This window comes from Eucyclogobius newberryi, unplaced genomic scaffold (genome assembly GCF_026437365.1).
Source record: "Eucyclogobius newberryi isolate DKJ021-1_F unplaced genomic scaffold, fEucNew1.0.hap1 SCAF_6, whole genome shotgun sequence".
NCBI lineage: Eukaryota > Metazoa > Chordata > Actinopteri > Gobiiformes > Gobiidae > Eucyclogobius > Eucyclogobius newberryi.
Window position 1 is genome coordinate 4,385,872 of NW_027316278.1, and position 135,050 is coordinate 4,520,921.

General features: G+C 50.3%; 3 protein-coding genes across 4 annotated transcripts in view; 1 reads left to right on the forward strand and 2 right to left on the reverse strand.

Moving 5' to 3' along the window:
- Window positions 1-28,137: 28,137 nt before the first annotated feature.
- paqr3a (progestin and adipoQ receptor family member IIIa) lies at window positions 28,138-48,739 on the forward strand. The gene is made up of 7 exons (XM_072432604.1): window positions 28,138-28,282; window positions 36,531-36,768; window positions 37,719-37,881; window positions 39,989-40,144; window positions 43,790-43,987; window positions 44,885-44,975; window positions 46,787-48,739. The coding sequence occupies exons 1-7, from the start codon at window positions 28,222-28,224 to the stop codon at window positions 46,933-46,935; spliced, it is 1,056 nt and encodes a 351-aa protein (XP_072288705.1). The 5' UTR covers window positions 28,138-28,221; the 3' UTR covers window positions 46,936-48,739.
- A 2,316-nt stretch (window positions 48,740-51,055) lies between these two features.
- bmp2k (BMP2 inducible kinase) lies at window positions 51,056-113,617 on the reverse strand. Its single transcript, XM_072432602.1, has 16 exons — window positions 112,809-113,617; window positions 100,682-100,800; window positions 92,084-92,189; window positions 90,397-90,539; window positions 87,558-87,679; window positions 86,324-86,405; window positions 82,975-83,107; window positions 82,026-82,129; window positions 81,871-81,950; window positions 80,620-80,768; window positions 75,795-76,246; window positions 72,559-72,663; window positions 70,293-70,504; window positions 69,596-69,783; window positions 67,076-67,201; window positions 51,056-52,381 (listed from the first exon to the last, which is right to left on the reverse strand). The coding sequence occupies exons 1-16, from the start codon at window positions 112,957-112,959 to the stop codon at window positions 51,075-51,077; spliced, it is 3,579 nt and encodes a 1,192-aa protein (XP_072288703.1). The 5' UTR covers window positions 112,960-113,617; the 3' UTR covers window positions 51,056-51,074.
- A 15,850-nt stretch (window positions 113,618-129,467) lies between these two features.
- fam151b (family with sequence similarity 151 member B) overlaps window positions 129,468-135,050 on the reverse strand; it is a 5,694-nt gene continuing 111 nt past the window's right edge. Inside the window, exons 1-6 of one of the 2 annotated variants that reach the window (XM_072432606.1) lie at window positions 134,919-135,050; window positions 134,689-134,814; window positions 133,453-133,612; window positions 131,785-132,002; window positions 130,803-130,938; window positions 129,468-129,768 (exon numbers count right to left, since the gene is read on the reverse strand). The exon at window positions 134,919-135,050 is cut by the window's right edge and continues 111 nt beyond it. In XM_072432606.1, the coding sequence (XP_072288707.1) occupies window positions 129,624-129,768; window positions 130,803-130,938; window positions 131,785-132,002; window positions 133,453-133,612; window positions 134,689-134,814; window positions 134,919-135,050 (917 nt within the window). In that variant the 3' untranslated portion in view covers window positions 129,468-129,623. Of the gene's footprint in view, window positions 129,769-130,802; window positions 130,939-131,784; window positions 132,003-133,452; window positions 133,613-134,688; window positions 134,821-134,918 lie in introns of both variants that reach the window. The other variant, XM_072432605.1, reaches the window with a different exon arrangement.

Below are 135,050 nucleotides of genomic sequence, written 5' to 3' on the forward strand. Positions count from 1 at the left end.
TTCTTGGTCATAGTTTAGTCCTCTTCTTGGTCACACCCTCGTCAATAACACAGCAGAATTAGCATTAGCATAGCCAGTCCTCTCCCCTCTGTATTTATTTTTATTTATTTTTACTTGTTTATATTTATTTGTATTTATTTGTATTTAATGTTATTTTGTCTCTATTCCCTATAAAGAATATGAGAGGTTCTGTCCATAGGAGTTTTGTTTATAAGAGTTTTTTTCTATTAAGAGTGTTATCTGTTCCTTCTGTATCTACTTGTGTTGCAACACCAAAGTTTCCCCATGTGTGGACAAATAAAGGCATATCTTATCTTTTCTTATCATTTGGGTCCAGTCCTTGTTTAGCTTTGTAATAGCTTTCTTTCCTGCCGCCAACAGTGTGCGATGTATTGTGTCCGTGTGTTCGATCCGGTTCATACGAGTTGCGGCTCTGAGATGATTAAAGAGCGTTTTATTCTCTGTGAAAGTGGAAGAGCGCCGTTAGCGTGCTAGTGCTAGCTGTTGTTAGCTTTACTGTAACGGTAAATTCTGCTCTGAAAGTTGTGAAAAGCGCTTCAAAACTCATGTGAATGATTACGGTGTTTGTGATGAAGTGAAAACCGCTACAGTTTATTGTGAGTTTTGTTTTTCATGTTTTTAAGACGGTAAAACGTCAGTTACGGCTCATTTAAGAACAGCTCATCCGCCTAATTCTCTCGTTTAGGTTTTTAATATTACCAAACACAAAACACACTTGATTCCCAGTGAATGGTTTTGGTCCTGGTTTGGTTCTGGTTTGGTCCTGGTTTGGTCCTGGTTTGGTTCTGGTTTGGTCCTGGTTTGTTTCTGGTTTGGTTCTGGTTTGGTTCTGGTTTGGTCCTGGTTTTGTCCTGGTTTTGTCCTGGTTTGGTCCTGGTATGTTTCTGGTTTGGTCCTGGTTTGTTTCTGGTTTGTTTCTGGTTTGGTTCTGGTTTGGTTCTGGTTTGGTCCTGGTTTGGTCCTGGTTTGGTTCTGGTTTGGTCCTGGTTTTGTCCTGGTTTGGTCCTGGTTTTGTCCTGGTTTGGTCCTGGTTTGGTCCTGGTTTGGTCCTGGTTTGGTCCTGGTTTTGTCCTGGTTTGGTCCTGGTTTGGTCCTGGTTTTGTCCTGGTTTTGTCCTGGTTTGGTTCTGGTTTGGTCCTGGTTTGGTTCTGGTTTTGTCCTGGTTTTGTCCTGGTTTTGTCCTGGTTTTGTCCTGGTTTTGTCCTGGTTTGGTCCTGGTTTTGTCCTGGTTTTGTCCTGGTTTTGTCCTGGTTTGGTTCTGCTTTGGTCCTGGTTTGGTCCTGGTTTTGTCCTGGTTTTGTCCTGGTTTTGTCCTGGTTTTGTCCTGGTTTTGTCCTTGTTTGGTCCTGGTTTGGTCCTGGTTTTGTCCTGGTTTTGTCCTGGTTTGGTCCTGGTTTTGTCCTGGTTTTGTCCTGGTTTGGTCCTGGTTTGGTTCTGGTTTGGTCCTGGTTTTGTCCTGGTTTGGTCCTGATAATGTCACATAAATACTTCTCTTGGAAACATCTCTGTGGGTTTGAAAGTGCTTTTGTCGCTAAGCTAATGCTAACGTACAATAAATGTCTTCAATAATGTTCAAATAGCGGCACAAACTGAACGAACCTGTTTCCAACAACATTCTGTGAACTTTTATCAAGTTTGTGTGTTTTACATTTAAGCTAATGTAATGAAGACCTCTACAGTTTATAGTGAGTTTTGTTTTTCATGTTTTCAAGACCCTTTCTCTTCACCCTTTACACTGCAGACCTCAGACATGACACGGACAGCTGTGTCCTGCAGAAGTTCTCTGACCACTCTGCCATCATCGGACTCATCACGGACGACGATGATGTGGAGTACAGAGGACTGGCGCAGGACTTTGTGGAACCTCCTCATCAACGCGGGGAAGACCAAGGAGATGGTGGTGGACTTCCACAGAGGCCACGCCCCCCTCACCAGTGAACATCCAGGGACGGGACAGGCCACGCCCCCCTCACCAGTGAACATCCAGGGACGGGAGAGGCCACGCCCCCCTCACCAGTGAACATCCAGGGACGGGAGAGGCCACGCCCCCCTCACCCGTGAACATCCAGGGACGGGAGAGGCCACGCCCCCCTCACCAGTGAACATCCAGGGACGGGACAGGCCACGCCCCCTCATCCAGGGACGTGACATTGAGAGAGTGACTCATACAAGTACCTGGTGTTCATCTGAACCACAAACTGGACTCACAACACAGACTGTACAGGAAGAGCCAGAGTCGGCTCTACCTCCTGAGGAGACTCAGGTCTTTTGGAATGACAGGGCCGCTCCTGACAGGGCCGCTCCTGACAGGGCCACTCCTGAAGACCTTCTCTGACTCTGTGGTGCATCAGCTCCTGTAGGTGTGGTCATCACAGAGAGCGAGAGGAAGAAGCTGGACAAAGCTCCGTCCTGGGCTGTCCTCTGGACTCGGTGCAGGAGGTGGGGGACAGAAGGGTCCTGGCTAAACTCACATCTATGCTGGACCATGAGTGTCGCCCCCTGCAGGACACTCTGTCCCCTGCAGGACACTCTGTCCCCCGCAGGACACAATCTGTCCCCTGCAGGACACTCTGTCCCCTGCAGGACACACTCTGTCCCCTGCAGGACACTCTGTCCCCTGCAGGACACTCTGTCCCCCGCAGGACACAATCTGTCCCCTGCAGGACACTCTGTCCCCTGCAGGACACAATCTGTCCCCTGCAGGACACTCTGTCCCCTGCAGGACACTCTGTCCTCTGCAGGACACTCTGTCCACTCTGGAGAGCAGCTTCAGTGACTGATCCACCCTCGCTGTGTGAAGGAGACGTTTCACAGTCTTTCCTTCTGCTGCTGTCAGACTTTATAACAAACACTGTTAGTCCTGAACATGTGCAATTACTGTGCAATCCATGTGCCGTCATGACACATATTCATGTGCAATTACTGTCGTGATCACATGCAATGGTATTTATTTATTTATTTATTTATTATTCTTCCCCTCCATGGAACTCGCTCTCTGTCACAGCTTTTAATTTGACTTTATTTGAGCATCAACAGAACAAGAAATGAAGATCTGCACTTTGACGGACAGTCCTCCACTTAGGTACTCCTGAACGATGGACAAATTAAATGTTTCTCCACTCGTCTGAGCGGCTTCTACAGTTCCTCTGACAGTTCCGGAGGGCCTCTGCCTTTGAAGGGAGAATATATATTTTACAGATCAAACCAGACGATGATTTGAGCTTAAAAGCTTTTAAATCTCTGAAGCACATGATTAATTTGGATGTATTTGCGCCGCTTCTGAAGGTCTCCGGTGGTTCTCACAGTCACTTTATTTTCTATTTAATGAGTTATTAATGCTCCTGTCTCGGCCGCAGCAGATACAGTACAAACATTATGATATTCCCCACTCTCCGCTGCCCAGCCCCATCAACATAATTAATACGAGCCATTAGCATCGAGGCTAATGTGAATAATTAATGTAACACTTTACCATGAAATATTCACATCTGTTTCTGCGGCGAGGTCATTTCAGGCGGCGGTAAAATCAATGTTAACAAATGTCGAGGGCAAGTGTCCGAAATACACTTCTGTTGTTGGTATTAGCTGTTAGCCGTTAGCCGTTAGCCGTTTGCAAACACGCCTAGAGTTAAGCCAATGGAGATTTTGAGATGTTAAGTACTAAAGATCGTCCTCAGAAGCAGGAAGTCGGACCTGGAAGCGCCGTTAACGCAGAGCCTCTGTGTTCCAGCTGGAGGAAAACAAAGAGAGTGAAGTATAAGACGGTAACGACTAAATCAAGACATGAAATGGAGTCAAAGTGCTCAGCAATTAATGTCAACTTCCATTTAGTCCAAGTCCATGGGCTCGAAGGGTGGATGAAACGCAGAGGTCTGGTTTAGTCCTGGTTTAGTCCTGGTTTAGTTCTGGTTTGGTTCTGGTTTTGTCCTGGTTGGTCCTGATTTTGTTCTGGTTTGTTTCTGGTTTAGTCCTGGTTTAGTTCTAGTTCTGTCCTGGTTTGGTCCCGGTTTAGTCCTGGTTTTGTCCTGGTTTGGTTCTGGTTTAGTCCTGGTTTAGTCCTGGTTTTGTCCTGGTTTTGTCCTGGTTTGGTCCAAATGAAGACTTGTTTTTGTCTTCTTCCATTTCACCTTCTGGTCTAATCCTGGTCACACCCTCGTCAATAACACAGCTGAAGTAGCATTAGCATTAGCATTAGCATTAGCCAGTCCTCTCCCCTCCGAGCCTCAGAAACACTCTCCAGACTCGTCCTGACACTTCCTGCCGTCTCATCACGCTCTCCATGAAACGCAGAAGTCAACGTGAAATTTTATTCAACCCGAAGGACGATTCGTTTGTGGCTCCGCAGCGAGTCATAAAAAGAGAGCGGGCGATTCGAAGATCACCGAGTTCACGAAAGGCTACCAAAGACGACAAAGGGTGATTCGTTTTAGCTTTGTTTTATCGCCGCCCTGGAGGTATCGAGGAGAACACTCTCTGAAGCGCCCTGGAAATCTGCATCTACGACCATTTCATTGAATACCACGTCATCATCATGTGACTGAACCCATTCTTCAATATCGCTCTGGCAACCTCCCAAAAGACATCAAAACCGTCCATCGCACAGTTTCTGTCGTCTTAAGAGGTTCTTGGATGTCGTTAGAAGAACACAACGATGGTTCACACGATTGATTAAGTTTGTCTGAGTTTGGAAAAGTCGGTGAATGAAGAGGAAAGAGGGCAACGTGTTCCTCGTTGGCGGCTGAACTCCTCTGGTTAACTCACCGTCGACCACGTGTCGGACGGCGATCGATCGAAGGTTCGGTTCATTCTGCGATCGAGAGTCCGAAATCTCTTTTCCTCACGATCGGTAACGTCTCAAAGCCGGCAAAAGCGCGCTGCGGACACTCGGCTCATTCTGGCTGATTTTCCTTCAAACGACTGATTTTAAACGACCTCCTTTTGTCAAACCGAAGCTTTCGAACCTTTTGGAGAAACGAACAAACGTCAGACTCTTCGTGAAGCTGAGACGCTGCGGTTTCGGCCTCTGATTCTGTTCTACTCTTAATTACAAGCGGGGAACAAGCTGAGCAGAGTCCCGCCTAGATTTCCTTCGGTAAATATAATTAGGAGGTGCGGTATTTGCCGAGCCGAAGATTGAGCGTTTGTTGGGTTTTGACAACTCCTTTTTTCAAAGCTCGAGCCAATTTCGCTAAGAATTTGATTTCAAGTAAACGGTTTGTATTCGCCGATCTGCTTCATCCCGGAGGGTTTGATTTGATGGAGAATAAGCGGTTTATAGCGTTCATTTCACCACCGGACGATCCATGTGAGATCCATGTATTTTGATCTACGATCGAGGACAAAAGGGAATGAATTAAGAAGAGTTCAAACGAGGATTTAGCGAAGGTAAAACTGTCCCAGATCCATGTCCTTGACCCGCCTAGAAAAACCCTGTGGCAGAGTAGAAACCTTGGTCATGGTTTAGTCCTCCTCTTGGTCATGGTCACGGACGGGACGGGCTTCAGATGGGACGGGCTTCAGACGGGACGGGCTTCAGACGGGACGGGCTATAGACGGGACGGGCTTTAGACGGGACGGGCTTCAGACGGGACGGGCTGCAGACAAGACGGGCTTCAGACAAGACGGGCTTCAGACGGGACGGGCTGCTTCAGACGGGACGGGCTTCAGACGGGACGGGCTTCAGACGGGCTTCAGACGGGACGGGCTATAGACGGGACGGGCTTTAGACGGGACGTGCTTCAGACGGGACGGGCTTCAGACGGGACGGGCTTCAGACGGGACCGGCTTCAGACGGGACGGGCTTCAGACAAGACGGGCTTCAGACGGGACGGGCTGCTTCAGACGGGACGAGCTTCAGACGGGACAGGCTTTAGACGGGACAGGCTTGGGCTTCAGACGGGACAGGCTTGGGCTTCAGACGGGACGGACTTCAGACGGGCTTCAGACAGGACGGGCTTCAGACGGGCTTCAGACGGGACGGGCTTTAGACGGGACGGGCTTCAGACGGGATGGGCTTGCTTAAGACGGGACGGGCTTCAGACGGGACGGGCTTCAGACAGGACGGGACGGACTTTAGGTGGAACGGGCTTCAGATGGGACGGGCTTTAGACGGGACGGATGGTCCTGGAACCAGAGCTTCAGGAGTTTGGGGATGGTAGCTCGGCCCTCGCTGCATATTTTGGCTTGATGGGAGTAAACAGAGGAACAAATCCAGACTCGTGCAAACCCGACCCACCTTATCATCCCCAATCAGCCCGTAACCTACCGTCCACGCTCCCCCCCTCTCACCCCTTTCCCCATCGCCTCTCGTTTCTTTGCCCCAAACCAGATCCATCAGCCACATCCTCCTTGTCTCATCAACGCCGCGCTCCGAGTGACCCCCGCTCATCACACTTAATCTGCCGGCGAGCGTCCCGCGCCGCGCTCCACGGTCGCGCGCGCACTCCGCGGGTATTTATTTTTGGTCGGGGTCTAATGGCCTGTCCCCTGGCCCCTCCCACTGATGGTTATTTACTAGGCCGCAGATGCTCGGGCTCAAAATGACTGGTCATGTCAGCGGCGGCCATTTCTCTCCTGCCCGCTCGCCCCTGCCCCCCGGTCGCAAACGCCGCCGAACCCGTTGACATTGACTCGGTGACTCTTGGGGCCATTATGTTGACAGCTGATTAGCACCGGATTACAGGGCGGGAGGGAGGGAGGAAAGGAGGGAAGGAGGGAGGGAAGGGGGTAACGGAGCAGAGATGGGGCCTCCTACGCAGACGGCACAGCGGCGGGCAAGGGCAGGACGAAATGGGGTAGAGAGAGGGAGAGGGCGGAGAGGGAAGGGAAAGAGAGAGAGACAGAACGGAAAGACGGGGGAAAAGCCTCCTACACAGACGAGAAGGAGAGAGCAGTAAAGGGAGAAGAGGAGAAGAGAGGAGAGAAAGAAGCCGTTTCCTCGTCGAGTTGAGGAAAAGTGTTGATTTTAGAAAGTTAGAAAAATCAATGGTGAATCGTTCAAAACCATTTACTATTTTACTCTCAGTAAATAAGACTTAGACTAAAGTTCTGAGGCGGAGGTAAAGTGTGGAGCGACTTTAAAACATGAAGAGTTACGACAGATCTCGATGTTTGGACGCTTCACACGATCCATAACGGTCACGATGAAGGTCGACGTTTGTGGGGTTCATGTTCAGATATTTCTTTCATAAACAATAAATGGTCCTCATAATAGAGTGACACGGGTCAGGACATGGACGTCTATATCACACGGTCTTTTATGTGTTCAGAAGAGACACAATGTTGATCATTTCTACCACTGACTCGACCCTTGACCTCACGACGAGGTTGAGTTTAAGCTGCGTTATTCATCTCCGTGCTAGCTTCAACCTAGCTTCAACCTAGCTTAAAGGCGCAATGGACGATTTTTTGGCGATTTGAGAACGCAGGTGGAAGTGCGCATGCGCACTCTCCCGTGTGGACTGATACAACACACACGTGCGTTTGTTTATTAGCGCAACGGAGCGCATCGCATCTCTCGTCTCCCGTAGATTTCTGTCCACTTCTGCGTCAGCTCGAACTGTCTTTCTCCGTCTTCATTTTGCCCCGTACACTGAGGGAACTATATTATGATAGATCCATGCGCTTAGGCACGCGGAAACGTGGGGACGAGCCACATGAGGCTGCAGGTGAGCGGTAGGTGCGTTTTATGATTGACACGTGGCAGGACTAATCGGCAGTCCACGCCACGAGGAAAGAAGACTCAGATTTATGCCAAAAAATTCGTCCATTCAACCTTTAAACCTAGCTTAAACCTAGCTTAAACCTATCTTAAACCTAGCTTGAACCTAGCTTCAACCTAGCTTGTGACCGCAGCCTCCACGCTACGGCTTTCCTTCTGTTCAGAACCGTTCCCTGTCACTCCCGCTCAGCCTCCATTTTGTTTGTATCTGGGCCAGTTTTAAATAAAGCACTTTTGTCCACACGGGGTTCCCACGGCGACGCCCGCTAGACCACTTCATCGTCCCATCAGATCTGCACTTTTCCAGTAAAACCCCACGTGTGGCGTCCACCTGTCAGCTCCAGCATATCACTCAGGTCCCCGGAGCCCGGCGATGGACCGGAGCCCACACAGAACCGGCCCCTGGAGCCCCCGAGTGATGACCGCAAACCTCAGACTGACCTCCAGGGGGCCAGGTGTAATTAAACTGGGTCTAAGTCGGACCCCCGAGCGTTAAACATGTATGACGTTTGTGGCAAATGGAGCATCTCCTGAAGGATGGAGGGGCGGTCCTAAGGGATGAGGGCGGTCCTAAAGGATGAGGGCGGTCCTAAAGGATGAGGGCGGGCCTAAAGGATGAGGGCAGGCCTAAAGGATGAGGGCGGTCCTAAAGGATGGAGGGCGGTCCTGGGGGTCCTGGATGATGGAGGGCGGTCCTGAAGGATGGAGGGTGGTCCTGAAGGATGGAGGGTGGTCCTGAAGGATGGAGGGTGGTGCTGGAGGATGGAGGGTGGTCCTGAGGATGGAGGGTGGTCCTGAGGATGGAGGGCGGTCCTGGAGGATGGAGGGTGGTCCTCAGGATGGAGGGCGGTCCTGGAGGATGGAGGGTGGTGCTGGAGGATGGAGGGCGGTCCTGAAGGATGGAGGGTGGTGCTGGAGGATGGAGGGCGGTCCTGGAGGATGGAGGGTGGTGCTGGAGGATGGAGGGCGGTCCTGAAGGATGGAGGGTGGTGCTGGAGGATGGAGGGTGGTCCTGAGGATGGAGGGTGGTCCTGAGGATGGAGGGCGGTCCTGAAGGATGGAGGGTGGTGCTGGAGGATGGAGGGCGGTCCTGGAGGATGGAGGGTGGTCCTGAAGGATGGAGGGTGGTGCTGGAGGATGGAGGGCGGTCCTGAGGATGGAGGGTGGTCCTGAGGATGAAGGGTGGTCCTGAGGATGGAGTGCGGTCCTGGAGGATGGAGGGTGGTCCTCAGGATGGAGGGCGGTCCTGGAGGATGGAGGGTGGTGCTGGAGGATGGAGGGCGGTCCTGGAGGATGGAGGGTGGTGCTGGAGGATGGAGGGCGGTCCTGGAGGATGGAGGGTGGTGCTGGAGGATGGAGGGCGGTCCTGGAGGATGGAGGGCGGTCCTGGAGGATGGTGCTGGAGGATGGAGGGTGGTCCTGAGGATGGAGGGTGGTCCCATAATAGTGTCCCATCATACGTGTCCCTTCATACATGTCCCATCATACATGTCCCATCATAGTGTCCCATCATACGTGTCCCATCATACGTGTCCCTTCATACATGTCCCATCATACATGTCCCATCATAGTGTCCCATCATACATGTCCCATAATAGTGTCCCATAATAGTGTCCCATCATACGTGTCCCTTCATACATGTCCCATCATACATGTCCCATCATAGTGTCCCATCATACGTGTCCCATCATACGTGTCCCTTCATACATGTCCCATCATACATGTCCCATCATAGTGTCCCATCATACATGTCCCATAATAGTGTCCCATAATAGTGTCCCATCATACGTGTCCCTTCATACATGTCCCATCATACATGTCCCATAATAGTGTCCCATCATACGTGTCCCATCATACGTGTCCCATCATACATGTCCCATCATACATGTCCCATAATAGTGTCCCATCATACGTGTCCCATCATACAAGTCCCATCATACGTGTCCCATCATACGTGTCCCATTATACATGTCCCATAATAGTGTCCCATCATACGTGTCCCATCATACAAGTCCCATCATACGTGTCCCATCATACATGTCCCATCATACGTGTCCCATCATACGTGTCCCATTATACGTGTCCCATCATACGTGTCCCATAATAGTGTCCCATCATACGTGTCCCTTCATACATGTCCCATCATACATGTCCCATCATAGTGTCCCATCATACGTGTCCCATCATACGTGTTCCATCATACGTGTCCCATCATACATGTCCCATAATAGTGTTCCATCATACGTGTCCCATCATACATGTCCCATCATACATGTCCCATCATACATGTCCCATAATAGTGTCCCATCATACGTGTCCCATCATACGTGTCCCATCATACATGTCCCATCATACATGTCCCATAACAGTGTCCCATCATACGTGTCCCATCATACGTGTCCCATCATACGTGTTCCATCATACATGTCCCATAATAGTGTCCCATCATACGTGTCCCATCATACATGTCCCATCATACATGTCCCATCATAGTGTCCCATCATACGTGTCCCATCATACATGTCCCATCATACATGTCCCATAATAGTGTCCCATCATACGTGTCCCATCATACATGTCACATCATACATGTCCCATCATACGTGTCCCATCATACATGTCCCATCATACATGTCACATCATACATGTCCCATCATACGTGTCCCATCATACGTGTCCCATCATACATGTCCCATAATAGTGTCCCATCATACGTGTCCCATCATACGTGTCCCATCATACATGTCCCATCATACATGTCACATCATACATGTCCCATCATACGTGTCCCATCATACGTGTCCCATCATACATGTCCCATAATAGTGTCCCATCATACGTGTCCCATGATACGTGTCCCATCATACGTGTTCCATTATACATGTCCCATAATAATGTCCCATCATACATGTCCCATCATACGTGTCCCATCATACGTGTCCCATCATACGTGTCCCATCATACATGTCCCATCATACATGTCCCATAATAGTGTCCCATCATACATGTCCCATAATAGTGTCCCATCATACGTGTCCCATAATAGTGTCCCATCATACGTGTCCCTTCATACATGTCCCATCATACATGTCCCATCATAGTGTCCCATCATACGTGTCCCATCATACGTGTCCCATCATACGTGTCCCATCATACATGTCCCATAATACATGTCCCATCATCGTGTTCCATCATACGTGTCCCATCATACGTGTCCCATCATACGTGTCCCATCATATCCGTCCCATCATACGTGTTCCATCATACATGTCCCATAATAGTGTCCCATCATACGTGTCCCATAATAGTGTCCCATCATACGTGTCCCTTCATACATGTCCCATCATACATGTCCCATCATAGTGTCCCATCATAGTGTCCCATCATACGTGTCCCATCATACGTGTTCCATCATACGTGTCCCATCATACATGTCCCATCATAGTGTCCCATCATACGTGTCCCATCATACGTGTTCCATCATACGTGTCCCATCATACATGTCCCATAATAGTGTCCCATCATACGTGTCCCATCATACATTTCCCATCATACATGTCCCATAATAGTGTCCCATCATACATGTCCCATAATAGTGTCCCATCATACGTGTCCCATCATACATGTCCCATCATACGTGTCCCATCATACGTGTCCCATCATACGTGTCCCATCACGGGACGTCCAAACGTGCTCTCTGTCTCTCTGTCTCTCCCCGTCACTCGAGTCCTTTAGGATCTTATTGAAAGTCCATTTCCTTTTATCAGCTCATCACTGTCGCCCCGTCACCACAGGACTGTCCCATAAAGCACCCGCTCGTCCTCTGCTCCAGAGCCTCATATCTTCTCTATTATCAGCATTTGACACGTTCAAGCTCCAACGTCTGCACAGAAATACACCGTCCTGCCGAGTTTATGCCTTTTATGCTAATATTCATGCTAATATTTATGATAATGTGGGGCCCGCGGTGTGGGCCGATAGCGTAGTGTGAATCCAGCGCTTTGTTTTGCAGATGGGCCGTGCAGAGCGGGGACACAGAGGTCCTCTGGTGCTCGGGACTCATTCACTTCATCAGGACATGACTAAATGGGGTGAGGAAACTTTGACACGGCGTTTAACCCACAAAACGCCACCAGACGATCTCCACGAGCGGATACCCAAAGATCGACACGACAATGGAATATAATACGAGAAAGACAAGAGATCAGGCCTGGACTGGGACGAGAAAGTGACTCAAACATGTTTAGTTTTACAATTAGAAAAAGGCGTTTGTAAAGGAGGATTTGAGGCTCCGCCTCCTCCAGGGAAATGTGAATCCCTCTGAATACAACACACAAATATTATTATGATGTCTTCAGCTGTATTCATGGGTCACTCGTTGCTACTGCCATCTGCAGGACAAAAGCTGCATGTTCACTGTGGACCATGTTTGTCCACAAATGTGTCCCTGTGGTCAGGAGGGACCAGTGGACTTAGAGATCACTCCAGACTGAGACTGAGCAGCTCTTTTCAGTTCGTCAGCAGCTAATGCTAATGCTAGTGGCTATGCTAATAAAAGTTAGCCAACTTCAGACAGTTTTCACAGAGAAGTCACGTGACTGAAACAAATGGATTTAAAGATAAGTTAGAGATTTAGAGTGAAGCAGATTTGTCAATATTAATTTCACCTTTTCACGTGTTTGATTATGTTCTGTCCAGCACCAGAGGGCGTGGCAGAAGAGTAAAGAGTAAAGAGTGAAGAGTAAAGAGTGAAGAGTAAAGAGTAAAGAGTAAAGAGTAAAGTGTAAAGACAGAAGAGTAAAGAGTAAAGAGTGAAGAGTAAGAGAGAGTGAGACGGCAAAAAGCAGAGAGAGACAGAAAATAATAATTTCTCACCACACGCTCACCTGCTCTTGGTTTCCACTGATGCTAACTTACGTGTGGAGCCTTAGCAACACAAAGCTAGCGTGGCGCTTTAGCAACAGCCGTTTCCTGTTTATGGCCACGCGGCACTCGCTTTGTCAAGAGCCACAATCTGATATTTTCAGGTCATAATGCGTCTGACATTAGCATTAGCATTAGCATTAGCATGACATAAAGAGAGGTTCAAACGCGGTGCGCGCCCCTCACACACGCTAGCTTTAGCCACGCCCCTCACACAAACTAGCTTTAGCCACGCCCTTCACACACACTAGCTTTAGCCACGCCCCTCACACACACACTAGCTTTAGCCACGCCCCTCACACACACTAGCTTTAGCCACGCCCCTCACCCACACTAGCTTTAGCCACGCCCCTCACACACACACTAGCTTTAGCCACGCCCCTCACACACACTAGCTTTAGCCACGCCCCTCACACACACTAGCTTTAGCCGCGCTCCTCACACACACTAGCTTTAGCCACGCCCCTCACACACACTGGAATCACTAAACGTCTTTTTGTGACTCGCTCAGATCAAGCTCAGGTGTAAAAAGTTCAAGTTCAGGAACGATTTAGATTTGATTTATTAAGAAAACATTTGTGACGTTTGTGTCTAAAATAGTGTAAAACGTCTAAAACAGCGCAACGCGAACCTGGTACTTTGCAATATTTTCCGATTGTATTCAAACGTTTCGCACTTTTACACGGAAACAATAAACGTTGCATTTTCCGCTGAATTCGTTTCCGCCATCGCCGTGACAAACTTCTAATTTGAATAATCATTTGGAGACAAAGAGGAGAAGTCCGGCCTTTCCCCGTCTCCTTAACATCTCTGGACGTTTGGAGTGATGGGACATTTGCATTGCGTCCGTAGCGTCGGAAAAAAAAAAACTGCTGACTGTCCCCTCCCCTCGTCCCCCCCGCCACCGCCGCCGCAATCTTTATGGTCTGGATCATATTGTGCCGTAATGTGCTTTATTGTGCACAGAATAAGCTTTTCTCACAGGTAATTGCGACGCGCCGGAACCGCTCCGCGTTAGCTACAGCGCGGCGGCCGCGACGGCGTTAAAAACACACACACTCGCAATACACACACACACAACACACACACACGCAACACACGCAAAAAAAAAAACACAGATTTATCTTGGCAGGGAGAAAATTGATCCATTTCACCTTTGTCTAATGGAAATTTTTATCAAGGGTTATCTGTTTATGCAAATGTGCTCGGGAGGAGTGGAGCAGGGGTTGTTAATCTGAACGGCCTCTCGGAGTGTCAGCGCGGCGGTGCGAGCGGCGGGAAGGGGGCCCCGCGCGAGGGGGGGGCGGGGGACACTTATGCATGTTTAGGAGGTGGAATTGTCTCTCTCCGAGGGGACGTCGGACGCTGTGGAGATATGTAAATGACAGCGCATTGGGTCGAGCGTCTGAGCGGGATAAGAGGGAACGTCGAAGCGCTGTCGCCGTAAATCAGCGCGACGGGTCTGTGTGAGGGCGTGTCTACGTGAGGGCGGGTCTGCGTGAGGGCGTGTTTGCGTGAGGGCGGGTCTGCGTGAGGGCGGGTCTGCGTGAGGGCGTGTCTGTGTGAGGGCGTGTCTGCGTGAGGGCGTGTCTGCGTGAGGGCGTGTCTGCGTGAGGGCGTGTCTGCGTGAGGGCGTGTCTGCGTGAGGGCGTCTCTGCGTGAGGGCGTCTCTGCGTGAGGGCGTGTCTGCATGAGGGCGGGTCTGCGTGAGGGCGTGTTTGCGTGAGGGCGGGTCTGCGTGAGGGCGTGTTTGGGTGAGGGCGGGTCTGCGTGAGGGCGGGTCTGCGTGAGGGCGGGTCTGCGTGAGGGCGTGTCTGCGTGAGGGCGTGTCTGCGTGAGGGCGTGTTTGCGTGAGGGCGGGTCTGCGTGAGGGCGGGTCTGCGTGAGGGCGTGTTTGCGTGAGGGCGGGTCTGCGTGAGGGCGTGTTTGCGTGAGGGCGGGTCTGCGTGAGGGCGGGTCTGCGTGAGGGCGTGTTTGCGTGAGGGCGGGTCTGCGTGAGGGCGGGTCTGCGTGAGGGCGTCTCTGCGTGAGGGCGTGTCTGCGTGAGGGCGTGTCTGCGTGAGGGCGTGTCTGCGTGAGGGCGTGTCTGCGTGAGGGCGTGTCTGCGTGGGGGCGGGTCTGCGTGAGGGCGGGTCTGCGTGAGGGCGTGTCTGTGTGAGGGCGTGTCTGCGTGAGGGCGTGTCTGCGTGAGGGCGTGTCTGCGTGAGGGCGTGTCTGCGTGAGGGCGTGTCTGCGTGAGGGCGTCTCTGCGTGAGGGCGTCTCTGCGTGAGGGCGTCTCTGCGTGAGGGCGTGTCTGCATGAGGGCGGGTCTGCGTGAGGGCGTGTTTGCGTGAGGGCGGGTCTGCGTGAGGGCGTGTTTGCGTGAGGGCGAGTCTGCGTGAGGGCGGGTCTGCGTGAGGGCGGGTCTGCGTGAGGGCGTGTCTGCGTGAGGGCGTGTCTGCGTGAGGGCGTGTTTGCGTGAGGGCGGGTCTGCGTGAGGGCGGGTCTGCGTGAGGGCGTGTTTGCGTGAGGGCGGGTCTGCGTGAGGGCGTGTTTGCGTGAGGGCGGGTCTGCGTGAGGGCGGGTCTGCGTGAGGGCGTGTTTGCGTGAGGGCGGGTCTGCGTGAGGGCGGGTCTGCGTGAGGGCGTCTCTGCGTGAGGGCGTGTCTGCGTGAGGGCGTGTCTGCGTGAGGGCGTGTCTGCGTGAGGGCGTGTCTGCGTGGGGGCGGGTCTGCGTGAGGGCGGGTCTGCGTGAGGGCGGGTCTGCGGGAGGGCGTGTCTGCGGGATGGGTTTTTTAAAGGTTCTTATTATTTAACTTTAACATAAGTGGATCGTCCGTTTACGTTTCGTTCATTGTTTAAACGTCTATTTCTTTTACAAATGGGGGAAAGTCGAGTTGTTACGGTTCAGAACAGGAAGAACGCTCCAGGCTTCGGGTCACAATCGGCACTCTCGGCACGCACGGGTCACGCTCGGGTCACGCTCGGGTCACGCTCGGGTCCTGCTCGGGTCACGCTCGGGTCACGCTCGGGTCCTGCTCGGGTCACGCTCGGGTCACGCTCGGGTCACGCTCGGGTCCTGCTCGGGTCACGCTCGGGTCACGCTCGGGTCCTGCTCGGGTCACGCTCGGGTCACGCTCGGGTCACGCTCGGGTCCTGCTCGGGTCACGCTCGGGTCCTGCTCGGGTCACGCTCGGGTCACGCTCGGGTCACGCTCGGGTCCTGCTCGGGTCACGCTCGGGTCACGCTCGGGTCACGCTCGGGTCATGCTCGGGTCACGCTCGGGTCATGCTCGGGTCACGCTCGGGTCACGCTCGGGTCACGCTCGGGTCACGCTCGGGTCATGCTCGGGTCACGCTCGGGTCCTGCTCGGGTCACGCTCGGGTCCTGCTCGGGTCACGCTCGGGTCACGCTCGGGTCACGCTCGGGTCCTGCTCGGGTCACGCTCGGGTCACGCTCGGGTCACGCTCGGGTCATGCTCGGGTCACGCTCGGGTCATGCTCGGGTCACGCTCGGGTCATGCTCGGGTCACGCTCGGGTCATGCTCGGGTCACGCTCGGGTCATGCTCGGGTCACGCTCGGGTCATGCTCGGGTCACGCTCGGGTCATGCTCGGGTCATGCTCGGGTCACGCTCGGGTCATGCTCGGGTCACGCTCGGGTCATGCTCGGGTCACGCTCGGGTCATGCTCGGGTCACGCTCGGGTCCTGCAGCTACAGTTCCTCCCCGACAGAACAGGAGGAACACAGATATAAACTGGAAACTATGAATGTCACGATTATTTGGTTCATTAATCACATTTTTTATCGAGCACAATTCGTCCGAAGCGCGATTCAAAATGCTTTACAATGTAAAACACATTTAAAACATAAAAACACAATACAGTTTATACAAATATAAAACAGTGTATGTCAAAATGAATAAATAAAAACATAAAAGCAAATTAATGTGGTATTTAAAATATGAAAAATCAGGTTAAAGTATTTGAGTCATAAAAGGCAAGTTTATTTGTATCACATTTCAGACACGAGGCAGTTCAAAGAGCTTCAAACAGGAAAAATGCATTAAAATCACAAAGAAATGACAGAAATAAAATAGAAGAGAGCAAGAAAAATGCTTTCAGTCGTGTGAACGGCTAAACTGACTGTTTTTAGCTCAGAATTGAACATTATTAAACGATAATTTTGATTATTCATGTCACAATAAAAGGGTAAGAGCCAAAAAAATTAGAATCATGACAATTTCAGAAGCAAAATTAAGTATTTTTACTTTTCTCTCCCAAAAAAAAGACCTAAATGTAAAGAACTTTTTTCAATTCGTCTGTTTTTGTCACATTTATCTTTATTTTGTCTTTCAGAAAGTCGAAAGACGAAAGACGAATCGTTAAATCGTGATGTTTCGTCTCACAATAATCGCAACACCAGCACTTGATATTGTCGGTGTAAATGTCATGACGATGTCCAGGTCGATAAAAAGTCCAAACAGGAAGTGACATCACAAACACCTGTAAAACGCTCACAAAAATCTTCAGTAAAATGTAAAGTCTAATCACGTGGCCTGAACCTGTCACATGCTCGTCAAACATCGCCCTTCGTGGCGTGACACTCGCCGGACATCGCCCTTCGTGGCGTGACACTCGCCGGACATCGCCCTTCGTGGCGTGACACTCGCCGGACGCGCGCGCTCCACAAACACATTGGGCGTAAATCAATAGTTGCGAGTGCGTTCGAGCGGCTTGGAGAGCGCTTTACGCCGAGCAGCTCGTGCGGAGATCAGTGGGATTCTCACAGAAACACAAAAGCCTCTTCGCTCTGACGTCTCAATCCGGGCCGGGCCTGTTCAGAGGAGCCGCAGCGCCCCCTGCCTCCGCCGCCAGGCACTGCGGCCGTGTCTTTGTTCTGCTCGGTCGCTGCAGGTGGAGAAACGGCTTCGGTACATCACAGTTTTACGATATATCAGGAGTTTTGCATCATGAGATCGTTGTGTTGTGTGTGAAAATAACTCTAAATTATCTCACTGTTTTATATTTAATAAATCTGACGAATGGACGGTTTAAAATTCCTCCTTCGTCTCGTTGATCATTTCCAAAAATTTAGAGATTTTCAATTTTTTTCATTTTTGACTGAAACTAAACATGATTAAACTTGGCGGGAAAACTGAAAATTTGCCAGATTTTTTGGGGGGTAATTTCAATAAATCAGGCTTAGAATTATATTTGTTTGGTCTTTAAGGATCTTTATGCAAGAGGAAAACACATTTAGAGAAAACTGGATCAATCTTTAGAGTCATGTATAAATCTGACAAATGGACAGTTTAAAATTCCTCCTTCATCTTGTTGAAAATTTAAAAATTCCAAAAATGTACAGAGATTTTAAATTGTTTTATTTTTTTATCTGAAACTAAACCTGATTAAAATGATAATCACAGTGTTTTATATTTAATTAAATCTGACAAATGGACAGATTTTCGTTGACGATTAAAAAATAAAAAAATGTGCAGAGATTTTCAATTTTTTTCATTTTTGACTGAAACTAAAAATGTGCCCGTTTTTTGGGAGTTTGAACTTGAATAAATCAGGCTTAGAATGAGATATCCACAAATGTGTTTGGAGTGTGAAAGGTGCAACTTTAAGGATCTTTTCGCGAGAGGAAAACACATTTAGAGAAAACTGGATAAATCTTTAGAGTCACGTTTAAATCTGTGGATTAAAAAGTCAATGAAGTGAAAAGTCCAAAAACAAATGTGCCTTTTGTGTCTCGCCTTCAACTCAATTATTTATGAAAAGATAAAAATAAATCGCCTCAAATTGTCACACACAAAACAATTTAATACAATCACAATGTTGCATTAATGAAACACTAAAATAACAGAATAGACTCGTCTTTAATGGACCATAACAAACGCCATCTTTACATTTTACTTTTATTTAGAGACAAATCTGTTCATGATTTTTAATCCTCTACTTTATTTATTTGTGGTTTAGTCTGATTTTAGACCTGCTTTAGTTCTGAATTTGACCTAAGAATCCTAAATATGATTTTAGCTGGATTATTTATCCTTCAAAAATGTGTTCAAATTGACGTTTTTGGATCATATTTATCAGTATTCTTTCATGATAATACTTTTACATTACATTACAAATATCGCCCGTCACGTTTAGAGTCGTTGAAAAGCCTTATATTTGTATTAATAATTCAATTTGAAGTAATGAATGTGAATTGTTTTGGTTGTGTGCTTCGTGTTCACCGCAGGCTCACAGTGACCTCTGGAGGACGTGCTTGTAACTGCACAGGAACTTGTGCTGTTCATGCAACACAAACAAGAAAACATGAAGACAAAACAATGGAGAATGAATAGTTACTGGATATATTAAAATATAGGTAAGTAAGGTTAAAATAGGGTTCGAAATAGGCATGATATGTACATAAATAAAATATGTAGTTCAATAAGAAGTGACAGTGAGTGACAGGTGCTTAGAGTGTTCATGAGTCCAACTGCAGAGGGAAAGAAACTGTTCTTGTGACGGAAGGTTCTGGTCCAGACCTTAGCCTCCTGCCCGAGGGGAGTGGCCTCCTGCCCGAGGGGAGTGGCCTCCTGCCTGAGGGGAGTGGCCTCCTGCCTGAGGGGAGTGGCCTCCTGCCTGAGGGGAGTGGCCTCCTGCCTGAGGGGAGTGGCCTCCTGCAGAGATGAAGTCTGCAGCCGATCACCTTCTCAGCAGAGGGCGCTGTAGTCTCTGTTTGTCCCTGTCTGTGGCTCCAGCGTACCACACGGTGATGGAGGAGGTGATGGAGGAGGTGATGGAGGAGGTGATGGAGGAGGTGATGGAGGAGGTGATGGAGGAGGTGAGGATGGACTCAGTGATGGTCGTGTAGAACTGCACCATCATCAGCTTGTCTTTCTTCAGATGCTGCAGGAAGTACATCCTCTGCTGGACCTTCTTGATGAGGAGCTGATGGAGGGGGGAGGAGTCTGAGATGGTGAGGGGGAGGAGTCTGAGATGGTGAGGGGGGAGGAGTCTGAGATGATGAGGGGGGAGGAGTCTGTGATAGTGAGGGGGGAGGAGTCTGTGATGGTGAGGGGGGTGCACCAGCCGCTCCACCTCCTGTAACAGACTCATCCCCGTCAGAGATGAGCCCTATGAGGGTGGTGTTGTCATGGCGATGAGGGTTTGCAGCAGGTTGTGTACAGGGAGAAGAGCAGGGGAGACAGTACACAGCCCTGTGGGACTCCTGATAGTCCCAGTGTCTGAGACGTTCTTCTCCAGCTGCACTGCCTCTGCTTTTAACGTTCTCATTGATGGTCGGTTCCATTCACTGCAGTCGCTCTCTTCTTCTTCTTTGGTTCTTCTCTCCACAGGGATCCATCCATCGTCTCCATGGCCGGGGCCCTACACCCATCGTCTCCATGGCCGGGGCCCTACACCCATCGTCTCCATGGCCGGGGCCCTACACCCATCGTCTCCATGGCCGGGGCCCTACACCCATCATCTCCATGGCCGGGGCCCTACACACATCGTCTCCATGGCCGGGGCCCTACACCCATCGTCTCCATGGCCGGGGCCCTACACACATCGTCTCCATGGCCGGGGCCCTACACCCATCGTCTCCATGGCCGGGGCCCTACACCCATCGTCTCCATGGCCGGGGCCCTACACCCATCGTCTCCATGGCCGGGGCCCTACACCCATCGTCTCCATGGCCGGGGCCCTACACACATCGTCTCCATGGCCGGGGCCCTACACCCATCGTCTCCATGGCCGGGGCCCTACACACATCGTCTCCATGGCCGGGGCCCTACACCCATCGTCTCCATAGCCGGGGCCCTACACACATCGTCTCCATGGCCGGGGCCCTACACACATCTTCTCCATAGCCGGGGCCCTACACACATCGTCTCCATGGCCGGGGCCCTACACACATCTTCTCCATGGCCGGGGCCCTACACACATCTTCTCCATGGCCGGGGCCCTACACACATCATCTCCATGGCCGGGGGCCTTGTTTTAGTGCTGATTCCCTGTGAATAATCTGCACTTTGACCACAAACGTCACACACTTTTCCCATGTGACTCCGCCCCCTCTGTTTGAGTGGTGTCCTTGGAAACGGCTTGGGCTCCTCACGAGACGACAGAAAGTTCTGTATCATGTACTTTCTTTACACATTTTTACACTTTTGAGAAATCTATAGACAATCAAACTGAGTTTATTGGATCAAAAAGAGGATGAAGAAATATCACAAGGTGTAAAAATAAAAAAGAGCTTTCTCTGATATCGTTGAGGCGTGATATCGGTATCGAGCCTCTTCCTGTATCAAAATACAGTTTCAGCTCCGCTGCCCCAAGAGTAACTCTGGGGAAGTGTGAGCTCTGTCTCTGAGAAACACTTTATCAAACTATATTTAATATTTCATTCCACTCGTGTTTGTTCATTGTCTTTTCTTTTTCTCACTTCCTGTCGTGAGTGAAACAGACTCATCCATGTGGATCCAGATGATCCTCTCCTGAAGAGCCGGTTCTCCTCCTGAAGAACCGGTTCTCCTCCTGAAGAACCGGTTCTCCTCCTGAGTGTCTCTCTCTCTCCTTCATGTGAAACTCCTCCAGGTTTATACTTTTTCCAAAGGAGGTTTTGTAGTTTTTCCTGGAGAAGGAGGAGCTAAGGACAGAAGGAGGAGCTAAGGACAGAAGGAGGAGCTAAGGACAGAAGGAGGAGCTAAGGACAGAAGGAGGAGCTAAGGACAGAAGGAGGAGCTAAGGACAGAAGGAGGAGCTAAGGACAGAGGACTCTGGGACATCGTCCCTCGTCCCCATGAACATTGTTTAATCCATTTTGCTGTTGTGATTTTGGTTGTTACAAAAACTGATTGAATTGAATATGAAATGTTAGACTCGTGACATCACAGGCTCAGAACTGGAGAAACGCCTGTTTTTTCTCCCGACTTTTACCTAAAACGGTCCAAAACAAACAACAACGTCCTCACAGACGACGCCCGCTTCCCCTCACCAACTGCTCTCTCCAAATCCAAACCACCACAATCCCTCTAATAATCTTTCCCCAAATTATATTGTTGTACGTCCAAATCTGTTTCAGGGAGAAAAAAAAGTCAGGAAAACCAATTTACGTCCGTGTCGCAGCAGCGCGCACATATGCAGCTCAAGCGCGGCTAAACGAAGCGCTCTGACATCGCGGGGAGATTAGCGTTAAGTTTTTGGCCGAGCAATAACTTTCTAAAAACACTAATCTGATTCCAAACAGCAGCTAAGTGTCCGCGCCATACAAGCAAATTAATCCCAACTTAAATTGTAACGCTAAATTGTTTTGTCCTCCATCTGGAACGACAAGACGCACGATCTGAAGAAAGTGAAAGGATTATTCCACCGCAGATTATGATTAGGACAAAAGAACAATATATTTGATTGACCTTAAGAGATGAGATGGATCGAGGGGCAGATGGAAAGTTGTTTTTTGGGAGATAAAGTCCCGACTGAGACGGTTTGGACATGTGACATGTGACATGTGACATGTGACATGTGACATGTGACATGTGACATGTGACATGTGACATGTGACATGTGACACAGAAGAGAGAGTATTAGAGTTTAAAGAGAGAGTCATGTGATAATCATGTGAAAGTGCAACGTCTGCCATTGCGAGGCACAGTCTGTGGGCAGAGAAGTCTGGACCGACACGGGGTCAGCCAGGGTCAGGCCTATGTCCCCCTGTGACTCCCCCTGTGACTCCCCCTGTGACTCCCCCAGTGGCTCCCCCAGTGACTCCCCCAGTGGCTCCTCCTGTGACTCCCCCTGTGACTCCCCCAGTGACTCCCCCTGTGACTCCTCCTGTGACTCCCCCTGTGACTCCCCCAGTGGCTCCCCCCGTGACTCCCCCTGTGACTCCCTCAGTCGCTCCCCCCGTGACTCCCCCCGTGGCTCCCCCTGTGACTCCCCCCGTGACTCCCCCCGTGACTCCCCCTGTGACTCCCCCCGTGACTCCCCCTGTGACTCCCCCCGTGACTCCCTCTGTGACTCCTCCTGTGACTCCCCCTGTGACTCCCCCCGTGACTCCCCCCGTGACCCCCCCTGTGACTCCCCCAGTGACTCCCCCTGAGACTCCCCCAGTGGCTCCCCCCTTGACTCCCCCAGTGGCTCCCCCCGTGACTCCCCCAGTGACTCCCCCTGTGACTCCTCCTGTGACTCCCCCAGTGACTCCCCCCGTGACTCCCCCTGTGACTCCCCCAGTGACTCCCCCAGTGACTCCTCCTGTGACTCCCCCAGTGACCAGTGACTCCCCCTGTGACTCCCCCCGTGGCTCCCCCTGTGACTCCCCCCGTGACTCCCCCTGTGACTCCTCCTGTGACTCCCCCGTGACTCCCCCTGTGACTCCCCCTGTGACTCCCCCAGTGACTCCCCCTGTGACTCCCCCTGTGACTCCCCCAGTGGCTCCCCCGTGACTCCCCCCGTGACTCCCCCTGTGACTCCCCCCGTGACTCCCCCTGTGACTCCTCCTGTGACTCCCCCTGTGACTCCCCCAGTGGCTCCCCCGTGACTCCCCCCGTGACTCCCCAGTGACTCCTCCTGTGACTCCCCCTATGACTCCTCCTGTGACTCCCCCTGTGACTCCCCCAGTGGCTCCCCCGTGACTCCCCCTGTGACTCCCCCAGTGGCTCCCCCGTGACTCCCCCCGTGACTCCCCCAGTGGCTCCCCCGTGACTCCCCCCGTGACTCCCCCTGTGACTCCCCCAGTGACTCCTCCTGTGACTCCCCCTGTGACTCCCCCAGTGGCTCCCCCGTGACTCCCCCTGTGACTCCCCCAGTGACTCCCCCGTGACTCCCCCAGTGGCTCCCCCGTGACTCCCCCCGTGACTCCCCCAGTGACTCCCCCTGTGACTCCCTCAGTGGCTCCCCCCGTGACTCCCCCAGTGGCTTCCCCCGTGACTCCCCCTGTGACTCCCCCAGTGACTCCCCCCGTGACTCCCCCTGTGACTCCCCCAGTGACTCCCCCTGTGACTCCCTCAGTGGCTCCCCCCGTGACTCCCTCAGTGGCTTCCCCCGTGACTCCCCCAGTGACTCCCCCTGTGACTCCCTCAGTGACTCCCCCTGTGACTCCCTCAGTGGCTCCCCCGTGACTCCCCCAGTGGCCTCCCCCGTGACTCCCCCAGTGACTCCCCCTGTGACTCAGAACAGTCCCAGTCCTTCTATTGTGTTCTCTCAGAGGCAGTGACAGGAGGTGGAACCTGTTTAACCCGTTAATATTTAATTAAATAGTGTTAAGAAAACAAGTGTAGTTATTATTACTTTACTTTGAGTCAACAAGGACTGGAATTATAATATAATTATAATATAATTATATATATAATTATAATATAATTATATATATAATTATAATCTCCTCCTTGAACCGACACCTTAACGTGGTGGAGGGGTTTGAGTGCCCGAATGATCCCGGGAGCTATGTTGTCGGGGGCTTCATGCCCCTGGTAGGGTCTCCCAAGGCAAACAGGTCCTAGGTGACGGGTCAGACAAAGATCGGTTCAGAAGCCTCTTATGACGACGACACAATCAAGGCAGTTCACGTCGCCCGGATCGGCGTCACCGGGGCCCCATCCTGGAGCCAGGCCTGGGATGGGTGCTCCATGGCGAGCGCCTGGTGGCCGGGTCTTACCCCACGGGGCCCGGCCGGGCACAGCCCGAAAGAGCGACGTGGGGCCGCCCTCCCGTGGGCCCACCACCCGCAGGAGGATCCATAAGGGGCCGGTGCAGAGAGATCTGGGCGGCAGTCGACGGCAGGGGCCTCGGCGACCAGATCTCCAGACAAAGAGACTAACTCTGGGGACATGGAATGTCACCTCGCTGGGGGGGAAAGAGCCTGAGCTTGTGCGGGAGGTTGAGCGATACCGACTAGATATAGTCGGCCTCACCTCCACGCACAGTTTGGGCTCTGGAACCCATCTCCTCGAGAGGGGCTGGACGCTCCACTTCTCTGGTGTTGCCCGCGGGGAGAGGCGGCGGGCTGGTGTGGGCTTGCTGATAGCCCCTCAGCTCAGCCGCCACGTGTTGGAGTTTACCCCGGTGAACGAGAGGGTCGCGTCCCTCCGCCTTCGGGTGGGGGACAGGTCTCTCACTGTTGTGGCGGCCTACGGGCCGAACAGCAGTGCAGAGTACCCGGCCTTCTTGGAGTCCTTGGGAGGGGTACTGGACAGTGCACCGACCGGGGACTCCGTTGTTCTACTGGGGGACTTCAACGCCCACGTGGGCAATGACAGTGACACCTGGAGAGGGGTGATCGGGAAGAACGGCTTCCCCGATCTGAACCCGAGCGGTGTTCAGTTATTGGACTTCTGTGCTAGCCACGGATTGTCCATAACGAACACCATGTTCAAGCACAAGGGTGTCCATCAGTGCACGTGGCACCAGGACACCCTAGGCCGGAGGTCAATGATCGACTTAGTTGTCGTGTCATCAGACCTCCGGCCGCGTGTCTTGGACACTCGGGTGAAGAGAGGGGCAGAGTTGTCAACCGATCACCACCTGGTGGTGAGTTGGATCCGCTGGCGGAGGAGGAAGCCGGACAGACTTGGCAGACCCAAGCGCATTGTGAGGGTCTGTTGGGAACGTCTAGTGGAGCCCTTTGTCAGTAGGGTATTCAACTCGCACCTCCGGGAGAGCTTCTCCCATGTCCCGGGGGAGGCTGGGGACATTGAGTCCGAGTGGACCATGTTCTCCGCCTCCATTGTTGATGCGGCTGCTCGGAGCTGTGGTCGCAAGGTCTCCGGTGCCTGTCGTGGCGGCAACCCCCGAACCCGGTGGTGGACACCGGAAGTAAGGGATGCCGTCAGACTAAAGAAGGAGGCCTATCAGGCCACTCTGGCTTGTAGGTCTCCGGAGGTCATCGACGGGTATCGGCAGGCCAAGCGAGCCGCGGCTCGTGCTGTCGCAGAGGCAAAAACCCGGGCCTGGGAGGAGTTCGGGGAGGCCATGGAGGAGGACTATCGGTCGGCACCAAAGAAATTCTGGCAAACCGTCCGGCGCCTCAGGAAGGGGAAGCAGTGTCTCACAAACACCGTTTACGGTGCGGGTGGAGGCCTGCTGACCTCGACTGGGGATGTCGTCGGACGGTGGAAGGAATACTTTGAGGATCTCCTTAATCCCTCAGTCACGTCTTCTGAAGAGGAAGTAGAGACCGGGGACTCGGAGGCTGGCTCATCCATCACCCAAGCTGAAGTCACTGAGGTTGTCCGCAAACTCCTCGGTGGCAGGGCTCCGGGGGTGGATGAGATCCGCCCTGAGTACCTAAAGTATCTGGATGTTGTAGGACTGTCTTGGTTGACACGTCTCTGCAACATCGCGTGGCGTTCGGGGACCGTGCCTCTGGACTGGCAGACCGGGGTGGTGGTCCCTCTGTTCAAGAAGGGGGACCGGAGGGTGTGTTCCAACTACAGAGGGATCACACTCCTCAGCCTCCCGGGTAAGGTCTATTCCAAGGTACTGGAGAGGAGAATCCGACCGATAGTCGAACCTCGGATTCAGGAGGAGCAGAGTGGTTTTCGTCCCGGTCGTGGAACACTGGACCAGCTCTATACCCTCCATCGGGTGCTCGAGGGTTCATGGGAGTTTGCCCAACCAGTCCACATGTGCTTTGTGGATCTGGAGAAGGCTTTTGACCGTGTCCCTCGGGGTGTCCTTTGGGGGGTGCTCCGGGAGTACGGGGTCCGGGGCCCTTTGCTCAGGGCTGTCCGGTCCCTGTATGACCGGAGCAGGAGCTGTGTTCGCATTGCCGGCAGTAAGTCAGACCTGTTCCCAGTGCATGTTGGACTCCGCCAGGGCTGCCCTGTGTCACCGGTTCTGTTCATAATTTTTATGGACAGAATTTCTAGGCGCAGTCAGGGGTCGGAGGGGGTCCGGTTTGGGGACCACAGGATCTCATCTCTGCTGTTTGCAGACGATGTTGTCCTGATGGCTCCATCAAACCCGGACCTGCAACATGCACTGGGACGGTTTGCAGCCGAGTGTGAAGCGGCTGGGATGAGAATCAGCACCTCCAAATCCGAGGCCATGGTTCTCGACCGGAAAAAGGTGGCTTGCCCTCTCCAGGTGGGTGGGGTGTCCTTGCCCCAAGTGGAGGAGTTCAAGTATCTCGGGTCTTGTTCACGAGTGAGGGAAGGATGGAGCGTGAGATCGACAGGCGGATCGGTGCAGCGGCTGCAGTGATGCAGTCGCTGCATCGGACCGTTGTGGTAAAGAGGGAGCTGAGCCGAAAGGCAAAGCTCTCTATTTACCGGTCGGTCTACGTTCCTACCCTCACCTATGGTCATGAGCTTTGGGTAGTGACCGAAAGAACAAGATCGCGGATACAAGCGGTCGAAATGAGTTTCCTCCGCCGGGTGGCTGGGCGCTCCCTTAGAGATAAGGTGAGGAGCTCGGCCACACGGGGGGAGCTCGGAGTAGAGCCGCTGCTCCTCCACGTCGAGAGGAGCCAGCTGAGGTGGCTCGGGCATCTGTTCCGGATGCCTCCTGGGCGCCTCCCTCGGGAGGTGTTTCAGGCATGTCCCACCGGGAAGAGGCCCCGGGGAAGACCCAGGACACGCTGGAGAGACTATGTCTCTCGGCTGGCCTGGGAACGCCTCGGGATCCCCCCGGAGGAGTTAGAGGAAGTGTCTGGGGAGAAGGAAGTCTGGGAGTCCCTGCTCAGACTGCTGCCCCCGCGACCCGGCCCCGGATAAAGCGGCAGAAGATGGATGGATGGATGGATGGATATAATTATAATATAATCATATATACAAATTCTAATATAATAATTATAACATAAAACGATGATGCACAAAAATGCTCTAACAAACAAATATGCAGCAACTTTACAATAAAAAAACAATCATTTTCAATTATTCACTGTTTTAGTTACAATTTCATCTTTGAAGCGACTGTGTCCAAATAATGTATCTTGTGGATTAATAAAGTTCTTTTTTAAAATGAATTAGAATGTCAGTGTTGTAAATGCACCTGAGCGGGAAAGTGTGGCCCCAGGTCCAAATCCTACTCTGTGTGAGACTGGAACCAAAACAAAAGGTACCAGGAACTGAACAGAAAACACCTCTAAGTACCTTTAGATTGACAATGGAGCGACCTATAACATCATCAACAACAACAACAACAACAACAACAACATGTGCAATGTTTTTGTAATTGGGAATAAATCATCTTAAATTGTCCTCATATTTGGACATGTTTACGTCACATCTGAGGTCACATAGGTCATGTTTAGGAGGTGATACAGGACAACCTGTGTAAACAAAGGATCATACACACAAATACATGACATTCAGGTCAGTGAAACGACTAATCATCTTCAAAATAACTCGCGGTGGCCAACGAGACACCGGCCAGTTGACCTTTGACCCCTCCTCTCTTCCGCCTCTCCGCCCAAACGTCTGCGTGATGTGTGTCTTTTCCCGTCAGGCGCACCTCTGGGCAGCCGGGGTCCTTCGCCGATGACGTAAACGTGCTGATTTGGAGGATGATGTTGTGGCGGAACTTTGGTTGAGCTCTTTCTTCTCTTTGGTGCGTGTGTTTGCGGGGATCGCGGCCAGATGCGGGGTCCGTACTATAAGCCGCACAATGGCACGCACTGCACTTACTCCAAACTGAAAGGTAAAAGCCTCGCGCGCGGCTTTATTCGAGTTAAACGTCACTGTCGGGCTAGTTAGCATTAGCCGCTAGCTCCGATGGAAGCTGTGATTTGTTTGGACAGATTTAACCTCCGCAAATAGTTTCTTTTGTTGTGATAATGAGATGTAAAGACGTGAATGTGAGAGACGGGCTCATAACTGAAGCTTTTGAACAGTTTAATTACATTTTAGAGGAAGTTTGACGTGTTACGTGATTGTTGAGATGAAGTAGCATCAGAGTTGTTTGTTGTTTGTGATCACGTGTCCAGAGTTTGGGCTTTTTACGACTTATTTTGGGATAAAAGTTGAAGAATGATAGTTTTATGAGACAGAAGAAGTTGTGAAGAGACTTTTGGCCGACTCGAAATCAGAGTTTATGCAGCTGTCGGTGAATAAAAACACCATTCTCAAACTAGTTTCTTCTGTGAAAATGTGCAACGTGAAATATAATGGCAAAAGATATGTATAAAAAAACAATAATAAACATATACTAAATACCTTAAATATATATATATATATATTATACATACATACATACATATACACACCATTTACAGTTTAGTCAGAGTGTAAATGTGCACGGTGTTGACATGATCGTGGAGTGGCAGGATTTAAACTTGTGATTGTGTAAATAACCGCAGACATTTATAATTCTATTTAATGTATTTAAGAACCAGTTCTTCAGGAGGAGAACCGGTTCTTCTTGACTTTTAATCCATGTCTCTATGTCTGGAGCACTAGTCTCTGTTATGTCACTGTCCGTCTTCTGTCAGTGTCATTAATGTTGTGTCTGTGGGAGCAGCCCACTCTCTTTTACCTGCAACCAAATCTACCCTCTGGGAACTAATAAAGTTCCCTTCAGGAGGAGAACCGGTTCTTCAGGAGGAGGAGAACTGTTCATATGGAGCAGGGACTCGAGGAGCATCTGGAGCCACAAACAAAGGGTTTTACAAAAGGAAAAGGTTGAAATCTGCTGTTCTAGAGAGAGAATAGTTACAAATAAAGTGTATTATTGATCCTGAAGTCGTTTGAGCGCCTGGTGCCCCCCCACCTCACCATCTCAGACTCCTCCCCCCTCACCATCTCAGACTCCTCCCCCCTCACCATCTCAGACTCCTCCCCCCTCACCATCTCAGACTCCTCCCCCCTCACAAATCAAATCAATTTATTTTTGTAAGGCCCAAAATCACAACAACAGTTGCCTCTGAGGGCCACAGGGAGAAATGAATCAACAATGTCTGTGGTGGCGATGGAGTCAGACAATGTCTGTGGTGGCGAGGGACGATGTCCCAGGGTCCTCTGTCCTTAGACTCTCCTTCTCGGCCAGGAAAAACTACAAAAAAAACCTCTTTGGGAAAAAAGCGTAGAAACCTGGAGGAGTTCCAGTGAAGGAGAGATCCCACTCTCACAGACGGACACGAGGAGACTGGAGCTGGACCCACTCTTCAGGCAGATGAGGGACCGTCTGAGTCGAGCTGGACCCACTCTTCAGGCAGATGAGGGACCGTCTGAGGCGAACTGGACCCACTCTTCAGGCAGATGAGGGACCGTCTGAGTCGAGCTGGACCCACTCTTCAGGCAGATGAGGGACCGTCTGAGGCGAACTGGACCCACTCTTCAGGCAGATGAGGGACCGACTGAGGCGAGCTGGACCCACTCTTCAGGCAGAAGAGGGACCGTCCACACAGGGCAGGGACCACTTCACCAGGAGAGGGGCATCTGGGTCCACAGGTCCTCAGAAGAGAGAGAAAGAAAAAGAAGGCGGTGAACAGTTTGCAAGTGGAATTAAAAAATAAATATTGTTTGATAGCATAAGTAGTCAGAAGAAGAAGAGGATAGTGCTCAAGCTGCCATACTTCCCCCAGCATAGTTACTCCTAGGGCAGCGTAGCTAAAGCTGTGGGTTAATGTTTATGTTCCTAACTACTCTGACCATAAGCGATTTCGAAGAGGAACGTTTTAAGCCTGAACTTAAATGAAGAGACTGTGTCAGCATATTTAACATGGGTCGGGAGCTGATTCCATAACACAGGAGCTTGGTAGCTAAACGCTCTACCTCCTACAGTACTTTTAGAGACTCTTGGCACCACCAGAAGGCCGGCATTCTGAGAGCGAAGAGCTCTGTTTGGATGATATGGTTCTATAGCATCTTTGAGGTAGGATGGGGCCATGTCATTTATGGCTTTGTAGGTCAAGAGTATAATTTTGAATTTGATTCTAGACTCGACGGGGAGCCAGTGAAGAGACTCCAGCACCGGCGTAATGTGCTCACTTCTTTTTGTTCCTGTTAGTAATCTTGCTGCTGCATTTTGAACCAGTTGAAAGCTTTTTATGGAGCTTTTAGGACACGCTGCGAGCAGGAGTTACAGTAGTCTAATCTAGTCGTTACAAATGCATGGATAAGTTTTTCGGCATCACTTTTAGGCAGGATTCTTCTGATTTTGGCTCTTGTTGCGCAAATGGAAATAGGCTGTTTTACAAGCTTGATTTATATGAGCTTTAAATGAGAGCTCCTGGTCAAATAAGACTCCAAGGTTTCTTACAGTAGAACTGGAGGCTACACTGACATTGTCCAGTGTGACTATCTGCTCAGATAGAGCGTCTCGTAGATGCTTAGGGCCAAGCACAATGACCTCGGTTTTTTCAGGGTTAAGAAGCAGGTAGTTTAGTGTCATCCAGGTTTTTATCTCCTTCACACAAGTACTAAGTCTGTCTACTTGATCGCTCTGATCAGGTTTCATTGATAAATACAGCTGAGTGTCGTCTGCATAGCAGTGGAAGTTAATGTCATGTGACCTGATCATGTGACCTAACGGCAGCATATAAAGAGTAAACAGAATTGGACCGAGTACTGAACCCTGTGGCACACCGTAAATTACTTTAGAGCTTGGTGAGGAGCTCTGGTTTACATTAACAAATTGGAACCTATCAGATAGATAGGATTTAAACCAGCTGAGGGCTGTTCCTCCAACACCTACATCACATTCTAACCTCTACAGTAGAATGTTGTGGTCGATGGTGTCAAACGCTGCGCTGAGGTCCAACAGAACCAGGATTGAGACCAGTCCATCGTCAGCGGCTAATAACAAATCATTTGTGACTTTAACTAGTGCAGTTTCAGTGCTGTGGTGGGCTCTGAACCCTGACTGGAAAACTTCAAATAAGTTATTGTCCTGCAGGTGGCGACAAAGCTGTTTTACTACAACTTTTTCAAGGATTTTAGAGACGAAGGGAAGATTTGAAATAGGTCTGTAGTTTACCAATAGGTCGGGATCTAGATTAGGCTTTTTCAGAAGAGGTTTAATGACTGCATGTTTGAAGGACTGTGGAACATAGCCACTTTCGAGTGAAGTATTTATTATATTAAGAATAGGGTCTATAATTAGGGGAAGAATGTCTTTGAGGAGTCTGCTTGGAATGGGGTCTAGGACACAAGTTGAGCTTTTAGAGGACATAATGGCTGAAGTTATCTCTGCTTGATCAACAGCTGTGAACCTTTCTAAGTTTACAGGTGGATTTATATGGGACGTTAGATTTACAGCTTGGGCTAGTTCAGGGCTAATAGCGGGGGTAATTTCATCTAATTTATCTCTGATTGTTTTTATTTTATTGTTAAAAAATAGGAGGAAATCATCAGAGCTGAGTGTAGCTGGGATTGAGGGCTCTACTGCACTGTGACAGTTTGTTACCATGGCTACAGTGCTGAAAAGAAATTTAGTGTTACTTTTGTTGACTTCTATTAGATTTGAATAATATCTGGTTTGGGCCTTACGCAGAGCCTGCTTATAGGACAGCAGGCAACTTTTCCATGCTTTTAGAGATTCTTCGGTGTGAGAGCGACGAAATAATCCCTCTAACTTTCTAACTTTTTGTTTATGTGAACGCAGTTCTTGGTTGTACCATGGGGAGGCGCGCTTTGGCCTAATGACCTTCTGTTTTAACGGCGCTACAACGTCAAGAGCAGACTTCAGAGAATTCATGGTCAAGTCGACACATTGATCACTTAAACTGGGACTAAAACTGTTCTCAGCAGGATCACATGACATGTCACTGAATATTGGCTCTATTATTTCTTTGAATTTTGAGATAGATTTTTCAGATATTGTCCTTTTCATTATAACTTTATTTTGTGGGACTGGATGATCTTTAAGAATAAACTGAAAGGTAATTAGGAAATGATCTGACAATATAGGGTTTTGAGGGAGGACAATGAGGTCACTAATCTCTGTTCCATACGTTAGGACAAGATCCAGAGTGTTCTTGTGAGTGTGAGTCGGTTTATTTACATTCTGAGTGAAACCAATGCTGTCTAACAAGGCGCTGAAGGCATTACTGAGAGCGTCATCACTCATGTTCACGTGGATATTAAAGTCTCCAACTATAACTATTTTATCCCAGGCTAACACTAAGTTTGATATAAAGTCAGAAAACTCTGTTAAAAACTCTGAATAGGGACCAGGAGGTCGGTAGATAACTATGAACAAAACTCCTTTTAGGTTTTTCATATTTGGACATGTGATTGACAGCATAAGGCTTTCAAATGAGTGAAATGCATTGTTAGTTTTAGGGCTCATGAGTAGGCTTGAGTGTGAGATCACTGCCACACCACCACCTCGGCCTGTGCTCCTGGCAGTCTGAAAGTTAACATGGCTGGGTGGGGTGGACTCATTTAGTCTGACGTAGTCGTCTTGTTGAAGCCACGTTTCAGTTGGAGCTAGAAGATCTATGTTATAGTCACTAATTAATTCATTAACTAAGAGCGATTTGGAGGAAATTGCTCTAATGTTTAGCAGTCCACATTTTACGTGTTTATTCATTTGTGTATTTGTGTCATTTGTGATTGTTATTTTCCTTAAGTTATTTGGTCTGACGCCTGAAATATATTTTTTCTGAGATGTGACTTTTTGGCATTATTTGTACGAGGGACACGAGGGACACGAGGGACACGAGGGACACACACAGTCTCTATCTGTCTTGAATCTGAACACTTCACATGTAACAGAACGGGCGAGAGTTCAGCGACAGAGGAGCGTCTTGAACTGCTGCTCTGCGCCCGGGGCTCATCCCTAGATGGTCACTTAACACGACTAAGATTATCGGTCAAATTCCGAACTAATAGGGATGTACCCTCCGAAGTCGGATGGATGCCATCCCTGCGTATGAGCCCGGGCTTTCCCCAAAACGCACTCCAGTTATCAATAAAGACAACGTTGTTTTGAGGGCACCATCTGGATAACCAGTTGTTGAATGCTGAGAGACGGCTGTACAATTCAGCATTGATCCGATTGGGCAGGGGACCAGAAAATATTACAGTGTCCGACATCGACTTCGCTAGGTCACACACCGCGGCTACTTGAACTTTGAGCACCTCTGATTGTCTCCGCCGGGCGTCGTTACCGCCTGCGTGAACCACGACTCGCCGGAAACGGGTCCTACTCCGCTTTAAGATCCTAAGGTTTCCTTCGATGTCACCCATTCTGGCCCCCGGGTAACACCTAACGCTAGCAGCTGGCAGCTTCACGTCTCTAACAATAGAACTCCCGATTACAAGAGTTTCTCTCGTGTGTTCAGCGGGCGTGTGATCGCTGAGGGGAGAAAACCTATTATAGACGTGAAGCTCACGGCGCTCTGAGGTTCGGCGTTTAGCGCCTTGTCCCCTCCGAACTGTCACAAAATGGTCCCTATTCTGTTCCTGGTCTAGTCCCGGCTGCACGGGAGACGCTGAGGGGCTGTGCTCGGCCTTACTGCTACTGCTAATGCTAATGCTACGCCCTGCAGCGCGGTCCGGTAGCCCTCGCGCTAAAACCGAACTATAACTGGACTTAAGCTCCTCTAAACAGCGGATCCGCGCTTCTAACTCCGTAACCCTGGCAACCAAAACTACCACTACACTGCACTTCACGCACCTATCATCAGAGAAGGAGCCAGGGTTCTGACTCGACATATGACAGCTCAAACAGGTAAAGGTAGATCCAGCCATGACTCTAGCGGCTAGGCTGCGCTAGGCTAGTTCAGGCTGGAGCTAGAAAGTGAGGAGGGCTTTTTAATCCACGAAATACTGAAAAGCGAGCGGCTTGAGGCTCCGGATTGTTTGCGGAGAAATCAAACGCTCACTTTCGTGTATATGATGCGTAAATAGTGTGTATAATTCGTGGATTAATCGGTAAAAGGCTCTAAGAACGAACAGCTCTGAAAACGCGACACACTCACCGGAAATGACGTCACCAATCTCAGACTCCTCCCCCCTCACCCCTCACGTCACAGACTCCTCCCCCTCACCATCTCAGACTCCTCCCCCTCACCATCTCAGACTCCTCCCCCCTCACCGTCTCAGACTCCTCCCCCTTCACCGTCAGACTCCTCCCCCTTCACCGTCACAGACTCCTCCCACTCACCGTCTCAGACTCCTCCCCCTCACCGTCTCAGACTCCTCCCCCTCACCGTCTCAGACTCCTCCCCCTCACCGTCTCAGACTCCTCCCCCTCACCGTCACAGACTCCTCCCCCTCACCGTCTCAGACTCCTCCCCCTCACCGTCACAGACTCCTCCCCCTCACCGTCTCAGACTCCTCCCCCTCACCGTCTCAGACTCCTCCCCCTCACCGTCTCAGACTCCTCCCCCTCACCGTCTCAGACTCCTCCCCCTCACCGTCTCAGACTCCTCACCGTCTCAAGACTCCTCCCCCTCACCGTCTCAAGACTCCTCCCCCTCACCGTCTCAGACTCCTCCCCCCCTCACCATCTCAGACTCCTCCCCCTCACCATCTCAGACTCCTCCCCCCTCACCGTCACAGACTCCTCCCCCTCACCGTCACAGACTCCTCCCCCTCACCGTCACAGACTCCTCCCCCTCACCGTCACAGACTCCTCCCCCTCACCGTCACAGACTCCTCCCCCTCACCGTCACAGACTCCTCACCATCACAGACTCCTCCCCCTCACCGTCTCAGACTCCTCCCCCCCTCACCGTCTCAGACTCCTCCCCCCCTCACCGTCTCAGACTCCTCCCCCACTCACCGTCACAGACTCCTCCCCCTCACCATCACAGACTCCTCCCCCTCACCATCTCAGACTCCTCCCCCTCACCATCACAGACTCCTCACCATCACAGACTCCTCCCCCTCACCGTCTCAGACTCCTCCCCCTCACCGTCTCAGACTCCTCCCCCTCACCGTCTCAGACTCCTCCCCCTCACCGTCTCAAGACTCCTCCCCCTCACCGTCTCAGACTCCTCCCCCCCTCACCGTCTCAGACTCCTCCCCCTCACCGTCTCAGACTCCTCCCCCTCACCGTCACAGACTCCTCCCCCTCACCATCACAGACTCCTCCCCCCCTCACCGTCTCAGACTCCTCCCCCTCACCGTCTCAGACTCCTCCCCCTCACCATCACAGACTCCTCCCCCTCACCATCTCAGACTCCCCCCCCTCACCGTCTCAGACTCCTCCCCCCCTCACCATCACAGACTCCTCCCCCTCACCATCTCAGACTCCCCCCCCTCACCATCTCAGACTCCTCCCCCTCACCATCACAGACTCCTCCCCCTCACCATCACAGACTCCTCCCCCTCACCATCACAGACTCCTCCCCCTCACCATCACAGACTCCTCCCCCTCACCATCTCAGACTCCTCCCCCTCACCATCACAGACTCCTCACCATCACAGACTCCTCCCCCTCACCATCACAGACTCCTCCCCCCTCACCGTCACAGACTCCTCCCCCCTCACCATCACAGACTCCTCCCCCTCACCATCACAGACTCCTCCCCCTCACCATCACAGACTCCTCCCCCCTCACCGTCACAGACTCCTCCCCCCTCACCATCACAGACTCCTCCCCCTCACCATCACAGACTCCTCCCCCTCACCATCACAGACTCCTCCCCCCTCACCGTCACAGACTCCTCCCCCCTCACCATCACAGACTCCCTCCTCTTCCTCTGCACCACCATCACCAGGACCTCAAGTGGGGGGGACTTTATTATGATAAGAAGTATAAAGTGTAAGATGTACAACTACAGTAGGTGGTAATGTAACACTTTATTCCATAAAACAATAAAGAAGAAGAAGAATGGAGAGACGAGGTGGGACTGACAGAAAAAGTGTAGTTCATGCGAAAAGTGACTTCTAAAGTGAAAGGCCGTATCATTCAGCACGTTACAGTAAATGTAAAGTCAAAGATATAATTAGGACCGATGTTTGTTTATGTGTGTGTTTTTCTTCCTGTGGTTCCAGCCTCCTCCTCTTCAGCCTCCTCAGGCCCCGCCCCTCTGCCCGCGATGCCGCACAAGCCGGAGAAGCCGGCCCAGACCACGCACTACATCGAGCTGGGTGGGTACCAGTACTGGCCCGTGCTGGTGCCCCGGGGCATCCGGCTCTACACGTACGAGCAGGTCCCGGTGTTTCTGCGGGAAAACCCCTACATCACCGACGGTTACAGGGCGTACCTGCCCTCACGCCTCTGCATCAAGAGGTCAGCAAACACGCCGGGCAGTAGGGCTGTGGTCAAAATATTGATACTGCGATATATTGTCACGGACTCGTCACAGTATCAATGTTTTTTTTAAATTTCAAAGCCTGTAGGTTTTAAACGAGGTGTAATAGTACTTTTGGAGATGATCTGTGCAGAAGATGCTGCTGTAGCTGTTCAGATCATGAAACATGTGAAACTAGAATGTGTTCCTTTATATTTCTATTTGGCTCAGTTGGTTGGATGAAGTTATTGGAGCAGAATGGATTTATGAATAAGTACTTTGTGGATAAACATGACATTTCAAACATTTTCTTATCCAGAGTAAAAACATTACCATTTGGTACATTATCAAGACCCTTTTTTAAAAAAATATTGGGTTAGGTATCGTATCGTGAGGGTCTTGGCAGTACCACGCCCCACAGGGCACGACATGGAGCCGATGGCACCAGATAAAGAAGGGAACGAGATAAATTTGAACGTTCTGTTCCCTCCCGCTGTGAGGGCCTTATGCGGGGCGGCTCCCGGGTCTGACCAGAGTCCCTCTTTTAGCAACTCACAACACAGACCATGATCCTTTACGCCATTTCAGTGCTGAAATGTTTTTTTTTTTTAATTCTTCTTTTTATTTTTTTCATGTTTTCTATTTTATAATTCTTTCTTTTCCCCCCTCGGCCCAAAAGCTTTACTCGTCAGGACAGTCGTAGTGTGAGAGGGGGAGCGAGCGGGTGTAGACAGACGGCAAATGTTGAGGGCCGTATTCCTGCCCACAACGCCATATGTGCAACACCTTAACCACTGCACCACCAGCGACGCACCACTTTAATCTGTCACGTTTTGGGAATATAACAGTGAATATTCCAGTTCTGATGTCACTGATGCCGACTCTGATCATAATGATATCATTTTATTGTATGATAGTCACTTTTAAAGGGTGTGGTCCTTGTGTCCAGCCTCTTCATGGTGTCCAATGAGACGGTGAACATGTGGAGCCACCTGCTGGGCTTCCTGCTCTTCTTCTTCCTGGGCGTGTACAACATGGCGTCCGTGCTGCCGGCGGTGGGCGCCTCCCGAGACGACTACGTCATCTACTCCGTCACCATCTTCTGCTTTCAGGTACGGACGGAAGGGCCCCTCCACAGATCTGACTTGTAACTCTGCTGTTCTTCTCCTCTACTCCTCCTGTGCTCATGTTCTCCTCCTCTGCTCCTCCCGGGCTCATGTTCTCCTCCTCTGCTCCTCCTGTGCTCACGTTCTCCTCCTCTACTCCTCCTGTGCTCATGTTCTCCTCTGCTCCTGCCGTGCTCATGTTCTCCTCTTCTGCTCCTCCTCTGCTCCTCCTGTGCTCATGTTCTCCTCCTTTGCTCCTCCTGTGCTCATGTTCTCCTCTTCTGCTCCTCCTCTGCTCCTCCCGTGCTCATGTTCTCCTCCTCTGCTCCTCCCGTGCTCATGTTCTCCTCCTCTGCTCCTCCCGGGCTCATGTTCTCCTCTTCTGCTCCTCCTCTGCTCCTCCCGTGCTCATGTTCTCCTCCTCTGCTCCTCCCGTGCTCATGTTCTCCTCCTCTGCTCCTCCCGGGCTCATGTTCTCCTCCTCTGCTCCTCCTGTGCTCACGTTCTCCTCCTCTGCTCCTGCCGTGCTCATGTTCTCCTCCTCTGCTCCTCCCGGGCTCATGTTCTCCTCCTCTGCTCCTCCCGTGCTCATGTTCTCCTCCTCTGCTCCTCCCGGGCTCATGTTCTCCTCCTCTGCTCCTCCTGTGCTCACGTTCTCCTCCTCTGCTCCTGCCGTGCTCATGTTCTCCTCCTCTGCTCCTCCCGGGCTCATGTTCTCCTCCTCTGCTCCTCCTGTGCTCACGTTCTCCTCCTCTGCTCCTGCCGTGCTCATGTTCTCCTCCTCTGCTCCTCCTGTGCTCACGTTCTCCTCCTCTGCTCCTCCCGGGCTCATGTTCTCCTCCTCTGCTCCTCCCGTGCTCATGTTCTCCTCCTCTGCTCCTCCCGTGCTCATGTTCTCCTCCTCTGCTCCTCCCGGGCTCATGTTCTCCTCCTCTGCTCCTCCTGTGCTCACGTTCTCCTCCTCTGCTCCTGCCGTGCTCATGTTCTCCTCCTCTGCTCCTCCTCTGCTCCTCCTGTGCTCATGTTCTCCTCCTCTGCTCCTTCCGGGCTCATGTTCTCCTCCTCTGCTCCTCCTGTGCTCACGTTCTCCTCCTCTGCTCCTCCTGTGTTCATGTTCTCCTCCTCTGCTCCTCCCGTGCTCATGTTCTCCTCTTCTGCTCCTCCTCTGCTCCTCCTGTGCTCATGTTCTCCTCCTCTGCTCCTCCCGTGCTCATGTTCTCCTCCTCTGCTCCTCCCGGGCTCATGTTCTCCTCCTCTGCTCCTCCCGGGCTCATGTTCTCCTCCTCTGCTCCTCCTGTGTTCATGTTCTCCTCCTCTGCTCCTCCCGTGCTCATGTTCTCCTCCTCTGCTCCTCCCGTGCTCATGTTCTCCTCCTCTGCTCCTCCTGTGCTCACGTTCTCCTCCTCTGCTCCTCCCGTGCTCATGTTCTCCTCCTCTGCTCCTCCCGTGCTCATGTTCTCCTCCTCTGCTCCTCCCGTGCTCATGTTCTCCTCCTCTGCTCCTCCTGTGCTCACGTTCTCCTCCTCTGCTCCTCCTGTGTTCATGTTCCCCTCTTCTGCTCCTCCTCTGCTCCTGCCGTGCTCATGTTCTCCTCCTCTGCTCCTCCCGTGCTCATGTTCTCCTCCTCTGCTCCTCCCGTGCTCATGTTCTCCTCCTCTGCTCCTCCTGTGCTCACGTTCTCCTCCTCTGCTCCTCCCGTGCTCATGTTCTCCTCCTCTGCTTCTCCCGTGCTCATGTTCTCCTCCTCTGCTCCTCCCGTGCTCATGTTCTCCTCCTCTGCTCCTCCCGTGCTCATGTTCTCCTCCTCTGCTCCTCCTGTGCTCACGTTCTCCTCCTCTGCTCCTCCTGTGTTCATGTTCCCCTCTTCTGCTCCTCCTCTGCTCCTGCCGTGCTCATGTTCTCCTCCTCTGCTCCTCCCGTGCTCATGTTCTCCTCCTCTGCTCCTCCCGTGCTCATGTTCTCCTCCTCTGCTCCTCCTGTGCTCACGTTCTCCTCCTCTGCTCCTCCTGTGTTCATGTTCTCCTCTTCTGCTCCTCCTCTGCTCCGCCCGTGCTCATGTTCTCCTCCTCTGCTCCTCCCGTGCTCATGTTCTCCTCCTCTGCTCCTCCTCCAGCTGTGCATGCTGTGCTCGGTAGGCTTCCACGTCTTCTGCTGCCATCGCTCAGAGAAGACCAGTCGTCGTTGGATGGCTCTGGACTACGCCGGCCTCTCCATCGGGATCCTGGGCTGCTACGTGCCCGGCGTTTTCTACACCTTCTATTGCAACGACGTGAGTCCTACACCTCCTACTGCGACAGTCCTACACCTCCTACTGCGACAGTCCTACACCTCCTACTGCGACAGTCCTACACCTCCTACTGCGACAGTCCTACACCTTCTACTGCGACAGTCCTACACCTCCTACTGCGACAGTCCTACACCTTCTACTGCGACAGTCCTACACCTTCTACTGCGACAGTCCTACACCTCCTACTGCGACAGTCCTACACTAGCGTTAGCCACGCCCCTCACACACTAGCGTTAGCCACGCCCCTCACGCACACTAGCTTTAGCCACGCCCCTCACACACTAGCGTTAGCCACGCCCCTCACGCACACTAGCTTTAGCCACGCCCCTCACGCACACTAGCTTTAGCCACGCCCCTCACCCACACTAGCTTTAGCCACGCCCCTCACACACACTAGCTTTAGCCACGCCCCTCACACACAATGGCTTTAGCCACGCCCCTCACACACAATAGCTTTAGCCACGCCCCTCACACACACTAGCTTTAGCCACGCCCCTCACACACACTAGCTTTAGCCACGCCCCTCACACACAATGGCTTTAGCCACGCCCCTCACACACAATAGCTTTAGCCACGCCCCTCACACACAATAGCTTTAGCCACGCCCCTCACACACAATAGCTTTAGCCACGCCCCTCACACACAATAGCTTTAGCCACGCCCCTCACACACAATAGCTTTAGCCACGCCCCTCACACACAATAGCTTTAGCCACGCCCCTCACGCACAATAGCTTTAGCCACGCCCCTCACGCACACTAGCTTTAGCCACGCCCCTCACGCACACTAGCTTTAGCCACGCCCCTCACGCACACACTAGCTTTAGCCACGCCCCTCACGCACACTCGCTTTAGCCACACCCCTCACACGCACTAGCTTTAGCCACGCCCCTCACACACAATAGCTTTAACCACGCCCCTGACACATAATAGCTTTAGCCACGCCCCTCACGCACACTAGCTTTAGCCACGCCCCTCACGCACACTAGCTTTAGCCACGCCCCTCACGCACACTAGCTTTAGCCACGCCCCTCACCCACACTAGCTTTAGCCACGCCCCTCACACACACTAGCTTTAGCCACGCCCCTCACACACAATGGCTTTAGCCACGCCCCTCACACACAATAGCTTTAGCCACGCCCCTCACACACACTAGCTTTAGCCACGCCCCTCACACACACTAGCTTTAGCCACGCCCCTCACACACAATGGCTTTAGCCACGCCCCTCACACACAATAGCTTTAGCCACGCCCCTCACACACAATAGCTTTAGCCACGCCCCTCACACACAATAGCTTTAGCCACGCCCCTCACACACAATAGCTTTAGCCACGCCCCTCACACACAATAGCTTTAGCCACGCCCCTCACACACAATAGCTTTAGCCACGCCCCTCACACAATAGCTTTAGCCACGCCCCTCACACACAATAGCTTTAGCCACGCCCCTCACGCACAATAGCTTTAGCCACGCCCCTCACGCACACTAGCTTTAGCCACGCCCCTCACGCACACTAGCTTTAGCCACGCCCCTCACGCACACTAGCTTTAGCCACGCCCCTCACGCACACTAGCTTTAGCCACGCCCCTCACGCACACACTAGCTTTAGCCACGCCCCTCACGCACACACTAGCTTTAGCCACGCCCCTCACGCACACTAGCTTTAGCCACACCCCTCACACGCACTAGCTTTAGCCACGCCCCTCACACACAATAGCTTTAACCACGCCCCTGACACATAATAGCTTTAGCCACGCCCCTCACGCACACTAGCTTTAGCCACGCCCCTCACGCACACTAGCTTTAGCCACGCCCCTCACACACACACTAGCTTTAGCCACGCCCCTCACACACAATAGCTTTAGCCACGCCCCTCACACGCACTAGCTTTAGCCACGCCCCTCACACGCACTAGCTTTAGCCGCGCCCCTCACACGCACTAGCTTTAGCCGCGCCCCTCACACACACTAGCTTTAGCCACGCCCCTCACGCACACTAGCTTTAGCCACGCCCCTCACGCACACTAGCTTTAGCCACGCCCCTCACACGCACACTAGCTTTAGCCACGCCCCTCACACGCACACTAGCTTTAGCCACGCCCCTCACACACACAATAGCTTTAGCCACGCCCCTCACACACAATGGCTTTAGCCACGCCCCTCACACACAATAGCTTTAGCCACGCCCCTCACACACACACTAGTTTTAGCCACGCCCCTCACACACACACTAGCTTTAGCCACGCCCCTCACACACACACAATAGCTTTAGCCACGCCCCTCACACACACAATAGCTTTAGCCACGCCCCTCACACACACAATAGCTTTAGCCACGCCCCTCACACACAATAGCTTTAGCCACGCCCCTCACACACACTAGCTTTAGCCACGCCCCTCACACACACTAGTTTTAGCCACGCCCCTCACGCACACTAGCTTTAGCCACGCCCCTCACGCACTCTAGCTTTAGCCACGCCCCTCACGCACAATAGCTTTAGCCACGCCCTCACGCACAATAGCTTTAGCCACGCCCCTCACGCACACTAGCTTTAGCCACGCCCCTCACGCACACTAGCTTTAGCCACGCCCCTCACGCACACTAGCTTTAGCCACGCCCCTCACGCACACTAGCTTTAGCCACGCCCCTCACGCACACTAGCTTTAGCCACGCCCCTCACACACACACACAGCTCAGATCGACCTCAGGATTAACAAGTGTAATTCAAGTCTCACCGTCCAAACAATGACAAAAGGTGCGACTTATAGTCCGGATAATACGGTAAATACTGTAAGTGCTTTTTCTCCTCGTGCGTTAGAATAAGTGAAAGTGTCCAAAGCACTTTCTAAACTCCTAATCTGGATCAGAGCGTTTGAATTCCTCTGGATGTGTCGCTCGTCATCGCGTCCTGTCGTCCATTAATCGTCTCCACACCTTTTTTAAAAAATGTGACGACTCCGAACGCCCACGGCCCGCTCGCTCGTCCCTTTAACCGCCGTTTGGCTTGGGCCGCCTTCTCCCTGGCATCTCCCGCCAAACGCGGGAACAAGCGCGGCGCTATTTTGCCCTCGCTCAAATCTGCTGCGCCTCAAACCAGATGGCCCTCGCCGAGGAGGAGCGGGAGGAGCGCCGCTCTCTTTCTTTCATGCGGTGCCAGCGCCGGGCGGCTCCTCTGCGCCCGCCGCTCCCCAAACAAGACAGGCGGCATTATTACTTTGCATGAATCATTTAGTGAAGGAGATTTTGAGATTTTTTTGGCCGTACGCAGGCAGTGTAAATTTATGCGGCGCTAGATTCGTCGGGAAAAGTGCGGCTGGACGTTCTCCACTCAAACGGACAGAAGGACGGAGAACAAAATGTGAGAATGCTCAGAGGTCGCACTTATGGATACAGTCGTTTATTCTAATACTTCTGTACACGTGTCCCGGTTTAGTCCTGGTTTAGACCCGGTTTAGGCCTGGTTTAGTCCTGGTTTAGTCCTGGTTTAGTCCCGGTTTAGACCTGGTTTAGGCCCGGTTTAGGCCCGGTTTAGGCCTGGTTTAGACCCAGTTCAGGCCCGGTTTAGGCCTTGTGTCCTCGTGCTCCTCAGTACTTGACCCTTCAGTGCTCGTGTCCTTGTGCTCCTCAGTACTGGCGGCAGGTGTACCTGGTGGCGGTCCTGGCCATGATCCTGGCAGTGTTCTTCGCTCAGATTCACCCTGTCGCTCAGAGCGCTCAGTGGAAGCAGATGCGCTCGCTGCTCTTCTGTCTGGTGGGAGGATACGGCCTGGTGCCCACGGCTCACTGGATCTGGCTCTCAGGAGGCTTCAGCTCCGAGCTCGTGCAGGTACAACACGCTCACTGCCATGACTGGGTGTGGACCTGGAGGAGAGTGTGTGTGGAGGGAGGAGAGCGTGTAGACCTGGAGGAGAGCGTGTGGACCTGGAGGAGAGCGTGTGGACCTGGAGGAGAGCGTGTGGACCTGGAGGAGAGCGTGTGGACCTGGAGGAGAGCGTGTGGACCTGGAGGAGAGCGTGTGGACCTGGAGGAGAGCGTGTGGACCTGGAGGAGAGCGTGTGTGGAGGGAGGAGAGCGTGTGTGAGTGTGTATAAAAGTATGATAAAAGTGTGTGTATAAAAGTATAAATTAATGTGTGTGTGTATGTATAAAAGTGAATGTATGCGTGCATATATATAAAAGTATGTATGTATAAAAGTATGAATAAAAGTGTTTATATAAAAGTATGTAAGAATAAAAGTATGAATAAAAGAATGTATGTATAAAAGTGTGTATGTATGTATAAAAGTATGAATTAAGTGTGTGTATGTATGTACTGTATATGTATGAATAAATCTGTTTGTATGTATGTATAAATGTATGTATTCATACTTTTATACATACATTTATTCATATTTGCATACAAACATACTTTTATTCATACATTTATCCATACTTACATACATACATTTTCTACCACTTGTTCCCTTTTGGGGTCGCGGGTGACTGGAGCCTATCCCAGTGACTTCGGGCCTTAGGCGGGGTACATCCTGGACAGTGGCCAACTCGTGCATACATACATACATTTATTAATACTTTTATACATGTGTATAAAAGTATGTGTGTATAAAAGTATGTGTGTATAAAAGTATGTGTGTATAAAAGTATGTGTGTATAAAAGTATGTGTGTATAAAAGTATGTATATATATATATATATATAAGTATAAATAGTCCTTTGTTCCTCAGGCGTTCGTCCCTCGTGTTTTGGCGATGTACTTTCTCGCTGCTCTGGCTCTGATCTTCTACGTCTCCAAAGTCCCAGAGAGATACTTCCCAGGTCACTGCGCCACACTCTATATAATATATACATTATACTATATACATTATACTATATACACACTCTATATACATTATACACACTATAAACTCTAAACTCTTTGTGTCTGACCCTCATGTGTCTGACCCTCATGTGTCTGACCCTCAGGTGTGTCTGACCCTCAGGTGTGTCTGACCCTCAGGTGTCTGACCCTCAGGTGTCTGACCCTCAGGTGTCTGACCCTCAGGTGTGTCTGACCCTCAGGTGTGTCTGACCCTCATGTGTCTGACCCTCATGTGTGTCTGACCCTCATGTGTCTGACCCTCATGTGTCTGACCCTCATGTGTCTGACCCTCATGTGTCTGACCCTCAGGTGTGTCTGACCCTCAGGTGTGTCTGACCCTCATGTGTGTCTGACCCTCATGTGTGTCTGACCCTCAGGTGTGTCTGACCCTCAGGTGTGTCTGACCCTCATGTGTGTCTGACCCTCATGTGTCTGACCCTCATGTGTCTGACCCTCAGGTGTGTCTGACCCTCATGTGTCTGACCCTCATGTGTCTGACCCTCAGGTGTGTCTGACCCTCATGTGTCTGACCCTCAGGTGTGTCTGACCCTCAGGTGTGTCTGACCCTCAGGTGTGTCTGACCCTCAGGTGTGTCTGACCCTCAGGTGTCTGACCCTCAGGTGTGTCTGACCCTCAGGTGTGTCTGACCCTCAGGTGTGTCTGACCCTCAGGTGTGTCTGACCCTCATGTGTGTCTGACCCTCATGTGTCTGACCCTCAGGTGTGTCTGACCCTCATGTGTCTGACCCTCATGTGTCTGACCCTCAGGTGTGTCTGACCCTCAGGTGTGTCTGACCCTCAGGTGTCTGACCCTCAGGTGTCTGACCCTCAGGTGTGTCTGACCCTCAGGTGTGTCTGACCCTCATGTGTCTGACCCTCAGGTGTGTCTGACCCTCATGTGTGTCTGACCCTCATGTGTGTCTGACCCTCATGTGTCTGACCCTCATGTGTCTGACCATGTGTGTCTGACCCTCAGGTGTGTCTGACCCTCAGGTGTGTCTGACCCTCATGTGTCTGACCCTCATGTGTCTGACCCTCAGGTGTGTCTGACCCTCAGGTGTGTCTGACCCTCATGTGTCTGACCCTCATGTGTGTCTGACCCTCATGTGTGTCTGACCCTCATAGGTGTCTGACCCTCATAGGTGTCTGACCCTCAGGTGTGTCTGACCCTCAGGTGTGTCTGACCCTCAGGTGTGTCTGACCCTCATGTGTCTGACCCTCAGGTGTGTCTGACCCTCAGGTGTGTCTGACCCTCATGTGTCTGACCCTCATGTGTGTCTGACCCTCATGTGTCTGACCCTCAGGTGTGTCTGACCCTCATGTGTCTGACCCTCAGGTGTGTCTGACCCTCAGGTGTGTCTGACCCTCATGTGTGTCTGACCCTCATGTGTCTGACCCTCATGTGTCTGACCCTCAGGTGTCTGACCCTCAGGTGTGTCTGACCCTCAGGTGTCTGACCCTCAGGTGTGTCTGACCCTCAGGTGTGTCTGACCCTCATGTGTGTCTGACCCTCATGTGTCTGACCCTCATGTGTCTGACCCTCAGGTGTCTGACCCTCAGGTGTGTCTGACCCTCAGGTGTGTCTGACCCTCAGGTGTGTCTGACCCTCATGTGTGTCTGACCCTCATGTGTCTGACCCTCATGTGTCTGACCCTCAGGTGTCTGACCCTCATGTGTGTCTGACCCTCAGGTGTGTCTGACCCTCATGTGTGTCTGACCCTCATGTGTCTGACCCTCATGTGTCTGACCCTCATGTGTCTGACCCTCAGGTCAGCTGAACTATGTGGGCTCCAGTCACCAGCTGTGGCACCTGCTCCTGGTGCTCATGTTCTACTGGTGGCACCAGACGTCTGGATTCATCATGGTCTACAGGCACAGCCAGCCCTGCCCCGGGGCAGAGGCCACTGCCCTGGGGTAGAGGCTGCCGTCCCCGCCTCCCGGGCAGAGACCGCCGCCCCCGCCTAGAGGCCACCGCCCCAGGGCAGTTGGATCTGGACTTGGTCTAAAGACTGATCCACGTGTTCAAACTGGACGTGAATCAAAGACTTTTAAAATAATCGCACTAAGTTATAATAAACACTTTTGTCTTTAAAGGGGATGTGGGTGTTTTTAGCCAAATGTAGCCTCCAGTGGAACAGGAAACCCTCTGGTTAGAGGGACGAGGCGTGTCGTGTGTCAGTTTCTTTTACACTTGAGTTTTTTTTAGCCTTAAAGTTTTAGTCTGATCTTTGTCCAGTAAAACCTTCAGTTTTCTGAGTTTCATCGCAGTTTTTCCGCTACAAATCTTTAATTATACAATATTTTATCATTTAAAGTTCTCGAAGTCATTCTTTTTGGCAATGAAATGTTCGTATTTTTGGAACATTCAACTTTGATAAAAATAAATGCCTTTAAAAATTCAGCACAAATGTTTTATTAGTGCGTCAGGTTCTGATCCGTTTAACCTGCAGTGTAGCGCCCCCTGCAGCGCCCCCTGCAGTGTAGCGCCCCCTGCAGCTCCCCTCTGCAGCTCCCCTCTGCAGCGCCCCCTGCAGTGTAGCGCCCCCTGCAGTGTAGCGCCCCCTGCAGCGCCCCCTGCAGTGTAGCACCCCCTGCAGTGTAGCACCCCCTGCAGTGTAGCGCCCCCTGCAGCGCCCCCTGCAGTGTAGCGCCCCCTGCAGCTCCCCTCTGCAGCGCCCCCTGCAGTGTAGCACCCCCTGCAGTGTAGCACCCCCTGCAGTGTAGCACCCCCTGCAGTGTAGCACCCCCTGCAGTGTAGCGCCCCCTGCAGCGCCCCCTGCAGTGTAGCGCCCCCTGCAGCTCCCCTCTGCAGCTCCCCTCTGCAGCGCCCCCTGCAGTGTAGCACCCCCTGCAGTGTAGCACCCCCTGCAGTGTAGCGCCCCCTGCAGCGCCCCCTGCAGTGTAGCACCCCCTGCAGTGTAGCACCCCCTGCAGTGTAGCGCCCCCTGCAGCGCCCCCTGCAGTGTAGCGCCCCCTGCAGCTCCCCTCTGCAGCTCCCCTCTGCAGCGCCCCTCTGCAGCGCCCCCTGCTGGCCTGGGGCGCCTGGTGCTGTCCAGTGTCAAACATTTGCACACGACTCTGGCCCAGATTCTTTTCTATAAAACTAAAACGACAACTCGATATCGAACCAAAGATGAAAACGTTTTTATGTCCAGCCGTCGGTCAAACGGTCAGTTCTTCACATTATGTATTATGAGCAGTGTAAATGAGGCTCAGAACAAGCGCTGCCGAACAGAAACTAAAGATTGTTCTCGGTAAAATGAGAACAAAACACTCTGAACGCTCTCGTTTTCTTCAATTCTCTAACTTTTTAAATGAAATAAAGTGAATGTGAAAAAGAAGCTGAATCAAAAAGTTGGTGAATTTATGGACGAAAAAGTGACGTAAAAAGACAATTGTGAAGTTCTCAGTGTCATTTTGTGTCAAGTCGATCAATTATTACTTAAAAAACGAGAAACTTTCACTTTTAACGTATGTAAAATATAATCATGTTTTTACAGAAATGTGCTGATATTTTGAAGGTCGCAGTATTTTGAATTTGGTGCTGGATTTTCCTCTGAAACGTCTCGTTCTGAAGCGTTTGAGCTGATTTCTCTGGAGCAGTCGATCTTTTCATACGTAAAGTGCAGTATTGTCATTGTCACGTTGGCGTTTTTAGCGTGTTAAGTTATTGTGTGTTTTGTAAATAATGTGTTACGTTCAGACTCTGAATCCGAACGGTTTAAACTTGACGCTAAATAAAGTCAAAAACACTGGAACGATCCCACGCTCTGTCTGTTTTAAAGCTGCATTCTGTCACTTTTCCACCGCCGGCTCGTCTCCATGGAGATGGTGTTCTGACAGTACGTGTGCAGTGGCGGAAAGTACTAAAGTAAAAGTACTGAGTTCAAGTCCTGGCTTGGATAAAAATACAAATACATAAAATCTTTGGGGGAAAAGATTGAGTTTCTTCTTATTGACAAAACAAACATGGCCGCTCACGAGACAACAAACAAACATGGCCGCTCACAAGACAACATGGCCGCTCACCAGGAAACAAACATGGCCGCTCACGAGACAATAAACAAACATGGCCGCTCACGAGACAACATGGCCGCTCACCAGGAAACAAACATGGCCGCTCACGAGACAACAAACAAAAATGGCCGCTCACAAGAAAACAAACATGGCCGCTCATGAGACAACAAACAAACATGGCCGCTCACAAGACAACATGGCCGCTCACCAGGAAACAAACATGGCCGCTCACGAGACAATAAACAAACATGGCCGCTCACGAGACAATAAACAAACATGGCCGCTCACGAGACAATAAACAAACATGGCCGCTCACGAGACAAACAAACATCACACAAACAGAATCAAAAGAGCGAAACACAAAACTGTTTTAGTCTGATCTAAACGACCAATCAGCTTCTGTTTCTGACATAAACTCACCTGATTGCACAGTTCAGTTGGAGTTTGGCTCAACAGTTGGGCAAAAACATGACCAACTTCAGCCACAAGAGGTCAGTAATAAAACACCGACATCTGTCCCGACGCACTGGAAAAATATGATCTTGAAAATGTATTTTACTTGACGAGATTTTATATTTAGACCTTAAAATGAGATTTGCAGCAGCTTTTGTTTTCGATTATATAAAAATACTCATTTCAAACATTTTGTAAATCCAGTCGATTCTTTTACAAAAGTGGAAATCTTCACAAAAAGAACATTATTTATGACAGAAAACGGGAAACGAGTGACTTTTGTGCTGTTGTGTTTTATTTTAACTCTTTAACAACGTGTCGAGTTCATAGAAAAAGAGACACGCCCACGTCTGCGTCGATAAGAATATTAAAACAATACGAACAATATTAAAAGACAGAATAATGCATAGAGGAAACAAAAACAGTGGTTATTTTGAGTTTAAGGCTTTACGGTGCGAGAGACGAGCGAGAGCGACCACCACCTTTCAGTTTGGACTGTTCGGGCGGGGCAGGAGGGCGTGGCTTATGTTCCGCTGGCACAGGAGGGTGTGGCTTAAGTTCAATGTCAAAATATTTAAAATGTATGATTCATGAGGCAAATGAGCTCTGTGTACAGGAGCGCTAGGCTAACTTTTTTTGACAGCTACAGCTAACCGTTTCAGCTAATGCTAACCGTTTTGTCACAGGTAAAACTACCAGTTTTGACACAGCTAATGCTAACAGTTTTTCCACAGCTAATGCTAATTTTTATTAAATCATTTATTAAAACTAATGACACGTTTGTAAAGTAAAGACCTTGTTTTTGTCTAAACATCACTTCAGTTTGTAATTCAAATTTGTTTTTTCATATTTATCATGCCTCCAAATTAGCATTAGCGTTAGCATTGTCCCGCAGCTCACGGTTTAATGTGTGAACTGTCGTCTTTAAAAGTATTTATTATTTTAGTTTGACTTGGCAAAAAGGAAGCTCTGCCGCTAACACTAGGCTAAGCTAACACTAAGCTAGCCGGACGCTGTTGTCTCCAGAGGCCAAATGTGTTTAAGGCAATTCAATATTTTCAAAAATCATTTAAAATAAATAACATTAAATATAAATACAAGTATTTTCCTGGTAATGTGGAGTTTGTAACTGGGTCTTTATTTTGCCTTTTTTAATGTTCATGGAATTAATAAACTTTTAAGAGTCGCTGGGTCAAATGATTATTTCTCTTGTTAATTAAGAGTTTTTAACCAAATAAAGGTCGAATAATGTGACAAAAGGCTTATTGGATTCTGAATAATGACTCTATGTCGTCAATTACAACAAAACAACACATTTGAGCTTCTTTCATATCAAAAGTGATAAAAAGCTACTTTTTGTAAATTGTACGACCGAGATAAACGTCCCCCGAACAGTCCAATCTGACCGTCTACAATCCACAGTCGCTTCATCCACCAGTGATTCCATTTTCACGAGCGCTCGAAATGCAGCGCGAGGCAGAACAACGACACTTAGCTTCCGTCGCTTCCACAAGATTCAAAAAACGTTCAGTCGCAAAAGAGAAAAAAACGTGCGGCGAAGGAAGACATTTCTGCTGCGTCTTTGAGTCACTGTTTTGAGGGAAAGGGCGCGGCACCGAACGGGTCTAACTCCACGAGCTGCTGCGGCGGCTGCTGCTGCTGCTGCGGCACGAACTCGTCAAACGGCACCGCTCCAAAATCGTCGATACTTTCAGTCTCGCCGCCCCGCGACTTTTCCGATTTCCCGTCGACCCCGAGATTTGGATGGAACGGCTGGGCTCCGAACGGATCCAAAATGGCGTCTTCCGAGGGCGTGGTCGAGGCCTTTTCGTCGCCCTCCGCCATCGTCACGTCCACGCTGATGTTCTCCTTCGAATCGGACGCGCTCAGGAACTCGTTGCTACTCTGCGAATCCCTCCGCCCGACTTTCTTGTGCCGTCGGACCTTCTCCGGCGTCCGGTACGTGGGCTTGTTGCTCTTCCTCGCTCCCGTTGGCGTGCCGTGGTGCCGCTTGCCGTTGCCGCCGCCGTCGCTCGGTTCTTGCTTCGTTTTCCGCTGCCGCGACGACAGCTTCTGGAGGCTTCGCTGCTTGAACCGCTGCTGTTGGGGACTCGAGTCGTCGCAGGACTGACGGAAAAAGATGTCCTCGACGCTCCGGGACGTGGTCGGAACCGTCGGGGCGTCGGGTCCGGGCTGAAAAGGCAAAAACCCGAAAATATCGATGCCGCCTTCCGGGGAAATGGGCGGCGTCTGGCCCACGGCGAGCGTCCCGGATTTGGACAGGTTCCGGTTGAACGGCGCTTTGGTGAAGACGTCGAAGTCGTCCGCTCGCTGTCGCTCGTGGCTAGTTTGGCGGAAAGGCGCTTGTGAGAAAATGTCCGAAGTGCTGTGCGTCATCCCGACCGGGAACGGCACCGCTCCGAAGACGTCGAAGCTGCCCGACTTTTTGGCGAACGTCCCGGTTTCCTTCTCCGGAGACTGCGGCGGCGTCATCGGGCTCACCCCGGCCCGGTTCGGAACCTCGGCGGATTTGGAACCTTTCTTTGCGCGCATCTTGGCTTTGCTGGCCTCGCGGTCCGAATCGGAGCTGCGTTCTTCCTCGGAGTCCATCAGCAGGGGGCGCTGTCCCAGGATCTCCGGCTCGGTGTCCTCCCCGTGCTCGCTGTTCAGAGCCTCTTCCTCCGCCTCCTCCTCCTCTTCCTCGCTGCTTTTGGGCGACGGCGGGTCCGATTCGAAGTCGCTGTCCGATTCGTCGCCGGTCCTCGCGCCGCTCTTTCTGACGGGTTTAAGCTCCTTGGCGCCCTCTGGAGGCGGGGGAGGGTCTGGGACGGCGGTGGGGGCAGCGGTGGGGGTGGAGTCTTCGGGGGTTGGGTCAGCGCTCACCACGGCAACGTCTGAAGCGACAAGACAAGACGACAGTGAGGCTATGAAGGCGACAGCAAAGCAAAAACAGAGTCAATGGTAAAAGATTGTGTCAAATGGAGAAAGGGTGAAATCTGTGCTTACGACGTGGAAAGAGCTGATCAAAACATAGATGTTCAAATGTTAAACCGGTTTTGTACCAAATAGATGAGATTTAGGGAGACAAAAGGTGTGCGTTTTTCAGCAGATTGTAAAAGATTGTCACAAGAAAAGCTTTGATATTATCGGGAGAAACAGGAGTTATTATATATTAATTAGGCCGCCCCAAATAAATTGTCTGTTTGCTGTAACCCGAGTCAACATTTTTCATCTGGGTCGGTCGGTAGGCAAATTCTTATTTTTTTCACTTTGAAGGCAAAAAAAAGATCCAAATTTTGTCATTTTTTGAGTCGGAGTGACCACCAGGGGTCAGAGGCTTCAACAGTCCAGGGGTCAGAGGCTTCAACAGTCCAGGGGTCAGAGGCTTCAACAGTCCAGGGGTCAGGCTTCAACAGTCCAGGGGTCAGAGGCTTCAACAGTCCAGGGGTCAGGCTTCAACAGTCCAGGGGTCGGGCTTCAACAGTCCAGGGGTCAGGCTTCAACAGTCCAGGGGTCAGAGGCTTCAACAGTCCAGGGGTCAGAGGCTTCAACAGTCCAGGGGTCGGGCTTCAACAGTCCAGGGGTCAGGCTTCAACAGTCCAGGGGTCAGAGGCTTCAACAGTACAGGGGTCAGGCTTCAACAGTCCAGGGGTCAGGCTTCAACAGTCCAGGGGTCAGGCTTCAACAGTCCAAGGGTCAGAGGCTTCAACAGTCCAGGGGTCAGGCTTCAACAGTCCAGGGGTCAGAGGCTTCAACAGTCCAGGGGTCAGAGGCTTCAACAGTCCAGGGGTCAGAGGCTTCAACAGTCCAGGGGTCAGAGGCTTCAACAGTCCAGGGGTCGGGCTTCAACAGTACAGGGGTCAGGCTTCAACAGTCCAGGGGTCAGGCTTCAACAGTCCAGGGGTCAGGCTTCAACAGTCCAGGGGTCAGAGGCTTCAACAGTCCAGGGGTCAGGCTTCAACAGTCCAGGGGTCAGAGGCTTCAACAGTCCAGGGGTCAGAGGCTTCAACAGTCCAGGGGTCAGAGGCTTCAACAGTCCAGGGGTCAGAGGCTTCAACAGTCCAGGGGTCAGAGGCTTCAACAGTCCAGGGGTCGGGCTTCAACAGTCCAAGACCGGTCGGTGAGTCGGCGAAATAATTGAAAAATAAAAGATTTTGATGTTTTTTCAGCAAAATGCTGATATTTATTTTTCAGTCGGCTAGTTTCATAGCGGGTCGGTCGTGTTACGGCAAACAGACATATTATTTTGCTCAGACTTAGAATTCTATTAACCTAATTAAGGGGAATAATCTCTAAATCCTACACGGCCTTGACGATGGAGAGTGACCGCTGCACAAACCCCCTCTGCGGTTCAGATCTGGAGTACATTAGTTCATCCATGACCACGGGATTCGTCTTTCCACGGGGTTGTTTCAGAAAGGCCTCAGCCGGGTTTAAACACTGAAAGATCCCGTGTATTGTGCACAAATGTAACAATAACCTGTACAAGCATTCTCCCAAATATATGAAGAACGAACGGAAAAGAGAAGATGATTTGTTTTGGCGGTTTGTTCATTAGTCACAGGGAAATGAGAGTTGCTGGAGAAACGGTGGCACCAGAAGAACCATCGTTACCGTGTGTGTCGGGATGGTCCTGTTGCCATGGCACTCAGTTTAAGAACTATGTATCCGGGCAACAAAACTCCTGCCGCACAATAAACGGAGCCGCGGTGAAAAAGAGCGTCAGAAAAAGTTGGACAAGGAAACTAAATCGAAGATGGCAGATTGGACAGACGTTCGGACGCAATTTGAAAATGGACCAATTTGTTACACTTAAAATGACGTAGGTGTCAGAGGCCCCGCCCTCAGAGGCCCCGCCCTCAGCTGCTTTACATCCTATTTATCTGATAAGTACCAGTTTGTTCATGTAAACCAGAGCTCCTCATCTTGCTCTAAAGTAACTTATGGTGTGCCTCAGGGGTCAGTGCTGGGTCCAGTTCTGTTTCCTCTTTACATGCTGCCGTTAGGTCACATGATCAGGTCACATGGTATTAACTTCCACTGCTCTGCAGATGACACTCAGCTGTATTTATCAATGAAACCTGATCAGAGCGATCAAGTAGACAGACTTAGTGCTTGTGTGAAGGAGATAAAAACCTGGATGAAAAACATCTCCTGCATTTGTAACGTCTCGATTCTCTTGTAACTCCTGCTCACAGCGTGTCCTAAAAGCTCCATAAAAAGCTTTAACTGGTTCAAAATGCAGCAGCAAGATTACTAACAGGAACAAAAAGAAGAGAGCACATTACGCCGGTGCTGGAGTCTCTTCACTGGCTCCTGTCGAGTTTAGAATCACATTTAAACTCCTCCTCCTGATTTACAAAGCCATAAATGACATGGCCCCTCCCACCTCAAAGATGCTCTAGAACCATCTCATCCAAACAGAGCTCTTTGCTCTCTAAATGCTGGCCTTCTGGTGGTCCCAAGAGTCTCTAAAAGGACAGCAGGAGGTAGAGCCTTCTGGTGGTCCCAAGAGTCTCTAAAAGCACAGCAGGAGGTAGAGCCTTCTGGTGGTCCCAAGAGTCTCTAAAAGCACAGCAGGAGGTAGAGCCTTCTGATGGTCCCAAGTCTCTAAAAGCACAGTAGGAGGTAAAGCCTTCTGGTGGTCCCAAGAGTCTCTAAAAGCACAGTAGGAGGTAGAGCCTTCTGGTGGTCCCAAGAGTCTCTAAAAGCACAGCAGGAGGTAGAGCCTTCTGGTGGTCCCAAGAGTCTCTAAAAGCACAGTAGGAGGTAGAGCCTTCTGGTGGTCCCAAGAGTCTCTAAAAGCACAGTAGGAGGTAGAGCCTTCTGGTGGTCCCAAGAGTCTCTAAAAGCACAGTAGGAGGTAGAGCCTTCTGGTGGTCCCAAGAGTCTCTAAAAGCACAGTAGGAGGTAGAGCCTTCTGGTGGTCCCAAGAGTCTCTAAAAGCACAGTAGGAGGTAGAGCCTTCTGGTGGTCCCAAGAGTCTCTAAAAGTACAGTAGGAGGTAGAGCCTTCTGGTGGTCTCAAGAGTCTCTAAAAGCACAGTAGGAGGTAGAGCCTTCGGGTGGTCCCAAGAGTCTCTAAAAGCACAGTAGGAGGTAGAGCCTTCTGGTGGTCCCAAGAGTCTCTAAAAGCACTTATTCATCAAAATCAATCAAACTATATTTAATTTCACTTGCATCTCTTCATCGAATAGTCACAATTAGTCGACTGTCGCAGCTGGAACATAATTTAACGATCATTTCACGGTTTAAAGTCGTTTCAAACACAAAGTCCCTCATAAACCTTCATCTCAAAATGTTTTAACTTGAATTAAACTCTTTATATCTAAAGTTAAAGATGAATCCAAACAAACGATCGTAGTTCTTCAGACGCTCCTCCAGTTCCTCTGGCTCCTGTGGTTCCTCCCCTGGTTCCTCCCCTGGTTCCTCCCCTGGTTCTTCCTCTTGTTCCTCCTCTTGTTCCTCCTCTTGTTCCTCCTCTTGTTCCTCCTCTTGTTCCTCCTCTTGTTCCTCCTCTTGTTCCTCCTCTTGTTCCTCCTCTTGTTCCTCCTCTGGTTCCTCCTCTGGTTCCTCCTCTGGTTCCTCCCCTGGTTCCTCCCCTGGTTCCTCCCCTGGTTCCTCCTCTGGTTCCTCCTCTGGTTCCTCCTCTGGTTCCTCCTCTGGTTCCTCCTCTGGTTCCTCCTCTGGTTCCTCCTCTGGTTCCTCCCCTGGTTCCTCCCCTGGTTCCTCCTCTGGTTCCTCCCCTGGTCCCTCCCCTGGTTCCTCCCCTTCTACCTCCTCTGGTTCCTCCCCTGGTTCCTCCCCTGGTTCCTCCTCTGGTTCCTCCTCTGGTTCCTCCTCTGGTTCCTCCCCCTGCTTCCTCCCCCTGCTTCCTCCCCTGGTTCCTCCTCTGGTTCCTCCTCTGGTTCCTCCTCTGGTTCCTCCTCTGGTTCCTCCCCTGCTTCCTCCCCTGGTTCCTCCCCTGGTTCCTCCCCTGGTTCCTCCCCTGGTTCCTCCTCTGGTTCCTCCTCTGGTTCCTCCTCTGGTTCCTCCTCTGGTTCCTCCCCCTGCTTCCTCCCCCTGCTTCCTCCCCTGGTTCCTCCTCTGGTTCCTCCTCTGGTCGGGATTAGAGGCGTTAAAGTGGTTGGGTCTCTCATAATCCCGACAGTTGGTCTGAGATTGGAGCAGAAGGAAAAGTCGAGGAGTTCCATATGTTCCGGAGAAAGACTCAGGATTATGAGACCTTCAAGAAATATTGCTTTTGTTGTTTAAATCTCATAATCTGCGCCGCACTTTCGCCGCAATCACGTCCAAACCCTAATCCCGCCTTTTTCTGGGTCAAAGGGTCGAGAGTTCTACAAATGCGGCTTCTAAATCACAAAAACAAACGATCTTGGTCCGTTCTTCCATCGACTGTTTGGAAAGAGAATACGAGATCTTCACTGCATTTGACCCAAATGAGGCCAATAACATCAAGATGGTTTTCCTCGTGTCATTCGGGGTAAATCTCATGTTTGAGTCTGTGTTTGGTTCTTTTCCTCAACAGTCAAATGAGATGATAACAATAATAATCGATTAGATGCGATTGATTGGACGGTCTTGTTCGTCTGAATCACTTCAGACCCATAAAGACGCTCTCACATTCTAAATAATAAACTGTGTCGGACACATTTTGATTTGCGCAGATAAAGTCTGAATTGCGTAACATTTGAATCAGTTGTTAAACCCTTTGCCATAAACCTACAGCGCCCCCTACAGAGGGACATACAATGTTATGTGGAGTCAAAAAAAATAAATAAATTGATTTTAAGAATTTTGGCATCCCGATCAAAAAATTCAATAAGACCCATGTCGTATTTGTTACGCCGTTGCCGTAGGGATGACATAAACCTCCCATGTTATTCCAATGGAGAAATCTCCAGATCTCTGAAATGTGAACATGTTTATACTTTTACAAACTCCTCCAAGTGCGTTTGATTCACCTGAAATGTGGTGAGACTCATCTTCAAGAACATCAAAAGTTATCGAATAGTTTCTTTTATAAATCATGGTCTCTGTGAAGACAGAGACCATGATAGAGACAAAGATAAAAGGACAATTGGGGCACGTTAGCTCCTCCTCCTCTTGCGGCGGCGTGGCGAGGGCCGATCATCGCCGCCTACGGCTTTATACTTATTATTATATGAATTATTATTATTTTTAAATCATTATTTTAGATTTTGTTGTAATAGTATATATTTTTAAATAGTAATAATAATACTTATTAAAAAATATTACAAACTTTACACGACTAATAAAGGTACAAACATTTGTAATAAATGTGCGCTTCAAAATAATAATCTCACGTTATGAAAAGGCAAAGAACTGCAAAGCTTAATTTGGAAATTCAGTTCTATTGAACAATGACAGGATTATTGAGTCTGATGGGGCTTCAGGAGGCGCCGGGGCCCCTGCTGTGAGCTGGAACGGCCCCTCACCATTTATTCTATATTTATAATGTACCAAAGGGACTCATTAAAATCTCACTTATGATCAGTTGTGGACAACATTTAAAACAGACAATTTCAGACAATATTGTGACTGTCGACGATCAAGTTGATCCATGAAAACTAAGAAGGTCTCGGCCCCAAACATCAGCTCCTCAAGAAGAACCAGCAGAGGAAGAACTTCCTGTGACAGCTGAGGAAAGACAAGCTGCAGAGATCATCTACAGGCCATCACCTCCTCCATCACTTCCTCCATCACCTCCTCCCTTACCTCCTCCATCACTTCCTCCATCACCTCCTCCATCACCTCCTCCATCACCTCCTCCCTTACCTCCTCCATCACCTCCTCCCTCACCACCTCCATCACCTCCTCCATCACCTCCTCCATCACCTCCTCCATCACCTCCTCCCTTACCTCCTCCATCACTTCCTCCATCACCTCCTCCCTTACCTCCTCCATCACCACCTCCATCACTTCCTCCATCACCTCCTCCATCACCTCCTCCATCACCTCCTCCCTTACCTCCTCCATCACCTCCTCCATCACCTCCTCCCTCACTTCCTCCCTCACTTCCTCCATCACCTCCTCCCTTACCTCCTCCATCACCACCTCCATCACCTCCTCCATCACTTCCTCCATCACCTCCTCCATCACCTCCTCCCTTACCTCCTCCATCACCTCCTCCATCACCTCCTCCATCACCTCCTCCATCACCTCCTCCATCACCTCCTCCCTTACCTCCTCCATCACTTCCTCCATCACCTCCATCACCTCCTCCCTTACCTCCTCCATCACCTCCTCCATCACCTCCTCCCTCACTTCCTCCCTCACCTCCTCCATCACTTCCTCCATCACCTCCTCCCTTACCTCCTCCATCACCACCTCCATCACTTCCTCCATCACCTCCTCAATCACCTCCATCACTTCCTCACCTCCTCCCTCACCTCCTCCCTCACCTCCTCCATCACTTCCTCCCTCATCTCCTCTCTCACCTCCTCCCTCACTTCCTCCCTCATCTCCTCCCTCATCTCCTCCCTCACCTCCTCCCTCACCTCCATCACTTCCTCCCTCACCTCCTCCCTCACCTCCTTCCTCACCTCCATCACCTCCTCCCTCACTTCCTCCCTCACCTCCTCCATCACTTCCTCCATCACCTCCATCACCTCCTCCCTTACCTCCTCCATCACCACCTCCATCACTTCCTCCCTCACTTCCTCCATCACCTCCTCAATCACCTCCCTCACTTCCTCCATCACCTCCTCAATCACCTCCATCACTTCCTCACCTCCTCCCTCACCTCCTCCCTCATCTCCTCCCTCACTTCCTCCCTCACCTCCTCCCTCACCTCCTCCCTCACCACCTCCATCACTTCCTCCATCACCTCCATCACTTCCTCCCTCACCTCCTCCCTCACCTCCTTCCTCACCTCCATCACCTCCTCCCTCACCTCCTCCATCACCTCCATCACCTCCTCCCTTACCTCCTCCATCACCACCTCCATCACTTCCTCCATCACCTCCTCAATCACCTCCATCACTTCCTCACCTCCTCCCTCACCTCCTCCATCACTTCCTCCCTCACTTCCTCCCTCATCTCCTCTCTCACCTCCTCCCTCACTTCCTCCCTCACTTCCTCCCTCATCTCCTCCCTCACCTCCTCCCTCACCTCCTCCCTCACCTCCTTCCTCACCTCCATCACCTCCTCCATCATCTCCTCCATCACCTCCCCATCACCTTCTCCATCACCTCCCCCATCACCTTCTCCATCACCTCCCCCATCATCTCCTCCCTCACCTCCTCCCTCACCTCCTTCCTCACCTCCATCACCTCCTCCATCATCTCCTCCATCACCTCCCCCATCATCTCCTCCATCACCTCCCCCATCACCGTGTGGTACGCTGGAGCCACAGACAGGGACAGAGACGACATTCCCCTCAGGCAGGAGGCCACACCCCTCGGGCAGGAGGCCACACCCCTCGGGCAGGAGGCCACACCCCTCGGGCAGGAGGCCACACCCCTCGGGCAGGAGGCCACACCCCTCGGGCAGGAGGCCACTCCCCTCGGGCAGGAGGCCACTCCCCTCGGGCAGGAGGCCACTCCCCTCATGAACACTTCTTAAACACTGTCACTTTCTGCACATCATCTGTAAATTTCACTGTAAATGTTGTGTTACATATTAAGAAACTAAAACACACTTTAAAAATACCAGCGCGGTCACTTTTAGAGTTATTTTGAGACTGAAACGTTTGAGAACTCATGACATTGATTCTTTTGGTTCATTGAATTGTTGTTTGGAAAGAATTGAATTATATTGATTGACTTTGGCCCAGATAAATCTGAAGACGTGGCTTAAAGTCAAATGACTGAATAGATTCATATCAATTATAGTAAATGTACATTTGTGTCATTTTCATGGAGCATTAGCTCACTGGAGCTAACACTAGAGCTAGCACTGGAGCTAACAAGAGAGCTAACACTGGAGCAAACACTGGAGCAAACACTAGAGCTAAGACTGGAGCTAACAAGAGAGCCAACACTGGAGCTAACACTAGAGCTAAGCCTGGAGCTAACAAGAGAGCCAACACTAGAGCTAAGCCTGGAGCTAACAAGAGAGCCAACACTGGAGCTAACACTAGAGCTAAGCCTGGAGCTAACAAGAGAGCTAACACTGGAGCAAACACTGGAGTAAACACTAGAGCTAAGACTGGAGCTAACAAGAGAGCCAACACTAGAGCTAACACTAGAGCTAAGCCTGGAGCTAACACTAGAGCTAACAAGAGAGCTAAGACTGGAGCTAACAAGAGAGCTAACACTGGAGCTAACAAGAGAGCTAACACTGGAACTAACACTAGAGCTAAGACTGGAGCTAATAAGAGAGCTAAGACTGGAGCTAACAAGAGAGCTAACACCGGAGCTAACAAGAGAGCTTACACTGAAGCTAAGCCTGGAGCTAACACCGGAGCTAACACTGGAGCCAACAAGAGCGCCAACACTGGAGCTAAGCCTGGAGCTAACACCGGAGCTAACACCAGAACTAACACTGGAGCCAACAAGAGCGCCAACACTGGAGCTAAGCCTGGAGCTAACAAGAGAGCTCAGACTGGAGCTAACACTGGAGCTAACAAGAGAGCTAACACCGGAGCTAACGCTGGAGCTAAAACTAGTGCCAACACTGGCGCTAACAGAGCTAACACTAGAGCTAAGACTGGAGCTAACACTAGAGCTAAGACTGGAGCTAAGAGACTGGAGCTAACATGGAGCTAGCTGCGTGCAGTGCTCAAAGAACATCATTAGTGGTGATTAATCAGGGAAATATAAAATAAATGGTTAAAGGCCAGAATTCTGTCTAAAATAGTTTTGTATAAAAATGTTTGTAGTTTCATGTCTTTATTTCCACATCACGACATTCACAGCCTCAAACATCTTGCTCAATGTGTTTGGTGGAAAATCCCCCGCGACATTTTCATAATCAAAACTCAAAACGAAGCCGTGAATTCGTTTGAAAGACGTTTTTATTCATGAATAACATTTGATAAGAAATACATTCACACGTAGATGATACAAAGCTTTGTACAGTCGCGAAAACAACCTTTGACCTAAAGATGCACAAACCTGACAATGATCTTTGTCCTGATTTAAAGAAAAGTCACAAACGACACAAACCGTCAAATAGTGGACAAAGAATCGTTTGGCCTCGAATTATTTCACCAAAGCAAAAGTTTTTAAGGCAGAAAAACAAATACTGCAACATTTAAAATATAAAAAGATCTTAAATGTTGCACTGTGTAACTTTCTGACAGCGACAGGTCAGCTCTGCGAAGCGGCAAGCCCGTGACCCATGGAACATTCTAGGGCAAAGCAATAATGTCCACCTCAATTTGTCCCGAGAAGTTCAGAAATTTGTCCCGAAAAGTTTGTAAATTTGGCCAGAAAAGTTACAAAGTGCAACATTAAGTAAAATTTGGACAAGATTAAACTTTTTTTTCAACTGGAAAAAAATGATAAAGTTTAAGAGTCAAATAACCTAAAATTCTAACAATAAATTAAAGAATTCCGAATCACTTTTTTGTCCACTTTTCACTCTGATCGACGGTAAATCTAAAATGTAAACAAACAAAAACATCTCCACGAACGCTCGGTCCAAAACTCAATTCACATTTTGCACTTTCAAAATCAGAGATAAAGTGCAATCATTTGGCCTCGAAAAAAATCAATTTATTTCACATAATTTGGCACAAAAAAACGTTTAAAAAACCAAAAACAAAGACCGTCCCCAGTAACACATGAACAAGATGTTTATGGCTGTCTCACATGATCAAAGTAAATGAGCAGAAAGAAACTTACCTTCAACTATTTATATTATTATTATTATGCACAATAAGTTTGTACAAAGTGGGCGTGGCTTGGTCTCTCTCCTGTGTCGCGTTAAGGCGGGAGCGGCAACAGCGCCTCCTTCAGACCCGAGCGAGCGGCGGGTACTCGAGTACACGTACAGATACTCGAGTAAACGTACAGAGTAGGGCTCAGGGAAAGATACTCGAGTAAACGTACAGAGTAATGCTCAGGGAATAATACTCGAGTAGGAGTCTTTTTAAAAGAATAATTGTGGATTTTCGTGGTTTAAACGCACTCATTTACGAGAAAAAACAAAAACACACGTAAATGACAGAGGGGTTTGAAGTTAGTGAATTTAGCAGAAAAAGTTCATAAATTTGTCCCGTAAAGTTTGTAAATTTGACAGGAAAAGTTTGTAAATTTGGCAAAAAAGGCGTGTCAATTTGTTTGGAAAAGTTCAGAGACTTGGGGGAAAGGTTGAAAATTTGGCCGTAAAAGTTTGTAAATTTGGCAGAAAAAAAGCGTGTGATTTTGCTAGAATGAAGTACCAAGTTGGTTTGTTTTGGAGAATAATGACCGGGTCGGTCCACATTCTGAGGCGACTGGGCGTGTTGTGCGAGAGGGCGTGGAGCGAGAGGGCGTGTTGTGCGAGAGGGCGTGGAGCGAGAGGGCGTGTTGTGCGAGAGGGCGTGTTGTGCGAGAGGGCGTGTTGTGCGAGAGGGCGTGGTGCGAGAGGGCGTGGAGCGAGAGGGCGTGGAGCGAGAGGGCGTGGAGCGAGAGGGCTTGGTGCGAAAGGGCGTGCTGCGAGAGGGCGTGGTGCGAGAGGGCGTGGTGCCAGAGGGCGTGGTGCGAGAGGGCGTGGAGCGAGAGGGCGTGTTGTGCGAGAGGGCGTGTTGTGCGAGAGGGCGTGTTGTGCCAGAGGGCGTGGAGCGAGAGGGCGTGGTGCGAGAGGGCGTGGAGCGAGAGGGCGTGGTGCGAGAGGGCGTGGTGCCAGAGGGTGTGGTGCCAGAGGGCGTGGTGCCAGAGGGCGTGGAGCGAGAGGGCGTGGTGCGAGAGGGCGTGGTGCGAGAGGGCGTGGTGCGAGAGGGCGTGGTGCTAGAGGGCGTGGTGCCAGAGGGCGTGGTGCCAGAGGGCGTGGAGCGAGAGGGAGTGGTGCGAGAGGGCGTGGTGCTAGGGGGCGTGCTGAGAGAGGGCGTGCTGAGAGAGGGCGTGGTGCGAGAGGGCGTGGTGCCAGAGGGCGTGGTGAGAGAGGGCGTGGTGAGAGAGGGCGTGGTGAGAGAGGGCGTGGTGAGAGAGGGCGTGGTGCGAGAGGGCGTGGTGCGAGAGGGCGTGGTGCTAGAGGGCGTGGTGCGAGTCTGAGATCAGGTCTGAAGGAGTCCGGAGAGAGGCCGTGGAACAAACAGGAAAAACACACAAACGGACTGCGCGGGCGCTCAGTGGCGTCCGGCGCTAAAGAACAGCAGAACGCTCGGTCGATCCTTTAACGGAGGCAGAAAGCGACGCCATTCCACTGGAGAAAGTGTACCGTATTTTCTGGACTATAAGTCGCACTTTTAATCATAGTTTTGGCCGGAGTGCGACTTATACTCCAGAGTGACTTCTATGTGACATTATTTGTTATTTTCACACTGACAACCACAAGAGGGCGCTCTAGGCTCTAAGTGACGCAGAAGAAGAATCTGCACTTCCTCTTCCTCTGGAGTTTGTGGAGTTGTTTAGAAGTGACACAGAGGAAGAAGAATTCAATGGATTTAGTGATTTGGGGTAAAACTGATGCTTTGCTAAACTTGTTAGCATGTTCTTTATGCTATAGTTATCTGAATAACTGTTCATATGTTACGTTAACATACCAGACACTTACCACAGTTCTGTCTGTGCCACTTATAGTCCAGAAAATACGGTAAATGTGTTTAAACCAGGCTCTGGATGCTTTTTATTTGACCAAAAACTGCTGGATTTGTCATATTTTGTGATAATCTGAGGCGATCATCCCAGTTTCTCCAGTGGCATTTTCCTCCGTTCATGAATTCGGACCGTTTCCGTTCACAAACGCTCGTATTTCACACTGAACTCCACTGGCGGCTGATCAGAAATCGCCAAAGGTCATTTCCTCATGTCAGCGCGCACTCTGCCGCGCAGCGTAAAGTCCGCACGGAAACAGAAATCCCTTTAAATGCATTTGGGTTCAACATTTTGGTACGTACACTTAAGCTAACCTCACACGAACGCGTACATTCGAAAGCTCTGAGGCTCGTATTGCATTGGTCACTGCCTTTCACACTGACAAACGAGTTCACGGGAGATAAAACCACGCCTGGTCACAATGTGCGCCTCGATTTAGCAGTTCTGAGCCGTTTGGAGTTAGATTTAGCGGTTCTGAGCAGTTTGGAGTTGGTTTTACTTCAATTCGACATTATTTCAAGCTGGATTTTGAGCTAAAGGTGCACTGTGTAACTTTTCTGGTGGTCTGCTCGTCTCCATGGAGATGCAACTGCTTTGCCGACACAATTAGAGGCGGGAAATGCAACAAAAAAAAGTCTAATATCACAACTGATTACATTAAGTGCGTCGTTAGCATGCTAATGTGGGTTAGCTTCACCCGAAACGTCGCTTCTGAACTCATCGTGGAGGCTAGGAATGGATTGGGTCTGACGAGTTCAATACGGCAAAGAACGTGTCCAACGGAAACGAGCAGAAAAGTTACACGGAGCAGCTTTAACCTTTTATGGGCGTCGCCAGGTTGAACTGAACATAAACAAAGCTCTTTGTGCGTCAAAAAACACTCCAATCCAGCGCGACATTGTGAAATTGCGCCGTTTTACCCGACGTAGACGTTAGTGTTCGCAAGAGAGGATCCCACCGCTAAAACGCCACGCCCGACGCCACAAAGCGCGGTTCACATTGAAGGAGCCGTAGAGACACAGGCACGAAGCTTATTGCTGCCAAAAGTGGAATATTTAATGTAGAAATACTGCGGCGTGTTGATGAGAGTGAAGCTCCTCCCCCTGTTCTGCTGCTCAGGTGCCACGCCCGTCTTTCAGGTGGATGAAAGTCCACATTCTTCTCGCGTTTACAGGACTCCACGGTATCGGAAATCTTATCAATACGGTCATAAAGAACTGCGATAGATAGTTTTGCGATCTTTAAATACACTTTTTGACGCTGTAATTTCAGTTATATTAAAACGCCGTAATGTATTAGTTAAAGGACAAATATTACACATATTTGAATCGCTATTGGTCTTAAAATGTTATCTTAAGTACCTTTACTTTGGCATCTTGTGTTTAAAATAAATAGTCGTTAAAATGAAAAAAAAATAGAAGACTTTGAGGCGCCGACACGAGGGATCCGTCTAGTGGCCGCAGAGGGAATTACAGGTCCGAGCGCGGCGAGCAGAACGGAGGAGCTTCAGTCCGAGCGCCCGACCCTGCGCTGCCATGGCGACGCCGCTGCCCTCTCTCTAAAGTGCACAGGAGGTTTTTGAGGCTCGGTTTGCGTCGTCGGCGTTGTCGGCAGGATGTAACGAGACGGGATTATGTAAACGACGGGTTCAAGTTCGGATCGGGGCCTTACCGAGGTGCGACGAGGCCGAGGGACGCGACCCCCGCGTACTAGAGTCCTGAACGGTTCTGAACACATTTCTAACGTGGTGCGGATGGTTCCGGCGCCACAGAGGCGTGACACGTGCCAGCTCAGCCCTTTTCTCACTCGAATGGAATGGAACACTATTGCTTTTCACTCCGTTCCTCCTCGTTTTTACACTTCAGACCTCGACTCGTCTGACTTCAATTAACATTTGCATATTCATGAGCACGATCTGCTCTGATTGTGACACGTGCAGAACTATAGCACGCGTTTTACCTCGTTTTCACCGAGTCATAGAGTTCAGTTTGGACCGAATCACCCAAAGAAATCCATTAAACTGAACATGACTGAAGATGATAAAGCTTTGTACGTCCCGGGCGCGAGGGAGGTACGTCCCGGAGGTACGTCCCGGGCGCGAGAGGGAGGTACGTCCCGGGCGCGAGAGGGAGGTACGTCCCGGGCGCGAGAGGGAGGTACGTCCCGGGCGCGAGAGGGAGGTACGTCCCGCGCGCGAGGGAGGAACGTCCCGGGCGCGAGGGAGGTACGTCCCGGGCGCGAGGGAGGTACGTCCCGGGCGCGAGAGGGAGGTACGTCCCGGGCGCGAGGGAGGAACGTCTCGGGCGCGAGGGAGGAACGTCCCGGGCGCGAGGGAGGAACGTCCCGGGCGCGAGGGAGGAACGAGGGAGGTACTTCAAGTGTTCTTAACAGTGTTCTTACTGTAAACGTGTCACTAGTGGTTGGAGCACGTTCCATTGCACACAAACTAAAAGATAAACCTTTCTAAACTCGGGACTCGAACCGTCATTTCACCGACTTGACTCTTTTTTAAGTCATTCATTAGATGCTTTTGGCTTCCACGTGAGTACACTTATGCTCTTCCTGCAGTAACAGCTTCTTCTTTCTCAACTTTGGTAGTTACAAAGTGAATTTATTTCACATCTTTTATTTTGCATGTTCTTATTTGATCTTAGTCTGTATTTTATGACATTATGATACAGAACTGTTTGTTACTTTGGGCTGTTCCAAACCTCACTGTACGACTTGGTCAAAACGTACCATTCAGAAGGACAAACCGTTTCCATGACAACTGAATCCCCTGGTTTGGTCTGTGGGGGTCCTTTGTGTCAGGGCGGGGGGACGTGAAGGGGGCTCTGGACTGTTCCACAGTGACGGTCCCGGGAGCAGACGCACTAAGACTTGCCTGCGCTGGTCACAAAGGGGGCGGAGCCAAACAGGTCTTCAGGGGGCGGGGCCGTCGGGGCGTAGCAGGCGGAGCTCTGCAGCTGGAGAGACGAGTCTGCACTGGGGCTGCGCTCCACCGGCTTTTCTGCAACAGACGAGCCACAGACCGTTTAGAGCCACAGACACGAGCCACAGACACGAGCCACAGACACGAGCCACAGACACGAGCCACAGACACGAGCCACAGACACGAGCCACAGACACGAGCCACAGACACGAGCCACAGACACGAGCGACAGACACGAGCCCCAGACACGAGCCAGACACGAGCGACAGACAGGAGCCACAACAGACACGAGCGACAGACACGAGCCACAGACACGAGCCACAGACACGAGCCACAGACACGAGCCACAGACACGAGCGACAGACACGAGCCACAGACACGAGCCAGACACGAGCGACAGACACGAGCCACAACAGACACGAGCGACAGACACGAGCCACAGACACGAGCGACAGACAAGAGCAACAACAGACACGAACCACAGACACGAGCGACAGACACGAGCCACAGACACGAGCCACAGACACGAGCCACAACAGACACGAGCGACAGACAAGAGCAACAACAGACACGAACCACAGACACGAGCCACAGACACGAGCGACAGACACGAGCCACAGACACGAGCCACAGACACGAGCCACAACAGACACGAGCGACAGACAAGAGCAACAACAGACACGAACCACAGACACGAGCCACAGACACGAGCGACAGACACGAGCCACAGACACGAGCCACAGACACGAGCCACAGACACGAGCCACAGACACGAGCCACAGACACGAGCCACAGACACGAGCCACAGACACGAGCCACAGACACGAGCCCAGACACGAGCCACAGACAGACACGAGCCACAGACACGAGCCACAGACACGAGCCACAGCGCACCACAGACACGAGCCACAGACACGAGCCACAGACACGAGCCCAGACACGAGCCGACAGCACAGACACGCACAGACACGAGCCACAGACAGCCACAGACACGAGCCACAGACACGAGCCGACAGACACGAGCCACAGACACGAGCCACACGACACGAGCCACAGACACGAGCCACAGACACGAGCCACAGACACGAGCCACAGACACGAGCCACAGACACGAGCGACAGACACGAGCCACAGACACGAGCACGAGCCAGACACGAGGCACAGACACGAGCCACAGACACGAGCCACAGACACGAGCACAGACACGAGCGACAGACACGAGCCACAGACACGAGCCACAGACACGAGCGACAGACACGAGCCACAGACAGACGACACGAGCACAGACACGAGCGACAGACAACGAGCGACAGACACGAGCCACAGACACGAGCCACAGACACGAGCGACAGACAAGAGCAACAACAGACACGAACCACAGACACGAGCGACAGACACGAGCGACAGACACGAGCCACAGACACGAGCCACAGACACGAGCCACAGACACGAGCCACAGACACGAGCCACAGACACGAGCAACAGACAAGAGCAACAACAGACACGAACCACAGACACAAGCCACAGACACGAGCCACAGACACGAGCCACAGACACGAGCCACAGACACGAGCCACAGACACGAGCCACAGACACGAGCGACAGACACGAGCCACAGACACGAGCCAGACACGAGCCACAGACACGAGTCACAGACACGAGCCGCGACAGACACGAGCGACAGACACGAGCGACAGACACGAGCCACAGACACGAGCCACAGACACGAGCCACAGACACGAGCCACAGGCACGAGCCACAGACACGAGCCACAGACACGAGCCACAGACACGAGCCACAGACACGAGCCAGACACGAGCCACAACAGACACGAGCGACAGACACGAGCGACAGACACGAGCGACAGACACGAGCGACAGACACGAGCCACAGACACGAGCCACAGACACGAGCCACAGACACGAGCCACAGACACGAGCCACAGACACGAGCCACAGACACGAGCCAGACACGAGCCACAGACACGAGCCACAGACACGAGCGACAGACATGAGCCACAGACACGAGCCACAGACACGAGCCACAGACACGAGCCACAGACACGAGCCACAGACACGAGCCACAGACACGAGCCACAGACACGAGCCACAACAGACACGAGCCACAACAGACACGAGCGACAGACACGAGCGACAGACACGAGCGACAGACACGAGCCACAGACACGAGCCACAGACACGCACGGGCAACAACAGACACGAGCGACAGATGGTTTAGAGCAACAGACACACACGCAACAGACAGCTTAGAGCAGAGACACGCAACAGACCTTTTAGAACCAACCGTTTCCCAGATCATCTACCTACTGTGTGTGTGATTGTGCGTTTGCGTGTGTGCGTTTGTGTGCACTGTGGCATGTTTTGGTCAGCTGAGTGTCTTGTGTGTGTATCTGTGTGTGTGCGTGCGCGCGTGTGCACTGTGGCATGTTGTGGTCAGCTGAGTGTCACTTGCTTGCTCTGAGCAGGTCAAACTCCCGGTCCAGCAGCTCCTCCTCTGTGAGTTTGGAGAAGTTGTCCTCTCCAAAGGGGTTCCAGCGGGACATGTCGGGGGGGTGGCTGACCGCAAGGGGGTGGCTGACCGCGGGAGGGTTGGTCTGAGCGGTCTGAGACAAAGGACCATCTGAAGACAGCAGCGGGTTCCTACTCGACACACAAAAACATTCAGGTCAACGTGCTGTTCATGTTACTGAGTGGAGTCATGGTGTAGCCAGGACTTAGTCCCGCTTTAGTCCCGCTTTAGTCCCGCTTTAGTCCCGCTTTAGTCCCGCTTTGGTCCCGCTTTAGTCCCGCTTTAGTCCCGCTTTAGTCCCGCTTTAGTCCCGCTTTAGACCCGCTTTAGACCCGCTTTAGACCCGCTTTAGACCCGCTTTAGTCCCGCTTTAGTCCCGCTTCAGTCCCGCTTCAGTCCCGCTTCAGTCCCGCTTCAGTCCCGCTTCAGTCCCGCTTCAGACCCGCTTTAGACCCGCTTTAGACCCGCTTTTGTCCCGCTTTAGTCCCGCTTTAGTCCCGCTTTAGTCCCGCTTTAGTCCCCCTTTAGTCCCGCTTTAGTCCCGCTTTAGTCCCGCTTTAGACCCGCTTTAGACCCGCTTTAGTCCCGCTTTAGTCCCGCTTTAGTCGTGCTTTAAACCCGCTTTAGAGTCTTTATTTACCTTGTACCGACAAACGTCTCGACGGGTGACGGCCCTCCTCCCACCTGCATCGTTGCCGTGGGGACGACGGTGGACGTTGCGGCGTTGTATGAACCCAGGGGCATCTGAAAGTCCAGCGGCGAGGGCGACAGGTAGGGGGCGCTGTGATGGTGAAGCTGCTGCTGCTGCTGCTGCTGCTGCTGCTGCACAAACGCCTGCTGATACCGGTGCAACTGTCCGGGTCAAAGGGGGCGGGGTCAAAGGGGGCGGGGCGAGGGGATGAGGGGCGGACAGGAATGATTTCAATGAATTTGTGATTTCTAGGACTCTACGATTTCATGATTTCTGTGATTGGATGAATGTGGTCAGATTTCACGGCTGGATTTGGAAAACCGGGGATATTAAGGAAGAGAGAGACGAGGGGATGAAGGTTAAACAACTCTTTTTCCCTTCACCAAAAGCAAAACATTTAAGTTCAATACAAAATGCACAGATGAGACAATAATTAGACCTTGACCTAATCAGTATTAACAATGACACATATTATGCAGAATGGACTGAGCTTTAAACCACGTTGGAACATCATTTCCTCGTCCAAAACATACCTGGGCTTGTATTTAGCTTCATTCATGCTCGTTTTACCAGACCCTCCTCTTTAAAAAGCCTCAAACGTTTCCCAGATTTGTGACATCATAAATCACCATCAGGCTCGTTCTGACCATTTTTTCCGTCAACTCGCTGTCGTTGGGGGATCGCATTAGCACGTCGGGACAAGCTAGCGTTCGTTTTCCCAAAGAGGTCATTCTCTCTGCTGCCAGTAGAGGGAGTGCAAACACAGAATGTGTCGGGAGAACGCCCGTCCGATTCATTATAAGCTCTGAAACACGAGGAGAATGTTTAACTGAATCTACACGACGGGCCCCGCTTGGATACGCCTCTTCCCCCCCGTTGCCAAGACGACGCCTACAACAACTCTCATCGCTTCCACAGTCTGAAGCCGTCTGGCGGGAGCGGGCACGTTTTCATGCGCCTTCACCTCGTGTTCGATCCCTGGGGGCGGCGCTCGGACCAGATTGCCTTCTAAACAAAAACAGATGGTGCGGTTTCCAAAGGGAGCGGTCGACGTGCCTCCGCCCCGGCACGAGCGCTCAGGGGGCGCGGCGCTTTGGTCGCTTTTAAACGCCGTAAACACGAGTTCCGCGGAAGATTTGGAAAAAGGCGAGGCGCGTAGGAAGTTGGAGCGTCTGTTTCCGTCAGCGTTTTGGCGTCGAGCGGGAAACGTTTCTGACGGAGAGAGAGAGAGCGATCGAGGAGAAGTTAAATGTAGAAACGAGCGCTCGTAACTTCACGCTGCGTTGACATGTGCTTCGCTGTCATTTGTTAATTTTGTTGGATTCATTCTTCTAATCTCATGTAAAAAGGTCATATTCGGTGAGTTAAATGGCCTTTTTTCTACGTTCTGAAATCCAAATAAATGACCAGAAGAGTTTGACCATTAATTATCCCCCCGCCCACTATTAACTCACGAGTTCATTCATCTGTTTAACTCAGTTGCTCCTTTTAAAGTTTGGAATCCAAAGACAATGTCCGAGCCCCAGGCGAGTGCTTAGAGGATAGAGCAGGCTTCATGTGTCTCAGGCATTTGAAGAGACTGTTTGAGCATTTCTCAGAAGACTCAGGGACATGTCAGTGATATCCACAGATCTTAAACCGCCTTGTGAAGCCTCCCGAGTGCAGCAGAACTGCAGTGTTCTCGTTGTGGGGTTTTGGCATGGCGTGTCGCCGTGCTCCAGCGGGTCCCCGCCGCGCTCCAGCGGGCCCCCTCCATGATCAAAAGGTATCGGCAGGTATTAAGATAACAGTGCTCGCGCCGCAGGCGCCCGCACAGTACCAAAGAGCTATGGAAAGCCACTTTCAGGTGCAGGTGTCCTTGTGTCTGGCGCAGGTGTCCTTGTGTCTGGCGCAGGTGTCCTTGTGTCTGGCGCAGGTGTCCTTGTGTCTGGCGCAGGTGTCCTTGTGTCTGGCGCAGGTGTCCTTGTGTCTGGCGCAGGTGGTGCAGGTGCCCTTGTGTCTGGCGCAGGTGGTGCAGGTGCCCTTGTGTCTGGTGCAGGTGGTGCAGGTGTCCTTGTGTCTGGCGCAGGTGGTGCAGGTGCCCTTGTGTCTGGCGCAGGTGGTGCAGGTGCCCTTGTGTCTGGTGCAGGTGGTGCAGGTGTCCTTGTGTCTGGTGCAGGTGTCCTTGTGTCTGGTGCAGGTGTCCTTGTGTCTGGTGCTTGGGTGTGAGCCTCACCATAGCGGCGTACTGGGCTTGCGCCACCTGCTGTTGGTACAAGGCCGGCTGCATCATCATCTGCTGCTGCTGCAGGAGCATCTGCTGCTGAAGGGCCTGTTGGTACTGGACACAGGAAGAACAAGCATCACACACAAGGGCCTGTTGGTACTGGACACAGGGAGAACAAGCATCACACACAAGGGCCTGTTGGTACTGGACACAGGGAGAACAAGCATCACACACAAGGGCCTGTTGGTACTGGACACAGGAAGAACAAGCATCACACACAAGGGCCTGTTGGTACTGGACACAGGGAGAACAAGCATCACACACAAGGGCCTGTTGGTACTGGACACAGGGAGAACAAGCATCACACACAAGGGCCTGTTGGTACTGGACACAGGAAGAACAAGCATCACACACAAGGGCCTGTTGGTACTGGACACATGGAGAACAAGCATCACACACAAGGGCCTGTTGGTACTGGACACAGGGAGAACAAGCATCACACACAAGGGCCTGTTGGTACTGGACACAGGAAGAACAAGCATCACACACAAGGGCCTGTTGGTACTGGACACAGGGAGAACAAGCATCACACACAAGGGCCTGTTGGTACTGGACACAGGAAGAACAAGCATCACACACAAGGGCCTGTTGGTACTGGACACAGGGAGAACAAGCATCACACACAAGGGCCTGTTGGTACTGGACACATGGAGAACAAGCATCACACACAAGGGCCTGTTGGTACTGGACACATGGAGAACAAGCATCACACACAAGGGCCTGTTGGTACTGGACACAGGAAGAACAAGCATCACACACAAGGGCCTGTTGGTACTGGACACAGGAAGAACAAGCATCACACACAAGGGCCTGTTGGTACTGGACACAGGGAGAACAAGCATCACACACAAGGGCCTGTTGGTACTGGACACAGGAAGAACAAGCATCACACACAAGGGCCTGTTGGTACTGGACACAGGAAGAACAAGCATCACACACAAGGGCCTGTTGGTACTGGACACAGGAAGAACAAGCATAACACAAGGGCCTGTTGGTACTGGACACAGGGAGAACAAGCATCACACACAAGGGCCTGTTGGTACTGGACACAGGGAGAACAAGCATCACACACAAGGGCCTGTTGGTACTGGACACAGGAAGAACAAGCATCACACACAAGGGCCTGTTGGTACTGGACACAGGGAGAACAAGCATCACACACAAGGGCCTGTTGGTACTGGACACAGGAAGAACAAGCATCACACACAAGGGCCTGTTGGTACTGGACACAGGGAGAACAAGCATCACACACAAGGGCCTGTTGGTACTGGACACATGGAGAACAAGCATCACACACAAGGGCCTGTTGGTACTGGACACATGGAGAACAAGCATCACACACAAGGGCCTGTTGGTACTGGACACAGGAAGAACAAGCATCACACACAAGGGCCTGTTGGTACTGGACACAGGGAGAACAAGCATCACACACAAGGGCCTGTTGGTACTGGACACATGGAGAACAAGCATCACACACAAGGGCCTGTTGGTACTGGACACATGGAGAACAAGCATCACACACAAGGGCCTGTTGGTACTGGACACATGGAGAACAAGCATCACACACAAGGGCCTGTTGGTACTGGACACAGGAAGAACAAGCATCACACACAAGGGCCTGTTGGTACTGGACACAGGGAGAACAAGCATCACACACAAGGGCCTGTTGGTACTGGACACAGGAAGAACAAGCATAACACACAAGGGCCTGTTGGTACTGGACACAGGAAGAACAAGCATCACACACAAGGGCCTGTTGGTACTGGACACAGGAAGAACAAGCATCACACACAAGGGCCTGTTGGTACTGGACACAGGGAGAACAAGCATCACACACAAGGGCCTGTTGGTACTGGACACAGGGAGAACAAGCATCACACACAAGGGCCTGTTGGTACTGGACACAGGGAGAACAAGCATCACACACCCGCTCCACACAGTGTACGTAGGTCACAGTGTTTGGGTCATGGAAGCAGCAGCTTTACTTTAAAGACCGAACGGCAGATGATGTGCTCTTGGTGCTTATTCCTCGTGATCATGAGCCAAGAGTGTAACCATGGCAACCATCAGATCCTGCATGTGCTGAACAATCAAACTGGGTTGAGTTCAAAAGACCGACGCTCAGTGACCCGCTGGACGGTCAAGACATGAGAATACATTGTACCGCAAACTCTAAATACACTGTACCGCAAACTCTAAATACATTGTACTGCGAACTCTAAATACACTGTACCGCGAACTCTAAATACACTGTACCGCAAACTCTAAATACATTGTACTGCGAACTCTAAATACACTGTACTGCTTACTCTAAATGCACTGTACTGTGAACTCTAAATACACTGTACTGTGAACTCTAAATACACTGTACTGATAATTCTAAATACACTGTACTGCCAACTCTAAATACATTGTACTGCGAACTCTAAATACACTGTACCGCAAACTCTAAATACATTGTACTGCGAACTCTAAATACACTGTACCGCAAACTAAATACACTGTACCGCAAACTCTAAATACACTGTACCGCGAACTCTAAATACACTGTACCGCGAACTCTAAATACACTGTACCGCAAACTCTAAATACATTGTACTGCGAACTCTAAATACACTGTACTGCTTACTCTAAATGCACTGTACAGTGAACTCTAAATACACTGTACTGTGAACTCTAAATACACTGTACTGATAATTCTAAATACACTGTACTGCCAACTCTAAATACATTGTACTGCGAACTCTAAATACACTGTACCGCAAACTCTAAATACATTGTACTGCGAACTCTAAATACACTGTACCGCAAACTAAATACACTGTACCGCAAACTCTAAATACACTGTACCGCGAACTCTAAATACACTGTACCGCGAACTCTAAATACACTGTACCGCAAACTCTAAATACATTGTACTGCGAACTCTAAATACACTGTACTGCTTACTCTAAATGCACTGTACAGTGAACTCTAAATACACTGTACTGTGAACTCTAAATACACTGTACTGATAATTCTAAATACACTGTACTGCCAACTCTAAATACATTGTACTGCGAACTCTAAATACACTGTACTGCTTACTCTAAATGCACTGTACTGTGAACTCTAAATACACTGTACTGTGAACTCTAAATACACTGTACTGTGAACTCTAAATACACTGTACTACTAACTCTTACCTGTAGATATTGTAGCTGTTGTGCCTGTTGTGCCTGCTGAAGATGTTGGTGCCCGGGCTGTGGATGCACCGGGTGTGGCTGTGGGTGTGGCTGATGCTGCGGGTGAGTCTGTGGGTGTGGCTGATGCTGTGGGTGTGGCTGATGCTGCGGGTGAGTCTGTGGGTGTGGCTGATGCTGTGGGTGTGGCTGATGCTGTGGGTGTGGCTGATGCTGTGGGTGTGGCTGATGCTGTGGGTGTGGCTGATGCTGTGGGTGTGGCTGCGGGTGAGTCTGTGGGTGTGGCTGAGGCTGTGGGTGTGGCTGATGCTGTGGGTGTGGCTGAGGCTGTGGGTGTGGCTGCTGCAGCTGCTGGAGCCTCAGGTCTCCAGGCTGAAGCTGCTGCAGGACTCGGTGCTGTTGGCTGTTGTTGCTCTGCGGGGCCAGAGGGGGCGCCGCGGAGCCGGGGGTCGGAGCTGCACGGACACAAAACACACGCCAGAAACCAGAGTGAGAATTATAGCAACCGATGATCAAAGTTCAGCGAATAAAAGATCCTTCTGATGTTCTTTAGGTTCTTTGACTCCAAAACGTTTGCTAATGGACCGCGACGCCACGACCTCAAACTTTAGTGTCATTAATATGAGAAAATACATCACCATTTAACGATTACCGTATTTTCAGGACTATAAGTTGCACCTTTTTTCATAGTTTTGTCCCGGGGTGCGACTTCTTATACAATTATACTCTGGAGCGACTTATGTGATATTTGTTATTTTCACAATTCCAACCGCATTTCATTCTCCAGTGCAACTTATATATTTTTTTTCTTCTCTATTATGCATTTTTTGGCTGGTGCAACTTATAGTCCAGATAATACGGTATTCACGATTGGCACTGAGACTGTGTGAAAACTCAAACGCATTACTATTCCTCAAGTTTGTGACAAGCTTTATGAATGTGAAAGACAAAATATATTTTTCAAGTAAATGCAACAAAAAAAACACCAGATAAATTACTTTTTAAAAACTTTTTTCGTAGTTTGGTCGGGGTGAGCCTTATATGTGATATTATTAACACATTATTATATCATTTTGTTCCGTTATTTTCACACCAACAACCACCAGAGGGCGCTCTAGGCTCTAAGCGACGCAGAAGAAGAATCTGCACTTCCTCTTCCTCTGGAGTTTGTGGAGTTGTTTAGAAGTGACACAGAGGAAGAAGAATTCAGTGGATTTAGTGATTTGGGGTAAAACTGATGCTTTGCTAAACTTGTTAGCATGTTCTTTATGCTATAGTTATCTGAATAACTGTTCATATGTTACGTTAACATACCAGACACTTACCACAGTTCTGTCTGTGCCTCATGTAGCTGAAGGTGTTAGCGTTAGCATACGTCATGTAGCGGAAGGTGTTGGCGTTAGCATACGTCATGTAGCTGAAGGTGTGGGCGTTAGCATACGTCATGTAGCTGAAGGTGTGGGCGTTAGCATACGTCATGTAGCTGAAGGTGTTAGCATACCTCATGTAGCTGAAGGTGTTAGCGTTAGCATACGTCATGTAGCTGAAGGTGTTAGCGTTAGCATACGTCATGTAGCTGAAGGTGTTAGCGTTAGCATACGTACACCTGTTCACCAAAAGATAAGATATTCCTTTATTGTCCCACATGGGGAAATTTCATTGTTGCAACGCAGGAAGATACAGAGGTAGATCCAGAAGAACAGATCACTTATAGGAAGTTTGAAAAACACTTTCAGTAAAAGATCTCCTATAAACAAAAACTCCCATTTCCCAACAAGGGATGGAGGGGAAAATAATAAAGATAAAAATAAATAAATAAATACCATTGCATGTGATCACGACAGTAATTGCACATGTTCAGGACTAACAGTGTTTGTTATAAAGTCTGACAGCAGCAGAAGGAAAGACTGTGAAACGTCTCCTTCACACAGCGAGGGTGGATCAGTCACTGAAGGACAGAGAGGACAGAGTGTCCTGCAGGGGACAGAGTGTCCTGCAGGGGGCGACACTCATGGTCCAGCATAGATGTGAATCTAGCCAGGACCCTCCTGTCCCCCACCTCCTGCACCGAGTCCAGAGCACAGCCCAGGACGGAGCTGGACTTCTTGATGACTCTGTCCAGCCTCTTCCTCTCCCTCTCTGTGATGCTGCTGCTCCAGCAGGCCACACCATACAGGAGCTGATGCCACCACAGAGTCGTAGAAGGTCTTCAGGAGTGGCCCTGTCAGGAGTGGCCCTGTCAGGAGAGGCCCTGTCAGGAGAGGCCCTGTCAGGAGCGGCCCTGTCAGGAGCGGCCCTGTCATTCCAAAAGACCTGAGTCTCCTCAGGAGGTAGAGCCGACTCTGGCTCTTCCTGTACAGTCTGTGTTGTGAGTCCAGTTTGTGGTTCAGATGAACACCAGGTACTTGTATGAGTCACTCTCTCAATGTCACGTCCCTGGATGAGGGGGCGTGGCCTGTCCCGTCCCTGGATGTTCACAGGTGAGGGGGGCGTGGCCTCTCCCGTCCCTGGATGTTCACAGGTGAGGGGGGCGTGGCCTCTCCCGTCCCTGGATGTTCACGGGTGAGGGGGGCGTGGCCTGTCCCGTCCCTGGATGTTCACTGGTGAGGGGGGCGTGGCCTGTCCCGTCCCTGGATGTTCACTGGTGAGGGGGGCGTGGCCTCTGTGGAAGTCCACCACCATCTCCTTGGTCTTCCCCGCGTTGATGAGGAGGAGGTTCCACAAAGTCCTGCTCCAGTCCTCTGTACTCCGCATCATCATCGTCCGTGATGAGTCCGATGATGGCAGAGTGGTCAGAGAACTTCTGCAGGACACAGCTGTCCGTGTCATGTCTGAAGTCTGCAGTGTAAAGGGTGAAGAGAAAGGGCGCGAGGACAGTGCCCTGGGGCGCCCCCACACTGCAGGGCCCCCACACTGCAGGGCCCCCACACGGCAGGGCCCCCACACGGCAGGGCCCCCACACGGCAGGGCCCCCACACGGCAGGGCCCCCACACGGCAGGGCCCCCACACGGCAGGGCCCCCACACGGCAGGGCCCCCACACGGCAGGGCCCCCACACAGCAGGGCCCCCACACTGCAGGTCCGAGTGTCAGACACACAGTTCCGGGCTCTCACAAACTGGGGTCGGTCTGTGAGGTAGTCCAGGATCCACTCTGCCAGGTCATACTCCACACCAGCCGTCTCCAGCTTGTCCCTCAGGAGCCGTCTCCAGCTTGTCCCTCAGGAGCTGATGGTGTTGAAGGCGCTGGAAAGATGAAAGAACAGGATCCTCACAGAGCTGCTAGGCTTTTCCAGGTGAGAGAGAGAGCGGTGCAGCAGGAGATGACGGCGTCCTCCACTCCGATGCCAGGACGTATGCAAACTGCAGCGGGTCCATGGCTGAGCTCAGGGTGGAGCGGAGGTGGTCCAGGACCAGCTCCAGTGTCTTCATCAGGACGTGAGAGCCACCGGCCTGAAGCTGTTGAAGTCTTTGGGGCGCGGTGTCTTGGGCACAGGTACCAGACAGGAGGTCTTCAGACCTGTGGTACCAGACAGGAGGTCTTCAGACCTGTGGTACCAGACAGGAGGTCTTCAGACCTGTGGTACCAGACAGGAGGTCTTCAGACCTGTGGTACCAGACAGGAGGTCTTCAGACCTGTGGTACCAGACAGGAGGTCTTCAGACCTGTGGTACCAGACAGGAAGTCTTCAGACCTGTGGTACCAGACAGGAAGTCTTCAGACCTGTGGTACCAGACAGGAAGTCTTCAGACCTGTGGTACCAGACAGGAGGTCTTCAGACCTGTGGTACCAGACAGGAAGTCTTCAGACCTGTGGTACCAGACAGGAAGTCTTCAGACCTGTGGTACCAGACAGGAAGTCTTCAGACCTGTGGTACCAGACAGGAGGTCTTCAGACCTGTGGTACCAGACAGGAGGTCTTCAGACCTGTGGTACCAGACAGGAAGTCTTCAGACCTGTGGTACCAGACAGGAAGTCTTCAGACCTGTGGTACCAGACAGGAGGTCTTCAGACCTGTGGTACCAGACAGGAGGTCTTCAGACCTGTGGTACCAGACAGGAAGTCTTCAGACCTGTGGTACCAGACAGGAGGTCTTCAGACCTGTGGTACCAGACAGGAGGTCTTCAGACCTGTGGTACCAGACAGGAGGTCTTCAGACCTGTGGTACCAGACAGGAGGTCTTCAGACCTGTGGTACCAGACAGGAGGTCTTCAGACCTGTGGTACCAGACAGGAAGTCTTCAGACCTGTGGTACCAGACAGGAGGTCTTCAGACCTGTGGTACCAGACAGGAGGTCTTCAGACCTGTGGTACCAGACAGGAGGTCTTCAGACCTGTGGTACCACCCTGAGCTTCAGGCTCATGTTGAAGACATGCTCCATAACTCCACAGAGTTCATCTGCAGGACTTAAGGAGCCTGGAGCTGATGCCGTCAACCATGTTCTCTCATGTGTTATTTTAAACTGCATTCCAAGATCAAATGTCTGTTCTTGGTCTTGGATTTTATCAAATAATTTTCCCCAAAAATGCGACTTATACTCCAGTGCGACTTATATGTGTTTTTCTTCTCTATTATGCATTTTGTTTTGGCTGGTGCGACAGAAAATATGGTACTTTTTTTTTATGGGTTTTATTCAACTATAGTTTAAATTAAAACCACTTTCTGCTCGTTTTTTTAATTCTTGCGAATCACGATTGTGGATTGAGCGAATGGTCCTGACGTCCTAGTGATTGACAGATGGTTTCACATACAAACGTTCCCTCATAAAAACCCTCTAGTGTGTGTTGAAGCCCTCCCACGGCCTGTCTGCGGTGGGTGCTTTGAAGTGAACCTTTGTGTCCGTTGCCGTTGGCAGCAGGCGGCGCGCTCATCTTGACCGGAGTGACCGTGACGCTGAGAGGAAGCACGTTACTGTTGGCCGCCTTCGGACGCTGTCGGGGAGCGATGGACGTCTCGGTCGGACCCACGGAGTCGGTGATCCTGAAACACACGCTCCATATTCAAGATACGATCAAGTTCAGACTGTTGCCCGGGGCGACTGGCAGCCAATCACAAAGAGGGGGACGACACAGACCTGACAGACATTCGACAAATGAAGATGACGTTCAGACTTAATTTGAAAATGGACAAATTTCAGGAACTTTGGACTAAATAAGACTTAAAAACATTTTAGTCTGCGATTTAGTTACGTCATATATGTATTTTTATGTTTGTACGCATTTTATTTATTTATTTGATTATCATTTTATTGTATTAATGTATTGTATTAATGTATTATTATTATTATTATTATTATTATTATTATTATTATTATTTTGCCCTTTGGTTTTGTTGCTTGTTTTATGTTTCTATTTTTGAAAAAAATAGCACAAGATGAAAAGTATTTGGTCCTGGTTTAAACGCTCCGTCAAAGTATATAAAGAAATATTTTAAATGTTTGTGTAAAAATATTCCGAACCTCGTGAAGTCGATTGTTTCAAGGTTTCAACACGAGGTCATTGGGACTGACTTATAATGCTTCATAAAACACATTTTATTATTCCCACTGAAGTGATATTTATAGAAACGTATATTATTACAGGAAGTGTAAGTAGCCTGCCTCCTACTGGATTAAAATGGAACTACAATCACAGAGAGCTGTGAGCTGCAGATTAAAGCTTTGGGCTGGATTTAGGAGCAGGACCTGGCAACCGCAGTGTTAAATCCACATGTTTACGCCCTGACGATGATTGTCCAATTAAACATGAATCTGCATCAAATCTATGTCGGATACAAATAGTCTTTGAAGACACAAATCAGCTCTTGAACGTTGAAATAAATGAGAAAAATGGAGACGATTAAACTCGGACTAAACTTGAAACATTTGACAAATTGGTAAAACTTTGGACCAAACGAGACAATTATGTCGGACTACGAATTTAGCATTTAGTTTATTTCTGTGTCGAGTTTCATGTTAAAATAAATAAATACTTAAAAGTCATTACAAATCTAAGGCTTACGCAGGTTTTATATATTCTTTTGTCTTTCTAAAGCTGGTGAGTCGAAGGAAACGCCCGCGGTCAAACGTCACGTGGGCGTGTACCTGGCTTTGGTCATGCTCTTCTTGGCCGCGATGTCGCTGGCGGTGAGCGGCTCCGGTAACGACGTGGGGATGGGCGAGTTCTGGAGGGAAACAAACCGCACGTCAACAACCGCACGACTCAAGACTCCGTGATCGGGGGAAAGACGAGGACTCACAAAAAGGTTGGGCACGGGGCAGTCTTTCCCGGCCAGCTTGAAGGCGAAGTACGAGACCTGGTAAATGTCGGGCCTCTTGTCCTGGTCGGGCTCCAGCATGTATCCTGGAGACGCAGGGTCACAGCGTTTAAAGCAAGACGAGACAAACTGTATATTTTGCTCTGAAGAGTCACTGTGCAGCCGTAACATTTATCCTGTTTCTCAATTGTGACGGGCAGAACATGATTATATTTTTCCCAAATCGTGCAGCATTAAAGGCGCAATGGACGATTTTTTTGGCGATTTGAGAACGCAGGCGGAAGTGCACATGCCACTCCCCCGTGTGGACTGATACAACACACACGTGCGTTTGTTTATTAGCGCGACGGATCACATCGCATCTCTCGTCTCCCGTAGATTTCCGTCTTTTATGAGTCAACTCGAACTGTCTTTCTCCGTCTTCATTTTGTCCCGTACACTGAGGGAACTATATTATGATAGATCAATGCGCTTAGACACATGGAACCGTGCTGCTCTCGGGGGACGAGCCACACGAGGCTGCAGGTGAGCGGTAGGTGCGTTTTATGATTGACACGTGGCAGGACTAATCGGCAGTCCACGCCACGAGGAAATAAGACTCAGATTTGGGCCAAAAAAAACGTCCATTCAACCTTTAAATAAATGTCACTTAGACTTTTTTTAAACACCACATCTGCAGTAAACAGAAAACAGATCTGCTCTGTAATAATCTGCTCTTTAATCATCTGCTCTTTAATAACCAGGACGATGCAGCGAAGGTTCATAATGCAGTTCACGCCTGTGGCCACAAGAGGGAGCCTTTGTTTAAGTATTCAGTCACTTCAAAAGGAAAATAAGCATGACAGAACAGGAGGAAGAAGAGCAAGAGCATGAAGAAGAGGAAGAAGAGCAAGAGGAAGAAGAGGAAGAGCAAGAAGAAGGAAGTACTTACTGATGAGGCGGTGCAGTTTGGCCGAGTATTTGGAGTTATCGGGGATGATAAAGGTTCCATCACAAATGGCCACTTGACTCTCCCCAAAAGGAAGTGTGAAGAAACACAGCTTGTACAACAAGCATCCCAGAGCCTGAGGAACACACACATCAGCCTTCTTTATCAAGTACATGAGAACACTTTAGTACTTTTATCAAGTACATGAGAACACTTTAGTACTTTTATTAAGTACATGAGAACACTTTAGTACTTTTATTAAGTACATGAGAACACTTTAGTACTTTTATTAAGTACATGAGAACACTTTAGTACTTTTATCAAGTACATGAGAACACTTTAGTACTTTTATCAAGTACATGAGAACACTTTAGTACTTTTATCAAGTACATGAGAACACTTTAGTACTTTTATCAAGTACATGAGAACACTTTAGTACTTTTATCAAGTACATGAGAACACTTTAGTACTTTTATCAAGTACATGAGAACACTTTAGTACTTTTATCAAGTACATGAGAACACTTTAGTACTTTTATCAAGTACATGAGAACACTTTAGTACTTTTATCAAGTACATGATAACACTTTAGTACTTTTATTAAGTACATGATATTCTATTTCTAAAAAACATAAATTACAGGTTTTTTAAAATCATACTTCCGCCTCCATTAGACACTAAAACTAGTGTTGATGGTAGATTATGAACAGGTCTCGACACCGAAAAGTATTTAAAACATAAATAAGACTCAAATCAGACCTAAATTATACATTTTAATCTGGAGTCCGATCTCAGCGATTCACACGTTTAAGTTTGTGTGTGCGACGTGTTTAAAGCTGGAGTACTTCTGCCCCTGCACCGCCTTTTACATCCTCAACGGAAACACACGAGATCATGTGAGCGTCTGGATCTGCAGTGGAAACGTGTAGTCACTAGTAAAAGCAGTAGAAGTTCTAGTACTTTCTAAAGTTTGAAATAATGTATACAGAAGTATACAAAGTACCAAACAACTGGAACTACGTGTGCTACAAACGCAGTACAAGTACTCCTACTAGTCCAATAACTGCAGGAGTATGATCAAGAAATGCTCTCATGGGAGCTCTGAACACGCCTCCGCTCAACACGCCTCCTCTCAACACGCCTCCCCTCAACACGCCTCCTCTCAACACGCCTCCCCTCAACACGCCTCCCCTCAACACGCCTCCCCTCAACACGCCTCCTCTCAACACGCCTCCTCTCAACACGCCTCCTCTCAACACGCCTCCTCTCAACACGCCTCCTCTCAACACGCCGCCCCTCAACACGCCGCCTCTCAACACGCCGCCCCTCAACACGCCGCCCCTCAACACGCCGCCCCTCAACACGCCGCCCCTCAACACGCCGCCCCTCAACACGCCTCCCCTCAACACGCCTCCCCTCAACACGCCTCCCCTCAACACGCCTCCTCTCAACACGCCTCCTCTCAACACGCCTCCTCTCAACACGCCTCCTCTCAACACGCCTCCTCTCAACACGCCTCCTCTCAACACGCCTCCTCTCAACACGCCTCCTCTCAACACGCCGCCCCTCAACACGCCGCCCCTCAACACGCCGCCCCTCAACACGCCGCCCCTCAACACGCCTCCCCTCAACACGCCTCCCCTCAACACGCCTCCTCTCAACACGCCTCCTCTCAACACGCCTCCTCTCAACACGCCGCCTCTCAACACGCCTCCTCTCAACACGCCGCCCCTCAACACGCCGCCCCTCAACACGCCGCCCCTCAACACGCCGCCCCTCAACACGCCGCCCCTCAACACGCCGCCCCTCAACACGCCTCCCCTCAACACGCCTCCCCTCAACACGCCTCCTCTCAACACGCCGCCCCTCAACACGCCGCCCCTCAACACGCCGCCCCTCAACACGCCGCCCCTCAACACGCCGCCCCTCAACACGCCGCCCCTCAACACGCCTCCTATCAACACGCCGCCTCTCAACACGCCGCCTCTCAACACGCCTCCTCAACACGCCTCTCAACACGCCTCTGAACTCGCCTCTCAACACGCCGCCTCTCAACACGCCTCCTCTCAACACGCCGCCCCTCAACACGCCGCCTCTCAACACGCCTCCTCTCAACACGCCTCTCAACACGCCTCTGAACTCGCCTCTCAACACGCCGCCTCTCAACACGCCTCCTCTCAACACGCCGCCCCGCAACACGCCGCCCCGCAACACGCCGCCCCGCAACACGCCGCCCCTCAACTCGCCTCTCAACACGCCTCTCAACACGCCTCTCAACACGCCTCTCAACACGCCTCTCAACACGCCTCTCAACACGCCCCTCAACACGCCCCCTCAACACGCCCCCTCAACACGCCCCCTCAACACGCCCCTCAACACGCCCCTCAACACGCCCCTCAACACTTCTGTCTGATGATCAAAGCTCTCCGCCCGATCATGACACGCGTGTGACGTGTTTCTAATTTGTATGAACATAAACTGACAGATGAATGTACAAAAACATGCTCATCGTTGCTTTCCTTTCCTCAAATTATAAACAGTCTTTGCTGAATGTCTCTTCTCCTCATGTCCTACTGCTCGATTATGACAAACCGCCTCATCCTGCCTCCGTCTGACCGTATATGCACGTCCGCCTCATTCTCCCTCGGCATCGCTCACAGCTGCGTTTCACTTCTCGACGGCTAAACTCGGAACAGGAAGTGAGAATGTGCAGGGGGCGAGGAAGGGGGGGCCACGCGGGAGGTTTGGGGGGGGCGATGCGGGGGGTTTGGGGGGATTGGGGGCGATGCGGCGGGTTTGGGGGGGGGGGGGGGCGATGCGGTGGGTTTGGGGGCGATGCGGCGGGTTTGGGGGGATTGGGGGCGATGCGGCGGGTTTGGGGGGATTGGGGGTGATGCGGCGGGTTTGGGGGGATTGGGGGCGATACGGCAGGAAACCCGGGACGCTAAGAGCAGCGTGTCTGAGGGTCTGAGGACACACGGGCGGGATCTCAACTTGTCATTATGTATTTGTATTGTTGCGTTTACCGCTTCAGACCACACGGCCTCAGACCACACGGCCCGCTCTTACCGCTTCAGACCACACGGCCCGCTCTTACCGCTTCAGACCACACGGCCCGCTCTTACCGCTTCAGACCACACGGCCCGCTCTTACCGCTTCAGACCACACGGCCCGCTCTTACCGCTTCAGACCACACGGCCCGCTCTTACCGCTTCAGACCACACGGCCCGCTCTTACCGCTTCAGACCACACGGCCCGCTCTTACCGCTTCAGACCACACTGCCGCGGTGGTGCTGTTGAGCGCAGAGAGCAAGGATGAAGCAAAACGATAGAAACAAAGAAGATTGTCTCACCCAGATGTCGGCCATGGTGGTGATGGCTTTGCCTGCGTAAAGGTTGATCATCTCTGGAGCGCGGTACGAAAGAGTGGTGTATCTGAGAAGAACAAGAAACACGCAGAGTAAGCAAAAACACACGAAACACACGCAGAGTAAGCAAAAATACACGCAGGGTAAGCAAAAACACACGAAACACACGCAGAGTAAGAAAAATACACGCAGGGTAAGCAAAAACACACGCAGAGTAAGCAAAAACAAGATAGAACAAGTGGGATCAAGCATCTTCTCTCACGACAGAAGAGTAAGGGCAATCAAACCAGTTTACACGGGGCCATAAACGCATGATAACGTCGCGTATCACAGTTTATTGCTGGTGTAAATGTGGGAAAGTCAACAAACGCAGAACAGCTAAAGGCGACGGTCGAACGAGTCGTGATTCAATGTGACGGAAACGGGCCGCTCCGGATAAAAGACGGCGTGCGTCGCTTTGTCGAGGGTTTTCAGCGTTAAACCAAAGCGTAATTAAATCATTGTTTTACATTTCGTCTCACGTACACCGCAATGTTTATCTAAAACGGCTTCAAATCCGCCGACTTCACCAACTCTTCAAAAAGGGACATTTCACTGTATCAATTAGCTATTAGCACGTTCTCATTGACTGTGTCCATATTATACGCCGCAATTATGTCTAAAAGAACGGGACAAACACTCCTGGATTGAATACACGATGATCGAGCAGGATTACACCATTAAGCAAATTTACGCATCACGAAACATCGCTAAAAACGGAAAAAACTAAGCTGCAATAATTAGCTTGGACGCTAGCTAGCCTTATTTATGGCTAGCTAGCAAATTGAGCCAATTTCAAACGGACGACTTGATAATGAAAAATATCGGGGCGCTAACATCAAGAATTCAAATTAACGGTCACTGGACACACCCACCGACTCTGGAGGGAGGAGCGGGGCAGGGGTGTGCTTGGTCTCCCCCATTGTTCGCTTTACACTTGGCCCGATATACAATGTTAGACAATCAAAACATAACATCGCTCGATACAGATGATGTTCTGATGCGTTTAATGTCCAGATACAAACTGAATATATGTTAAAAACTTAAATATTCAACCTTTCCTGTCATAAATCACCTCTGAACTCTAATCTCAGCCTAACATTTCATTTGCCTCCTCGGCGTCTTCACCTCTTTTCCCGCTAAATAATCTCGTTTAACGGTTTCGGCTTCGCTCTCTCACTTTTTAATCTCGTCCTCCACCGCGGCCACGCCCTCTTTCTGAGGCAGTAGGATTTTGTGCGTGGCGCTGCCGAAGTCGCACAGGACGTAGTTGCCCTGGTCGTTCAGAAGGATGTTCTCCACCTGCAAGAGAAACAAGTCATCGTTACCAGGACGACGAACCCATTACAACTTTTCCAGGTAAATAATAATTCATTTTAACATAAGTAGATAATGATGTTGCGTTTTGATCATAGAAACCCGCATTATTGTCCTATAACGGTTGAATAATAGAAACCATTGACTTCCTGTTCAAACCTGCAGAACAAATAAGCCCCGCCTCTTCATTTTGGTATTTCACTCAAACAAACAGCAGATTGTCACTTACATGTTTTTCTTCAAATATAAGTGGCTATGTGACATTTTATCACTCAGAGTCTGAAATTTTCAAACAATCACAACTCGGAACGAGGGATGTGGGCGGGGACAAGGGGTAGGTGAAAACAGAACTTTTCCAAGCACTCGAGCCTCAAATTACCACTCTACTTTAACTAAGCTTTACTTTATTTAAAGAGCTCATTTATTTAAAAGGTGATCATGCATGATACGTCCCCTTTAAAGACATTTAGTTATTACAATTCCATCATCTTACCCACAATACAGCAGTGATTCTATAGCATTTTGTCTTGTTCTACATAACATTCCCGTGCTCGTTCTCTCGTCCCTCCTTACCCCGGTCCTCTCTTTCTTCTTCCCCCCTTCTCTCCTCCTGTCTTTCTCTTCACTCTCTCCACCCCTCTCCCCCTCTCTCTCTCTCTCTCCCTCTTTCCCTCTTCCTCTCTCTCTCTCTCTCTCCCTCTCCCCCTCTCCCTCTTTCCCTCTCTCTCCCTCTTTCCCTCTCTCTCTCTCTCTCCCTCTCCCCCTCTCTCTCTCTCTCTCCCTCTCCCTCTCCATCTCCCCTCTCCCTCTCTCTCTCTCTCTCTCTCTCTCTCTCTCCCTCTCCCTCTCCCCCTCCATCTCCCCTCTCTCTCTCTCTCTCTCTCTCTCCCTCTCCCCCTCCATCTCCCCTCTCTCTCTCTCTCTCTCTCTCTCTCTCCCTCTCCCCCTCCATCTCCCCTCTCTCTCTCTCTCTCTCTCTCTCTCTCTCCCTCTCCCTCTCCCTCTCCCCCTCCATCTCCCCTCTCTCTCTCTCTCCCCCTCTCCCCCTCCATCTCCATCTCCCCTCTCTTCCTCTCCTCTCTCTCTCCCTCCCCTCCTCTCTCTCTCCCTCCCCTCCTCTCTCTCTCTCTCCCTCCCCTCCTCTCTCTCTCTCTCCCTCCCCTCCTCTCTCCCTCCCCTCCCCTCCTCTCTCTCTCCCCCTCTCCCTCTCCCCCTCTCTCTCTCTCTCTCCCTCTCCCCCTCCATCTCCCCTCTCTCTCTCTCTCTCTCTCTCCCTCTCCCCCTCCATCTCCCCTCTCTCTCTCTCTCTCTCTCTCCCTCTCCCCCTCCCTCTCCCCCTCCATCTCCCTCTCTCTCTCTCTCTCTCTCTCTCCCTCTCCCCCTCCATCTCCCCTCTCTCTCCCTCTCCCCCTCCATCTCCATCTCCCCTCTCCCCCTCCATCTCCATCTCCCCTCTCCCCCTCCATCTCCATCTCCCCTCTCTCCCTCTCTCTCCCTCCCCTCTCTCTCTCCCTCCCCTCTCTCTCTCCCTCCCCTCTCTCTCTCTCTCCCTCCCCTCCTCTCTCTCTCCCTCCCCTCCTCTCTCTCCCTCCCCTCCTCTCTCTCTCCCTCCCCTCCTCTCTCTCCCCCTCCCCTCCTCTCTCTCCCTCCCCTCCTCTCTCTCCCTCCCCTCCTCTCTCTCCCTCCCCTCCTCTCTCTCTCTCTCTCTCCCCCTCCATCTCCCCTCCCCTCTCTCTCTCTCTCCCCTCCCCCCTCTCTCTCCCTCCCCTCCTCTCTCTCTCCCTCCCCTCCCCTCCCCTCCTCTCTCTCTCCCTCCCCTCCTCTCTCTCTCCCTCCCTCCCTTCCTCTCTCTCTCCCTCCCCTCCTCTCTCTCTCCCTCCCCTCCTCTCTCTCTCCCTCCCCTCCTCTCTCTCTCCCTCCCCTCCTCTCTCTCTCCCTCCCCTCCTCTCTCCCTCCCTCCCCTCCTCTCTCCCCTCCTCTCTCCCCTCCTCTCTCCCTCCCCTCCCCTCCTCTCTCCCCTCCTCTCTCTCTCCCTCCCCTCCTCTCTCTCTCCCTCCCCTCCTCTCTCTCTCCCTCCCCTCCTCTCTCTCTCCCTCCCCTCCTCTCTCTCTCCCTCCCCTCCTCTCTCTCTCCCTCCCCTCCTCTCTCTCTCCCTCCCTCCCTCCCCTCCTCTCTCTCTCCCTCCCTCTCTCCTTCTCTCCCTCCCCTCTCCCCTCTCCTCTTTTGTGTATACCGTGTTGTGTAATGCGAGTGGGTCGAACACTGTCTGGTCTGTGGTGCTGAAGAGAGCTCTGTTTTTGAGTCCGGTCCAAACCGGGACCAAACCGGCCCCGGAGCAGCCCACAGACCGAGCCCTGGGCCTGGGCACAATGAGCCGGCTTCACTGGGGTCAGCACCGAGCCAGACTCTGGATGAACCGGCCATTTCTACACCAGCTACCCCGTGATGTGGCTCGTCGTTTCTACACAAGCCACACCGTGATGTAGCTCGCCATTTGTACACGAGCTACGCCGTGATGTAGCTCGCCATTTCTACACAAGCCACACCGTGATGTAGCTCGCCATTTCTACACAAGCCACACCGTGATGTAGCTCGCCATTTCTACACAAGCCACACCGTGATGTAGCTCGCCATTTGTACATGAGCTACGCCGTGATGTAGCTCGCCGTTTCTACGCCGCAGAGGAGGCGTCGGCGTTTTACCTTGAGGTCTCGGTGGATGACGGGCGTTTTACACTGATGGAGGCGGGCCACGGCTTCACACGTGTCGCAGAAGATGTGGAGCACCTCCACCTCCGTGAAGCCCACGCTCAGACGCTGGTTCATCTGCTTCACCACCTGACCCGCTGCAGGGGGAGGGCAAGAGGGAGAGAGGCATTAAGCAATCCACCCGTAACATCATCAGACTCTGTTAAAAAAACTCAACTTTTCACACTTTCCATCTGATAGAAATATAATACATGAAGATGGGTCAGTTTTAAAATACTGCATAAACTTTGGATTGATTGCTAAGGATTATAACAATTTCTAGTGTGAAATTTAAGATTTTTTTGGTTGAATGGACGATTTTTTTGGCACAAATCTGAGTCTTATTTCCTCGTGGCGTGGACTGTCCATTAGTCCTGCCACGTATCAATCATAAAACGCACCTACCGCTCACCTGCAGCCTCGTGCGGCTCGTCCCACATTTCCGCGTGTCTAAGCGCATTGATCTATCATAATATAGTTCCCTCAGTGTACGGGGCAAAATGAAGACGGAGAAAGACAGTTCGAGCTGACTCAGAAGAGGACGGAAATCTACGGGAGACGAGAGATGTGATGCGATCATCGCGCTAATAAACAAACGCACGTGTGTGTTGTATCAGTCCACACGGGGGAGTGGCATGTGCACTTCCGCCTGCGTTCTCAAATCGCCGAAAAATCGTCTTGATCTAATTTAAATCTAATTTAAATAAACATCTTTTTAAAACAATTTATTTTATAAGTCTACCAATGTTCACAATAAGTACTGTTTGTGCGTAGTTTAAAGGGAATGGCTTTTGTAACAAAAATAAGCACAGAATTAATTTACCGTGTTTTCCGGACTACAAGTCGCATCTTTTTTCATAGGTTTTGGCCGGGGTGCGACTTGTACTCCAGAGTGACTTATATATGATATTATTCGTTACTTTCACACTGACAACCACAAGAGGGCGCTCTAGGCTGTAAGTGATGCAGAAGAAGAATCTGCACTCTTCCTCTTCCTCTGGAGTTAGTGGAGTTGTTTAGAAGTGACACTTCTTTCAGTGGATTTAGTGATTTGGGGTAAAACTGATGCTTTGCTAAACTTGTTAGCATGTTCTTTATGCTATAGTTATCTGAATAACTGTTCATATGTTACGTTAACATACCAGACACTTACCACAGTTCTGTCTGTGCCTCATGTAGCTGAAGGTGTTAGCGTTAGCATACGTCATGTAGCTGAAGGTGTTAGCGTTAGCATACGTCATGTAGCTGAAGGTGTTAGCATACGTACACCTATTCACCATGTTCTCTCATCTGTTATTATTTTAAACTGCATTTACAGATGAAATGTCTGTTCTTGGTCTTTGATTTTATCAAATACATGTCCCCAAAATGTGACTTATATATGTTTTTTTCTTTATTATGCATTTTTTGGCTGGTGCGACTTATACTCCAGAAAATACGGTATCAGATCTGATATTTATCAACTCAGACATTTTAAGATCAGTAAAACGGAAATTGTAAAACGTGCACAAATACATTAACACACGAAATGCTAAACTAATACACAAATTCAGTCATTTCAGAACTCATTTCGTATTTACAGGATTAGCAGGTTTTCCACTGTGGATTTGGCGAGTGGGCGTGTAGTGGGCGTGTCCCGTACCTTTGCAGTACTCCATGAGGATAAGCACCTCCCACACGCTCTCCGACACGGCGTTTATGGTGGAGTCCAGATACGCCACAATGTTCTTGTGTCCCGACAGCTCTTTCTGCGAACGACAAACAGAACGACACCATAAACCGTTTCCGTCGCGATAAATGTGAGAAAAAACATCTCGATTAAAGTATTGGCCGGGGTGCGACTTATACTTTATACTTGACATCTCTATTAGACAGTACAAATCAGGTACAGCACTTTTTAAATAGTTAGCTTTAGGTTTTTAATGGTTCATACCCGCGGTTGCCAGTAGAGGGCGCGCTAACACCAAACCCCAGAGCATTTTTAACAACACAAACATGGATGTCAACGTGTTAATCCATAATTGTGATTATTCAGGGCACAATATACCTTATTTTCCGGACTATAAGTCACACCTTTTTTCTTAGTTCATAGTTATATCTATACTTTTTACTTATACTCCGGAGCCACTTATGTGATATCATTTGTTACATGAATACCTGAATGTTTTCTTCTCTATTATGCATTTTTCGGCTGGTGCGACTTATACTCCGGAAAATACGGTAATCGCTAAATTGTGATTTATTTTTAAAACACCGACATTTGACATCCTGACATCCCGAGTCACAGGTTTCCCAGGATTCAACTGTAAAAATGCTCAAACCTGTAAATCTATGGATTTAAAAACAGCAAAGGCTCGGTGGCAGAGGACTCACTAAACGGGAATCATCAAAAACATGTGGCTAAAGCTAACTACAACTCCATGTTTGTTTTTGATGACTGTTAGAATAATAATATGTGTCCTTTAACATGACAGCCTCTTTGGACCTCAGCCTGTGGTTTTACAGTGCGTCCTCAGCGTTCACACTGTAGAAAACGACTCGCGGTATAAAGCCGTCCGTACGCATTACAAGGCATTATCCCAATAACCCGCCTTTCCATTACGAACAACACTCGAAGCCCTTTAGCCTTTCCCTGCATCGATCGCTACATCCATTTAGCATCGATGATGTGCAGCGGCGCTTGTAATGAGGCCTCGCTCCAAATATCGATCTTTTAAACAGGCTAAATCTGTGTTATTCCAATCACGAGCCGGATTCAGAGCCGTGCTTGAGGCTAACGATGCGTCGGTTACAGAGTTTTCCTTGTGCCAAATGTAAACCTGGTGTAATATTGACCGTAACTGGTTTTTGACAAAAATCTGCTCAATCAAAAACATTGAGAAATGCAGCTTTAGAACGCTTCCAAGCTCCTAAAATCTAAATTATACCTGAATTTTTAAATGATGATACCAATGTCAGCAAAAAACGTCACAAAAAGACAGTAAATTCGTGCTGCTGTAAGACTCGAGGAAACCAGCTCCGGTTTATCCTCAGCATTTTCTGCATAGTTTCACATAGTTGAGCGTCGACGTCACGTTTAACATCTATATGTGCACATCTGCTAACCAATATGCTATGCTAGCTTTGTTTTGCTAAGAGCGCAGGCACGACATACGGCGGTTTATCGTGAGATCGAGGCGGCGTGTGGCCGGACCGCTCACAGACCGTCACTTAAGGCCCTGGAGACACTTGGGGGCCGCACCCATCCGCTCCACAGTGAACCAGTAGAAACGTGGCTCTAGACTTCTGAGGGGGCCGCGGTGAGAACGGCTGGAAGGGCCCCGGTCCAGGTCAGCTCTTTGTTTGGTGGACAGAACAAGGGCAGAACGAGGCCCAGCCAAACTCGCCCCGCTCATTATGAGACGAGGAGAAACAAGGACCTGAGACCTCCTGTGACAGTAGTTTTTATATTTCATTATTTATCTGAATAAATCCTAATTCACTGATGAATATGATAAAGCTTCAGAGCTGAAAGACTTTACAGTCCATACATGAAGCTTTAGTTTAGGTGTTTGTACATCGTTAGATCGCACACTAATTCAGGTCTTTATAACTTATCAAGTTTTAGCTTTAGTTTCCACGTCAGGCTTTTAGCTAGGATTTGAAAACACGCCGTCCAACCGGGGGCTTAAAACAAAGCCAATATGTGTATCACAACCTTTTTTCGACGCTTTTATGAAATAAAGCGGCGCTTTTAACGCGGAGGCGACTACACGGCGATCTAGCGCGGCGCCCGCACGCCTCTTGTATCATATTGACTTTCATACTCTGGCGCCGCCTGCGCCTCTCGGCCGTGCGGATCACACTCCGCCCCTTAGGAGCGGCGCATCGCGCCGTATTTGACATGGTATTTGGCCGTGGAGCTTCGGCATTTTCCAGACCACGGCTCGGCAGCCAATCAGAGCCAAGCACACAAACTTTGTCGACCAATCAGCACGCAGTATGCAAATTTTCACTTGTAAACAGTAAACTGTCATGGCGTGGACCGTGGCGGACTATCGTCAAACGCTTCCCGGCCCGATTTAATGGTGATATTCTCTTTTCTAAAATGTATAAATAAAAATGACACCGTCCTTGCCCTCGAACATGTCCGTCCACATGTCCAGATAAACGGCCCCACGTGCATAACTCAATGATAATCTATAGATCATATTTTACAATGCAGGCTTGGCATTGTCAGATTTGGCATGGCGACATGCTCCGCCCAGACTGGTAGACATGGCAACAGCAGCTCTAACGCTTTCAGGGAAAGCCGTGGCTGAAGAGCCGCGGTGCGGTCAAATAGCTCAGCAGTTTCAGGAGCCGCGGCAAAAAATAACATGGCAGTTTCGCGGCTCTGTAGACACGCCCTTCAGGGAAACTCCAAAAACAGACCCTACAATCATTAAAGAGGAAATTGTGCTTAATCAGGCCAAAAAGAGTTTAAACGTTTCATCTTCTATGTTCAGAATACTCTGCCCTCCAGGGGGCGCTACAGGGCCCATGTATGAGCTGTCAGATTAAACACTTCTCTGGCCCCTGGCCCCTTTGGCCCCTGGCCCCTGGCCCCTTTGGCCGCTGGCCCCTTTGGCCTTGGCCCCTCCGGCCTTGGCCCCTCCGGCCTTGGCCCCTCCGGCCTTGGCCCCTCCGGCCTTGGCCCCTCCGCCCCCTGCATTTCCTTCCTGGGGTCCTCTGCCCACCACATTCCCACTCCGGGCCCTTCAGTCACTCTCCTGATGATCTGCACATGTCTCTTCAGTCTTCTCTGCATTTGTCTGTGAGATTGTGTCGATCTTATACATCTTTATTTCCTGTTTGTCTTATTCTTATTGAAGTTTGTGTTTTACTGCGACTTCACACAACGATGCCAAATGTCGCTTCAGGGAAATAAAGTTAACGTAAGCTTCAGATTTGCATGAGACAAACGGTTGTGATGTGAGACGTTGGACAGACAGAGCCTCAGAAACTTCAAACTAAAACGGATAAACTCATAAACTTCAAACTAAATGACAGGTAAATGACAGGTTCAGTGGCATCAAAGAGAACGGAGCAGGTGCAAACACAATGTCAGAAACAAACGGAGCAAAACGGACGACATAATGTGGAGGATAAAGAGCCGCGGGTCACGTGACAAACCAGTCAAACGGCTCCAAAACCACAAGATCACAACCGTTTAATCCAGACTCAAGAGTAGAACCTGCACCGCTCCAGACCCAGGTCTGTCCCAGCCCGAGACCCGGGCCGACCCAGGTCTTTGTCCCAGCCCGAGGCCTGAGACCCGGGCCTCTGTCCCAGCGGGTCACAAAGGAGAATATGAACAGCTTTGAGCAAAAAGTAAGTCTACTGCACCATCATAAGTGCATTTTTAGGCCCGAGCCCCAGCAGGGCGGAGGGCCTATTGCTCCCGCAACGCTGCCGAACTGTCCGACCAAACATGCAGGCGCAGCCCGCATGTTTGGTGCCCCTGGCAAGTACAGTGAACTAGCCCATGCCGAAGGCATGGATCATGCATACTTACTCCTGCTATGACAGAAATAGTAAACAATGAGTGAATGGGCGTAGCCCATTCACTCATTGTTGACAACAGCAGCGCGAAGCGCTGCATTCCTCAAAAAACCCTCCTGGCATCGTCCCGTACGCGAAAATCCATGCCGCAGGCATGGGTCATGCTTGTATCTGCTCAAATCAATGGAAGTCTATGGGGAGTGGGCGGGGCATCCCGACGGAATAGGGAGTGACGAGCGCGTAAGCGCTCGTAATGATGATTCCACCCCATGACGGCATCGGGAAGGCTTAGAGCTTTCAAACGATGTATCATTTGCTGTTATAGTGGAAACGGCTATATTGTTTTTGCTAAAAATATTATTATTATTTTTTTATTAGGCCCGAGCGCCACAAGCTGGCGAGAGGCCTATTAATCTCGTAAGGCCGTGCAAAGCACGGCTGCGAAAGTGCGCACGTAGTGCGCACGAAATCGAGCGCGAAGCGCTCGCCCACTTCCAAACACTCACTAACGCACTCCTTCACTCATGCACGCCCCGTGCATACTAATTAGTAGTAGGAAAATGGAACATTACCGTTGTAAACGGGCGAAGCCCGTGCAAAAGTGCGCACTAAACGAGCACTTTACATTGAGATGACGACCGCGAAGCGGTCGTCATCCCCATATAAAGCACTCATTTGCGCTAAGTAGCTCACGAATACGTTCCCCATCTCTTGCATGTTCCGTGCATATAAGCATGTAATGCAAAAATTGAACATTATTACTGTATAGAGGGCCAAAAACACAAAGTGGGCGGAGCCCACTCAAAATTAACGAAAGTACCCGTCAGTGACCAGGGACCCACACCATGAGGTAGGAAAGCGCGAGCGCTTTCCGAAAATGTTTAGTTTATGATATTTGAAAAATGGGAAACATTGTTTTCGCATCGGAATATTATTCTTTCTTCTTTCTTCTTTCTTCTTCTCGGGACCAACCCCCTATTTTTTACCCAGTGAACATTGACGAAAAGTCACAAAAATGTTCACACCTCTAAAAATCGTGCCTCTCTACATTCTGGCTATTTCCCTTTTCTAAAATTAAAAAATTGGCGCGTCAGCGCCCCCAAATGTACCAAAAATGCATTGAGAGATGGGAAATGACCCAAAAAAAATCTGATCGTAGAATAATGAAATTTGGCGCCGAGGTAGATGGTGACAAGAGAAGTAAAAAATATTATTACGGCAACGCCGTCCGCCCAACCAAATGTCGGCCATATTGCTTCAAAAATGGCTAAACATGACTTCGGAGTTTTTCCAAACGTCGTGCTTTTACGAACTCCTCCCAGGGCGTTGGCCCTAAAAAGCTGAAATTTGGTGAAAATGCTACTGAGGAGTGGGACATCAAAAGTTATCCAAATTACATTGATACCTCTCACGGTCTCTGTGCGGCGAAGCCGCAAACTGTAGCTAGAATTTCAGAAATCTCCCATATTTAAAATTTCTGCCGTTTGCGCAGATAAAGTCCGAATTGCGTCAAATTAGAATCAGTTGTTAAACTCTTTGCCCTAAACCTACTTGAAGTGAAATAAATTCATTTGGCGCCACAGCGCCCCCTACAGATTTTATATGGAGGTTAAATGTTTAGTTTTGCGAAATTATATGAAATTTGACACACAACTCAATTTTGGCATCCCCATCAAAAAAGTCAATGAGACCCATGTCATAATTGTTATGGCGTTGCCGCAACGATGACCGAAACCTTTCATGTTATTCCAATGGGGAAATCGCCAGAACATGTTTACACTTCAGACTTTCACAAACTCCTCCCAGGGCGTTAGACATATTAACCTGAAATTTGGTGAGACTCATCTTCAGGACCATCAAAAGTTATTCACATTTTTATTCAAAGAGTCACGGTGTCAAACCACCACATTTTTACCCCGTCGCCCCTGGCAAGTACAGTGAACTAGCCCATGCCGAAGGCATGGATCATACATACTTACTCCTGCTATGACAGAAATAGTCAACAATTTGTGAATGGGCGTAGCCCATTCACTCATTGTTGACAACAGCAGCGCGAAGCGCTGCATTCCTCCAAAATCACTCCTGGCATCGTCCCGTACGCGAGAATCCATGCCGCAGGCATGGGCCATGCTTGTATCTGCTCAAATCAATGGAAGTCTATGGGGAGTGGGCGGGGCATCCAGACGGAATAGGGAGTGACGAGCGCGTAAGCGCTCGTAATGATGATTCCACCCCATGGCGGCATCGGGAAGGCTTAGAGCTTTCAAACGATGTATAATTTGTTGTTATAGTGGAAACGGCTATATTGTTTTTGCTAAAAATATTATTTTTTTTATTTTTATTATTTTTCTTGTTCTTCTTCAGCGCTTTGATCTCTAATTTGACCCCCTGAACATGCTCAAAAACTCACGAAACTTTGCCCAAAATTCAGAATCGGCGAAAAATTTTGTTTTTTCTGGGCCATTTTTTTTTCCGTTAAAAAATGGCGCGACAGCGCCACCGACAAAAGTCAAAATACATTGCGCCTATGGGAGACGCCCCGAGGTCAACTTTGTCGTAAAGCTACGAAATTCGGGACACGCATTCCTCTCGTGAGGACAAAAAAAAAAAATCATTGTGACCACGCCCCCAGACTTACCCTATCTTCCTTTGAAAATGAAAACACGTTGTGTTAGCCATTTTGTTCACGTCAAACTTTGACGAACTCCTCCTAGGGCGTTTTGCCCACCGACTTCAAAATCGGCGTACGTCCTATGGACAAGTGGGGCATCTAAAGTTATCCAATTTTTTGAGATACCTTTTACGGTCTGTGTGCGGCGCAGCCGCAAAGTTGGAAAACTTATTTTGGAATATTGCAGATCTAAAAATTGCTCCCATTTGATCAAAACGAGTCCGATTAGGACCAAATTTGAATCAGTTGTTCAACTTTCCGGTTTGGACCAGTTTATGATGACAAAATTGAAATGGGCGCGATAGCGCCCCCTACAGAGTGACCTTGAAATTAACATTGAAGGTCAAAAATTAGTTTTACCAAAATGTTCTAAACTTTACCCAAATTTCTATTTTGGCGTCCCGATCAAAAAAGCCAATCAGACAAATGCCTTATTTTTTACGGCGTAGTCGTAGCGATGACATAAACTTCCCATGTTATCCCTATGGGAAAACCGCTAAATCTCTCGAATATCAACATTTTTCTGTTTCACACTTTAACGAACTCCTCCTAGTGCGTTTTGCCCACCAACCTCAAAATCGGTGTACATCCTCTAGACAAGTGGGGCATCTAAAGTTATCCACATTTTAAGGATAACTTTTACGGTCTCTGTGCGACGGAGCCGCAAATGTTTCCCAGAATTCTGACTATTTGGCCTTCAGAGTGGCCTATAAGCAATAGAGTTTTTCCAAATGACATGATATTTTGAACAAAATTCTAATTTGCCATCCTGATCATAAAAGTATGAGAGCCAAAGTCATATTTTGTACGGCGTAACCGTAGCGATGACAGAAACATCCCATGTTATCCTTATGGGAAAATCGTAGAATCGCTTAAATCACCACATTTTTACGCTTCACACTTTAACGAACTCCTCCCAGGGCGATTGTCCGATCAAGCTCATATTTGGGGAAAATCATCTACACAAACGGGGCATCAAAGGTTATCCATATTTTGATTTTAAGTGCTACGGTCTCTGTGCCGTGGAGCTGCAAATATACTGTCATAATGGGAAAAACGCCAAATCCTTGAAATGTTCACATTTACACTTCACACTTTAACCAACTCCTCCTAGTGCGTTTGGCCCACCAATCTCAAAATCGGTGTACCTCCCTCTAGACAAGTGGGGCATCAAAAGTTATTCAAATTTTATGGATAACATTTACGGTCTCTGTGCAGCTGAGCCGCAAACTTTTCGCAGAATTTGGACTATTTGGCCTTCAGAGTGGCCTATAAACAAGAGTTTTTTCAAATGACATGACATTTTGCACACAATTCTCATTTGCCATCCCCAAAATAAAAGTATGGGAGCCAAAGTCATATTTGGTAAAGCGTAGCCGTAGCGATGACAGAAACATCCCATGTTATCCCTATGGGGAAACCGCAAAATCTCTAAAATGACCACATTTTTACACTTCACACTTTAACAAACTCCTCCTAGGGCGAAAACCCGATCAAGTTCATATTTGGGGAGAATCATCTACACAAGCGGGGCATCAAAGTTAGTCATATTTTTATTCCAAGTGTCACGGTCTCTGTGCGCTGGAGCTGCACATTTGACCGATATTTGTCTTCATTTGCACTGGTTAAGCACAGCATTGAACATGTACAATGTGTCACTGTCTTAGTTCTTAGATAATTGCGTTAGCGCCATCTCTGTAAAATGCAGAGAGCAGAGTCGGAAGGCCGGCGGCCCGCGAGGGCCGTTGGATGCCGCTTGCGGCTTTAATTATTATTGTTATTATTATTATTATTATTATTAGTTCATTTCACCCGGTCCAAAGTAAACGTCGCATTTTGTCCAAAGTCATTTAAATGTCCCCATCCACTAAGTCCAAATGTTGTTTTGTTAAATGTCCTCGATTGTTGGTGTAGTTATATGTCATCTGTTTGTTTGGGACGGCCTTCTTCTGCCCCGCCCACTTTTGGCCTTGCGCTTCTGTTGTCACGGCACTCGCCCGCCGCTATCGCCCGCCGCACTCGCCCGCGCCCGCCCGCGCTCCTCACCATGATGGTAACCTCGCGCTTGTAGACGTTGAGGTCGGGGAGGTTGTTGACGTACATCCTCTTGAGGGCACATCGCACGCCGCTGTGAGTGCGAGCCAAGAACACCACCGAGAACCCTCCTGCAACACAACACCACAGGTTTAACGAACAGACGGAGGGGACGGGTGTAGGTCTAGGTCTAGTTCAGGTCTAGGTCTAGTCTAGGTCAAGCTCTAGGTCAAGGTCTAGTCTAGGTCTAGTCTAGGTCTAGGTCTAGTCCAGTCAAAAAAGCAGATTTAGGTCGTGGAAAAAGGACGTAAACGTTGGTCGGTGAGAAGAGGAAGAGGAAGTGGAGAGAGGGATTAAAAAGAAACAAAAGTCAAACAATAATTCAATAATAAAAAGCAGTTTTGGCCTCGTTCTGACCTTTGCCCCAGTGAAGCACTGAAGCCTCCAGTGTCTTTGTGTTTCACACTCTGAACACAAGTAGTGAGCAAACAGAGCGCCGTGTTTACCCCAAACACTGAGCAGCAGAACCAGAGACGCAGCAGAACCAGAGACGCAGCAGAACCAGAGACGCAGCAGAACCAGAGACGCAGCAGAACCAGAGACGCAGCAGAACCAGAGACGCAGCAGAACCAGAGAGACGCAGCAGAACCAGAGACGCAGCAGAACCAGAGAGACGCAGCAGAACCAGAGACGCAGAAGAACCAGAGATGCAGCAGAACCAGAGACGCAGAAGAACCAGAGAGACGCAGCAGAACCAGAGACGCAGCAGAACCAGAGACGCAGCAGAACCAGAGACGCAGCAGAACCAGAGACGCAGCAGAACCAGAGACGCAGCAGAACCAGAGACGCAGCAGAACCAGAGACGCAGCAGAACCAGGATTAAAGTGGTGGTTTGAGGGTTAAAGCCGGAGATAATAAACCGTTATGAGATATGAGGACGAGACAGATCAAGGACAAAGAGCTGGTCCTGGTTTAGAACAAGCTCAGACCAGCTCAACCTGACGCAATCGCAATTAATTACATCTGACGAGATCAAATGCACAGTCAGCACGTTCTGGACGTCATTCCAACAACGCGCTCTTTGTTCAGCGCTTTTAAACTGACACACACACAACTGACCCAAAACAAAGTACTTTTCTATTGAACAGTTTCATAAAATCACAAGCCAATGATTTGCAGGTGTTTCTCGCATCGACGTGAGTGATTTTGCCTCCGTTACGTACATTAGCTTCACAAAAACACACTATTTGAACAAGATCACATCATTTTAATCAGGCTGTGAAATAGACGGGGGCCCGGAGCCCGTAAGCACTCAAATCTCCGGCGAGCCCAGGGTTTGAATTAGGAGGGGCCCCCCGGGCCCCTGTATCGAAATTCCTCGAAAAAAAATCAAGATTTAACTAGTAATTTGTCCATATTTGGGGCATTTTCATCGCTTAAGTTTCGTTTAGACAGACATGCCACTCCGAGCGGTGTCCGTGGTCTAATTTCGATGAAAGCGGGCATCTGATTGGCCGCTGCGTTTGGTTGTACTCGGAAATGCTCGCTCTAATTTTGCCCCAAAAGTGATCTCTAGGTCAGCGCCGTCAATCTCTGCTCAGTCCAACAATTCAGTCTTTTTAAAGTTGTTTGCAACAAAAGCTGTGTCAATGTGGAAATATCCAAGGGCCCCGCCCCCTTTGGAGCTGTTAGCATCGGGGCAATGTATATATGTTAGTAGTTTATTTTGTAGGTGATTTTATATATTCCACAAGATCTCATTGTGTCAAATGTATTTATTTTGTATCTAATAAACGTTATATTAAATTAAACAGTTTTAAAGATCATGATCTCTGGTTTATATGATTCAGTATTTGTGCTCTTCATATCAAATACCAGATAAAAGTACTTTAAATTGTTTTACATGCTAATAACCAGGTTTAAAACAACACATTTATCTTGTTCTTATGACGCCGCGATGCCGCGCGCGCTTGTGGGCCCCTGAAATTGCTGGGGGCCCCTAACTTTGAAAATGTATTTCTCAGCCTGTTCATTGCAGATATCAGTAAACGTGACATGTCCAGGGTTTTATAATAAAGTGTTTTTCTCGCAAACATCTCCAGAGACACTTTGTGATGACATCAGACGGTGGAAAGTCACAGATCCAGATTAACGCTGATCATTTCAGGTTTGTTAACTTTTAATCGGATTCGTTTTTAAGATGCATTAAACTAACGCAAACGAGCTTCAAAAACGTCATTCCCGTTTCGTTAACCCTTCATTACCACAGTTTTTCCCGCCCTCAGCACGTTCAGGAGCTCTGTGGCGCTGGAAGACCCGGAACCGTTATTTACGTACTCAAAAGGTTTAACTTGTTCGTTTAACGAGTCGCGGACTATGTTTCAGAAGCACGAGGACGTCAGCCTGACCGAGCTCGTCCCGCTGTCCGCCTGCGGTTAAAACGGTCGCCGACAACACAACGGGCGACGTCGGGAGGGCAGAGTCTCGGACCGAAAATTATTACGAAAACTATTGCGCAAAAACGCCGGAGGGCGATGAGGAACTCCCCCATGTCGCAACAAAAACTGTAAACCGTCTTTTGCTTTAAACGCGGCTGTGATGCTACGTTCTGTGGTTTTAAACCTCGACTTCGGACTCGCCAAATGTCCCGTCTCTCCGTCCCTTTGCCTCCCCCTCCCCTCTCCGTCCCTTTGCCTCCCCCTCCCCTCTCCGTCCCTTTGCCTCCCCCTCCCCTCTCCGTCCCTTTGCCTCCCCCTCCCCTCTCCGTCCCTTTGCCTCCCCCTCCCCTCTCCGTCCCTTTGCCTCCCCCTCCCCTCTCCGTCCCTTTGCCTCCCCCTCCCCTCTCCGTCCCTTTGCCTCCCCCTTTTCTCGCGTCCCTTTGCCTCCCCCTTATCTCGCGTCCCTTTGCCTCCCCCTTATCTCGCGTCCCTTTGCCTCCCCTTTTCTCGCGTCTCTTTCCCTCCCTCGCAGATGTTTTGGCTCCTGGGATGAGCTCATTGGTGATAACAGCCCTTCGCGCTCCCTCACACTCTTCGACACGCTTGTAATGAACCGTGACAGGTTTCTTCTGCCGTTTAAAGCGACGGCGTGCAGATTTACAGATTCTCGATACACGTGTAGGTTCAGAGAGTGACGGCGTGACCTACAAAGAGCGGCTTCCTCAAGTCGTACAAGAGGAAACGGGTGATGTCCACGTAGAACAGGCATTTCCTCCAGGAGGCCCCGTCCCGTGAAACCGCTCTCAAACTGTCACCAGGTTGTAGAAGTCGTATGTGGGTCGAAGGGGAAAGAGCCGAGCCACGTTTCAAACATTAAGCGGAGGCGGATTGAGCAAAATCCACTTTACGGAGCTTTTAACGACGTTTCCATCGTCACCATCTCGTCTCATCTCACTCAAAGTGGGATTTTGAGTCTTGTATGTTTGAGTCATTCTAAATTGCTCGGGAAAGTTCTGTTTTCACCTACCCCCTATCCCCGCCCACATCCCAGTACTCAGAGTGACACGGGTCGAGTTCTAAAATGTCACGCAGCCACTTTTTAAAGATAAAGCGCAAACATATGACAATCTGCTGCTTGTTACGAATGACACAAGAGGCGGGGCTAGTCACCGTGAAGAGGCGGGGCTCGATAGCGTGAAGAGGCGGGGCTCGATACCGTGAAGAGGCGGGGCTCGATACCGTGAAGAGGCGGGGCTCATCACCGTGAAGAGGCGGGGCTCGATACCGTGAAGAGGCGGGGCTCGATACAGTGAAGAGGCGGGGCTCGATACAGTGAAGAGGCGGGGCTCGATACTGTGAAGAGGCGGGGCTCGATACAGTAAAGAGGCGGGGCTCGATACTGTGAAGAGGCGGGGCTCAATACTGTGAAGAGGCGGGGCTCAATACTGTGAAGAGGCGGGGCTCAATACTGTGAAGAGGCGGGGCTCGATACAGTGAAGAGGCGGGGCTCGATACTGTGAAGAGGCGGGGCTCGATACTGTGAAGAGGCGGGGCTCGATACTGTGAAGAGGCGGGGCTCAATACTGTGAAGAGGCGGGGCTCAATACTGTGAAGAGGCGGGGCTCAATACTGTGAAGAGGCGGGGCTCAATACTGTGAAGAGGCGGGGCTCAATACTGTGAAGAGGCGGGGCTTAACAGTATGAAGCGGCCCAAGTTAAACAAAATCATAACGTGTCCTTTAAGACTCGTGAAATCCAGAGCTGGACGTTTGACGTTTGGCGGCGTCAGAATAAACCGCGGGTCGTTTCTCTCCAGAGTCAACACGACGCTCACAAACCAACGCTCAGAGTCTAAACTTAGACCTGAACCTGGATTTCTCACAATCGTAACAGATTCTACACTTTTTTTCAGCAACCGAGACCGAATCGAGTTCACTCCCGTCTCCAAACTGAAGCCGCACGACCTTTAGTGCTTTCCACACTCACAAATACAGCTTTAGAAACACGTCAAGCCAAAGTAAAGGGTTTAACCAGGACTAAAGGGAAAGTGGAAGAATGCAAACGTTGAATTAAAGAGACAAGACAAAAGAACGTATCTGTCCGTGTCGTGCCGCACAATGAACAGTGAGAATATAAACTCGATCACATGACTGCCAACATGGCCTCGTGGTCTGACCGTTAGTGTCCAGACTCGTTAAAAGCCCGACACAGCGTCTCCGTCTCCTCTTCTGCTGAGCTCAGCGTTCCAGACGTGAATCAGAGGATTATTCATCACAGTCTGATAGAAGAGAGCCAAACGGAGCGGCCCGAGGGCCCAGAGGCGGCCCGAGGGTCCAGAGGCGGCCCGAGGGCCCAGAGGTGGCCGCGCTCGTGTCGGCCCCTGTGCCACCTCGAGACGGGCGGAGGATTCAAACGAGTCGCTTTGGACGATTCCGGAACATTCAGTGCGTCAGATGGAAAGAGAAGTGACGCGGTGCTGCACTGAGCCTTCACAGAGGTGCATCGTCCTCTTCTGTACGGTCACGTGATCCTAAGCGGTCACTTCCGGGCAGCACAGCAGAAATAACTCGCGGCTAAAGTGGTGACAAGCGACTGACCAGCGATTCTGCAGCTTGTGATTTCAGATTTCAGACTAAATGGCGGTGTCACATCATCCGTGGGGATCGTAAGATATGAAAATCGCCGCACTTTTGATAGGTTTGTTTTACCTACGGGCGTGTCCATGTTTGCAGAAGCTCTATGTGGGCAGCGTGCAGAGGGTCATATGCACGCCCGGCGTTTCAGCGGTGAAGAAGTGCTCACATCAACAATGACAATAAGAAAAATAGTGAACGTAGAAGTCTGTAAGACATTTTTCAACGACCACGGCGTCGACCACAACAGTTACCGGAAACACACAATTTACATTTTTTTGGGGCCTTAAGCGGATTTATAAAAGTGGATAACGAGTTTCTCCTCTGACCAGAACAAAGCTGCCGATGGTCAGCACTTTGAAGCCGTGAACTGGTGTAAAACGCTCGATTATAGTTCGACAGGCGACGATTCACAGGCGGCTGAATGAACGAGCACAAAGGGCAGGACGGGGGCGTGTCCAGGACGGGCCGAGCCGCTGGTGCGATTCCGCCCCCCTTCCGCGGCCCCGCCCCCTTCAGCGGCTCCACAATGCTCCGCTTCATGTGCAGTACAGTATGCTAATGATGTGATGGATGCACTCTGGCCACACTGGGCTCATTCAGCGCGTGGATGCAACGATAATGTGCAACGATAACGGGGTCGAGCAGTGGATATAACCCCTGTCGCCATGGAGACGACCAGCAGGCTGCGAGCGACCGGACGAGACGCGATTGAGGCACTGCATTTACCAACTTCAAATGGACAGTTCCACTTTTTTTCCTCCAAAATTTGAGAGAACCAGTAAAAAATCCCGTAAATAAAACTAGGATAAGATCAGATAAAACTAAAACTAAAACTAGGATAAGAGCAGATAAAACTAAAACTAGGATAAGAGCAGATAAAACTAAAACTAGGATAAGAGCAGATAAAACTAAAACTAGGATAAGAGCAGATAAAACTAAAACTAGGATAAGAGCAGATAAAACTAAAACTAAAACTAGGATAAGAGCAGATAAAACTAAGATAAGATAAAACTAAAACTAAGGCCCAACAAAAGAGGTCCATCGTGTCCAGCGTCTGACAACAAGATTCAAATTTAGTCAGAATAAAAAGATAAAGTTGTTTTTTCCTCCAAATGCCAGTAATAAACGTGTTCCTTGATCGTTGGTCTCAGAACAGTCTCGGGGACGCTCTCGGGGACACTCTCGGGGACACTCTCGGGGACACTCTCGGGGACACTCTCGGGGACACTCTCGGGGACACATGACAGTGGTTTTCCTCCTGGAGACACAGTTTCTCCAACAGCTGAATTTCCGTGTAAATAATTGGCACTTGGAGCTGGAGTTCTGAAGAAACACGTTACATTCCATCATGTGATTTAGAGCTTCTGGGACACACACTTTCACACTCCGTCTGTCAAAACTAAAGCACCTTCTCTTTCACATGTATTTTGGATATTCATGGTGCACATCAAATGATTCAACCAAACGGAATGAAACACATGCAATACACATGCCGTACACTAGAGGCGCTGTCCAGAGGAGCCGTTGGTGCAGCGTGGCGCCCTCGTCCCTCAGTCACGCCTCGGTCTTTGTGTATTTGTTTCGAGTGGAGTCCAGAGAACGATTACACGGATCAAAAGAAGTCGATTAATCACTGCGGCTCTAGGAGTCGATGATGAATGATCTAGAAGAACGTTTAAGTCACTTGAGGAACCATCTAAAAAGCTCATATCACTTTGGTCCAGAGACTTCATGAGGAAATACAAGATGTTTAATTAACTCAACAGTTTCTCTCGTGCAAAGGTCATGGGATCTCTACAAAGGCGCATTAGGGCCACTTCCAGACGTGATCGAATAGCATGGCAAATGTGCACACCAGAAAACCCAACACATGCAGATGTGCATGTTTAAACTCATATTCGTACTATTAAGTTGCAGATTTGAGTGTTTAAAAACCTAACATTTGTACTAATTTGACACAGATTTGTGCGTTTATAAACTTAGAATTTGTACAATTTTGGGGCAGATGTGTGTTTATAAAGTTAAAATGTTTTACCATTTTGGTGTAGAGTTGTGCAATTAAACAAAACAAAACAAAAAATATTTTGTTGCAGATTTGTGCGTTTACACTAACATTTGCAGTCTTGTTTTTTTCCTCCGTCGTTGCCATGATACGCCTTTCGTACACATCAGATCTTTAACGTCCTCAGTAGCTCTCGATACCGCGTTCTCTGAAATGCGCGCTGGGTCCGGTCCAGTCTGAGCGCGCGCATCTGTGCAGCGCTGCGCACTCCCGAGCGAGCGCGCATGCGCCGCTTCACAGATGCTTCCTGTAAGCGACTTGACAAGCGTGTTCCGCTCCGAGACGCCATGACGCGACGAAGTCACGAAAAACAGAAAAGAAAAACACACACGGGGAAGTGGACCGGTTCCTGTGACACTTGTGCTGACGCGGCTGTAAAGCGACTCTGGACACGTTCAAGCCGTGTTTAAGTCATTAAAAAACACATTAAAAAAGTGAGAAAGAACGTTTTGTTTTCGTGTGGATGCAGATTATTGTTAAAGGGCCAATGACGGGGTTTTATCATACTCTAATGTTGACTTTATTCTGTGTTTTTATACCTGTTGTACATATAAATTATAGTTTTACACCGATCGAGCAGGTGTTTGTGGAGAAAAGGTTGAAAAATCTGTTAAAAATGACAGGAAGTGACATCACACCAGGGGCAGGAAGTGACATCACACCAGGGACAGACTCATTCCAGTCAAAGTTAATGCAGAATTTACACAACTTTTTTGACTCTTTAAACATTAATTCAACAATAAAGTCACTCTTGTACATGTTTTATTATTTTGACATTAGATGAGTTTTGGCCCATTGTTTTCTGGGTAATTTCCCAGTGTGATGTCAATTACAAACAGGAAGTGAAATTATAAACCTAAATAAAATTGCTTTTCTGGGATAATTTTTTGGAATTTTTTAATCTAAATTTGAAATTTATTCATCTTAACTGCATTAGAGTTCAATGAGTTGTCCGGCCTGTAGGGGGCGCTTTAAGACGCACATGTATTTCAGGACTTCTGCACTATTTTGAGACAGAAGGCTATGAAATAATCACACTGAACATATGATCGAAAAACAACAAGAACGTCCATGTATTTGTGTTCTTGTATTTGTTTAAAAGTACATGAAATACTTTTCCTAGACGCTGCCCCGGAACGCGTCTTGAATGTCGTCGTTTAAACTATAGCTCACGGAACCCATGACGGACGACTCAGAAGTCTGTTACAGAAGTGTGTGAAATCACAAGGGCTGATGCCAGTCAGGCGCAGTCACAGTGTCACTTCCTCTTCAGCCGGTCACATGATCTCGTGACACGACACGAAAACGCACACGCAAATGCAGACGCACACGCAAACGCACACGACACGCAAACGCACACGACACGCAAACGCACACGACACGCAAACGCGCGCACAAACGCGCACGCAAACGACACGAAAACGCACACGCAAATGCAGACGCACACGCAAACGACACGCAAATGCACACGCAAACGCGCACGCAAACGCACACAAACGTGCACGCACACGCAAGCACGCAATCGCACACGCGCACGCAAACGCACACGAGCTACAGCAGCACAAGAGGGTCACGACTCCAAACGTTTGACCCCCTCAGACGTGTGTGGAGCGGTCAGAAAGTGCGCCTCCTCCTCCGCTCGGCCGAGGAGGAGGAGCCGGACGCCGCAGCAAGACGATTGGACGAAAGAGAATGCTGACTTGGGCGAAATCGAGACGGCAAAACGCACAACGAGATAGAAAATATTATAACTATCGAAAGCCAGTGCGTTACATAAAGAGGTTCAAACGCGGCGTAGAGATGTCGCAGAGAAGTCAGAGAAATGAGGCAAAACCGTTCCCGTTCACGCTCGCTCTAGCCACGCCCCTCACAGCAACACAAACTTGGAATTACTACATGTCCTTTAGTGAATCGCTGGGAAAAACCTCATGATAAAGTACAATCCTGAAATGCTGAGAAAACCTTCATTATGTCATATTATCGGCTGCTCGCGTAGCTCAGAGCGCCCTCTGCAGGTCTGGATGACCCACTCGCCGCAGAGCGCCCTCTGCAGGTCTGGATGACCCACCCGCCGCAGAGCGCCCTCTGCAGGTCTGGATGACCCCCCCGCAGAGCGCCTTCTGCAGGTCTGGATGACCCACCCGCCGCAGAGCGCCTTCTGCAGGTCTGGATGACCCACCCGCCGCAGAGCGCCTTCTGCAGGTCTGGATGACCCACCCGCCGCAGAGCGCCCTCTGCAGGTCTGGATGACCCCCCCGCAGAGCGCCTTCTGCAGGTCTGGATGACCCACCCGCCGCAGAGCGCCTTCTGCAGGTCTGGATGACCCACCCGCCGCAGAGCGCCTTCTGCAGGTCTGGATGACCCCCCCGCAGAGCGCCTTCTGCAGGTCTGGATGACCCCCCCGCAGAGCGCCTTCTGCAGGTCTGGATGACCCACCCGCCGCAGAGCGCCTTCTGCAGGTCTGGATGACCCACCCGCCGCTGAGCACCCTCTGCAGGACTGGATGACCCACCCGCCGCAGAGCGCCTTCTGCAGGTCTGGATGACCCACCCGCCGCTGAGCGCCCTCTGCAGGTCTGGATGACCCACCCGCCGCAGAGCGCCCTCTGCAGGTCTGGATGACCCACCCGCCGCAGAGCGCCCTCTGCAGGTCTGGATGACCCCCCGCAGAGCGCCTTCTGCAGGTCTGGATGACCCCCCCGCAGAGCGCCTTCTGCAGGTCTGGATGACCCGCAGAGCGCCCTCTGCAGGTCTGGATGACCCGCAGAGCGCCCTCTGCAGGTCTGGATGACCCGCAGAGCGCCCTCTGCAGCTCTGCAGGTCTGGATGACCCGCAGAGCGCCCTCTGCAGGTCTAGATGACCCGCAGAACGCCCACGCTCCGGCACATCAACGTCTTCCACTTTAGGAACGATAAAACGAAGCCAGAACAAAGCTTTCCGGGCGAACGGATCGAATTAAAACGACTCGTCTTTGCTCCCGCTTTAGTTTACGACTCTAAAGACGTTTCAGAGACGGTCCGACCTTGACCCGATGTATACGGCCGTGTTTTATTGTGAAATGTTAGTGTGAATCCTGCACAAGTAACTCTTTCCACCGTTCCACCGGATGATGTCATGACGGCGTGAAAGAGAATGACCCGAAGTACACGCCGCTCAGAAGGACCTTTAAATGATGCTAAACTGAAGCGAGACGTTGAACTCTGCAGACTCGATGGGACAGAGACAAATTCACTCCAATCCTCGTGTCCCAGATTTGAAAATACCAGAGTCAGAAGAAGAGCAGCAGCAGCAGCAGCAGCAGCAGCAGCAGCAGCAGCAGCAGCAGCAGCAGCAGCAGCAGCAGCAGCTCTCTGAGCGATTGTACTGCACACGCAGAAACTACTGCTACTGAAACCACTACTGCTACTGAAACCACTACTGCTACTGAAACCACTACTGCTACTGAAACTACTACTGCTACTGAAACTACTACTGCTACTGAAACCACTACTGCTACTGAAACCACTACTGCTACTGAAACTACTACTGCTACTGAAACTACTACTGCTACTGCAGCGAGTACGAGCAGCATGTACACGATATGGATACTTCCTACTGACAGTTGAAACATGTGTACAGATATTTTATACTTCCTTGACTTCGGCCACTGTACTGTATATCCATTTCATATGTTACTATTGATGTTGTTTAGGTCAGAAAACATTATTACCGTATTTTCCGGAGTATAAGTCGCACCAGCCAAAAAAAGCATAATAGAAGAAAAAAACATACAAGTTGCACTGGAGTATAAAATGTGATTGCAAGTGTGAAAATAACAAATAATATCACATATATACTCCGGAGCAACTTATAAGTATAAATACACGTGAAAGTCACACTTCGGCAAAAACTATGAAAAAGGTGCGAAAAATGTCCGGAAAATACGGTATTTAGCTTCATTCGGTCTCGTTTTACCAGCCCCTCCCCTTTATAAAGCCTCACAAAACACTCAGTTTCAAGTATTCAAGTATAAAGTATAAGTGACACCCCGGCCAAAACTATGAAAAAAATATGGTACAAGACGTTTGAATTATGACGTGGTCAAACGGTCAAAAGTCAGGATTGTAATGGACACTAAATGTAGATACTCATTATTCTTGACAACAATTGCACCAAAATAGCATTTATGCGCCACACTTTCCCAACACCTTCACAGAGTTTACGAGTGATTCCACGGCTTCTTCTCCCCTGACGAGTCTTTCAGTGACACAAACTTGACAAAGTGAGTTTCAGGGGCAGTATCGTCACCGCGCTCACATTTCACACTAACTCGATTCAATAGTAAAAGGAAAAACGACTCGATACTACGACGTGAAGATTTGACAGTTGAACTAACACAGAATCCCAACATGCGGTCACACAACTGTGACAAGGGTTACGAGTATTACAAGCTCGAGATGAGGATCTAGTTTCCATACTGCTCGTTTTACTAGAGTTAGATGAGAATCACTGTGTAAATACTTACACAGCCCATAAAGAATCAAGCAGGCATAAAAAAGAACCTGGGAATCAAAAATAAAATAAAAAACTTTATGCCTGGTCAAAACATTAAATAATTCACTCACTGGACTTAAGCAGTAATTTAACTTATGTGCCACTTGACTTGACCTGATCACATTTGGACCTGACTTGATCACATTTAAGACTCGATCACATTTAAGACTCGATCACATTTAAGACTCGATCACATTAGAGACTCGATCACATTAGAGACTCGATCACATTTAAGACTCGATCACATTTGAGACTCGATCACATTTGAGACTCGATCACATTAGAGACTCGATCACATTTGAGACTCGATCACATTTAAGACTCGATCACATTTAAGACTCGATCACATTTGAGACTCGATCACATTTGAGACTCGATCACATTTGAGACTCGATCACATTTGAGACTCGATCACATTTAAGACTTGATCACATTTGGACCCGACTTGGTAACTGCACATGTGCACGTACCTTCCGCCACCAGCTCCTCCACGGTGACCTGGTAGCGGCCCACGGCGAACACTTTGCCGAAGTAGCCGCTCACTCCGGAGCTGGTCCCGGAGCCGGACGAGCCGCCCAGACCTCCGCTCTCGGACCGGGGCATCCGGGAAAACTTCTTCATCCCGCGTCCGTGCGCCGCCCGCGGGAGAACCCGCTCCAAATGTCGCTCTGCTTCTGGTTCGAACCCTCGCGTCCTATCTGCCGGTGAGGTCTCTCCTTCTCCGCATGCTCCACGCGTGATTCACGGCGGCTCACGGTCACTTCCCGACGGCTCCGACTCGGTCACGTCAAATACACGCGTCGGGATCGTTGTTGTTGCTAATGTGACTTAGCTTCAATGAGTCAGAGCGGCGCGTGCGAGACTTTCCTTCCGCGGAAACGGCTTCAAATCAAACAACGAGAGACAAAGACGAGTCCGCGCGGGGAGAGGAGCCTCCGGTCGGCCGCGTGAGTCGTTCCGTGGAGCCTCCGCGGCGCAGTCTGGCCCCGCACGCCGCCGCTCGGGGCTCGGGGACTTGTGGGGCTGCCGTGTCCGCTCCTCTCGGGGCAGAAGCTAACGCGGCTAATCGGCGGCGGCTAACGACAGTCGCGCTGCTCCCGCCGCGAAACGAAGGGCGCGGTGCGGTGCGTGAGGGATCCACTGCCGGCGGAGAACTCGCCCCGCGTCATTTAAAGCGGCTCCGCGGAGGTTTGGCGCAGCCGCGGGCGCATTTTGGGCAAAGTTTGGGGTGAATCTTTGCCCAGAGCAGCGCGAGAGCCGAGAGGCGGGGGCTGGCTACAACCTGGGCATCTGGCCCGGGGCGGGGCTTACGCGTGCTACGTCATCCAGGCGGGCCAATGGCGCTGTTGTGATGATGAAAATTAAAGTTGGACGTTCAGAATATAATAAATTAATAAATACATTTAAAAAATAAATTTAAACATAAATAAAAAGTAGATGATTTAATAAAATGTAACATAATTTAATACAACTGAATAACATTAAAAATAAATTCTGTAAAATGTAGTAAAATAAAGTATTAGACCTTAAAACCCAATATGACCCAGTATTAAACTTTTTTTTTCCATGCACTGTCCCAGAATGAACCAACTACCAGCTGAAGTAGTTCCTTTTATTCTTTCTGTCTTTCTTTTTTTAATCTTTTTTTTTTTTTAGGAATAAGACAAAAACACAAAACACTGAACACGACCAGAAAGTGAGAACAAACTACAAAATACAAAGGCAGCGCGTAACATCTAATGAAAAGTAAGTCAATAAATCACATTCAAACCAGGTGAAGTACTTTTAAGCCCCCTCTTTGGTGTTCGATGTCCCACAGTGCGGCATTTAAATGATCCGTCCCCCTGGAAACAAGCGGGCGACGCCTCCAGAGCAAGATACACATCAGACAGTTCGCCAGCGACATTCTCGTCATAAACACAACACAAACATGTTATTATTCTTTTTTAGCAGTCATTTTCTGAAGTAAACATAACAAAAAAAGTGAAAATAAATCGTTTAAAATGAAAAACTGCCTCTGCGGCTGTTTTTATCCCACTTTAACTTAAGAAAAAGACCTGAATTTTCACGTTTTTACAATAAATCTTGAATAAAAAGCGTTTACATTTGTGAAGCGTGTATAGTCTGACTGGACAAGGGCGCGTCCTCTTTAGAACACACCTTCTGCACCAAATGCCTGGGATTTAGAGGCTCCCTGATGTAAAGGTGGGTGGTTTGTTATTTACCCAATGAGTGACAACCTAACCTGACATGTCCCCGCCCTCCGCCTGAACTCTGCCTTCTGATTGGAGCGCTCCATATTGAGGAAGCCATTTACCAACTAATGTCAGAGAAAGAAAGAAAGAAAGAAATGCACTTTGTGGGAAATGTTTGGACAAGGAACGACATTTGAAAAAGCTATAAAATCTACACGTCAAACTACTTAAATGTTCGTACGCAATCGTTTTATGGAAGATTTACACACGGTTATAATGTGAAAAAGGCTCTTAATACAAATCGTGGACAAGAACAAGGTAAACCCAATCAAAAAGGGAATATTACAGGCGAGAATGAAACAAATGTGTTGAAATGAAGTGGAAATAAAAGCCGAGACGACAGAGGAAGAGTTTCGGTGTTAAAAGTCGGATGTAACGTTTGAACACGTCTCAACAAAAGAACAAAATGTCACGTTTGGAGAGAATTCTGTTGGAAAACGTGTCTCGGCCGGTTATAACTTCACACCAAAGTGAACGTTATGTCCAGTGTCTGCTCATTATCAAGTGCTTTTATTCACAATTAAGTCTTTATTGCCAGATTTGAATAATAGTAAATATATAATAGGTCAAAGCTGACTCACATTCCGATTGGAGCTTAAAACTAAATGCAGTATCTGATTTGTGAGTCTGTTTTTATTTCTATTTCATCATCTGCTCTCTGGTTGTGTTCTGTTTGTTTTTGTGGTTTATGTTAAATTTTTTGGAAAAATTTGAGATCATTTACCGACTTTGGACTTTGTGCCTTGATTTAAATTCCTTTGGACGTCTTCTGTTTATTTAATTTGCATTTATTTTGATCTGGTCTTGTTCTGTTGTCTTTGCAGTTCTGTTTTTAAATTTTTTAATTGAAATTTCTTGTCAATAAATAATGTACATCTCGGATGTAAAACTTCAACAATGTACAGCAGATGGATACCTGTGCACTGTACAAAAAGCAATAACACAAGATGCGGAATGATGGAAACAATTTTTAAAGTTTTGTTGTTGTTTTTGGTTTATTCTGCTTATTTATTCCACTCTTTTTCCTTTTGATTTAATCTTTTCACTCTTTGGTTTTGTTCTGTTTGTTCTGAGTTTGTACAACTCAAAAAAAAGCACTAAAAAACCATAAACGTCTTAAGTCTGGAGCAGGAAAACGAGGAGGAGGAGGAGGTTTGTGAACGGCCTGATGGAGGAGATGAAGTTAGGGATGAGCGGATGTGAAGTCTAAATCTAATTCACATTCATTATGACTTAATAAAGCCCCATTTGTTGTTTTAAAGAACAGGAAATGACCCGCGCTTCCTCTAAAACAGGAAGAACAACTTCATGGAGGAGAAAAGGTTCAAATCGGTTTCTGTGAATGTAATTTTGTTTCAACCCAGATATATTTCATTTACAGTCTAATTATACTGATAATTAACTAAAAGTGTTGATTACTCTTCTGGTGGTTCCTCGCACCGGGACGTCCGGTCAGAGGCACCGGGAAGTCCGGGAGGAGGAAGAGCTCGAGGATGAGCTGGAGGAGGAAGAAGAGCTGGAGGAGGAAGAAGGGCTCGAGGAGGAAGAAGAGCTGGAGGAGGAGGAAGAGCTGTAGGAGGAGGAAGAGCTTGAGGAGGAAGACGGGCTCGAAGAGGAAGAAGAAGAGCTGGAGAAGGAATAAGCTGGAGGAGGAAGAAGAGCTGGAGGAGGAAGAAGAGCTCGTCAGGGAAGAAGAGCTGGAGGAGGAAGAAGAGCTGGAGGAGGAAGAAGAGCTCGAGGAGGAAGAAGAGCTCGAGGAGGAAGAAGAAGAGCTGGAGGAGGAAGACGGGCTCGAGGAGGAAGAAGAAGAGCTGGAGGAGGAAGAAGAGCTGGAGGAGGAAGAAGAGCTCGTCAGGGAAGAAGAGCTGGAGGAGGAAGAAGAGCTCGTCAGGGAAGAAGAGCTGGAGGAGGAAGAAGAGCTGGAGGAGGAAGAAGAGCTGGAGGAGGAGGAAGAGCTGTAGGAGGAGGAAGAAGAAGAGCTGGAGGAGGAAGAAGAGCTGGAGGAGGAGGAAGAGCTGTAGGAGGAGGAAGAGCTTGAGGAGGAAGACGGGCTCGAAGAGGAAGAAGAAGAGCTGGAGGAGGAAGAAGAGCTGGAGGAGGAAGAAGAGCTCGTCAGGGAAGAAGAGCTGGAGGAGGAAGAAGAGCTGGAGGAGGAAGAAGAGCTGGAGGAGGAAGAAGAAGAGCTGGAGGAGGAAGAAGAGCTGGAGGAGGAAGAAGAAGAGCTGGAGGAGGAAGAAGAGCTGGAGGAGGAAGAAGAGCTCGTCAGGGAAGAAGAGCTGGAGGAGGAAGAAGAGCTGGAGGAGGAAGAAGAGCTCGAAGAGGAAGAAGAAGAGCTGGAGGAGGAAGAAGAGCTGGAGGAGGAAGAAAAGCTGGAGGAGGAAGAAGAAGAGCTGGAGGAGGAAGAAGAGCTGGAGGAGGAAGAAGAGCTGGAGGAGGAAGAAGAGCTGGAGGAGGAAGAAGAGCTCGAGGAGGAAGAAGAGCTGGAGGAGGAAGAAGAGCTGGAGGAGGAAGACGGGCTCGAGGAGGAAGAAGAAGAGCTGGAGGAGGAAGAAGAGCTCGTCAGGGAAGAAGAGCTGGAGGAGGAAGAAGAGCTGGAGGAGGAGGAAGAGCTGTAGGAGGAGGAAGACGGGCTCGAAGAGGAGGAAGAAGAGCTGGAGGAGGAGGAAGAGCTGTAGGAGGAGGAAGAGCTCGAAGAGGAAGAAGAAGAGCTGGAGGAGGAAGAAGAGCTCGTCAGGGAAGAAGAGCTGGAGGAGGAAGAAGAGCTGGAGGAGGAAGAAGAGCTGGAGGAGGAGGAAGAAGAGCTGGAGGAGGAAGAAGAGCTGGAGGAGGAAGAAGAGCTGGAGGAGGAAGAAGAGCTGGAGGAGGAAGACGGGCTCGAGGAGGAAGAAGAGCTGGAGGAGGAAGAAGAGCTCGTCAGGGAAGAAGAGCTCGTCAGGGAAGAAGAGCTGGAGGAGGAAGAAGAGCTGGAGGAGGAAGAAGAGCTGGAGGAGGAGGAAGAGCTTGAGGAGGAAGACGGGCTCGAAGAGGGAGAAGAAGAGCTGGAGGAGGAAGAAGAGCTGTAGGAGGAGGAAGAGCTTGAGGAGGAAGACGGGCTCGAAGAGGAAGAAGAAGAGCTGGAGGAGGAAGAAGAGCTGGAGGAGGAAGAAGAGCTGGAGGAGGAAGAAGAAGAGCTGGAGGAGGAAGAAGAGCTCGTCAGGGAAGAAGAGCTGGAGGAGGAAGAAGAGCTCGAGGAGGAAGAAGAGCTCGAGGAGGAAGAAGAAGAGCTGGAGGAGGAAGACGGGCTCGAGGAGGAAGAAGAAGAGCTGGAGGAGGAAGAAGAGCTGGAGGAGGAAGAAGAGCTCGTCAGGGAAGAAGAGCTGGAGGAGGAAGAAGAGCTGGAGGAGGAAGAAGAGCTGGAGGAGGAGGAAGAGCTGTAGGAGGAGGAAGAGCTTGAGGAGGAAGACGGGCTCGAAGAGGAAGAAGAAGAGCTGGAGGAGGAAGAAGAGCTGTAGGAGGAGGAAGAGCTTGAGGAGGAAGACGGGCTCGAAGAGGAAGAAGAAGAGCTGGAGGAGGAAGAAGAGCTGGAGGAGGAAGAAGAGCTCGTCAGGGAAGAAGAGCTGGAGGAGGAAGAAGAGCTGGAGGAGGAAGAAGAGCTGGAGGAGGAGGAAGAAGAGCTGGAGGAGGAAGAAGAGCTGGAGGAGGAAGAAGAGCTCGTCAGGGAAGAAGAGCTGGAGGAGGAAGAAGTGCTCGAAGAGGAAGAAGAAGAGCTGGAGGAGGAAGAAGAGCTGGAGGAGGAAGAAAAGCTGGAGGAGGAAGAAGAAGAGCTGGAGGAGGAAGAAGAGCTGGAGGAGGAAGAAGAGCTCGTCAGGGAAGAAGAGCTGGAGGAGGAAGAAGAGCTGGAGGAGGAAGAAGAGCTGGAGGAGGAAGAAGAGCTGGAGGAGGAAGAAGAGCTCGAGGAGGAAGAAGAGCTGGAGAAGGAAGAAGAGCTGGAGGAGGAAGACGGGCTCGAGGAGGAAGAAGAAGAGCTGGAGGAGGAAGAAGAGCTGGAGGAGGAAGAAGAGCTCGTCAGGGAAGAAGAGCTGGAGGAGGAAGAAGAGCTGGAGGAGGAGGAAGAGCTGTAGGAGGAGGAAGAGCTTGAGGAGGAAGACGGGCTCGAAGAGGAAGAAGAAGAGCTGGAGGAGGAAGAAGAGCTGGAGGAGGAGGAAGAGCTGTAGGAGGAGGAAGAGCTCGAAGAGGAAGAAGAAGAGCTGGAGGAGGAAAAAGAGCTGGAGGAGGAAGAAGAGCTCGTCAGGGAAGAAGAGCTGGAGGAGGAAGAAGAGCTGGAGGAGGAAGAAGAAGAGCTGGAGGAGGAAGAAGAGCTGGAGGAGGAAGAAGAGCTCGAGGAGGAAGAAGAGCTGGAGGAGGAAGACGGGCTCGAGGAGGAAGAAGAAGAGCTGGAGGAGGAAGAAGAGCTCGTCAGGGAAGAAGAGCTCGTCAGGGAAGAAGAGCTGGAGGAGGAAGAAGAGCTGGAGGAGGAAGAAGAGCTGGAGGAGGAGGAAGAGCTTGAGGAGGAAGACGGGCTCGAAGAGGAAGAAGAAGAGCTGGAGGAGGAAGAAGAGCTGTAGGAGGAGGAAGAGCTTGAGGAGGAAGACGGGCTCGAAGAGGAAGAAGAAGAGCTGGAGGAGGAAGAAGAGCTGGAGGAGGAAGAAGAGCTGGAGGAGGAAGAAGAAGAGCTGGAGGAGGAAGAAGAAGAGCTGGAGGAGGAAGAAGAGCTGGAGGAGGAAGAAGAGCTCGAGGAGGAAGAAGAGCTCGAGGAGGAAGAAGAAGAGCTGGAGGAGGAAGACGGGCTCGAGGAGGAAGAAGAAGAGCTGGAGGAGGAAGAAGAGCTGGAGGAGGAAGAAGAGCTCGTCAGGGAAGAAGAGCTGGAGGAGGAAGAAGAGCTGGAGGAGGAGGAAGAGCTGTAGGAGGAGGAAGAGCTTGAGGAGGAAGACGGGCTCGAAGAGGAAGAAGAAGAGCTGGAGGAGGAAGAAGAGCTGTAGGAGGAGGAAGAGCTGTAGGAGGAGGAAGAGCTTGAGGAGGAAGACGGGCTCGAAGAGGAAGAAGAAGAGCTGGAGGAGGAAGAAGAGCTGGAGGAGGAAGAAGAGCTGGAGGAGGAAGAAGAGCTCGTCAGGGAAGAAGAGCTGGAGGAGGAAGAAGAGCTGGAGGAGGAAGAAGAGCTGGAGGAGGAAGAAGAAGAGCTGGAGGAGGAAGAAGAGCTGGAGGAGGAAGAAGAGCTGGAGGAGGAAGAAGAGCTCGTCAGGGAAGAAGAGCTGGAGGAGGAAGAAGAGCTGGAGGAGGAAGAAGAGCTCGAAGAGGAAGAAGAAGAGCTGGAGGAGGAAGAAGAGCTGGAGGAGGAAGAAAAGCTGGAGGAGGAAGAAGAAGAGCTGGAGGAGGAAGAAGAGCTGGAGGAGGAAGAAGAGCTCGTCAGGGAAGAAGAGCTGGAGGAGGAAGAAGAGCTGGAGGAGGAGGAAGAGCTGTAGGAGGAGGAAGAGCTTGAGGAGGAAGACGGGCTCGAAGAGGAAGAAGAAGAGCTGGAGGAGGAAGAAGAGCTGTAGGAGGAGGAAGAGCTTGAGGAGGAAGACGGGCTCGAAGAGGAAGAAGAAGAGCTGGAGGAGGAAGAAGAGCTGGAGGAGGAAGAAGAGCTCGTCAGGGAAGAAGAGCTGGAGGAGGAAGAAGAGCTGGAGGAGGAAGAAGAGCTGGAGGAGGAGGAAGAAGAGCTGGAGGAGGAAGAAGAGCTGGAGGAGGAAGAAGAGCTCGTCAGGGAAGAAGAGCTGGAGGAGGAAGAAGTGCTCGAAGAGGAAGAAGAAGAGCTGGAGGAGGAAGAAGAGCTGGAGGAGGAAGAAAAGCTGGAGGAGGAAGAAGAAGAGCTGGAGGAGGAAGAAGAGCTGGAGGAGGAAGAAGAGCTCGTCAGGGAAGAAGAGCTGGAGGAGGAAGAAGAGCTGGAGGAGGAAGAAGAGCTGGAGGAGGAAGAAGAGCTGGAGGAGGAAGAAGAGCTCGAGGAGGAAGAAGAGCTGGAGAAGGAAGAAGAGCTGGAGGAGGAAGACGGGCTCGAGGAGGAAGAAGAAGAGCTGGAGGAGGAAGAAGAGCTGGAGGAGGAAGAAGAGCTCGTCAGGGAAGAAGAGCTGGAGGAGGAAGAAGAGCTGGAGGAGGAGGAAGAGCTGTAGGAGGAGGAAGAGCTTGAGGAGGAAGACGGGCTCGAAGAGGAAGAAGAAGAGCTGGAGGAGGAAGAAGAGCTGGAGGAGGAGGAAGAGCTGTAGGAGGAGGAAGAGCTCGAAGAGGAAGAAGAAGAGCTGGAGGAGGAAAAAGAGCTGGAGGAGGAAGAAGAGCTCGTCAGGGAAGAAGGGCTGGAGGAGGAAGAAGAGCTGGAGGAGGAAGAAGAAGAGCTGGAGGAGGAAGAAGAGCTGGAGGAGGAAGAAGAGCTCGAGGAGGAAGAAGAGCTGGAGGAGGAAGACGGGCTCGAGGAGGAAGAAGAAGAGCTGGAGGAGGAAGAAGAGCTCGTCAGGGAAGAAGAGCTCGTCAGGGAAGAAGAGCTGGAGGAGGAAGAAGAGCTGGAGGAGGAAGAAGAGCTGGAGGAGGAGGAAGAGCTTGAGGAGGAAGACGGGCTCGAAGAGGAAGAAGAAGAGCTGGAGGAGGAAGAAGAGCTGTAGGAGGAGGAAGAGCTTGAGGAGGAAGACGGGCTCGAAGAGGAAGAAGAAGAGCTGGAGGAGGAAGAAGAGCTGGAGGAGGAAGAAGAGCTGGAGGAGGAAGAAGAAGAGCTGGAGGAGGAAGAAGAAGAGCTGGAGGAGGAAGAAGAGCTGGAGGAGGAAGAAGAGCTCGAGGAGGAAGAAGAGCTCGAGGAGGAAGAAGAAGAGCTGGAGGAGGAAGACGGGCTCGAGGAGGAAGAAGAAGAGCTGGAGGAGGAAGAAGAGCTGGAGGAGGAAGAAGAGCTCGTCAGGGAAGAAGAGCTGGAGGAGGAAGAAGAGCTGGAGGAGGAGGAAGAGCTGTAGGAGGAGGAAGAGCTTGAGGAGGAAGACGGGCTCGAAGAGGAAGAAGAAGAGCTGGAGGAGGAAGAAGAGCTGTAGGAGGAGGAAGAGCTGTAGGAGGAGGAAGAGCTTGAGGAGGAAGACGGGCTCGAAGAGGAAGAAGAAGAGCTGGAGGAGGAAGAAGAGCTGGAGGAGGAAGAAGAGCTGGAGGAGGAAGAAGAGCTCGTCAGGGAAGAAGAGCTGGAGGAGGAAGAAGAGCTGGAGGAGGAAGAAGAGCTGGAGGAGGAAGAAGAAGAGCTGGAGGAGGAAGAAGAGCTGGAGGAGGAAGAAGAGCTGGAGGAGGAAGAAGAGCTCGTCAGGGAAGAAGAGCTGGAGGAGGAAGAAGAGCTGGAGGAGGAAGAAGAGCTCGAAGAGGAAGAAGAAGAGCTGGAGGAGGAAGAAGAGCTGGAGGAGGAAGAAAAGCTGGAGGAGGAAGAAGAAGAGCTGGAGGAGGAAGAAGAGCTGGAGGAGGAAGAAGAGCTCGTCAGGGAAGAAGAGCTGGAGGAGGAAGAAGAGCTGGAGGAGGAAGAAGAGCTGGAGGAGGAAGAAGAGCTCGAGGAGGAAGAAGAGCTGGAGGAGGAAGAAGAGCTGGAGGAGGAAGACGGGCTCGAGGAGGAAGAAGAAGAGCTGGAGGAGGAAGAAGAGCTGGAGGAGGAAGAAGAGCTCGTCAGGGAAGAAGAGCTGGAGGAGGAAGAAGAGCTGGAGGAGGAGGAAGAGCTGTAGGAGGAGGACGGGCTCGAAGAGGAAGAAGAAGAGCTGGAGGAGGAAGAAGAGCTGGAGGAGGAGGAAGAGCAGTAGGAGGAGGAAGAGCTCGAAGAGGAAGAAGAAGAGCTGGAGGAGGAAGAAGAGCTGGAGGAGGAAGAAGAGCTGGAGGAGGAAGAAGAGCTGGAGGAGGAAGAAGAGCTGGAGGAGGAAGAAGAAGAGCTGGAGGAGGAAGAAGAGCTGGAGGAGGAAGAAGAGCTGGAGGAGGAAGAAGAGCTCGAGGAGGAAGAAGAGCTGGAGGAGGAAGAAGAAGAGCTGGAGGAGGAAGAAGAGCTCGTCAGGGAAGAAGAGCTCGTCAGGGAAGAAGAGCTGGAGGAGGAAGAAGAGCTGGAGGAGGAGGAAGAGCTTGAGGAGGAAGACGGGCTCGAAGAGGAAGAAGAAGAGCTGGAGGAGGAAGAAGAGCTGTAGGAGGAGGAAGAGCTTGAGGAGGAAGACGGGCTCGAAGAGGAAGAAGAAGAGCTGGAGGAGGAAGAAGAGCTGGAGGAGGAGGAAGAGCTGTAGGAGGAGGAAGAGCTCGAAGAGGAAGAAGAAGAGCTGGAGGAGGAAGAAGAGCTCGTCAGGGAAGAAGAGCTGGAGGAGGAAGAAGAGCTGGAGGAGGAAGAAGAGCTGGAGGAGGAGGAAGAAGAGCTGGAGGAGGAAGAAGAGCTGGAGGAGGAAGAAGAGCTGGAGGAGGAAGAAGAGCTGGAGGAGGAAGACGGGCTCGAGGAGGAAGAAGAAGAGCTGGAGGAGGAAGAAGAGCTCGTCAGGGAAGAAGAGCTCGTCAGGGAAGAAGAGCTGGAGGAGGAAGAAGAGCTGGAGGAGGAAGAAGAGCTGGAGGAGGAGGAAGAGCTTGAGGAGGAAGACGGGCTCGAAGAGGGAGAAGAAGAGCTGGAGGAGGAAGAAGAGCTGTAGGAGGAGGAAGAGCTTGAGGAGGAAGACGGGCTCGAAGAGGAAGAAGAAGAGCTGGAGGAGGAAGAAGAGCTGGAGGAGGAAGAAGAGCTGGAGGAGGAAGAAGAAGAGCTGGAGGAGGAAGAAGAGCTCGTCAGGGAAGAAGAGCTGGAGGAGGAAGAAGAGCTCGAGGAGGAAGAAGAGCTCGAGGAGGAAGAAGAAGAGCTGGAGGAGGAAGACGGGCTCGAGGAGGAAGAAGAAGAGCTGGAGGAGGAAGAAGAGCTGGAGGAGGAAGAAGAGCCTGAGGAGGAAGAAGAGCTCGTCAGGGAAGAAGAGCTGGAGGAGGAAGAAGAGCTGGAGGAGGAAGAAGAGCTGGAGGAGGAGGAAGAGCTGTAGGAGGAGGAAGAGCTTGAGGAGGAAGACGGGCTCGAAGAGGAAGAAGAAGAGCTGGAGGAGGAAGAAGAGCTGTAGGAGGAGGAAGAGCTTGAGGAGGAAGACGGGCTCGAAGAGGAAGAAGAAGAGCTGGAGGAGGAAGAAGAGCTGGAGGAGGAAGAAGAGCTCGTCAGGGAAGAAGAGCTGGAGGAGGAAGAAGAGCTGGAGGAGGAAGAAGAGCTGGAGGAGGAAGAAGAAGAGCTGGAGGAGGAAGAAGAGCTGGAGGAGGAAGAAGAGCTCGTCAGGGAAGAAGAGCTGGAGGAGGAAGAAGAGCTCGAAGAGGAAGAAGAAGAGCTGGAGGAGGAAGAAGAGCTGGAGGAGGAAGAAAAGCTGGAGGAGGAAGAAGAAGAGCTGGAGGAGGAAGAAGAGCTGGAGGAGGAAGAAGAGCTCGTCAGGGAAGAAGAGCTGGAGGAGGAAGAAGAGCTGGAGGAGGAAGAAGAGCTGGAGGAGGAAGAAGAGCTCGAGGAGGAAGAAGAGCTGGAGGAGGAAGAAGAGCTGGAGGAGGAAGACGGGCTCGAGGAGGAAGAAGAAGAGCTGGAGGAGGAAGAAGAGCTGGAGGAGGAAGAAGAGCTCGTCAGGGAAGAAGAGCTGGAGGAGGAAGAAGAGCTGGAGGAGGAGGAAGAGCTGGAGGAGGAGGAAGAGCTTGAGGAGGAAGACGGGCTCGAAGAGGAAGAAGAAGAGCTGGAGGAGGAAGAAGAGCTGGAGGAGGAGGAAGAGCTGGAGGAGGAAGAAGAGCTGGAGGAGGAAGAAGAGCTCGTCAGGGAAGAAGAGCTGGAGGAGGAAGAAGAGCTGGAGGAGGAAGAAGAAGAGCTGGAGGAGGAAGAAGAGCTGGAGGAGGAAGAAGAGCTGGAGGAGGAAGAAGAGCTCGAGGAGGAAGAAGAGCTGGAGGAGGAAGACGGGCTCGAGGAGGAAGAAGAAGAGCTGGAGGAGGAAGAAGAGCTCGTCAGGGAAGAAGAGCTCTTTAGGGAAGAAGAGCTGGAGGAGGAAGAAGAGCTGGAGGAGGAAGAAGAGCTGGAGGAGGAGGAAGAGCTTGAGGAGGAAGACGGGCTCGAAGAGGAAGAAGAAGAGCTGGAGGAGGAAGAAGAGCTGTAGGAGGAGGAAGAGCTTGAGGAGGAAGACGGGCTCGAAGAGGAAGAAGAAGAGCTGGAGGAGGAAGAAGAGCTGGAGGAGGAAGAAGAGCTGGAGGAGGAAGAAGAAGAGCTGGAGGAGGAAGAAGAGCTGGAGGAGGAAGAAGAGCTCGAGGAGGAAGAAGAGCTCGAGGAGGAAGAAGAAGAGCTGGAGGAGGAAGACGGGCTCGAGGAGGAAGAAGAAGAGCTGGAGGAGGAAGAAGAGCTGGAGGAGGAAGAAGAGCTCGTCAGGGAAGAAGAGCTGGAGGAGGAAGAAGAGCTGGAGGAGGAAGAAGAGCTGGAGGAGGAGGAAGAGCTGTAGGAGGAGGAAGAGCTTGAGGAGGAAGACGGGCTCGAAGAGGAAGAAGAAGAGCTGGAGGAGGAAGAAGAGCTGTAGGAGGAGGAAGAGCTGTAGGAGGAGGAAGAGCTTGAGGAGGAAGACGGGCTCGAAGAGGAAGAAGAAGAGCTGGAGGAGGAAGAAGAGCTGGAGGAGGAAGAAGAGCTGGAGGAGGAAGAAGAGCTCGTCAGGGAAGAAGAGCTGGAGGAGGAAGAAGAGCTGGAGGAGGAAGAAGAGCTGGAGGAGGAAGAAGAAGAGCTGGAGGAGGAAGAAGAGCTGGAGGAGGAAGAAGAGCTCGTCAGGGAAGAAGAGCTGGAGGAGGAAGAAGAGCTGGAGGAGGAAGAAGAGCTCGAAGAGGAAGAAGAAGAGCTGGAGGAGGAAGAAGAGCTGGAGGAGGAAGAAAAGCAGGAGGAGGAAGAAGAAGAGCTGGAGGAGGAAGAAGAGCTGGAGGAGGAAGAAGAGCTCATCAGGGAAGAAGAGCTGGAGGAGGAAGAAGAGCTGGAGGAGGAAGAAGAGCTGGAGGAGGAAGAAGAGCTCGAGGAGGAAGAAGAGCTGGAGGAGGAAGAAGAGCTGGAGGAGGAAGACGGGCTCGAGGAGGAAGAAGAAGAGCTGGAGGAGGAAGAAGAGCTGGAGGAGGAAGAAGAGCTCGTCAGGGAAGAAGAGCTGGAGGAGGAAGAAGAGCTGGAGGAGGAGGAAGAGCTGTAGGAGGAGGAAGAGCTTGAGGAGGAAGACGGGCTCGAAGAGGAAGAAGAAGAGCTGGAGGAGGAAGAAGAGCTGGAGGAGGAGGAAGAGCAGTAGGAGGAGGAAGAGCTCGAAGAGGAAGAAGAAGAGCTGGAGGAGGAAGAAGAGCTGGAGGAGGAAGAAGAGCTCGTCAGGGAAGAAGAGCTGGAGGAGGAAGAAGAGCTGGAGGAGGAAGAAGAAGAGCTGGAGGAGGAAGAAGAGCTGGAGGAGGAAGAAGAGCTGGAGGAGGAAGAAGAGCTCGAGGAGGAAGAAGAGCTGGAGGAGGAAGAAGAAGAGCTGGAGGAGGAAGAAGAGCTCGTCAGGGAAGAAGAGCTCGTCAGGGAAGAAGAGCTGGAGGAGGAAGAAGAGCTGGAGGAGGAGGAAGAGCTTGAGGAGGAAGACGGGCTCGAAGAGGAAGAAGAAGAGCTGGAGGAGGAAGAAGAGCTGTAGGAGGAGGAAGAGCTTGAGGAGGAAGACGGGCTCGAAGAGGAAGAAGAAGAGCTGGAGGAGGAAGAAGAGCTGGAGGAGGAAGAAGAGCTGGAGGAGGAAGAAGAGCTGGAGGAGGAAGAAGAAGAGCTGGAGGAGGAAGAAGAGCTCGTCAGGGAAGAAGAGCTGGAGGAGGAAGAAGAGCTGGAGGAGGAAGAAGAGCTGGAGGAGGAAGAAGAGCTCGAGGAGGAAGAAGAAGAGCTGGAGGAGGAAGAAGAAGAGCTGGAGGAGGAAGACGGGCTCGAGGAGGAAGAAGAAGAGCTGGAGGAGGAAGAAGAGCTGGAGGAGGAAGAAGAGCTCGTCAGGGAAGAAGAGCTGGAGGAGGAAGAAGAGCTGGAGGAGGAAGAAGAGCTGGAGGAGGAGGAAGAGCTGTAGGAGGAGGAAGAGCTTGAGGAGGAAGACGGGCTCGAAGAGGAAGAAGAAGAGCTGGAGGAGGAAGAAGAGCTGGAGGAGGAGGAAGAGCTGTAGGAGGAGGAAGAGCTTGAGGAGGAAGACGGGCTCGAAGAGGAAGAAGAAGAGCTGGAGGAGGAAGAAGAGCTGGAGGAGGAAGAAGAGCTGGAGGAGGAAGAAGAGCTCGTCAGGGAAGAAGAGCTGGAGGAGGAAGAAGAGCTGGAGGAGGAAGAAGAGCTGGAGGAGGAAGAAGAAGAGCTGGAGGAGGAAGAAGAGCTGGAGGAGGAAGAAGAGCTCGTCAGGGAAGAAGAGCTGGAGGAGGAAGAAGAGATGGAGGAGGAAGAAGAGCTCGAAGAGGAAGAAGAAGAGCTGGAGGAGGAAGAAGAGCTGGAGGAGGAAGAAAAGCTGGAGGAGGAAGAAGAAGAGCTGGAGGAGGAAGAAGAGCTGGAGGAGGAAGAAGAGCTCGTCAGGGAAGAAGAGCTGGAGGAGGAAGAAGAGCTGGAGGAGGAAGAAGAGCTGGAGGAGGAAGAAGAGCTGGAGGAGGAAGAAGAGCTCGTCAGGGAAGAAGAGCTCGTCAGGGAAGAAGAGCTGGAGGAGGAAGAAGAGCTGGAGGAGGAGGAAGAGCTTGAGGAGGAGGAAGAGCTTGAGGAGGAAGACGGGCTCGAAGAGGAAGAAGAAGAGCTGGAGGAGGAAGAAGAGCTGTAGGAGGAGGAAGAGCTTGAGGAGGAAGACGGGCTCGAAGGGGAAGAAGAGCTGGAGGAGGAAGAAGAGCTGGAGGAGGAAGAAGAGCTGGAGGAGGAAGAAGAAGAGCTGGAGGAGGAAGAAGAGCTGGAGGAGGAAGAAGAGCTCGTCAGGGAAGAAGAGCTGGAGGAGGAAGAAGAGCTGGAGGAGGAAGAAGAGCTGGAGGAGGAAGAAGAAGAGCTGGAGGAGGAAGAAGAGCTCGAGGAGGAAGAAGAAGAGCTCGAGGAGGAAGACGGGCTCGAGGAGGAAGAAGAGCTGGAGGAGGAAGAAGAGCTGGAGGAGGAAGAAGAGCTGGAGGAGGAAGAAGAGCTGGAGGAGGAAGAAGAGCTGGAGGAGGAAGAAGAGCTGGAGGAGGAAGAGCTCGAGGAGGAAGAAGAGCTGGAGGAGGAGGAAGAGCTGGAGGAGGAAGAAGAGCTCGAGGAGAAAGAAGAGCTCGAGGAGGAAGAAGGGCTCGAGGAGGAAGAAGAGCTTGAGGAGGAAGAAGAGCTCGTCAGGGAAGAAGAGCTGGAGGAGGAAGAAGAGCTGGAGGAGGAAGAGCTCGAGGAGGAAGAAGGGCTCGAGGAGGAAGAAGAAGAGCTGGAGGAGGAAGAAGAGCTGGAGGAGGAAGAGCTCGAGGAGGAAGGACTCGAGGAGGAGGAAGAGCTGGAGGAGGAAGAAGAGCTGGAGGAGGAAGAAGAGCTCGAGGAGGAAGAAGAGCTCGAGGAGGAAGAAGAGCTGGAGGAGGAGGAAGAGCTGGAGGAGGAAGAAGAGCTCGTCAGGGAAGAAGAGCTGGAGGAGGAAGAAAAAGAGCTCAAGGAGGAGGAAGAGCTCGAGGAGGAAGAAGGGCTCGAGGAGGAAGAAGAGCTGGAGGAGGAAGAGCTGGAGGAGGGAGAGCTGGAGGAGGAAGAAGGCCTCGAGGAGGAAGACGAGCTCGAGGAGGAGGAAGAGCTGGAGGAGGAAGAAGAGCTGGAGGAGGAAGAAGAGCTCGAGGAGGAAGAGCTCGAGGAGGAAGAAGGGCTCGAGGAGGAAGAAGAGCTGGAGGAGGAAGAAGAGCTGGAGGAGGAGGAAGAGCTGTAGGAGGAGGAAGAGCTCGAAGAGGAAGAAGAAGAGCTGGAGGAGGAAGAAGAGCTGGAGGAGGAAGAAGAGCTTGTCAGGGAAGAAGAGCTGGAGGAGGAAGAAGAGCTGGAGGAGGAAGAAGAGCTGGAGGAGGAAGAAGAAGAGCTGGAGGAGGAAGAAGAGCTGGAGGAGGAAGAAGAGCTGGAGGAGGAAGAAGAGCTGGAGGAGGAAGAAGAGCTCGAGGAGGAAGAAGAGCTGGAGGAGGAAGACGGGCTCGAGGAGGAAGAAGAAGAGCTGGAGGAGGAAGAAGAGCTCGTCAGGGAAGAAGAGCTCGTCAGGGAAGAAGAGCTGGAGGAGGAAGAAGAGCTGGAGGAGGAAGAAGAGCTGGAGGAGGAAGAAGAGCTGGCGGAGGAGGAAGAGCTGGAGGAGGAAGAAGAGCTCGAGGAGGAGGAAGAGCTCGAGGAGGAAGAAGAGCTCGAGGAGGAGGAAGAGCTCGAGGCGGAAGAAAAAGAGCTCAAGGAGGAGGAAGAGCTCGAGGATGAGCTGGAGGAGGAAGAAGGGCTGGAGGAGGAAGAAGAGCTCGTCAGGGAAGAAGAGCTGGAGGAGGAAGAAGAGCTGGAGGAGGAAGAGCTCGAGGAAGAATAGCTGGAGGAGGAAGAAGGACTCGAGGAGGAAGAAGGACTCGAAGAGGAAGAAGAGCTGGAGGAGGAAGAAGAGCCTTAGGAGGAACTCTTGAGTCATTTCCTGTACCACTACTTTGGTAGTTGTAGAGTATTACACAGGTAAAAGTACACAGTACACAGTACAAACTGCATACATTGTCAAACTACAACTGCGCGCTGACATTAGCATGACAGGAAAGCTAGCTTTGTTATTCTCACCTTGTAATTCCCTCTGAGGCCAGTGGAGGGAAGCACCAGATGTGAAGCTGTGAGTGCGTCTTGAGGACCATGTGACGCCAAAGCAGATGTTTAAGGGCAAAAACAACACAAATAACATGTGGTATTTAATAAGAAAATAACTTTAATATTCCACTTTGCAGCATTTAAATCAATTATAATTCAAGCTCCTCGGTGTCTTTGAGTCTTTAAAAAGGCGGAGTGAACGTCTGATTGTCCCGGTTCAGGGGTCAGTTTAAGGGTCAGTCTGACCCGGTTCAGGGGTCAGTTTGAGCCAGTCTGACCCGGTGCTCGTCCGGCAGGTCGTAGTAAACTCGCTGAGGCTCCAGACGTTTCCTGAGTCGCAGAAGGTCGTCCGTCTTCAACGTGTCGCTCTGCCCCGTCCACACGGTCAGACTGTACCTGTGACGGTCAGGGAGGGAACCAGGCGTTACCGCGGGAACAGGAAATGACATCAGAGGCAATAAGTAACAAAGTAAATTTTTCTTTGATTTTCTAATTTCTGACTTAATTATAGTTTTACACCGATCGAGCAGGTATTTGTGGAGAAAACGTTGAAAATTCTGTTGAAAATGACGGGAAGTGACATCACACCAGGGACAGGAAGTGACATCACACAAGGGACAGGAAGTGACATCACACCAGGGACACCCATTCCAGTCAAAGTTTATGCAGAATTTACACAAAGAAACAACTTTTTTTGTCTCTAAACATGAATTAGACAAAAATTTTGCCCCAGTGTTTGATGGGTAATTTCCTAGTGTGATGTCATCAATTACAAACAGGAAGTGAAATTAAAACTTAAAAAATGTGTTTTTATGGGATACAATTTGTATAATTTTGAGCAACATTCAAAATGTATTTATCTTAACTGCCTCTTAGCTAAAGGAGCCGTCCTCCCTGCAGGTTAAAGGAGCCGTCCTCCCTGCAGGTTAAAGGAGCCGTCCTCCCTGCAGGTTAAAGGAGCCGTCCTCCCTGCAGGTTAAAGGAGCCGTCCTCCCTGCAGGTTAAAGGAGCCGTCCTCCCTGCAGGTTAAAGGAGCCGTCCTCCCTGCAGGTTAAAGGAGCCGTCCTCCCTGCAGGTTAAAGGAGCCGTCCTCCCTGCAGGTTAAAGGAGCCGGTCGCCCTGCAGGTTAAAGGAGCCGGTCGCCCTGCAGGTTAAAGGAGCCGTCCTCCCTGCAGGTTAAAAGGAGCCGTCCTCCCTGCAGGTTAAAGGAGCCGTCCTCCCTGCAGGTTAAAGGAGCCGTCCTCCCTGCAGGTTAAAGGAGCCGTCCTCCCTGCAGGTTAAAGGAGCCGTCCTCCCTGCAGGTTAAAGGAGCCGGTCGCCCTGCAGGTTAAAGGAGCCGTCCTCCCTGCAGGTTAAAGGAGCCGTCCTCCCTGCAGGTTAAAGGAGCCGGTCGCCCTGCAGGGGGCGCTCTAAGCGTAACAGATGATCACCTGGGCGACTGCTGCAGGAGCCAGAGCAGCTGAGCTTCAGACTGTCCAATCAGAGCGCCTCGGACCGGGAACGTCACGGGGTTTTTCAGACTTCTGCAGATCTGCTCCATCTCACGCACCATCTCCCAACTGTAACCTGGAGACGAGCAAGGTTACGTCAGATGCCCTTCCATTACACTGGACTGTTGCAGCCAATCTGTTAAAAGTGCCTCTGAGAAGTTTAACAATGTCTAATGTTGACTTTATTCTGTGTGTTTATACCTGTTGTACATATTAAATGACAGTTTTACACCGATGGAGCAGGAATTTGTGGAGAAAATGATGAAAACTCTGCAGAAAATGACAAGAAGTGACATCACAGCAGGGACAGGAAGTGACATCAGACCAGGGACACTCATTCCAGTCAAAGTTTATGCAGAATTTACACAAAGAAACAACTTTTTTGACTCTGTAAACATTAATTCAACAAAATAAAGTCACTCTCCTATAATTTGTCTGTCAAATTAAAAACAACTGTGACGTTAGATGAGTTTTGGCCCATTGTTTGCTGGGTAATTTCCTAGTGGGATATCATCAATTACAAACAGGAAGTGAAATTATAAACCTAAAAAATTAGCAATTCTGGGACAATTTTCTTTAAAATTTTTAGTCAAATTTAATATATATAAATATTGACTGCATTTTAGTTCAATGAGACGTCCGACCTGTAGGGGGCGCTTTCATTTGTTTGATTTTTATCGTTTCTGTGCCACTCCCACATTTACTTTTACATTTTACTCATTCTGAAATATTCTGCATTATTTGTGTTTTTCTCGACCTTTAAACCTGCTCTCGACCTTTAGTGTGGCGTCTCATGTTCTAGAACTTTACACCTGGATCTCTGCCATTTCCCGCTGCACTCACTGAGCTTTGGCGCCCTCTACAGGCTGCAGAGTGAATGACACAGATAAACAGTGATCAGGCTGAAGCTAACGGCTCGTACCCGGGTTCTCCGCTCCGTGCGTCCAGCCGGTGGTCCAGCCCAGCGACAGCACCGTGTCCGCAGGCCGAGCCCCCGCGGCGAGCAGGAACAGGTGAGGGTCTAGGGGCGAGGCCACACCCCCAGGGCCGGGCAGCACATCGGCGTTCAGCCACACGGGGCGGGACGAGCGGCCCAAGGTCTGCTCCAGCAGCTCCATGGAAGGAGCTACAGCGTCCAGGCTGAAGGAGACACGGGAGGAAACAACGCACGGGCAGGGTTAGCGTGGCTCTGAAGGGCGGGGCAACGTGACAAACACACCTATATTTAGGATTTTCAAAGAACCTGGGTTACATTTCACGTTAAAGAACCAATATTATGCATCGTTTGTCTCGTTTATTGGCCTTAAACGTGCTCTTTACTGCCTTTGCTTTGGCATCTCGTGTTTTTACAACTTGTGTTTAAAGTAATGTGGGTGTTTAGTCGTCAAGAATGGAGTTACGGCTCCATCTAGTGGCAGCAGTGGGAATTACAAAGAGGATTTAAACAAAGCCATCTACCCGGGATTCACGCGCAGCGCGGTTCTTGTGTTTACATTCTATTCATTCATTATAACAGAGCGGCAAATAAAAACTGGTATTTTTGTTGATGTTGTTGTTGTTGTTTGTATTTTCATCATATTTTACCCACGAGTAAAAACTGTCAATATCTAACTTCGACCTCTAGTTTCTTAAGTTGTGTTTTTGGCGCATTATTGTCTCGAATAACGGCAGATTTAAGAAATGTTTATGACAAGGTTGTTAACGCGTATGCTAATTTCGGGTGCTAATCGCTAACGCTAACTATCTACGCAGAACACTCCTGCATGTGTTCTGCAACTCTGCGGTGACTCGCGTGTGATTTCAGTCGGTAAAACAGCCCGTGTTTGGAAGCTAACGCTAACGCTCCCACTGGAAACGCACTAGAGCTAATATGTGGAAGGGCACCAGGTCTATTTCCCCCCCTGACACGCTAATGTAAACACGGTTGTACGGTTGTAATGAATGTGAGTCTGTGATGATTTATGGACTTAAAAACAGCAGAATCTCCGTTAAGTTACAGTTAGTGATGAAGAAACTTTAAAAAATAAATATTTAAAAGCACAGGAAGTCGAATTACCTCTACTTCCTGTGTCATATCTGCGCTCGTGTCCAACCAGGAAGTACAATTATAAACTTTACATAAACAGTCAAACTGGGACAAATGGGTCAAATGTTGAGTCAAATCTGAAATATCTGTGTCTAAACAGTCATTTGGACTTTAAACGAAGCTCGAGCGTTCCCAGTCCAAACGTGCAGCTGAACCCGAGTGTGTTACTATGGTTACGCTCTCGTTGCATTCATGTGGTCGCGTTAAACTCTGAAGCGCCGACCGCAGACTCGGGAAAACGGGCTTTAAGTTTACACACTGACTGAATGGATTTAGCAATAAAACATCACAAAAAAACGTCTAAAACCATTTACCGTATTTTCCGGACTATAAGTCGCACCAAGAAAGAAAAAAACACACGAGGATGAAATGCGGTGTGTGAAAATAACAAATAATATCACATATAAGTCTATAAGTATAAGTATAGAAGTATAGAAGTATAAGTATATAAGTATAAGTATAAGCTATGGTGGCTTCCTGTTTGGATCGACACGTGCGACTGACCTCTTAAAGTCCAGTTTGATTCCCTTGTGGGTGGTCTTGAGCGCCTGAAGCCACGCCCCCAGAGTGATGTCACTGTCCGTCTGCGGTGGGTGGGCCATGACGGGCTCTTTGGGCTCCGGGGCCCGCATCAGGACGTCGGCCTCCAGCATCAGGGTCGAGTCTGGAGATAGAGGGACGATCAGAGAGAAGAGCTCGTGAAACTGTTCAATATGAAACAGTCACACCAAGTAAACCAGGAAGTGAACCAGGAAGTAAATGGTACAAAATGGAAAACTTGATTGATTTTCTTTAAAAAAAATTGGCCCGTTGTCTTTACTGGACAGAACAGTGCAGCATGAAATGGGGGTGAGGAGCAGGGAGGACATTCAGCAGCTTGCAGGAGGCACAGAGCCGGGCACATGTGCTGAGATTATTAGGCCCAAGCGCCACCTGCTGGTGAGAGGCCTATTAGTTTAAAGAAATACACATTTTAAATTTGCTGTTGTTAGCGCAGATAAAGTCAGAATTGTGTCAAACTTGAATCAGTTGTTTAAACTCTTTGCCCCAAATCTACTTGAAGTCTTGACGCGACAGCGCCCCCTACAGAGTGAAATTACATTTTATAAGGAGAGTAAAATATTTAGTTTTTCAAAATGTTAAGAAATTTGGCAAAAAAAATCAACTTTGGCATTCTGATCAAAATAGTAATTTAGACCCATGTCATATTTGTTATGCCGTAGCCGTAGTGATGGGGAAATGGGGAAAATTGCCAAATCTCTGAAATGTGAACATGTTTACACTTTATACTTTTACAAACTCCTCCAAGTGCGTTCTAAGAGTCACAGTCTCTGTGCGGCGGAGCCGCAAACATTTCTCTTTATTTGTGAAGCAAAGGGAAGAAGACGCTACAGATTCAGCAGTAGGTGAAATAAAAGGTCAATTGGGGCGCGTTAGCGCTGATTCCTCTTGCGTTGTCGTGCTGCGTGGCGGAGGCCGATCATTGCCGCTTGCGGCTATATATTTTTTTTGTCTAATATTTTATTCGACTTTCATCATAACTTAAGTGCGTCATAACAAATAAAAATGAGCCACAGAAGTCAGTGAGGGGAAAGAGCATGACAGTAACAAAGATATAGGTAAAGTACAGTTTGTGTACTGTACTCGCCTCCGTGTACTGTGTACTGTGTACTGTACTGTGTACTGTGTACTGTACTGTGTACTGTGTACTGTGTACTGTGTATTGTACTGTGTACTCACCGTGTAAAGCCTGGGACACTTTACTTCTGCTGTTCACTGCGTGGGCCCACGTCACGTCCGCTGCATCTTCTCTTTTTATCAACCCGAGACCCACGAAGTAATCCAGAGTGTGGTCAGACATGTCCTCTGCTCCTGGGCCGCACCACCACAACAACAACAACAACAACAACAACACGACAGTTAGCATCCCAGGCTAGCCCCCGCTAGCTCACGTACTGTTCCCGACTCACCGTGTGATGTCCGCGGCGTGTGAAGTGTCAGGGCCCCGGTGAGCACGAGCAGGGCCCCGGTGAGCACGAGCAGGGCCCCGGTGAGCACGAGCAGGGCCCCGGTGAGCACGAGCAGGACTCCACAGACCAGGG

Excerpts from the sequence above, each read along its gene's own strand:
- paqr3a (XM_072432604.1), top strand. The coding sequence starts at position 28,222 with ATGCGGGGTCCGTACTATAAGCCGCACAATGGCACGCACTGCACTTAC. Across the intron at positions 37,882-39,988 it reads TCACCATCTTCTGCTTTCAG|CTGTGCATGCTGTGCTCGGT; the intron begins GTACGGACGGAA and ends CTCCTCCTCCAG. Across the intron at positions 44,976-46,786 it reads CCCAGAGAGATACTTCCCAG|GTCAGCTGAACTATGTGGGC; the intron begins GTCACTGCGCCA and ends TCTGACCCTCAG.
- bmp2k (XM_072432602.1), bottom strand. The coding sequence starts at position 112,959 with ATGAAGAAGTTTTCCCGGATGCCCCGGTCCGAGAGCGGAGGTCTGGGC. Across the intron at positions 86,406-87,557 it reads GTGGAGGACGAGATTAAAAA|ATACACCACTCTTTCGTACC; the intron begins GTGAGAGAGCGA and ends TGTTCTTCTCAG. Across the intron at positions 69,784-70,292 it reads GAGACGTTTGTCGGTACAAG|GAACCCGCTGCTGTCTTCAG; the intron begins GTAAATAAAGAC and ends TGTGTCGAGTAG.